This window comes from Carcharodon carcharias, chromosome 20, assembly GCF_017639515.1.
Source record: "Carcharodon carcharias isolate sCarCar2 chromosome 20, sCarCar2.pri, whole genome shotgun sequence".
Classification (NCBI taxonomy): Eukaryota; Metazoa; Chordata; class Chondrichthyes; order Lamniformes; family Lamnidae; genus Carcharodon; species Carcharodon carcharias.
In genome coordinates, this window is record NC_054486.1 from 109797374 (window position 1) to 109941552 (window position 144179).

General features: G+C 44.8%; 1 protein-coding gene and 1 non-coding gene across 4 annotated transcripts; both read right to left on the reverse strand.

Moving 5' to 3' along the window:
- Positions 1 to 5202: 5202 nt before the first annotated feature.
- nudt14 (nudix (nucleoside diphosphate linked moiety X)-type motif 14) lies at positions 5203 to 99633 on the reverse strand. Of its 3 annotated transcripts, none has more exons than XM_041213781.1 (5): positions 99511 to 99633; positions 45863 to 45906; positions 27026 to 27090; positions 20494 to 20740; positions 5203 to 6951 (listed from the first exon to the last, which is right to left on the reverse strand). In XM_041213781.1, the coding sequence occupies exons 1-5, from the start codon at positions 99589 to 99591 to the stop codon at positions 6690 to 6692; spliced, it is 699 nt and encodes a 232-aa protein (XP_041069715.1). In that variant the 5' UTR covers positions 99592 to 99633; the 3' UTR covers positions 5203 to 6689. The 3 variants fall into 3 exon arrangements, with proteins under 3 accessions (XP_041069715.1, XP_041069716.1, XP_041069717.1); XM_041213782.1 differs by lacking the exon at positions 99511 to 99633 and adding an exon at positions 83738 to 83901; XM_041213783.1 differs by lacking the exon at positions 99511 to 99633 and adding an exon at positions 66598 to 66727.
- Positions 99634 to 133741: 34108 nt separating this feature from the next.
- Positions 133742 to 133876, reverse strand: LOC121292875. Its single transcript, XR_005946366.1, has one exon. It is a non-coding gene; the product is annotated as a U11 spliceosomal RNA (small nuclear RNA).
- Positions 133877 to 144179: the final 10303 nt, after the last annotated feature.

Genomic DNA, 144179 nt, shown 5'->3' on the forward strand with positions numbered 1-144179 from the left:
GGAGTCTGATGTGACAATATTGCTGAAAAGAGAGACATGTTGCTGAAGCTTTTCATCTTGCACTCATCAGGACAAACACAAGAATGCCAAATTTCAAACATTCACAACAATTTATACTACAGGAGAAAAGAGTGTTGATTGATTGGCCAGACAATTCTAATTGGCCGAAGTGTTGCCATGTAGTGTGGGTAGGAAAAGCAAGCAGGGTCATATTGAGTTCTGATTCAATTCAGATTTTGAATTCAGCTTTTAACAAATCTGGAATTAAAAAGTCAGTTTCAGTAAAAGTGGCTGTAAAGATGGAGTGTTATAAAAACCCAACTGGTTCACTAATGCCCTTTAGAGAAGAAAATTTACCATCCTCACCCAGTCTGGATCTATATGTGACTCCAGTCCCCACACCAATGTGGTTGACTGAGGTAAGTCACTCAGTTGTATCAAAACTTCTATTAAAGAAATGCAGTGGTTCAAGAAGGCAGCTCACCATCATCTCAGTGCAACTAGGGATGGGCAATAAATACCAGCCTTCCAAACTCCAACGGGCATAGACCATACCTGTTCACCCTTTCCTCATAATATAAGCCCTTCATCCAAGGAATGTTGGTTGAGGGCTAAATATTGACCAGGACCAGACAGGCCAGGTGTTTGTGAACATCATCTTTGTGGTCCTGTGACACTTTGTGAAATCACTTTCTCCAAGTCTCTGAACACTGATTTATTTCAAGAGTAAAGTTAGGTACCTGCATGTCAACAAGGGATAAGTCTTCATTCACAAATCAGTCCAACAGAAACTGGAAATACAACTGCTATCTGATACCAACTGGCTGGGCAGCTGTAACTGATCAAAGGGAAGGTGTGTTTGTCACTATAGACCCAGCAGTGATCATTCTTCACTGCAGTGATCGCTGTTATGACACTGGACTTGTATTACAATGTGAATCATCCCATGTCTGACAGCAATTTTGATAAATTTCTCTCCTATCGTCAGCAGAGCAAGATAATAACACACAATTCACTTTTCAATATTAGCTGTGGCACACTGACAGGCTCTGTTTACGATGTCTATGATGGCGTCTGTATTCACAGCTGAACGTTCCTAGGCAGCAGGAATATCAAGCCATCACTCAGTCAGTGTGAAAGCTACAACTCTCCTAGGGTCATTCACAGACTGTTAGAGCCACAAGATTGAGAGGTCAGTCACACAGTGACAGCGCTGCGCTATCAAGGGAGTCACACAGTGACAGGGCCACACTATCGAGGGGTCAGTCAATCACACAGTGACAGGGCTGCACTATCGAGGGGGTCATTCAGTGACAGGGCCGCACTATCGAGGGGTCAGTCACACAGTTACAGAGCTGCACTATCGAGGGATCAGTGAGTCACAAAGTGACAGTGCTGCACACGATAGAGGTGTCAGTCACACAGTAACAGGGCTACACTATAGAAGGGTCAGTCACACAGTGAAACGGCCACACTATAGAGGGTTCAGTCAGTCACAAAGTGACAGCGCCACACACTATAGAGGTGTCAGTCACACAGTAACGTGGTCGCTCTATAGAGGGGTCAGTCACACAGCGACAGGGCCGCACCATAGTATGATAGGGCTGGATTGTCAAGGGTCAGTCACACAGTGACAGAATTGCACTACTGAAGGATGTGAGTCAGATAGTGACAATGCCACGCATTAGAGAGGGGGCAGTGCGGTTTTGGTCTCCTTATTTAAGAAAGGACATAATTGCAGTAGAATCAGTTCAGAGAAGGTTAACTTGACTGATAGCTGGGATGGGATGGGGTTTTCTTATCAGGAAAGCTTGGACAGACTGGGCCTGAATCAGTTGGAGTTTAAAAGATTGAGAGGCAATTTTATAGAAACATATAAGATTCTGAGGTGTCTCAACAGGGTGGATGCTGAGAGGATGTTTCCCCTGGTTGGGGACCAGAATTACGGGACACAATTTAAAAATAAGGGGTCCTCCATTTAAGACAGAGATTAGGAGAATTTTTTTCTCAGAGGGTCGATTGGGTCCTTCAAACTCTCTTCCCAGGAGAGTGATGGAGGCAGGGAGGATGAATACGTTTAAGGCAGTGGTAGATTGACTCCCTTCTTAGTCACAAATCTAAGGTTATTGGGGTAGAGGGGAAAGTAGAGTTGAGGTCACAATCAGATCAGCCATGACCTTATTGTATAGCGGAGCAGGCTCAAGGGGCTGAATTGTTTCCTCCTGCTCCTTATCCTTATGTTCTTATGTCAGTCAGTGACATAGCTGCACTGACCTAAATGGCTGAGGAGTTGAATAAATACTTTGCATCAGTCTTCACAGTAAAAGACGCTAATAGCATTCCAAAAATACTAAATAATCAAAGGGCAAAAACTATCACTAGGGGAAAAAGTACCAGGGAAACTAATGGGGCTAAAGGCCAATAAGTCCCCTGGACCTGATGGGCTGCATCCTAGGATAATAAAGGAAGTAGCTACAGAGATAGTGGATGTACTGGTAGTAATCTTCCAAGAATCCTTAGATTCTGGACAAGTCCCAGAGGATTGGAAAACTGCCTATGTAACACCCTTATTCAAAAAGGGAGGGAGACAAAAACCAGGTAACTATAGGCCAGTTAGCTTAACATCTGTCATTGGGAAAATATTAGAGTCTATTATAAAGGATATAATAGCAGAGCATTTAGAAATGCATAATCTAATCAAGCAGAGTCAGCGTGGCTTCATGAAGAAGAAATCATGCCTGACAAATTTGTTAGAATTCTTTGAGGAGGTAACAAGCAGGATAGACAAAGAGGAACCAGTAGATGTGATATATTTGGATTTCCAAAAGGCATTCGATAAGATAGCACACATAAGGCTACTTAATAAGATAAGAGCCCATCGTGTTGGGGATAGTATATCAGCATTGATAGAGGATTGGCTAACTAATAGAAGAGAGAGAGTTGGGATAAGAGGGGCAATTTCAGGATGGCAACCTATAACTAGTGGAATGCCACAGGAGTCAGTGCAGGGGCAACAATTGTTTACAATATATATTGATGACTTGGATGAGGGAAGTGAATGTACTATCACCAAGTTTGCAGATGACACAAAAATAGGTGGGACAGCAAGTGGTGAGGGTGACACAAAGAATCTATAGAGGGATATAGACAGGTTACGTGAGTGGGGAAAAAAACTTGGCAGATGGAATAGAAAGTGGGAAAATGTGAGGTTATGCACTTTGGCAGAAAGAATAGAGGAGCTGAATATTATTTAAATGGAGAAAGACTGCAGAAAGCTGCAGCACAGAGGGATTTGGGGGTCCTCATGTATGAATCACAAAAAGCTAACATACAAGTTCAGCAGGTAATAGGGAAGGGAAATGGAATGTTGGTCTTTATTTCAAAGGGAATTGACTATAAAAATAGGGAACTCTTGCTAAAACTATACAAGGCACTAATTCGACCACAACTAGAATACTGTGTACAGTTTAGGTCCTCTTATCTGAGGAAAGATATACTGACATTGGATGCAGTCCAGAGAAGGTTCACTAGGTTGATCCCAGGTATGGAGGGATTTTCTTATAAGGAGAGGTTGAGTATGTTGGGCCTGTTCTCATTGGAGTTTAGAAGAATGAGAGGCGACCTTATTGAAACATATAAGATTCTTAGGGGGCTTGACAGGGTAGATGCTGAGGGTTGTTTCCCCTTGTGGGAGAGTCTAGGATCAGAGGGCATAATTTCAGAGTGAGGGGTCACTCACTTAAGACAGAGATGAGGAGGAATTTTTTGTCTCAGAGGGTAGTGAATCTGTGGAATTCTTTACCGCAGAGGGCTGTAGAGGCTGGGTTGTTAAGTATATTCAAGGCTGAGATAGACAGATTTTTAATCAGTAAGGGAATCAAGGGTTACGGGGAAAGGGCAGGAAAGTGGAGTTGAGGATGATCAGATCAGCCTTCATCTCACTGAATGGAGGAGCAGATTCGATGGCCTGATTGACCTCCTTCTGCTCCTACGTCTTATGGTCTTACTGACCTCTTAATCTAACCAATGGCTCTGTGTCCTGCAGCTCTGAGTGGTGAATCATACTAAATAATGTAGAAGTTTAAACAAGGGAAAGTCGCTGGCGATGATACTAGCGTCATATCTGAGAGTGAGTGATGAATGGGCTTCATACACACAACTCACACACACTCACTGTCTGAAACTGGCACTTCATCAGAAGCAGTCTGGTCCTTGGCTGAGTGTTTGAAGTCAATCTTTTCTCCAGGGTGATTGTTGTGTCTGTTTACTTAGAAAGGCAGGCTCTCTGAATGGGCCTATCAGATCATGGGCCAGTTTTCATCGTTCAGCATCACCATCAATGTTAGATTGCCCACTCATTCAGGTCACTTTCTGCAATGTATCTTGCTGTGTGAGAAATGAGCTGCAGGATCTGCCTCCCTAATAGTAGGAAATGCACTTCAGAAGTAATCAATTGGCTGCAAACACGTTGAGATATCCTGAGAATGTGGAGAGCTCCAAGCTTTTCCTCACCATTCCACTGGATCTTTCACATCCCCCAGATCTGATGGGGCCTCAGATGAACAGAGACATCTGAGGATCAGCAGCCTTGACACGCTAGCATTCCCGCAGTGCTGCAGTGGATTGCACGCACAAGTGCCGGAAGAACTGGGCTGCTTGGGGCAAGAGTCTGACTAACTGAGCCAAGCTGACATTATCTTGCAGTTTTCTTTCAGAAGCCCCAGCCTCAATGCGGAGTGCGGGCTTGATGCTGCTCACACGCCAAGAATGAAATCTGCTGGATATGGAGGCGTTCCTGAGATATCTCCAATGAGGGTGGCCCTTTGCACATTTCCAATTTCACTGCTCCACCATTGGCAGCCATTCCTTCAGAAGCCTTGAGTTGTGAAATTCCCTCCCTAAACATCGCTTGTCCCGCGGAACAATAACTTTTCATTTACATAACACTTCTGATGTAGTAAAATGTACCAGCTCTCACTCCTCTTCAAAGACGCTCCTTTAAACCTACCTCGTTCATCAAGCTGTCCCAATTTCTCCTTATGTGGTTCGGTGTCAAAATTTCTGTCAGATAATCATTCGCATTGTGCATATCTAGGACCGTTTTACTACATTACACGCTCTATTTAAACATAATTCTGAGTATTGTGAATACATCAGATGATAAAGCAAAGGAGTTGGAATTAAATAACAAAACACCTTAAATTAATAGATTACTTTTTTTTAATAGGAGTCTTTCCACATTGAATTACACTTGGGATGGCTAATATGATCATGAGCAGGCCCCTATAAACAGAAGGGGACCCTAGGAGATGTGGCCTGGGTCAATATGCACACAAGATTCACTCCTAACAACTCATTCATAGGCTCCCTCTTCCTAGCCGCAAGCTGGTCCTTTCACCAGGCCAGCAGACTGCTGTGCAGATGTTATCAGAAAGGAATGAGAAGTGAGGATTCTAGAGCCTCTTTCCAGTCAAGGCAAGGAATCCAACTGCTAAGAGGTGAGGGAGGGCTACAGTTTCTGTTCAGTCTTACAGAATTTACCCGTGTGACACCAGCTGACGATAAGACCGGCTCTTTATCTGAAAGGACACACAGCGTAAGACTGCCACATGCCTCTGGGTACAGGTGAGTCTTAATCTTGAGTAATTAAATGGCTCCCAACATGAAGCATGTTGCCATGCCCTGAAGCCCAAGGTCGTGTTACAGGAAAGGCCCTACTTCTTTTCCATTCCTTTGCCTGTGGCCTGGGCCTCAAACCAACGTCTCAGTGACAGTATAAAGGAAGGGGTCAAACAAACATTACACACGTTTCCCAGCCTCAAAGAACTTTACAGCCAATGAAGTACTTTTGAAGTGTAATCACTGGTGTGGGAGAAGTGATGGTGTAGTGGTATTGTTGCTAGACTAGTAATCCTGAGACCCAGGGTAATGCTCTGGGGACTTGGGGTCAAATCCCACCATGGCAGATGGAGTAAAAAAACTGGAATTAAAAGGCTAATGATGACTATGAAACTATTGTTATAAAAACCCATCTGGTTCACTAATGCCCCTTTAGGAAAGGAAATCTGCCACCTTCATCTGGTCTGGCCTTCATCTAACTCCAGGCCCACATCCCATGAGTAAATGAAAAAATTAACTGCTGTAACGTTGGAGAGGCAGCAGCCAGTTTGTGCCACATACAGAAATGTGATAATGAGCAGATAATGTGTTTTCAGAGATGAAATCAAGATGCTGGAAATGACCTGCTAAGATTTTTCAGCAATTTTTGTTTTCATTTCTGTTTTTAGTGATGTTGGCTGAGGGATGAATATTGAGCCAGGAGAAAATTCCCCTGCTCTTCTGCGAATTAGGGAAGCTAAGGATCGGCAATAAATACTGGTTTAGCCAGCGGTGCCCGTATCCCATAAATGACTCAAAATAAAAAGGTCCCTCTGACCAGGATCAGAAACTCCTCAGAGTCAACACCCTGCAGGGGTATCATAAAGAGCTCACACAAAAGGAAAGAATGAAACCATCAGAACTGGAGATTAGTAACTTTAAAAATGCCTTAAAGTGGATTATAAATCTTCATAAGTATTTGAATTTTAAAAGGACCCCTGAAACTGGGAGATTTTGACGGGGGTCCAGATGCTGATTATCCCATTTTGAATGTCGGCCGTGGTTCATCAAGAAAGACTCTGACATCCCCATCAAGAGGATGATGACAGGCATTTGGCTGCCTGTAACTGAGGGATGATATTGTTGTGAAACCACATGAAAGCAAAATTCACCCCAGCTGTTTTTGGGATGAGCTCATCAAATACAAACGTTTGCCAGTCTTTCACGGGGACCTGAACCACTTCGATCAGCTCTCCTTCCTTTGCCTCTCCTCCACCCGATCCTACATGCAGGTCATCTGAAACCTCCACATAAAACATGGTATGTTTGGATCCTGTCACGCCAACACCGGACCTGAGAGAGAAACAGGGCATGTCAGCCAGAGTCGCTTGCTCGGTCATTCAGAGGGAAATATAAATGCCCAATTCACAGGTGAAGGAGAAATGGGAAAAGCTGATCAGGGAGAAATTAGGGAGAAAGACAGACAGCAGGGAGAGGGAGAGATGTGGAGAGAGAGAGATATAGAGAGAGAGAGATGTGGAGAGAGAGATGTGGAGAGAGAGAGATGTGGAGAGAGAGAGTGATGTGGAAGAGAGGGATCTGGAAAGGGAGAGATGTGGAGAGAGATATTTGGAAAGAAAGAGATGTGGAGAAAGAGAGGCAGACAGTGGGAGAGAGAGAGAGAGACAGATAGGGGATAGAGACAGACAGATAGGGCAGAGAGATAAGACAGATGGGGAGGGACAGACAGGGGAAGACAGACAGACAGATGGCAGGAGAAAGAGAGACAGACAGGAGATAGAGACAGACAGATAGGAGGAGAGAGACAGATAGGGGAGACAAACAGACGGGGGAGGCAGATAGACAGGGGTAGAGAGACAGACAGACATGGAGAAACAGACAGATGGGAGAGACAGAGACAGACCATAAGACATAGGAGCAGAAATTAGGCCATTCAGCCCATCGAGTCTGCTCCGCCATTCAATCATGGCTGATAAGTTTCTCAACCCCATTCTCCCACCTTCTCCCCGTAACCTTTGATCCCCTTATCAATCAAGAACCTATCTATCTCAGTCTTAAACACTTAAATGCACAGACAGGAGGAGAGAGACAGATGGGGAGACATTTGGACAGGGGGAGACAGATTGACATAAAGGGGGAGAGGGACAGACAGTAAAAGACAGAGAGACAGAGACAGCAATAGACACAAGCAGACAAAAAGAGAGAGATGCAGAAGTAGAAAGATAGACAAACAGAGAGAGACAGAAAACATGAGATAGAGACAGAAGGAGAAAGAAAGATAGAGGTGCAAAAATAAAAAAGTGAGAGAGGGTAAGGAAGACAGAGAGGGGGAGAATGAGACATAGAGAGACAGACAGAGAAAATAGGAGAAGAATCATAGAATGGATCATAGAATAGAACGGTTACAGCAAAGGAGGCCATTCAGCCCATTAAGTCCATGCCACTCTCTGCATGAACGATTCAGCTAGCCTCACAGTCCCGTCTTTTCCCTGTAGCCTTGAAATTTTTTCTCTTCAGATACTCAACCAATTTGCTTTTGAAAGCCTTGTTTGAATCCGCCTCCATTTTAGTCCTCTGGTTTTCAGCCTTTCCACCGATGGGAACAGTTTCTCTCTGTCTACTCTCTTCAGACCCCTCATGACTTTGAACATTTCAATCAGATTTCCTCTCAACCTTCTCCTTCTAAGGGAACAGCCCAGCTTCTCCATTTTAGCCATGTAACTGAAACCATTCTCATAGATCTTTTCTGCAGCCTCTCTAAGCCTTCACATTGTTCCTAAAGTGCAATGCCCAGAATTGGACACAATATTCCAGTTGAGGCCACACCAGTGTTGGAGAAAGGTTCATCATTACTTCCTTGCTTTTGGACTCTATGCCTCTATTTATAAAGCTCAGGATTACGTAGGCCTTTTCAACCACTTTCTCAACCTGCTCTGCCACCTTTATGACTTGTGCACATACACACCTGGGTTTCTGTTTCTGCATCCCCATGAGAACAATATGCTTTATGTTATATTGCAGACTGAAAAGCGGGAACTTACAGATAAATAAGAAATAGAGACATAATGAGAGAGAAAGAGTGAAACACAAACCTAGAAATGGAAAGCAGAGAGACAGGGAAAGAGTAATACAAACTGAAAAACTACAGAATGTGAGAGAATGACAGGGAGATATCATGTGGTGGGTGGAAAAATAGAAAGAAACAAATAGAAAGACAAACTATCAGAGGGAAAACACAAAGAGAGAAAGCGATTGAGAGTTTGTGAGACAGTGCATGCAAGGGAGGTGGACAGAATAATAGGAAAAACGAGAGGCAGAGAAAGAGAGAGATACAAAAAGAGTGAAACAGAGACAGACAAAAACAGAAAGTGAGTGACAAGTTGAGTTAGAGACAAAGACAGAAAGAATGAAACTAGAGGGACATGGACTGGGAGGGAGAGGGTGAGTGACGGAATAGAGGGTATAATCTTCTAGCATTTTTTATTTTTCAGGAGTCAGGGCCTGATCCCTCATGGGGTCATCAGTGTGCTCTCCACAGTGATCTTCTGGAAGGCTGCCTCCACCATCCAATGAAGGAGGGTGGGTGGGTTCATGAGGCTGCAGGCCCAATCAGAGGGCCCGCAGCTTTGGAAGGCTGGCAGTCTCCCCAGGAGAGGCGGACGCAACTGGGGCAGATAGGAGAGTGCACGGACAGATCGACATGGAGGTGGTCTCAGGAGCGTGCATTAATTTCTAAACTAAAGAAGGCACGAAGGTGGTTGGTCCATCAGAGCGACAGAGAAATCCCGCTGGAGGATTCATGTAGGCCACGCATCGGGCCTTTCCTACCCCTGGCTCTGTCACTGGAGCATGGAGACTCTGGTTCTGATGGCCCTTCGGCTTGCTGACAGGCGTCCGCCTCCAAGGAGCTGCTGGGTTCAGCAATCAGCAGGGGTCCAATCCAATGTCAGGAGGATCCCCACAGGGTCCTCCCACTCTCCCGTAATAGGTCCATAATTGACAAATATTAGCTACCCGCTAATGCCGGCTGAGTAATCACTGCCGTTACTCATTCACCATGAGCAAGATCACCTGGAGTCGGGAACATGTCGGCCCACCAACCCGACGCCTTAACCTTCAAGTTTGTTCCCAGTCCCTCCTTCAAATGCACCTCCGCAGGACCAGGAAGATTCTGCCCGGAGTAATAGAAACAGAGAAAGAAAACAGAATGAGAGGCCAAGACAGAGAATGTCAGCTCTATAATAATCCATTAAACAGGTTGCAGTCAGTTTAAAACCAGTACATTAGAGTGTGTGAAACAAGACAGGCCAGAGACGTAACTGACCTGGGAAGTTTTACTACCTTAACATTACTATCTAAATGCAAGTTGTTGACAGGGAAAGAGAGAAGGGGGGAGACAGAGAGACAGGGAGAGAGAGAAAGGGAGAGAAAGAAAGAGACAGTAAGAGAGAGAGAAAAACGGGGAGGGAGATATGGAGAAAGGGGGAGAGACAGAGAGAGAGAGAGAAGAGAGAGGGAGAAGGATAGAGACAGGGAGAGAGATAGAGAGGGAAGGAGACAGAAAGACAGGGAGAGAGGGAAAGAGATGGAGAGGGAGCAATGAACAGGGAGAGAGAGGCAAGAGAGGGAGAGAGAAACAGCGAGAGAAAAATAGAGACAGACAGAGAAAGAGACATGAAGAGAGAGAGACAGGGAGAGAGACGTGGAGGGAGATATGGAGAAATGGACAAGAAGAGACGGAGAAAGAGAGAGAGGGAGATGGAGAGGGACAGAGACAGGGAGAGATGGACAAAGAGACAGACAGAGAGAGAGAGACAGCGAGAGAGAGACAGAGATAGGTAGAGGGAGAGAACAACAGGGTGAGAGAAAGGGCAACAGAAAGACAGGGAGGGAGAGGCGGAAAGAGAGACAAGGGGAGAGAGAAAGAGATAGGGAAGAGACAGGGAGAGAGAGAGAGAGAGACACGGGGGTGGAGAGAGAGAGAAAGACAGGGAACAAATGGGAGTGGGACAGATTTACGAAGAGCGAGTGAGAAAGAGTGACTGACCTGCAGAGAGAGTGAGAGCATGAGTGAGAGAGGAAAAACTGATGAGGGAGAGGTAGCTTGAGTTGAACAGCCTATCGTATAACAATTTCTTCCCTTATTTGTTAGAATATATAAACCGAGAATGGACAGCTGCTCTGGTGCCATGTGATCTGGTGACATTTAATTAATGCTAAAAACCACAGAAAGCAGATAAAGTCTAACAACTAATACTGCAACTAAAGAAGATTTAGGTTCCAGGGTGGTGAGGGATACATGAAGTCAATTCCTCTACACCTCTCAATGGAACAAGCCTGATCTTTAAACTATGGCTTCCCTCCACATTACTCTGGATGGGTTATATCCCCTTACTCGAAACATTCACAGCCAGCCCCCCACCCCAGCCCCATCTCTCTGATCTCCTAAACTCTTTATACCTGTTTTGTACCTTTGCTTGAGTAATGTATTCGTGGTTCCTGTTCCAACATTCCTGTGTATCTGTGCATTCCCCATATCTAGTTTTCCTCCTGGGACTATTTCTAAGAAGTTTATGCTGTTGACTAGGTGTGACTGGCATTGGGAAATAACTGGAACAGAGAGCTTTACAGTGAGAAACTTGGCGGCCTTTCTCCCTCAATTATTCAAAATGTTTCCACTGAAGCCTGACAGGTTGTGATGGTTAACTGCACCGGCGTGTTCCGGCTTGTAGACAGAAAGCAGTGACTGTAAAAACTGCACTTTGCGCCAGGGCAGCTGTGCAGGGCTCAGGGAGGTGGCACTGCCTGGAGAAATTTAATAAAAAGAGCGCGGAAAGAGCAAAGAGTCCCGGTTAGCACAGAGACTGCCAAAGCTGCACATAGGGGTGGGGAGAGGAGAGGATTAGAGCTGGCTGGAGCCCTTGAGCAGCTTTTTAAAAATCAGCGGGTAGCCAACTGCCTAGTGTCCTTATTCCACTCTAAGATAAAAAGCAAAATACCGCGGATGCTGGAAACAAAAGTAAAAATAGCTGGAAAAACTCAGCAGGTCTGACCGCATCTGCAGAGAGAAACGCAGTCAACGTTTTGAATCCGTATGACTCTTCACCTCATTTCTATATTTCCTCAGTTCTGATGAAGAGTCATACGGACTCGAAACGTTAACTGTGTTCCTCTCCGCAGATGCTGTCAGACCTGCTGAGTTTTCCCAGCTATTTTTATTTTTGTTCCTTATTCTACCATTTGTCTAATTTCTCCTCCCCCCGTTCACAGCTCCTGATTCATACCAGGACAGGCACTTCTCCAGGCTCTCCTCGAGAGACAGTCCAACCTCTGAGCTCTCCTGTGTAAGACAATCGGCAGCCCACTTGGCCACAATGACAACTTGCATTTCAATACCACCTTTAATATAGTCAAACCTCCCAAGGGGTTTCACAGGAACATTATCAAACAAAATCTGACACACAGTCACGTAAATAGATATTAGGACCGGTGACTAAAAGCTTGATCAAAGAGGCAGGTTTTAAGGACCATCTTAAAGGCAGAAAGACAGGTGAAGAGACAAGGGGGTCAAGGAAGGAATTTCATAGCTTAGAACTCAAGCAGTTGAAGGCATGGGCGTTAACGGTAGAGCAATTAAAATCAGGAACACACAAGAGGCCAGAATCGGGGGAATGCAGATATGCTAGCGGGTCACCACATTGGAGGGGCAAGGCCATGGGGGAGATTTGTAAACAAGGATGAGAATTTTATTGCACTGTGACTACTGTTGTTAAGCAAGCATACAGGCGATGGATGAACATGAGTCGGTGCAAGTTTGCCTGCAGTCAAGTTTATATAAGGCAGAAGGTGAGGGGCTGGTCACGTGATCATTGGAACAGTCAAGTCTAGACGTAACAAAAGGCATGAGGGTTTCAGCTGCATGAGCTAAGGCAGGGGCAGGGTTGAGCGATGTTATGTGGATGTAGGCAGGCAGACTTGGTAATGAAGCAGGTATATGGCAGGAGCTCAGCTCAGAGTCAAGTAGGACACCAAGGCTGTGCACAGTCTGATTCAGCCTCTGACAGTTAGAGGGAGATGGATGAAGTCACCAGCTGGGGAATAGAGTTTTGAATGGGAATGGAAAAAAAAATGGCCTCTGTGTACCCAATACTCAAAGAAATTCCTGCTCATCCAGCACTGGATGCCTGAAAAGCAGTGTGACATATCAGAGAGATCAAGAGAGATGGTGGTGAGGTAGATCTGGGTGTCACCGGCATGTATGTGGAATCTGACACGTCTTGGGATGATGTCACCAAGAGCCAACATGTAGATGAGACATCGAAGGGGCTAAGGATGGAGGGGATTGGGGTTAACAACGGGAGTGGAAAGAGAAGCTATTGTAGGTGATTCTCTTCCTAAGGCTGGATAGGTAAGATTGCAACAAGCCGAAGGAAGTCCCACCCAGCTGGATGACCGAAGAGAATGGCGTGATCAACAAGATCAAAGGCGGCAGACAGGTTGAGGAGGATGATGAGGTATAAGTTGTCACGGTCACAGTCAGATTGTATGTCATCTGTGACTTTGATAAGGACACTTTCGGTGCCATGGCAGGGCAGAAATGTGATTGGAGGAATTAAAATAGCTGCATGAATTTGAGAGGCAACAACACCTTAAAGGATTTAAGAAGAAAAGGAGCTTGGAGTTGGGGCAGAGAGGCCAAGTGTGCATTTTTGTGACAGGACTGATTATGGCACATGTGAAGGGGAAGGGGCAGTTCATGAGCAGAAGGCACCATTAACGATATCACCTAACATGGGGGTGAAGAAGGGAAGTTTGGTGTCAATGGTTTGGTCAGAGTACGGTCGAGGAAGCAAAAATGGGTGCCTGGGTCACATGGAAAAGATGAGTTCAGAAGAGCATATGGGTAGGGAATGTCCTAGGCTGAACCACCTTCAGCTGCTCCATCAATGACCTTCCTTCCAACATAAGGTCAGAAGTGGAATATTTGCTAATGACTGCACAATGTTCAGCACCATTCGTGACTCCCTGATACTAAGCAGTCCATGTCCACGTGCAGTAAGACCTGGACAACATTCAGGCTTGAGCTGATAAGTGACAAGTAATGTTTATGCCACACAATTGCCAGGCAATGACCACCTCCAACGAGGGAGAATCTAACCATCGCCCTTTGATATTCAATGGCATTACCACCACTGAATCCCCCACTATCAACATCCTGGGGGGTTACAATTGACTGGAAATGGAACTGGACCAGTCATATAAATACTGTGGTTACAAGAACATGTCAGAGGCTGGGAATTCTACAGTGAGTGACTCACCTCCTGATTCCCAAAGCCTGTCCACCATCTACAAGGCACAAATCAGGAGTGCACTTGCCAAGATGAGTGTCTCCAACAACATTCAAGAAGCTCGACGTTATCCAGGGCAAAGCAGCCTGCTTGATCGGCACCCCATCCACCACCTTTAACATCCATTCCCTCCACCACTGACACACAGTGCCAGCAGTACCATATCCAAGATGCACTGCAGCAACCCACACAGCCTCCCTCGACAGCACCTTCCCACATTGGTGAATCCTAACACCTAGAAGGACAAGGGCACCAGGCGCATGGGAGCACCACCGCCTGCAAGTTCCCCTCCAAGCCACACACCATTCTGACTTGGAACCATTTCTTCACTGTCACTGAGTCAAAAACCTGGAACTCCCTTCCTAACAGCACTGTGGGTGTAACTGCACCATGTGGATAGCGGTGCTTTAAGAAGGCAGCTCATCACCACATCTCGAGGGCAAATGGGTACAGGCAACGAATGCTGCCCTTGCCAGTGACGCTCAGATCACATGAAAGAATAAAAGGAAAAAAAGAGCAGGAACTAGAGAATGATGCCTGTTCAGTGCTAGGTTGGGAGGGGGGGGGACCCTTAGAAGATATTTGACCAGCGGACCAGAGGAAAAAGGAATGTGGTAGAAGCAGCTGAATGGATGGTCTCAATCATAGTGACAAAGGGGTCCATGAGCTCCTCACGCTTTTTGTTGGGCACAGGTGGTACAGCAGGTTCAAGTCAGGGTTCAGAGCTTATTTTAGAGACTTAAGGGCATAATTCAGGCTGGCAGTTGTAAGGGAGTGCTGTACTCTTGGAGTTGCCACCTTTCAGCTGAAACGTTAAATAGGTCCTATCTATCCTGTTGATCGGGTGTATGCAACTCACGGTCACTATTCAAAGAGGAGCAGGGGAGTTCTCTTCAACACTCAAAACAGGTTATCTTGTTATTATCATATTACTGCTTGTAGGATCTGTGAGCAAATGATTGCCCCACTTCCAACTTTACAACAGTGACTACACTTCGAAAGTGCTTCATTGGCTGTGAAGAGCTTTGAGATGTCCTGCAGCCATGAAAGGTGCTAAATAAATGCAAGTTTCTGTTTTCCATTCAAAGGGCTGCTTTATATGTAATCTCAGGATATGAGCACCATTGGCAAGACCAGCATTTATTGCCCATCCCTATATAGTGGGTGTCAAAACCAACCCCTAATATTGTCCATGTCCAACGCCTATAGTTGCAGCAAATGGAGTTAAGGACAGTGATGAAGAGCAGGAACCCTGGCTAGTATTTCTCTGCCTTTGGTGAGATGATTTGCTTTGAAGCTAACTTACAAAATAAAGAATTAAGTGATTTTCCGGAAGGTTAAAAAGTGTCTAAATGTCATGGAAGAAACAGGTGGGCATGTGTTGTCTCTCCAATTCACACAAAAGGTCTCGCTCTCCCTTTTTCAGGTGCATTCCCACGTTTCACATTCTGTTCCTCCACCCTGAACCATCACTCCTTTAAAATCATGCCTCAGCCCACCTTCTGTTTTTACTGTTGTCCTATATGGAATCTTTAAATTAGAGCCAAGCTCCTCAGGACTGTTGCCAGGAAGGAATTCTTCACATAATGGGGAGTGGAAATCTGAAACTCTTGCCCCAAACCACAAATGAGGCTGAGGGATAATTAAAAATTTCAAAACTGAAGTTGATAGATTTTTGTTAAGCAATGGCATTAAAGGCTACGGAACTAATGAAGGTAAATGGGGTTAAGATGCAGATCAGTCACGATCAGACTCGAGAGGCTATCTTCCTACAACAGACCTTGGCTCTTCACCTAGGATTTTCATTAAGAGATAAAAAGCCCTGTGTTTTGCGTTTTCACAGTAGGTTTGGATTCTCTCTGGCTGTCCAACGAAGGCGAGAAGTCCTTGGTGACTTTTCTCATTCCTAGCCATGGTGCCTCGAGTTCCACTCGAGTTTACATATATCCAAATAGATTAGAATTCACCCAATTTAGATCCAAGCGCCTGTTCATTCGGAGAGTAAAAGGCAATGGATTACTCTTACCCTGGAAGAGTTATTTAAAGGTCAGGTGTGGACACCTTATACCAAGGAGAAGCTGTTTTTACAGAACCCCTTGCATTTGTTCTCTGGGTAAGGTTGAATGCTCTGAATGTTTAGACAGTAACAGCTGTCTGCCCTTCACCTACACACCAACAAAGAACCCATTCTAAACAATAAACAGTCCCTTAGCAACCAGGCCTCCACCAATGGGCAGGAAACCCACACTAACCAATTAAAACAGCCCCGACAGTCATGGCCATGGCAACAAGGGAAGAGACAGTAGGTTGTTTTCAGTCAGTGCCATGGCTGCCAGATGTCACCATACTGCAACTCAGCTTCAGAAAAATTGATGATATCTATCGAAATTCTTAATAGAAAACACTTCAGGCAAAATGTGTTGTTCAACAGGGTGCACACACTCTATAAGTATTGAATACTATGTGTGTCAGCACATATCCTCCATATACATCCAATTTCTCCATAGGCCAGCGGCACTCTCACTCCTCTGGCACTCACCGTAGCCCACTGGCACTCCCTCTATCTGTCCAGCTCTCACTCTAGCCTGTTGGCACTCTCTGGAACCGTCCAGCACTCACTGTAGCACACTGGCACTCTCTATCTATCCATAGCTCACTGTAGCCCATCAACACTCTCTGTATCCATCTGGCAGTCACTGTAGCCTGTTGGCACTCTCTGTATCCACCCAGCTCTCACTGTAGCACACTGGCACTCTCTGTATCTATCCGGCACTTACTGTAGCCCGTCGACACACTTTGTATCCATCTCACAGTTGCTGTAGCCTGTTGGCACTCTCGGTATCAGTCAGGCACTCACTGTAGCCTGTCGGCATTCTCTGTATCCACCTGGCACTCACTGTAGCCTATTGACACTCCCTGTATCCACTTGGCACCCTCTGTAGCGCACTGGCGCTCTCTGTAGCTGATTGACACTCTCTGTATCCATCTGAGACTCACCCGTGGCCTGTCAACATTCACTGTAGCCTGTCAACACTCACTGTAGCCTGTCAACACTCTCTGTATCCACCCGGCACTCACTGTAGCCTGTCAGCACTCTCTGTAACCACCCGGCACTCACTGTAGCCTGTCAACACTCTCTGTATCCACCCGGCACTCACTGTAGCCTGTCAACACTCTCTGTATCCACCCGGCACTCACTGTAGCCTGTTGACATTCTCTGTATCTGCCCAGCACTCACTGTAACCTGTCGGCATTCTCTGTATCCAACCGGCACTCACTGTAGCCTGTCAGCACTCTCTGTATCCACCCGGCACTCACTGTAGCCTGTCAACACTCTCTGTATCCACCCGGCACTCACTGTAGCCTGTCAACACTCTCTGTATCCACCCGGCACTCACTGTAGCCTGTTGACATTCTCTGTATCTGCCCAGCACTCACTGTAACCTGTCGGCATTCTCTGTATCCAACCGGCACTCACTGTAGCCTGTCAGCACTCTCTGTATCCACCCGGCACTCACTGTAGCCTGTCAACACTCTCTGTATCAAGCTGGCACTCACTGTAGCCTGTCAGCACTCTCTGTAACCACCCGGCACTCACTGTAGCCTGTCAACACTCTCTGTATCAAGCTGGTACTCACTGTAGCCTGTCAACACTCTCTGTATCCGCCCGGCACTCACTGTAGCCTGTCAGCACTCTCTGTATCCACCCGGCACTCACTGTAGCCTGTCAACACTCTCTGTATCCACCCGGCACTCACTGTAGCCTGTCAACACTCTCTGTATCCACCCGGCACTCACTATAGCCTGTCAGCACTCTCTGTATCCACCCGGCACTCAGTGTAGCCTGTCAACACTCTCTGTATCCACCCGGCACTCACTATAGCCTGTCAACACTCTCTGTATCCATCCGGCACTCACTGTAGAAGCTGGCACTCACTGTAGCCTGTCAACACTCTCTGTATCTGCACGGCACTCACTGTAGCCTGTCAGCACTCTCTGTATCCACCCGGCACTCAGTGTAGCCTGTCAACACTCTGTATCTGTCCGGCACTCACTGTAGCAAGCTGGCACTCACTGTAGCCTGTCAGCACTCTCTGTATCCACCCGGCACTCACTGTAGCCTGTCAGCAATCTCTGTGTCCATCCGGCACTCACTGTAGCCTGTCAGCACTCTCTGTATCTATCCGGCGCTCACTGTAGCCTGTCAGCACTCTCTGTATCCACCCGGCACTCAGTGTAGCCTGTCAACACTCTCTGTATCTGTCCGGCACTCACTGTAGCAAGCTGGCACTCACTGTAGCCTGTCAGCACTCTCTGTATCCACCCGGCACTCACTGTAGCCTGTCAACACTCTCTGTATCAAGCTGGCGCTCACTGTAGCCTGTCGGCACTCTCTGTATCTGTCCAGTACTGACTGCAGCCCATTGGCACTCTCTGTTTCCACTCAGCATTCACTGTAGCATGTCAGAACTCTCTGTAGTCCGTCTGCACTCTCTGTATCCAGCCGGCACTCAACGTAGCCCGTTGACACTCTCTGTAGCTTGTCGGCACTCTCCTTACCTGTGCAGCTCCCACTGTAGCCCAGTGGCACACACTGCCTGTCAGCACTCTCTGAATCCATTCTGCACCTACTGTAGCCTGTTGGCACTCACTGCCTGTCGGCACTCACTGCAGCCCATTGGCACTCTCTGTGCCCGTTGGCTTTCTCATTATATGTCCACACTCACTGTAGCCTGCATATAACCCAAATATGTAAAGTGCTTGTCCAATAAATGAGTATTTGTTCTCTAGGTTTCCCCTCACTGTGTTTCTCATTTGGCAATGGACCACCCTACATGAACCTCAGATTAATACCATCCATCTGCACCGCTGCTCTGTGCTGAGGTTGCTGGCCTCAGTTTAGGTAGCAGTTTGGGGGGTTGGAAGGGGGTACACTTGGAATTAATACCCCTGGACTAGAGAGGGGAAAAAGTCAGCTCGGTTTTCTGCTCCTGACCACTGTCCAATGATCCCTGCTAGACAGTGGATGTGTGTGGGTGTCAGATGAGGGCAATATGTGATAACCCCCCCAAAGTAGAATGTTTTTAATTAGCCTTGGTCTGTGTGAAGAATGATCACCCGTGGGAGGCAACAAGAGGGCAATAGATGCCTGGGGAACCCCAGAACGCCAGTGAGATTCAGCACCTTCAGGAGAGAGGAGAGGGCCATAAAGAAAAAGGAGGAAAGAATGTGAGTGACAGGAACTAAAAAAGAAATCAGCGCTGACAGTTTATAAGTAGACAGTTAGCTATCTCAGATTGAGAAAACAGATAGACCTCCTTATCTACACCACTGTTTGTTATTCTCTGTAAGAGTTTATACACAGATGACGTTATAAGGACTTAAAAAGCTCAAAGAGCAGGTGAAACATAATCATGCTGAAACCAAACTGAGACAAAGACTGCTAAATGGCACAAAAGGGCAGGTACATCTTTGGCCAGACTCAATTAGGAGACTAATAGCTTAAATGTTCTCAAAAACTGTCCAGAGGTATCACTATAACTGATAGAAATTACTGTTATCTCCGTATCGTTGGCAAGAGGACTGCAGATACAGCACGGGTTTAGATAGAGTAAAGCTTCCTCTACACTGTCCCCTCAAACACTCCCAGGACAGGTACAGCACGGGGTTAGATTCAGAGTAAAGCTCCCTCTACACTGTCCCCATCAAACACTCCCAAGACAGGTACAGCACGGGGTTAGATACAGAGTAAATCTCCCTCTACACTGTCCCCATCAAACACTCCCAGGGCAGGTACAGCATGGGGTTAGATACAGAGTAAAGTTCCCTCTACACTGTCGCCATCAAACACTCCCAGGACAGGTACAGCACAGGGTTAGATACAGAGTAAAACTCTGTCTACACTATCCCTATGAAACACTCCCAGGGAAGGTACAGCACGGGGTTAGATAAAGAGTAAAGCTCGCTCTACACTGTCCCCATCCTACACTCCCAGGACAGGTACAGCATGAGGTTAGATACAGAGTAAAGCTCTGTCTACACTGTCCCTATCAAACACTCCCAGGACAGGTATAGAACAGGGTTAGATACAGAGTAAAGTTTCCTCTATACTGTCCCATCAAACGCTCCCAGGGTAGGTACAGCACAGAGTTCTGGCCATTGCCTGAAACATTGACTCTGTTTCTCTCTCCAAAGATGTTGCCAGAACCACTGAGCATTTCCAGCATTTTCTGTTGTTATTTCAGTTACATCATGGATTAGATACAGAGTAAAGCCCCCTCCATACTCCCCATCTAACACTCCCAGGTGGGGACAGCATGCATTATATATAGGGTAAAGATCCCTCATCACTGTCCTATGCTCCCAGGTCAGGATTTACTCAGTTGTGCCCCTCTGCAGAGGTTTTTTCCCCCACTTGGTTGATGTTTGTGATAGTGAAGAAACAGAAACTGAAAGTCCCTCCACAAGTGATAAACTCCACAACTAAAGATCATGCCTTATCCCCATTACCTTTGAATGCACTTACCTGTACGAAGTAATCTTCTGCAAGTTTTCCGCCGGCACATTATAGCCACATTCCTCCAGGATCTCTTCCTTAGCTATTTCTTGCAGTGAAAGCCCCGGCTTGTCGACAATTCCGGCACAAAGCTCGTACGTCACACCAGCAGAAGCAGGCAGGAGCTCGGTTGGTACCTGTGACTCAGGGGAGTCATCTCCAGTTGTCATGAGGGCTGGTAAGATTCCTTGCCTTGCACACTCACACATGTAGACAGCTGCAAATAAAGGACTGCAATACTCAGCAACATTTTACCACAGATTCTAATAGTACTGAAGAAGGCCAATCAGTCCATCATTGCTAGCACTTAGAAAGAGCTATCCAATTATTCCCACCCACCATAGCTCTGCAAATATTTCCTTTTCAATTATTGATCCAATTCCCATTAGAAAATTGTGAGAAATGGATTTTTAAAAATATACTTTTGGGGGAATATTGTGTTATTCTGTGAAAGGGCTGTGTGTGTCTGTGTGTGTGTGTGTATGACTTAATTAAGCTGGGTAGAGATTAATAGGGAGCAGGTTGTCTGGGGGGTTTAAAACATGAAAACGATAGAGGTGTTAGGTTTGAGGTACAAGTGAATACAGTAAATTTAACATTTGCATCATTAGGTAAATGGAGAGTTTGTTTAAATATCAAATGAAAGTCAGAGGTGAAAAGAAACATGTTTGCATCTTGCAGGAGTCCAATAGGTAAATAGAAGTGAGGATGTTATATTTTATTGACCCAAAAGCAAAGACAAGATGGAAACATGACAGATCTTATATTTGGAAGGATTTGAGTTTCAAAGAGGTGTAGGAACAATGGAACCTGAGATGAAAGGGAAAAAAGGTATTTTAGTGTTTGAGCTGTGACAGCTGTTTGAGCTGTAGCTGTGACTCTGGGCAGGGGGAAGATGCAGTTTGAATCAACCATCCAGTCAAGTCAGAAAAGTCTTGGGCTGCAAAAAGCAGTTTTATTCTGATGTTTGGATATCCGCCGCAGAGTGGAAGAGGGTTCGAGGTCACGTGGAATGTCCTTATTGAGGCGACAGCAGTTTGCCTTGGGCAATATTACTGGATTTTTATACTTAAATATCTATAAGGGAGTGTTGCCTGGATGGTGTTTACTTGTGGGTCTGACCAAGTAGAGAGTCTTTTTGGGGGTATGTGTTATAAGGCGAACCTTAATTGTGCAGCTGTAATCTTGTGTGCTTAAATTTTCTTTTATTCTTGTTAATAAAACATTTACTTTCAATTTATAAAATCCCGGAAGTGTTACTGGACTTCTTAATGATAAGATCAGTACCTCGTTTTCAGAATACAAAAAATAGGGTATGGCCCATAAGCCAAGTTTTTCTCTGGGATTTGGTTTGCTCAGCAATTAACATCGGCTGTGATCATAACAAAGTTATTATTGAATCTGCTTCCACTGTCCTTTCAGGCAGCATATTCCAGAATACAATTCACAGTATAAAAATATTCACCTCATTCCCCCCTGTTCCTTTCAACAAATATCTTAAATCTGTATCCTCTTGTTACTTACTCTCCTGCCATTAGAAACTGTTTCTCCCTATATATTCTGTCAAAGACACTCATAATTTTGAACACTTCTCATAACACTCCCTTTAATCTTGCTATAAGAGGAAGAATTCCAGCTACTCTCCTCATAACTGAAGTCTCCCATCGCTGGTACCATTCTAGTATATTAGTCGGACTTTACAGAATGTCCTTCATAAGATCTACACTTATGCTGAGAGAACTACTCACGGCTTCACATTTGTACTGGCTTGAGCTCTTCAGAATGTGAGGACGCAGCACGTAGTTTATATACTTTCCTTTTAATCCATTCCCCTTTAATTCTTCACTTTTTATTCCAATGAGCTATTTCACTTGTGCTGCTCAGAAGGATGATGAGTGGGACCTGCTTTCAGGAATGACCTGTGCCACATTTGAGCAGGCAGATTCAATTGTAGCTATCAGAAAAGAGAAAATTTATAGAGAAATGGTAGGAGTGTGGGGCTAGCTGCATTGCTTCTGCCGAAAGCCAACATGGACTCAATGACCTCCTTTGTGCTTTATAACCATTTTATGACTCTAGGTCCTTATTATAAGATGCAGAATATGATTTCCTTCCCTCTGACCTGGAGGTCAGCCATCACACCACAGTAGCAAGACAGACCAGAAGAGTCAATCTAAGCTCCACCTTATCAACCCATGGCCTCCTTACTCTGAGTGGTTGAATGGCTATTTCTGTGTTCCCAGGTGATGGAACAGATGAAGCGTGGAAGAGTAGGAGTTCATGTAAGCCTTGCTTCTCTCGTCTCCGAGTCTGAAGGTAATGAGTTCAAGTTCTACTTTGGAGCACAAAATTTAGGCCAACCCTCCCAGTGTAGTACAGAGGGAGCACTGCACTGTTGGAAACGCTATCTTTCAGATGACACATTAAACAAGGCCCAGCCCGCTCTCTCAGTGTGGACATAAGAGATTCCATGGCATTATTCGAAACAGAGTGGGGAATTCTCAGAAGTCTGATATTTATGCTGACCAATAACGCTAAGAACAGCCTCTCTGGTCATTGTCTCATTCCTGTGCTGTGTACAAATTGGCTGCCATGTTTTCATACTTTACAACTGTTTAAGATGACACTTTAAAAGTATTTCATTGCCTGTAAAGAGCTTTGGAACGTCCTGAAATTGTAAAAGGCGCTGTAGAATTGCAAACTTTTTTTTCGGAGGATGTAGGGCTGTAAGACAATGTACAGGGTAAGGTGGGGCCAGGCCATGGAGGCATTTGTAAAGTAAGACAAGGCTCTTAACCAGATATCAAAGCTGGTCTTGGGCACAGAACCACACTAGGTGATGTCTTTTCCCATTAAGCAAAAGAATTAAAGAATCATAGGAATTTACGGCACAGAAGGAGACCCTTCGGCCCATTGTGTCCACGTTGGTTAACAAGGAGCTTCCAGCCTAATCCCACATTCCGGCTTGTTGTCCGCAGTCTTGTAGGTTATGGCATTTCAAGTGCATATCCAAGTGCTTTTTAAAATGTCATGAGGGTTTCTGTCTCTACCACCCTTTCAGGCAGCGAATTCCGGACGCCCACCACCCCTCTGGCTGGAAAATTTTCCCTCGAATCCCTTCTAGGCCTCCTAACTCTTACCATAAATCTTTACCCCTGGTTATGAACCCCTTAACCAAGGAGAATAAGATCTTCCTATCCACTCTATCGAAACCCCTCATAATTTTATGCACTTCAGTTAGGTAACCTCACATCTTCCTCTGTTCCAAAGAAAACAGCCCCTTGCCTATCTGATCTTTCCCCTCTCAATGGAGGGGAGACTCAGGAACCCGGTATTATTCCTGCAGACTCCCGCACGTGGGCTGTCAGTACAACATCAATAGGTTTAACTGGTTAGAAAGAGAAAATAACAGACTGACTCCAGCCTCCATATGCTATTAGATCAATCCAGAGATTAGCCACAGACCAGTGCAGGCTACAGCAATGCTTCAGTGATCAAAGGCAATTTACCCAGTGTATGTTTAACTAAACTAGTTTACACATAATAGTGAGGCAAAGGCTAACCCAAAATAAAAAAGGGTTTGGTTGGAAATCAAATCAGGCACTTGAATGCATTTCAATTAAACGCTTTGCCAAGAAAAGCTTTTCGGATAGCAGGATAAAGAATGAGACACGGGGCAACAGAAGCAAGAACTACACGGTATTGATGAATGTAAAAAGATACTAATAGTGCACGCTGCGCTCCTTCTCCCCCAGGAGCAGCCAGAGTCAGACCCGCCCTGGCATGTTCATAAACAGCAAATGCTATTCTTTCACAAGGAAATCAGGACCATCCCATCCAGTCCTATCGTAGACTCTGTCACATCTCCATTACTTGCTGATCTCGTCTGAGAACAATCCAAAAAAAAATCTGTGCAGCAATATCTCTCTAACTCTCAGCTCTGCCCTCCTCAAGACATAATGTACCAGCTCCATAAACTTATGTATGTGTGTGTGTGTTTCAGAAGGTCCACTGTCCTGTGGGGAAAATACCTTTTATATTAGTGACTTCTAGCCTTCACCTCACTGTCCAAGTTCACCTTATTGACTGTAACTTTATCGAAACATTTCATTATTTTAAAGACACGTACATCACCTCAGGTTTATTATCATACAATACAGGAGACCATTTCACCCATCCTGCCTGTGCTGGCTCTTTGAAAAAGCGATCCAATTTCCATCAATCTTTCCCCATAACTCATTGTCTTTTTTCCCTTCAAATATTCATCCAATTCCCTTTGAAAGTTAGTGCAGAATCTGTTTCCAGCGCATTTTCAGGCAATGCCTTCCAAATCATCCTAATTCAGTGAGTACAGTAACGTGTCGACACGTTGCCTCTGGGTCTTTTACAATCACCTTGAATCTGTGTCCTCTGGTCACCAACCCACTTGGAAACAGTTTCTCCTCATTTATTCTATTGAAATCCCTCATAATTTTGAACAGCTCTATCAAATCTCCTGTGCTCTTCTTCAGACACACCCACAATGACCCTGGCTCTAAGCTTGGTACAGTCTGTTGATTCGTAGCTGGTTGTTTCATTGAGTTTACAGCACAGAAACAGGGCATTCAGCTCAACAATGCCAGTGCTTATGTTCCACACAAACCTCCACCCATCCCTCTCCATCTCACCTTATCAGCATATCCTTACATTACTTTTTATCTCAGATACTTAGCTAGCTTTCCCTTAAATGTATCTCTGGTTGCTCCTTCTGCCCATACCTGCTCCCCCTCCCTCACCTGAGTTGCTCCTGAAAGCATTCCCTGTTTGTTGGGTTACATGTCCACAGGTGTTGACTGCCCTTCTGGCACCTGAACCATGTAGATCACTACCACATCCCATCTGATCCGGTCCTCGTCTGACACCTAAACACCTTCCAGCAGGAGTCACAAAATAGTAATGCCGGACACAAAGCTGGGCTCAATTTTGTTTTTCTTACCCTGAGAAAGAGTTCTGAGACTGACTGTAATAACATGGCTGGCTGAGATTATCTGATCTGATGTGATTCAGTATTACCAGTTTTGTAATTTAAAGACAGACGTACAATTCTCAGGACATCTCAAAGCGCTTTTGGAGAACTTTTAACGTGAGGTCACTGTTGTAATGTAGAAAACGCGGCAGCTAATTTGAACCGAACAAACAGGAATGAGATAATAACCAGATAACCTGCCTCAGCTATGCTGATTGAGGGATAAATATTTTCTGGGACACTAGTGATAACTCCCCTGCTCTTCTTCAAAATATTACCTGTGGAATCTTTCATATAAACCCACAAGGGCAGTCTGGGTCTCAATTTAACATCTCATCTGAATGTCTCTGTCAGTGCAGCACTCCTTCCATACTACAGTGGGCTGCAAAGTGCTATCACAGAGGAAAGGCTGACACATTTCCCCATGAAATAAAGATCTTGCATTTATATCGTGCTTCATCAGAACTTCCCTAAGCACTCGATCCACAGCCAATGAATTACTGTCATCTTGTAGAAAATAAAACAGGCAATTTGTACACATCACAATCCCACAAAAAAAATGTGATCAATAATCAGCCAATCCGTTGGTTAGGATACCAGCAGAACACCATACTCTTCTTAGCCTGCCTCAAGATCCCTTATGTCCCCTTGAACCAGTACAACAGATAGATAGATCCTCAGCTTAATGGCCCTTTGAGAAGTGCAGTAGAGGGTTAGACTAGATTACAAGCATCAAGTCCTGGATAACAATGTTAGAAATGCAGGTCCCTTTAAAAGTAAACCAGAACAAGCTTCAGGGTGAATTGAGAGCAGGTGATGCTCATTGAAGCCTGTAGTTAAGAGCTGGGCTTTTCGCCAGTCAGGGGGAGGCTCCAGAAGGGAAGAGTGGAAACTGGTATTTGTACTGGACTATAGTTTAACAATAAAACAGTTGTGATTCACAGAATGTCTTCTGTTGCCCGATTCAGTAAATGGATATCCAACTATCAGATACTGGACATAACCTTCTGACGCAGAGACAGGTGGATTATCAACTGAGCCAAGCTGCCACTCACAAAGCCCTTTAACCTGAGTTTCTGGTTCCCCTTTCTACCCTGACACCCGCTGGGGTATCACTCTATAGGTGTTGGTCACCCTCTGGTAATTTTCCCAAATACTTATTAACATGGGTAGTGACCATATTAGTGGAATATTCAACTATCAAAGCCAAACTTAATCCTGTCTACAAACAAAGGCCACAGATCAACAGACCAGCAAATGTCCAGGGATAAGGTGGGTGCTGTCCTGACCCACAGGAGGTGGCTTACTCTACAGAGCCACTGGGATACATCTCCCTGGCATTTAGTTTGAGTTTATACACATATACCTGAGTTTGTTGGTCTTGCCTCAACCCATGGTCACCTCCACAGACGCCCCACTGAGTCCTGTTTGGATTCCAAAAGTTTATCACACAGCCCCCTGCCCCAGACAGCAATATATATATTCAGCAGTGGTTACCTGGACGGAACTGCTTGACCAGGATAAAGGATTCCCGTGTGGAATTGAAGATCAAGACAGACACACTGAAAGAGAAAAGGAGAAAAAATAGTGTTCATTACATTGTCCCTCCAGTAAAGGGCACAATTTTGTGAAACGTTGAAGAGCAGAGAGACCTTGGTGTCCGTAAACACAAATCCTTAAAAGGTGGCAGGGCAAGTTAATCAGTGGTTAGGCCTCAGCTGGAATACTGTGGACAATTCTGGGCTACAAGCTTCAGGGAAGATGTAAAGGCCTTAGAAAGGGAACAGAGGAGGTTCACCAGGGTGTTGCCAGGGTGAGGGATTTCAGTTATGAGGAGATTCTGGAAAAATTGGGACTGTTCTTGGAACAGAAAAGGTTAAGAAGTGAAATAAAAACAGAAAGTGCTGAAAAATCTCAGCAGGTCTGGCAGCAGCAGAGGGGAGAGAGAAACAGTGTTAATGCTTTGAGTCCAATATGACTCTTCTTCCATTCATTCATGTTCCCACCACAGACTCTTCTGAAGGAGAGTCATACAGACTTGAAAAGTTAACTAAGTTTCTCTCTCCACAGAAGCTGCCAGACCTGCTGAGTTTTTCCATAACTTTCCGGTTTTGCTCCAGATTTCCAGCATCTGTAATATTTTTGCTTTTATAGAGGTGACCCAGTAAGGGTTTTTGAAATGTTGAGCAGTTTTGATAAACTAAATGGAAAAAAAAACTATTCTCTGGCAAGTGGGTCAATAACTACAGGTCAGAGATTCAAAATCATTGGAAAAGCATCTAGGGAAGGAGAGAGGAGGAGAAATGTTTTCATTCCAAGAGTTGTCAGGATCTGGAACACTACCTAAAAAGGTGGTGAAAGCTCATTCGTTCAATATTTTTTAAAAGTTGGACACGTACTTGAGGGTGAGACTTACAGGGGTCTTACGAACAGTCAGTACAGGATGACAGGCCAAACAGTCTCCTTCTGCAATGTAAGTTTCTATGGATCTATGATTATTAGCTTTGCCCCTCAGCTCGGTATCACCTGTAACAATTGCAAAATTCTCACCTTCATCCTCTATGGCCACCCCCCCCCGCCCTTATTACCTCCATAACCTCCTCCAGCTCTACAACCCTGGAATCTCTGAGCTCCTCCAATTCTTGGTCTTTGTCCATCCTCCAATTCCTTCACTCCACCATTGGCAGCCATGCCTTTGGCTGCCTGGGCCCTAAGCTCTGAAATTCTCTCCCTAGGGTGGGGCAGCTGTTTACATTTATTGTGAAAACTGATCTGTCCGAATCTACTTTGTTTTGGACTGATGCTGTACATCTAAATCTGATTCTTGCACATGATCACCCACCTCGCCATTTAAAACTCCAGGAATTTTGCTTTTCACAAATGTTTGGAAAGTAACCTCCTGTTGGACTGTTGCTTTTATGTTTAATTAGAGTTGAAGTACTTGCAAATTCCACCTCTCTCTCTCCCTCTCCTCCTTTAATCTTCCTTAATGTCTATCTTTTTGACCAAGCCTTTGTTCAAATGTTTCCTTCTTTGTCTTGATGTCATTGTTTTTCTGAACATACTCTTCCTGTGAAATTCCTTGGAATGTTTTACTATGGGAATTGTTTTCTGCGAATTGGCAGCCACATTTCCGACATTAAAGCAGAGACTACAATTCAAAGGTAGTTTGTAGTTTATAAAGCACTTCGGGAAGTCCTGAGGTTTGGATGCTATAGAAGTGCAAGTCTTTTCCCCAATGTGAACAGATTAACATTTTCCTATAATTGTCACCTTTATGTGAATGAATTTACGTTGATAGCAGTCACTGCACTGACAGTAATGCAGTGTAAATGAAGCACCTTGAGATACAACTCAGGCTGATGAAGCACAGTAACACCACAGCTAGCGGACCACAGATCATGTCAAGATTAAGGTCACAGTCCCTGGCCAGCCTAGGCAGTTCAGGAAACTCCGCTCTACAGGCACTTATATTTCTTATTCACTGGTTTGTCTAGTCAGGAATTTATGGGCTGAGGTTGGGGACAGATTGTGCCTGTCACTGTTGTCTCACTGGTGGATGGATCAATGACTCCACTGTAACGTGCATGTGATTCCCAGCAGGAGTCAGTACCATCAGGAGGGGAGAGGGAAACAGGAAGGGAAATAATGGAAATTATGGACGGTGTTTAATGAAGGTGATGAGGGTCTGCCCATCTAACAGCAGAGCGGTGAGAGCCACGCATCACCTCTTTTCGGGAAGGCCCGTCTTGTTGTGTCAATCAGGCACTTAATTTGGGCAACGGCAAGCCTTCTCTGGGATCAAGGACCCCTGGGAGGCTCCTGCCCACCAAGAGCTGTCAGTCAATCAGAAGCTGACAGCTCTTCACTGTTTGGCAGCATCACTGGGGAGGCTGCTGGTAATGATCACCAAGTCATCCAGGTCATAGGCGAGTGATGGTGGGAGGGGTAACAGTCACAGGTTAGGAGTCATGGGGGACGTGGAAAGGGGGTCGGCAACAATCGAAGGGGTGGCTCTCAGCAGGTTCCCCCTCTACCGATGTCAGGTCCCTCGATCAGGCAGAGTGCCTTTGAATGAGGAATCCTCGTGGAAACCCACAAGCAACCCAAAAAAAGTTTGTTTATGAGACTTCCGCATGGCGAGACCCCACATGTGGCTGGGTGAATACCAGCGGCGGTGGGAGAGGCTCTTAAGTGGGCATTAATCTTCAACTTTAGGGCATCAATGGGCAGCTGGGTGGGAAAGCAACCTCCCACCCCATTATTATCCCCCACCACCAAATTCTCCACAGCTAAGGGCATTAAATATCGCCCAATGCCCTTGATGTGCATACAAGCCCAGAAAAATCCTCAAATGCTGATCATGTGAAAGTTGGGCAGTGTTCTTCCACAGTTGATGACCTCTAATACAGACAGAAATGCTGATGTCACACGAAAGGTGAGCATTTATCATTCATCCCAAGCTGCCCTCAGAAGCTGGTGGTGGTGAAACTTCCATCTGCTGGTTTCATAAAACGGTGCCACCTTAGATGGCAGTTAAGAGTTAACCATGTTGAATAAGAAAAAAGATTTGCATTTATATAGCGACCTTCATGTCAACCAGACATCTCAAAGCCAATGATGTACTTTTGCAGTGTAATTGCTTCTGTAATGTAGAAATGCAGCAGCCAATTTGCACACAGAAAGCTCCCACAAACAGCAATGTACAATGGCCAGATAATCTCTGTTTGGTTGAGGGATAAATATTGACCACAACCCTGAGGAGAACTCTCCCTCTCTTCTTTGAAATAGTGCCACACCCACTTGAGAAGACAGAAGGGACCTCAGCTTAATGTCTCACCAGAAAGTTGGCACCTCTGACAGTGCGGCACTCCCTCAGTACAACACTGAGAGTGTCAGCCTGGATTTGTGTGCTCAAGTCCTGCAGGGGAACTTGAACCTACAACCTCCTAACTCAGAGGTGAGAGTGATGGAGGGAGCGGGAGGAGGGTTGGAGGAGAAGCGGATATGGAAGAGGATGGAGTTTGGAGGGAGAAAGGGTAGAGAGGGAGGGAGGAAGGGAGATGGAGTGAATGAGAGAGAGTGGAGGAGGAGAGAGATTGCTGGGGGAGAGGGTATTGGGGGACAGGTGGTAGAGTGGGGTGAAGGGAAGGGGTGGAGGTGGTGGGTGAAGGGGTGGAGGAGGGTGGATGGGGAGGGGGTGGATGGGGGGAGGGTGGGATGGGATGCAGGGGAGGAGCAAAGAGAGAGAGAGAGAGGAGGACAGTAGAGGGAGAGAGATGTAGATATTATAAGGTTTATTTTGCAAGTTTAATTGGGATAAATTACTTATGACGAATTGTTCTAAATAATTCCACTGAGACTATCGTGCTGCCAGTTTGGAATCTGCTCTACTTTCAAACAGCATCACCAGCCCCAAAGTAAGAATCACCAGTTTGCCAAACTGCTGACGGGCTGACACTAAAAAAGGTGCAGTTTGCTGCATAGCTGTGTGTGTCTTTATTTGGACAGTGGGAGCAGGGTCTATATTTAGCTGTAGTCAGCGTATCCTCCCATACCTACCAAAGCCATCTTCAAACAGATCCACCAAAAACTGGTTCATGAGTGAAAACGTGATTTAACTTTTGCAAACACTAGGTTTCCGCTGGACAAGGGAAGAATCCACCACGTTGTTCAGGGCCTCATTAATACCGTACTATGTGGTGTATAAGATGCACCTTTAACTGCAATTTATGGTATAAGCAGTTTAATTTCCTCTGGTAGGTCACTGCTCTGTTATAGCCTAAATGGTATAATTTTAAAGAGGTTGCAGGAAAGGAGAGACCTGAGGGATGTATATTTACAAATATCTGAACGACAAGTTCCGGAAGCTGTGAAAGAAAAATAAGATATTTGGTTTGATAAACAGAAGCGTGGAGTACAAAGAAGGTTCTGCTTAAACACCGGTGAGGCCCCGTCAGGAGTGTCATGTCCAATTTTGGGCACTGCCCTTTAGAAAGGATTTCAAGGGCATTGGAGGGAGTGCAAAGGGGATTTACTAGAATGGCCTCAGGGGTGAGGGGACATCAGTTATGTGGAGAGACTGGAGAAGCTGGGTTTGTTCTCCACAGAGCAGAAAAGATTTACAGGAGATTTAATAGGACTGTTCAAGATCATGAAGGGTTTTGATTGAGTAAATAACAAGTTTCCACTAGAACAGTGGTGGATAACCAGGGGACACAGATATAAGATTAGCAAAAGAAACAGAGGTGAGAGGAGAAATATTTTACACAATGATTTGTTGTGATCTTGAACATGCTGCCTGAAAGGATGGTGGAAGCAGATTCAAATGCAATTTTCAAAAGGAAATTGGATAAATATTTGAAGGGAAAAAACTGCAGAGCTATGGGGGAAGAGTGGGAGAAGGCGGAGGGAGTGGAATTAACTGGTTAGCTCTTTCAAAGATCCAACACAGGCACGATAGGCTGAACAGCTTCCTTCGGTGCTGTCCGATTCTATACATCACATACTCCACTATTGCCTCTGATATATCTCTTACTGTTTCGCCCAGTTGACAAAGTTTCTTTTATTTTGGGCAGGTTAATAACGGGGGCCTTACAGTGTGCCAAGCTGTGTTAGCAGAGCATTATCAGAAGAAATGCAACAGCTTGGGGAGTTAGGCAGCAGAAATCCATCAGTAACTGTGAAACCATTACCCCAACAAAGCAGCCACATGCTTGGCGCAGGGGAGAGTGCTGGAAGGTTAAAAGGTTAGCTGTGCCTCTCTGGTGGAGTGCTCCTTTGGATAGTCTCTCTCCTCCATCCCCATCCTCCCCACTACTTAGAATCATGCAGTACTGGTGGCTATTCAGCCCTCATGCCTGTGCCAGCTCTTTAGTAAGAACTGTACAACCACTCCAACTCCTCCTTGCTCTTTCCTGATAACTCTGCTAATTACTGTATTTCAAGTATTTATCCAGTCGCTGTTTGAAAGTTACTCTTGAATCTGCTACCATCACCAATCGAAGCAAGGCATTCCAGGTCATAAGTCACTGTGTAAATAAAAATCTCATTTCACCTCTGGTGCCTTTGCCAATTATCTTAAATCTGTGTCCCTCTGGTTACTGACCCTCCTGCCAGTGGAAACAGTTTCTCCTCATCTACTCTATAAAAACAGTCATTAGTTATGAACTCCTCTACCAAATCTCTCCTTAACTTTCTCTGGTCCGAGAACAATCCCAGCTTCTCCAGTCTCTCCACCTAACTGAAGTCCCTTATTGCTGCTGCCATTCTAGGAAATCTCTTCCGACCCCTCTCCAAGACCTGGATATCCTTATATCAGTGTAACTGAGGTGCCTTCTGTAAACTGAACAACAGAAAGTTTCTCCTTCTCTATACTGTTCCTAAAAGTGTCAATTAGACCAGGAAATGTTGATCCAATTGGAAAAATCTCCAACAGAACCCATTCAGCCCTTCATTAACAACCAGGGGTCACAGTCTGAGGATATGGGGTAGACCATTTAGGACTGAGATGAGGAGAAATTTCTTCACCCAGAGAGTGGTGAGCCTGTGGAATTCATTACCACAGAAAGTAATTGAGACCAAAACATTGTATGTTTTCAAGAAGCAGTTAGATATAGCTCTTGGGGAGAAAGGGATCAAAGGATAGGGGGAGAAAGCGGGAGCAGGATATTGAGTTGGATGATCAGCCATGATCATACTGAATGGCGGAGCAGGCTCGAAGGGCCGAATGGCCTACTCCTGCTCCTAGTTTCTATGTTAATAACAGAGAGAAAGAGAGCAAGAGAGAGAGAGAGAGAGGGAAACAGGGGCAGAGACAGAGAAAGAAAGAATAAGTGCACAAGTCGGGCTGATTATCTACATCAGGCATGGCTGACCTTTTCGCGTGGGGGAAGGAGGGGGGGGTCCACATTTCAATTTTTCTCACACTCCGGGGGCTGAAGAGTAAATTTCGGAACAATAAGGTTTAGCACAATGTTACACAGGAATCTCAGAAAAACACTTACTTTTGAAAAAACAAGTTGCCGAGTAAAAAAACATCAAAACAATAAATTGATAATTTTTTAAAAATGAGTAATAAATAAAGGTGACAATTGGGGTGTGAGAGGGTGACAATGGGTGTGTCCAGTTTACTCCCAGTCTCAGGGGGCTCACTCACTCACCACCCTCACCTACTGTGAGAGTGGATGGGAGTGCCTGTTGGTATGTGGGGTGGGGGGTGAATGAGGGTCCTGAGACTGCAAGTAAGCTAGACACAAACACTCTTCCCTCCCTCTAACCCCTCTCTCTCTCACTCACACAGATACACAAATGCAGCAAGACCTGGACAATATCTGGCTTTGGCTGACAAGTGGCAAGTAACATTCACCCACACAAGTGCCAGGTAATGGCCATCTCCAACAAGTCTGAATCGAACCATCGCCCCTTGACCTTCAATGGCATTACCATCACTGAAACCCCCACTATCAACATCCTGGGAGTTACCATTGACCAGAAGCTAAACTGGGCTAGGCACACAAATACTGTGGCTACAAGAGCAGGTCAGAGGCTAGGAATCGTTCGGTGAATACCTCACCTCCTGACTCCCCAAAGCCTGCCCACCATCTACAAGGCATAAGTCAGGAGAGTGAGGGAATACTTTTCACTTGCCTGGATGAGTGCAGCTCCCACAATACTCAAGAAACTTGACACTGTCCAGGACAAAGCAGCCCAATTGATTGGCACCACATCCACAAACATTCACTCTCTCCACTACTAACACACAGTAGCTGCAGAGTGTACCATCGACAAGATGCACTGCAGGAATTCACCAAGGCTCCTTAGACAGCACCTTCCAAACCCACGACCACTACCATCTAAAAAGACAAGGGCAACAGATAGATGGGAACACCACCACCTGCAAGTTCCCCTCCAAGTCACTCACCATCCTGACTTGGAAACATATCGCCGTTCCTTCAATGTCGCTGGGTCAAAATCCTGGAACTCCCTTCCTAACAGCACTGTGGGTGTACTTACACAGCATGAACTGCAGCAGTTCAAGAAGGCAGCTAACCACCACTTTCTCAAAGGCAATTAGGGATGGGCAATAAATGCTGGCCCAGCCAACGAAGCTCACATCCCTTCAATGAATAAAAGAAAACACACACACAAACATACACATACCCCTCTCTCTCTCACACACGCACACACACAGACTCAACCCTCTCTCTCTCTCTCACACACACAGACTCAACCCTCTCTCTCACACATAGACTCAACCCTCTCTCTCTCTCACACACACAGACTCAACCCTCTCTCTCACACACAGACTCAACCCTCTCTCTCTCTCACACACATAGACTCAACCCTCTCTCTCTCACACACAGACTCAACCCTCTCTCTCTCTCACACACATAGACTCAACCCTCTCTCTCTCTCACACACAGACTCAACCCTCTCTCTCACACACAGACTCAACCCTCTCTCTCTCTCACACACAGACTCAACCCTCTCTCTCTCACACACATAGACTCAACCCTCTCTCTCTCACACACACACACTCAACCCTCTCTCTCTCACACACACACGGACTCAACCCTCTCTCTCTCACACACATACAGACTCAACCCTCTCTCTCACACACACAGACTCAACCCTCTCTCTCTCACACACACACACACACTCAACCCTCTCTCACACACACAGACTCAACCCTCTCTCTCTCACACACAGACTCAACCCTCTCTCTCTCACACACACACAGACTCAATCCTCTCTCTCTCACACGCACACAGACATTCACCCCTCTCTCTCTCACACGGACACACACATACTCACTTACCCCTCTCCCCACACACATACACACACTCAAACCCCTCCCCCCGACACACACATATAACACTCTCTCACACACACATCCTTCTTACACACGCACTCACCCCTCTTACACACACACTCACCCCTCACAAACACACGTACACAGATGTGCACACACACTTACAATTAACATTATAAGAATGGTAAGTCCTGTATTTGGATGGGTAATAACGGTAAACATTAGGTCAGTCAGATATCTGGATTGGATATGTACAGTAAAAATGATGTCAGCAATCCATAAGGCATAATGGGACAGGATTAATTAATGACTTCAGGGTAAAGGCACTCCTAGGTAACAGCAACCACAATATGATTGAATTTTACATCCAGTTTGAAAGGGAGAAGACTGGGTCTAAAACTAGTATTTTAAACTTAAATAAGGGCAACTGCGTGGGCACGAAAGCTGAGCTGGCTGAAGTGAACTGAGATACTAGGCTAGACGATGGATCAACAGAGAAGCAGTGACAGACATTTAAGGAGATATTTCAAAATATTCAGAATAAGTATATTCCTACTATAAAGAAAAATTCTAAAGGGAGGACCCCCATCCGTGGTTAACTAAAGAAATGAAAAGCATCAAATGTAAGGAAAATGCATATAACCACAAAGATGAGTGTCAGGACAGATGATTGGTCAGAATATAAAGAATGGCACAGAATGACTAAAAGGTTAATAAGGAGAAATAAATTAGAGTATGAGAGGAAGCTAGCTAGAAATGTAAGAACTGATAGTAAGAGTTTCTATGGGTATTTAAAAATGAAAAGAGTATGTAAAGTAAATGCTGGTCCTCTAGAGAGCGGGAATGAATAGTAGATAATAAGGAAATGGCGGATGAAATGAACAGATAAGTAAGGTGGGCTTTGCAGGGTCAACCATGCTGTTGTCATTTCTGGTGAAGGTGGGTGGCCCGTCCAGTTTCATTCCTTTTTTTTGAGACTTTGCAGCGGTTTGATACAACTGAGTGGCTTGCCAGACCATTTCAGAGGGCATTTAAGAGTCAACCACATTGCAGACCACTTAAGGATGGCAGATTTCCTTCCCTAAAGGGCATTAGTGAACCAGATGAGTTTTTACAACAATCGACAATGGTTTCATGGTGATCAATTTAATTCCAGATTTTTATTGAATTCAAATTCCACCATCTGCTGTGGTGGGATTCAAACCCAGGTCCCCAGAACATTACCCTGGGTCTCTGGATTACTACACCTCTTTGTCCTTTTGTTTATGACATCTTTTGGTTATCTCCACCTATCATTAGCCCTCTATCCAGCTCTACCTGTCCCACCCCACCTTAAAACAGCTTATATTTCACCTCTTTTCTATTTTTCCTTAGTTCTGTTGAAGAGTCAAAAGGACTCAAAACGTTATCTGTGTTCCTCTCTGCAGATGCTGTCAGACCTGCTGAGTTTTTCCAGGTATTTTTGTTTTTATCTCTGGATTACTACACCTCTTTGTCCTTTTGTTTATGACATCTTTTGGTTATCTCCACCTATCATTAGCCCTCTATCCAGCTCTACCTGTCCCACCCCACCTTAAAACAGCTTATATTTCACCTCTTTTCTATTTTTCCTTAGTTCTGTTGAAGAGTCAAAAGGACTCAAAACGTTATCTGTGTTCCTCTCTGCAGATGCTGTCAGACCTGCTGAGTTTTTCCAGGTATTTTTGTTTTTATCTCTGGATTACTAGCCCTGCGACAATACCACTACACCATCGCCTCCTCATACAAAGTATGCTGTGAAGAGGACATAAGGAGGTTGCAGATGGATATAGATAGGTTGAGTGAGTGGGCAAAAATCTGGCAAATGGAGTATAATGTGGAAAAATGTGAAGTTATTCACTTTAAAAGGAGAATGACTGCAGAATTCCGAGGTGCAGAGGGATCTAGGTGTTCTAGTGCACGAGTCACAAAAAATTAGTGTGCAGGTACAGCATGTAATCAAGAAGGCTAATGAAAAATTGGCCGGGTGGTTAACAGTGAGGTTGAATGTCTTGGGCTACAGGAAGTTATAGACGGGATGGTCAAATGGACAGATAAGTGGCAGATAGAATTTAACCCTGAAAAGTGTAAGGTGATACACTTTGGAAGGAGTAATTTGTCAAGGAAGTATTCCATGAACGGCATGGCACTAGGAAGTTCTGAGGACCAAAGGGACCTTGGCGTGTGTGTCCATAGATCTCTGAAGGCAGAGGGGCATGTTAGTGGGGTGGTGAAAAAGGCATATGGGACACTTGCCTTTATCAATCAAGGCATAGATTACAAAAGTAGGGAGGTCATGTTGGAGTTGTATAGAACCTTGGTGAGGCCACAGCTGGAGTACTGTGTGCAGTTCTGGTCACCACATTATAGGAAGGATGTGATTGCACTGGAAGGGGTGCAGAGGAGATTCACCAGGATGTTGCCTGGGATGAAACATTTAAGTTATGAAGAGAGGTTGGATAGGCTTGGTTTGTTTTTGTTGGAGCAGAGAAGACTGAGGGGTGACCTGATCGAGGTGTACAAAATTATGAGGGACATGGACAGGGTGGATAGGGAGCAGCTGTTCCCCTTAGTTGAAGGGTCAGTCACAAGGGGGCTTAAGTTCAAGGTGAGGGGTAGGAGGTTTAGGGGGGATTTGAGGAAAAACTTTTTTACTCAGAGGGTGGTGAGGGTCTGGAATGCACTGCCTGGGAGGGTGGTGGAGGTGGGTTGCCTCACATCCTTTAAAAAGTACCTGGATGAGCACTTGGCACGTCATAACATTCAAGGCTATGGGCCAAGTGCTGGTAAATGGGATTAGGTAGGTAGGTCAGGTATTTCTCACGTGTCGGTACAGACTCGATGGGCCGAAGGGCCTCTTCTGCACTGTGAATGTGTGTGCTATCCTTTATTGCGAGAAGAATGGAACATAAAAGTAAGGATGTTATACTACAGTTATACAGGGCATTGGTGAGACCACACCTCAAATACTGTGGGCAGTCTTGGTCTCCTTATTTAAGGAAGGATGTAAATGTGTTGGAGGCAGTTCAGAGGAGGTTTACTAGATTGATACTTGGAATGAGTGAGTTGTCTTATGAGAAAAGGTTGAACAGACTAGGCTTGTTTCCACTGGAATTTAGAAGATTCAGGGGTGACTTGATTGAAGTATATAAAATCCTAAACAGTCTTGACAAGACTGATATGGAAAGGATGTTTCCTCTTGTGGGTGAGTCCAGAACTAGGGGCACTGTTTTAAAATTCGAGGTTGCTCCTTTTGGACAGGGATGAGGAGAATTTTTTTCTCTCAGAGGGTTGTGAGACCTTGAAACTCTGCCTCAGAATGTGGTGGAGGCGGGGTCATTGAATATTTTTAAAGCAGAGATAGATAGATTCTGGTCAAGCAAGGGAATCAAAGTTATCGAGGGTAGATGGGAATGTGGAATTTGGAACACAAGTAAATCAGCCATGATCATGATGAATGGTGTAGTAGTTTCAAAGGCCTACTCTTGCTCCTATTTCTTATGTTCAACATTCCAATTTTGCTAAGACAAATTGGAATGTGCTGTAACAGAATCTACTGCCTGGTTCAGGGAGATTGTGTGTAAACCACCCGCCCATCCTCACTCACTCATCCGCCCTCATTTACTCACTTACCCACCTTCATTCTCTCACTCATCCACCTTCACTCTCACTCACCCACCCTCACACTAAATCGTAGGGGGGAGGTGCAATGAAAATGGAAGATAGAGCTGAAATGAGGCCCGAGACCTAGCAGTGAGCGCAGGTGCCCACCAAGGGGATCACAAAGAGCCAGAGGAAAAGCACCGGGAGTAGGCGGAAGCCGGCCGGAGTCAGGAGAGAGCACCAGGAGCCGGGGATAGTGGCTGCAGCTGGGAGATAAGTGGCCTGAACATAGCAGTGGGAGCTGGAGGATAGTGGCCAGAGCTGCAGGATAGCACCAGGAACAGGGGGGTAAGTGGCCAGAGCCAGGAGATAGCACTGGGAGCTGGGGGATAGTAGCCAGAGCTGCAGGATAGCACCGGGAACAGGGGGGTTAGTGGCCAGAGCTGGGGGATAGTAGCCAGAGCTGGGGGATAGCGCCACGAGCTGGGGGAAATAGTGCCGGGGGATAGCACCGGGAGTTGGGGGATAGTGGCTGGAGCAGGGGGAAAGCATTGGCAATGGAGGCGTCGATCCAGAGTTTCTCTCTATCTCCACATAGTCGCAGTTGCCAGGGTTCGCTGCTCCTCCAATCACAGCCTGTTTCTCTCCCATGTTTGCTGCTGATACACTCACTAGTGAGCTGGGGGAAAAGCTTCAAAACATCAACCTCACTGACCAGTCTTACCAGCATTTTGAAGAATTGCTCTCAGGGTTACATAGAGGGGCTTCTCAGGCCACAATGCAGCCTGCGGGCTGGACAAGCCTGATCTACACAGACCCTTGCACAAATGTAACTCACTCAGTTTTTTCCCTAATCTTTCCAGGGTCGTTTGAAGCTTTGTGTTCAAAAACTAGTCCCATGGTCCCTCTTTGTTCAACACAGGAGAGGTAAGGCTGAGTTGGGGGAATGGGGTGACTGCTGGTAGGGAGCAGCAGTGGGATTACAGCCTATACTGAACGAACTGAAGAACTCTCAGTTAAAGGAGGAATTAAAGGGAGAAACAGATTGCTCAGGGGCTGATAATGAGGAGCCCACCTGCTCCATCAGCAGCATTTAAAAAGCTTCACTGTCCCCCTTTATAAAATGCACATTCCTCAGTTTAAAAGGCAGGATCACATCATAAAACAAGCAGGCTGGACAATGTCCCAATTAATCAGGGTGGGTTCATAGAGTTTGCATTCCAATTAATCAGTTTTATCTCCATTTAACTAAACCACATTTTCATACTGCTACCCATACAAATGACTTCATGCAAAATATGCAAAGGGAAACACACTGCAAACAGGAGCTCTTGTGGCAAAATCATCTTATTTTTGCCAGAAAATAAATTTCAGAATGCAAGACAATCCCTTCAGTCAAGGTTCAAGCATAAGGTACTAAATGAAAGTCAACTGCAAAGCGAGCTGAGTGACAGGGAAAGGAGCTCTGTACCACAGTGTTTCAGCAGTTCAAACACAAAGCTAATCAGCCTCATCCACCCACCTTACATGAAAGGAAATTCAATGCTATTTTCCCATTTTCTCTCCCAAGTATCACTCTGAAGCAAAACTTTTGCTGAACTGCAGATTGACACCAAAGCAACAACAGCAATGAGGAGGCAGGGATAAGAGTTGGGGCTGTGTGCTCTCATCACGTGGTACAGTGCAGGTTGTGGATTATGTCACAGTGTTAAGAGTGAGGGGTATTATGGTTGGGGGTGTAGGTTATAACAGAGTATGACAGTGAAGGGTGTGGGGTATATTAGAGTGTTACAGTGAGGGGTGTGGGATATATCAGAATGTTACAGTGAGGAGTGTGGGGTATATCAGAACGTTACAGTGAGGGATGTGGGGTATATCAGAATGTTACAGTGACGGGTGTGGGGTATATTAGAGTGTTACAGTGAGGGGTGTGGGGTATATCAGAAAGTTACAGTGAGGGGTGTGGGATATATCAGAGTGTTACATTGAGGGGTGTGGGATAAATCAGAGTGTTACAGTGAGGGGTGTGGGGTATATCAGAGTGTTACAGTGAGGGGTGTGGGGTATAACAGAGTGTTACAGTGACGGGTGTGGGGTATATTAGAGTGTTACAGTGAGGGGTGTGGGGTATATCAGAGTGTTACAGTGAGGGGTGTGGGGTATATCAGAGTGTTACAGTGAAGGAGGTGGGGTATATTAGAATGTTACAGTGAGGGGTGTGGGATATATCAGAGTGTTACAGTGAGGGGTGTGGGGTATATCAGAGTGTTACATTGAGGGGTGTGGGATAAATCAGAGTGTTACAGTGAGGGGTGTGGGGTATATCAGAGTGTTACAGTGAGGGGTGTGGGATATATCAGAGTGTTACAGTGAGGGGTGTGGGGTATATCAGTGTTACAGTGAGGGGTGTGGGGTATATTAGAGTGTTACAGTGAGGGGTGTGGGGTAGATCACAGTGTTACAATGAGGGGTGTGGGGTATATCGGAGTGTTACAATGAGGGGTGTGGGGTATATCAGAGTGTTACAGTGAGGGGTGTGGGATATATCAGAGTGTTACAGTGAGGCGTGTGGGATATATCAGAGTGTTACAGTGACGGGTGTGGGGTATATCAGAGTGTTACAGTGAGGGGTGTGGGGTATATCAGAGTGTTACAGTGAGGGGTGTGGGGTATATCAGAGTGTTACAGTGAGGGGTGTGGGGTATATCAGTGTTACAGTGAGGGGTGTGGGGTATATCAGTGTTACAGTGAGGGGTGTGGGGTATATCAGAGTGTTACAGTGAGGGGTGTGGGGTATATCAGAGTGTTACAGTGAGGGGTGTGGGGTATATCAGAGTGTTACAGTGAGGGGTGTGGGATATATCAGAGTGTTACAGTGAGGGGTGTGGGATAAATCAGAGTGTTACAGTGAGGGGTGTGGGGTATATCAGAGTGTTACAGTGAGGGGTGTGGGATATATCAGAGTGTTACAGTGAGGGGTGTGGGGTATATCAGAGTGTTACAGCGAGGGGTGTGGGATATATCAGAGTGTTACAGTGAGGGGTGTGGGATATATCAGAGTGTTACAGTGAGGGGTGTGAGGTATATCAGAGTGTTACAGCGAGGGGTATGGGATATATCAGAGTGTTACAGTGAGGGGTGTGGGATATATCAGAGTGTTACACTGAGGGTTGTGGGGTATATCAGAGTGTTACAGTGAGGGGTGTGGGATATATCAGAGTGTTACAATGAGGGTGTGGGGTATATCAGAGTGTTACAGTGAGGGGTGTGGGATATATCAGAGTGTTACAGTGAGGAGTGTGGGATATATCAGAGTGTTATAGTGAGGGGGTGTGGGATATATCAGAGTGTTATAGTGAGGGGTGTGGGTTATATCAGAGTGTTGCTTAGTCAGGACAGAGCATAGGTCAGGAAAGGGTTAATCTTGTGGACGCACAACTGAAATGTTCAGATTATTACTGATGTTGAAATCTTACTGGAATACAAATGTCCCACTACAATCGTTACTTTGCGTCCAACTGAAGTAGAACAGAAATTATTCTTTTTAAGTCCCACCAGGGAGTCAGGCTGTTGTTTCGAATGAAAGTATCAAGTTGTTTTAAATCAGGAACAAAAACAAAAATACCTGGAAAAACCCAGCAGGTCTGACAGCATCTGCAGAGAGGAATACAGCTGACGTTCCGAGTCCGTATGACCCGGAAAGGTTTTTCCAGGTATTTTTGTTTTTGATCTAGATTTCCAGCATCTGCAGTATTTTGCTTTTATTTAAGTTGTTTTAAATGTTAGGATCAAGCAATGAAACCTGACACTTCCCTCCACAGGCTTCAGGTCAGGTGCTGAGTATGAAAAATAAATTTTGCTTTACTTCATTAAAGCAAATAACCGGTGCAGCAATTTCATATCAGGTTTAGGGAGAGGGGTTAAAAATCTATCATCCAGGATTACTGGTCACTGTTAAGCAACTGCTGCTGTACATGTACAGAACCAATTGAAAATCAGTCTCTCACACACAAAATGGCCAGATACATGAGGCAGAGTGAGATAGAGACCAAAATAAAGGGAATAGCAGCGACAGACAGGTACAAAGGGAAAGGAAAGAGTGAGGGGTGAGTGAGACAGAAGGAGGAGAGAGAGCTAAAGAGAGGCAGACAAAGGTGTAGGTGGAAGGGACAAAGAGGAAGGGAAATAAAGAGAGTGGTAAGAATGATAGAAACAGAAGAGAAAGAGAGGGAGAGGCTGAGCAAGAGGAAAAATAGACAGGAGAGGAAAAGTGATTTATAAAGGTTTAAAATTGCTGATTGGTTGCTTTTTCACTTTGTGCCGCTATTAATAAAGAAAAATATCTTGAACAGTTTATTTTTAAACAGCTTTATCAACTTGTCTTGCCACCTTCAAAGATTTGTAAACGTACAGCCCGAGGTGCCTCTGTTCCTGCACGCCCATTAAGACATTTCTTCAGATGAAGAAAGAGCTCTGTGATGGAACTGGGATCTTATGTGGAACTTACAGCACAGAGGCATGCTATTCAGCCCAACTGGTCCACGTTTATGTTGATGCTACACACCTTTCCACCTCTCTCATCCAAGCAGCACATCCTATTCTTTTGTCCCTCACGTATTTACCCAACTACCTCTTAAACGTTATCTATGCTATTTGTCTCAACTACACGTTGTGGCAGCAAGTTGCACATTCTCACCAATCTCTAAGTAAAGAAATTTCACCTGAATTCCTTAATGGATTTACCGACCACCTTATATTTATAACCCCCTAGTACTGGTCTCCCCACAAATGGAAACATCTCTACATCTACCCTATCAAACGCTCTCATAGTCTTAAAAGACTTGAGAGGGACAGAAATAAGATCTCTCAGAAGTCTGTAAGGGTCAGTTCCAGACTGTCATACTGAGCTATTGGGGAGTTATCACTGAGGGAAAGAAACTTACAGCACTGAATGAGGGCCATTCGGCCTGTACTGCCAGGGCTGACCCTCAGAAAGAGCAGTCATGATTAGTCCCACACCCACCTAGACCATTCCAGATCCCAACAATTCTGAGTGGGAATACTTCTCCTCATTTCCCATTTGTCAATGATTTTATTCTATTACTCTTGTTACTGACCCACTGCCCAGAAGGAATAGCTTTTCTCCCTATTCTATCAAAATCTCTCACCATTCTGAAAACCTCCATTCAGTCACCTCTTAACTTTCTGTGTTCCTATTTTCCCTGGTAACTCCCTGGTAAACCTCCCCTGTTCCCTTTCTAAGGCCTTTATGTCTTACCTGAAGTGTGCGGCCCGGAATTGTCCACAATATTGTAGCTGAGGCATAACCAGTGATTTAATAAGTTCCAGCAGGATCTCTCTGGCTTTATTTTCTACTCCTTCACTTATAAACCCAAGTAACCAAAATGCTTTTCCAACCACGTTATCAACCCGCCTTGTCTCACCTTTAAGGATTTGTTTATAAGGAAACCAAGATCTCTCTCTCCATCTACAGTTTTCAAATCTTTGCCATTTATGGGGTACTTTTTTTTTCCACATTTGTCCTCCTGAAGTACAAAACTTCACACCTGTCTGCTTTAAACTTCATCTACTTGCTTCTACCTATTTCACCAGCCTGTCTGTCATGAAATCTAAAACTGTCCTCATCACGGACTGTGAGGGCCTCACCATGGATTATCACTATTCCCAAAGTACAGTGCTTCAGTGTATAACATTGCTGAGTTATGTGGCCATCTCATCGCCTCCCCCTTCAAACACCAGCATGTTTCCTGCTCTTCAGCTTTACACTTTAAACTGAACACATGAATAACACTGTCCCTGGAGATAAATACAGGAGCACTGGGACTTGTCATCAATCACAGTCTGACCTTCTCTGAGATCAGTAATTTACTAAACACCTACCATATCTCAAAGGTTTGTTTGGTCTTCCCTTGAACTTGATAGGGGTTTGAAACTGATCTGTAGAATTTTCAACATTCCCATTGGGAGGCTCCGACAAAATATTCAGCTTCACTCTACTCTCCACCCCCACTGCCGACATCCCTCACCTTCTCTTTGATAGAATGCGTTTGGTGGGGTTCCTGAACCCATCCCTGTCATTTATTGCCCGTGAGAGGAGACATGTCTCAACAAAAGAAATAGTTTGTAATGTTTAGATTCTGCAGTCCTGACTGCTAGGAATTTAGATGGAGCAGTCAGTATTACAGCTCACTCATATACATTCTGATTAAAGCTGCCTCAATGGAGAGGCCAGAGCAACAGAACACTTCCGCGTGCTCTGATACCCATCAACCTTGGCAAGGGTCCCTTTACCGAAGGTGTTGGGTCTCACGGGGTGGGGCAATGTCCCTTTACCCAGGTTGGTGGTATCGGTGTGGGGCACTGCATCCTTACAACCAACTACAACAACTTAGTATTTACATAGAACCATTAGCCTAATAAAACATCACAAGGCAATTCACAGGAGCATTATAAAGCAAATCTAATACTGAGTCACTTAAGGAGATATTAGGACAAATGATCATGCAGGAGTAGGTTTTAAAGGGCATCTTAAAGGAAGAAAGAGAAGTAGAGGGCAGAGGGATTTAGGGAGGGAATTCTAGAGGTTAGGGCCCAGGCAGCTGAAGGCATAGCCACTGAAGCTGGGAGCAATTAAAACCAGAAGCGCAGATATCTCTGAGGGTTGTGCGACTAGAGAAGATTACAGAGATAAGGAGGCGCAAGGCTAGGGGGAGATTTAAGAACAGGTAAGAATTTTAAAATTGAGGCAGGGCTGATGGGTGAATGGGACTTGGTGTAAGTAAGAAATTTGGAATTCTTAATGATGTCACGAATGAGGTCGGTTTGATGTATGTGTGCAAGAACAATGTTGAGTGATAGTGACAAAATTTCAGAGTCACCTGTCGTGTGTTTTCATGAAATCCCAGTACTTCCTGGTGCCATTCTGTAAATGAGAGAGAAAAAGACTTGATTTAAAAACAAAGGTGAGGATTCATACAGCTATCAGATCCTGAGCTATGTGAAAATCACCCATAGGTATTTCCTAACCACTCTTACCAGAAGTAAGGCACTGGGAGCCCTGCATTCTACCAGGTCTAAGGCACTGGGAGCCCTGCATTCTACCAGGTCTAAGGCACCGGGAGCCCTGCATTCTACCAGGTCTAAGGCACTGGGAGCCCTGCATTCTACCAGGTCTAAGGCACTGGGAGCCCTGCATTCTACCAGGTCTAAGGCACTGGGAGCCCTGCATTCTACCAGGTCTAAGGCACCGGGAGCCCTGCATTCTACCAGGTCTAAGGCACTGGGAGCCCTGCACTCCACTAGGTATAAGGCACTATGTAAGGCACTGGGAGCCCTGCATTCTACCAGGTCTAAGGCACTGGGAGCCCTGCACTCTACTAGGTATAAGGCACTGTGTAAGGCACTGGGAGCCCTGCACTCTACTAGGTATAAGGCACTATGTAAGGCACTGGGAGCCCTGCATTCTACCAGGTCTGAGGCACTGGGAGCCCTGCACTCTACTAGGTATAAGGCACTGTGTAAGGCACTGGGAGCCCTGCACTCTACCAGGTCTGAGGCACTGGGAGCCCTGCACTCTACTAGGTATAAGGCACTATGTAAGGCACTGGGAGCCCTGCACTCTACCAGGTCTAAGGCACTGGGAGCCCTGCATTCTACCAGGTCTGAGGCACTGGGAGCCCTGCACTCTACTAGGTATAAGGCACTGTGTAAGGCACTGGGAGCCCTGCACTCTACTAGGTATAAGGCACTGTGTAAGACACTGGGAGCCCTGCACTCTACTAGGTATAAGGCACTGTGTAAGGCACTGGGAGCCCTGCACTCTACTAGGTATAAGGCACTGTGTAAGGCACTGGGAGCCCTGCACTCTACTAGGTATAAGGCACTGTGTAAGGCACTGGGAGCCCTGCATTCTACCAGGTCTGAGGCACTGGGAGCCCTGCACTCTGCTAGGTATACGGCACTGTGTAAGGCACTGGGAGCCCTGCATTCTACTAGGAGTAAGGCACTGGGAGTGTAGTGCAGCCACTAAGTTCAGCACCACTGAAATCAGTTGCTCATGAGTGGCTGAGCAACCAGATGTGTGTGAGCTCTGTGGATGGAACAGTTATTGAATGAAGTAAATCAGACTGAGAGAAGAGATTTTGTGATCATCACAGATTTGTTCAGTATTGTTACAGTGCCGGAGGCCAGTCAGCCTATCATGCCTGCACTGGCTCTCCGAATGGGTGTTTCACCTCGTGCCATTCTTCTGCTTTCACAACTGCGATCATCTATCGGAATCTTAAAACCACATTACATCATTGTGTCAGCTAAAGTGGCGAGAAGCAAAGTGAGAGATGGAAATGTGGTACGTTGTTTTGTGTGACATTTGTCAAGAAAAAATACAGTTGTCAAATTAGTAATACTCTTAATTTTTACAGCATGCTAGAGGTGGTCCTGGAACGCACTGCCTGAAACAGAGGTGCAGGCAGATTCAATAGTAGCTTTCAAAAGGAATTACATTAATACTTGAAGGAAAACAGCATTTGCAGGGCAATGGGGAAAGACCAAGAGAGTGGGATTAATTGGATAGCTCTAGTAAAGTGCTGACACAGGTTCAATGAGCCAAATGGTCATCCTGCATACTCTAAGATTTATGACTTTGGAAAGGAAGATTTGAGGAGCAGGGACGAAGGGAGAGGTGAGGTGAAGATGATTTAGGGAATCCAATTTGGGAGCTATCCCTGGTGCTTAGGTTTAAGTTTCCAAAGGTCCAACCAGTAAAAAAGGTGCACTTGTATTTTTATGAGACATCCTGAGGTCATGAGAGGTGCTGAAGTGCTTTATTGGAACACACAAATTAGGAGCAGGAATAGGCCATTTGGCCCCTCGAGCCTGCTCTGCCATTTGATCTGACTGAGGCCTCAACTCTACATTCCTGTCTACTCCCTAAATCCTTTGACTCCCTTGTCAATCAAAAATCTAACTAACTCAGCCTTGAATAAATCCAATGAGCCTGTCTCCACAGCTCTCTGGGTAAGAGAATTCCAGACCAATAGCCAGCCCTTTGAGAGAAAAAAAAATCACCTCATCTCCGTCTTAAATGAGAACTCCTTATTTTTAAACTGTGTCCCCTTGTCCTAGTCTCTCCCACGAGAGACAATATCCTCTCAACATCCACCCTGTCGGGACCCTTCAGGATTTATGTGTTTCAATGAGACCACCTCTCATTTTTCTAAACTCCAATGGATACAGACTCAACCTGTCCAACCCTTCCTCAGAAGATAACCCCTTCATCCCAGGAATGAGTCAAGTGAACCTTCTCTGAACTGCCTCTAATGCAATTATACCCTTTCTTAAGTAAGAAGACCAAAACCACACAATATTCCAATGATTCTTATTATTTATTTTATTGCTATTTATTTTTTGCAGTTCTAGACAGAATATTGTCAGAATGTTTGCCTGTGAACCACAAACCCAACTGGTTTATTAATAATAATGAGAATATTATAACATATAATATTAAAAATCCAGCCGATGAAGGAAATGTGGTGGCCAATTTGCGTACAGCAAGCTCCCACAATCAGAAATGTGACACTGACCCGATAATCTGATTTTCTGAGATGTTGATCGAAGGATAAGTATTGACGAGGAATCAGGGGAGGCCCCCTGCTCTTCTTTGGAATAGTAGTCGTGGGATTTTTTTACAACACAGAAACAGAAATACCTGGAAAAAACTCAGCAGGTCTGGCAGCATCGGCGGAGGAGAGCACAGTTGACGTTTCGAGTCCTCATGACCCTTCAACAGAACTAAGTAAAAATAGGAAAGGGGTGAAATATAAGCTGGTTTAAGGTGGGGGGTGTTATTAGGACAAGCAGCCAGTAATAGGTGGAGATAACCAAAAGCGGTCACAGACAAAAGAACAAAGAGGTGTTGAAGGTGGTGATATTATCTAAAGGAATGTGCTAATTAAGAGTAGAAGACAGGACAGATAAAGTACAGATAGCTTTAGTGGGGGTGGGGGAATACTAAAAGGTAGAAATAAACAATGGGTGGAAATACTTTTAAAAATAACGGAAATAGGTGGGAAAAGAAAAATCTATATAAATTATTGGAAAAAACAAAAAGGAGGGGGAAGAAACGGGAGGGGGGTGGGGATGGAGGAGGGAGTTCAAGATCTAAAATTGTTGAACTCAATATTCAGTCCAGAAAGCTATAAAGTGCCTAGTCGGAAGATGAGGTGCTGTTCTTCCAGTTTGCGTTGAGCTTCACTGGAACATTGCAGCAGGCCAAGGATGGACATGTGGGCTCGAGAGCAGGGTAGAGTGTTGAAATGGCAAGCGACAGGGAGGTCTGGGTATGTCCATCTGGCAGGGGTGATGGGGCCTCGGTTTAACGTCTCATTTGAAAAGCAGCATTTCCAACAGTGCAATGCTTCCTCTGTACTGCACTGGAGTGCTAGCCGAGACCTTTGTGCTCAAGTCCTGGATGGGGATTTGAACCCACAACCTCCTGACTCAGTGGTGAGAGCGCTACCCACTGAGCCGCAGCAAATTTGATCATTGCTATAGTTTTGAAAAGAAATGCCCAAGTCTGTATGTAGCTTCTTGCAGTCACATTCAGCAGCTGATCCTGATTCTAACCCAAACCAAAGCACAGTGCAGAACACCGTCAAAATGGAGAAAAGTGGAAGTCAGCGCCATGAGCAAGAGGAGTTCCACTGAAACTTGGACAGAGTGGGCTGATTTCATCATGGTGAGGGCACAGGGAGAAGGCAGAGTATGTAGAACAGGGTATTGGCACTTAAGAGGAGCAAGAGAGGGAAGTTCAGAGGTAAACTAACCATAGTCACATTGATAATGAAAAGGGAGAGAGTTTGGGAGCGCGAGGATTGAAAAGAACTGTTCATCTTTGAAGCTGAGGCAGGAAGAATATCAAGACTCAAGATTAGGCTGGATAGGGAATTGGATAAAGGAAAGAGGGATATAAGAACAAGGTGGGTAAATGTGATATTTGTTTACACGGGAAGTAAATACTTGGGCCTATCTCTTTGTGGTTTAACACCTATATACTTTACAATTGCAACTGACTTTCAAACACCACATCTTATCCACGATCCATTCATTGCAAGGGGAGTCGAGTATAAAAGTAAGAAAGTTTTTGCTACATCATACAGGGCATTGGTGAGACCACATCTGGAGTCCTGTGCATAGTTTTGATCTAACTTGAGAAAGGATATAAATACATTAGAAGAAGGTTCACTCGACTGATAGCTAGGATGAAGGGCTTATGAGGAAAGGTTGAACAGGCTGGATCTGTATCCATTGGAGTCTAGAAGAATGAGAGGTGATCTTATTGAAACATATAAGATCCTGGGGGACTTGACAGGATGGATGTCAAGAAGGTGTTTTCCCTAATGGGAGGGACTAGAACACAGTTTAAGAATACGGGTTCTCCCATTTAAGACTGAGATGAGAAGAAATGTTTTCTCAGAGGGTTGTTAGTTGATGGAATTCTCTTCCACAGAGAGCAGTGGAGGCAGGGTCATTGAATACTTTTAAGGCTGAGTTAAATAGATTCTTGATTGACAAGTGAATCAAAGGGTATAGGGGGTAGACAGGAAAGTAAAGTTGAAGCCATAATCAGATCAGCCAAATGAATGCCAAAGCAAGCTCAAGGGACTGAATGGCCTATTCCTACTTTGTATGTTTGTATGTTCATGATCATTTACTTTAATTCTATCTCTGTAACAAACTTAACATCCCTCCCACCTTCCACCCTCCATCAACCACAGACCATCCAAAACTCTGCTACCACCGCCAAGTCCCACTCACTTATCACCCCCATTGTACATCAGCTCCCTCTTCCTCAGGTTCCAAATTCTGCTCCTCGTCTACAAGCCCTCACTATGGTCTCATGTCACCCAGCTCTGTAGTCTTACCTGGCTATACATCACCTCATAAGCCCTCCAGTAGGCCCTACTAACCATCCAGCCTTGCTGCTAGGTACAAGTATATCTGAAAAGTTCACAGAGGCACAATCAGACAAAAATGAACAGCGAACAAAAAAGGCGATCAAAGAGTTGGCTTCAAAGGAGCATCTTAAAACAGAAGAGGGAGGTGGAGAGGTAGAAAGATTTAGGGAGGGAATTCCAGAGCATGGAGAATGGACAATGGGAGGCACGGCTGCTAGTGATGAAGGGGAGTAGGGGGATGGACAAGAGGCTAGAAAGAGTTCTGATGGGGATGGCGAAAGTTGTAGGGTTTGAGAAGCTTACAGAGATAGGATGGGGAAAGGCCATGATGCAATTTTTTTAAAAAAGGAATATAAAATGTTTTTAAATTGGAATTGTTGAGGGACCAACAGTCAATTTAAGTCAACAAAGACAGGTAGATGTGTGGGGACTTGTGCGTCTCAGGAAGCACAGTTTTGGACGAACTAATGTACTTTGGAAAGGGTGGAGAGAGGACCCGGAGGCAGTCCACCACCTGGATGAGCTATCTGACCCAGTCCAGTCTGTGGCTCCAGAGCGAAGTGGCCACATTCTGAGTGAAATCAAAGCGTGACATCACAGGAAAACAGATAAGTGATTGGCTGATGAATATTTTGCTTGTTTAGCTTCAAAACTCATGTAATTTATTAGTAATTGTAGGGTTTTACTAGTTTTAGGAAGGTTTACGAGCAGTAGTTGAAGTTATTAGGTGTAGCAGTGTTTATTAATTTATTAATTATAAGTTAATTAAGAGTAAATTAGTTATCACATAATAGAAGGTAAGGCAGTTGATGTGTTGTGACTGCAGAATGTGGATATTCCTGGACACCAGAGCAAACACATCTGCAGTAAGTGTCTGTGGCTTGAGGAGCTTCAGCTCAGAGCCATTAATCTGTGGGCCGAGCTGCAGACACTGCAATGCAACAGGAAGAGGAAAAGTTACCTGGAGACTTTGTACCAGGAGGCAGTCACACCGCTTAGGATACAATCCTCCAATTTGGTCAGTGGTCAGGAACAGGAAGGTGTGATTCCAATGAGCCAGGGGACCCAGAAGATAGAAGTGGAGGAGCCTCGGCCTTTACAGTTGTCCAACAGATTTAAGGTTCTTGCAGCCTGTATGGCTGAAAGTAGTGGCTGTAGGCTTGATGAGCAAACTGACCATGGCAGGATTCAAGCGGGGGGAGTTAACAGAAATGTAGTGATAGTACGGGACATTATAGTTGTACAGATGGACATCGTTCTCTGCAGTGGAGACCATGAATTGAGATGGCTGTGTTGCCTGCCTGGTGCCAGGGTTCGGGACATCTGCTCTGGGCTGGAGAGGAACCTGCAATGAAGGAGTATCTAGTTGTTGTAGCCCATGTAGGCACCAACAACATAGGTAGAACTAGGAAAGAGGTTCTGCTGAAGGACTGTGAGCAGCTAGGGGCTAAATTAAAAAGCAGAACCTGAGGTAATAATCTACGGCTCACTACCTGAACCACGAGCAAATTGGCAAAGGGTAAATCAAATTATAGAGTTAAATATTTGGCTCAAAGATTGGTGTGGGAGAAATGGCTTTCAATTCACGTGATACTGGCACTAGTACTGGGAAAATTGGGAGCTAGAAGTTACAAAAAAAGTAAAAAGACAGAACTAAAAGATCTATATCTGAATGCATGTAGCATTCAGAACAAGATAAATGAATTGAAAGCACAAATAGAAATAAATATGTATGATCTGATCGCCATTACAGCGACATGGCTACAGAATGACAAAGGTACAGAACATTTAGGAAGGTCAGGAAGCTAGGAAAAGCTGGAGGGGTAGCTCTACTAATTAAAGATGACATTTGGTACAATAATGAGAAATGTCCTTAGTTCTGGAGATCAAGATGTAGAATCAGTTTGGGTAGTGATGAGAAACAGTAAAGGTAAGTCACTTGTGGGAGTGATTTATAGGACCCCCTGTCAGAAACCATACTGAGGACGGGTATACAAGAAGAACTAATGGGGGCTTGTGTGAAAGGTACGTCTATAATCATGGATGATTTTAATCTACACACAAATTGGACAAATCAGACTGGCAAAGGTAGCCTAGATGATGAGTTCATAGAATGTTTTCAGGACAGCACATTTTAGCACCAACCAGACAGCCGTCTATACTAGATCTGGTAATGTGCAATGAGACAGGATTAATTAATGAACTCATAGTGAAGGAGCCCCTAGGTAACAGCGATCATAATATGATTAATTTCACATTCAGTTTGATGAAGAGAGGAGTGGATCTAAGACTAGTGTTTTAAATTTAAATAAGGGTAATTGTGAGGGCATGAAGATACAGCTGGCTAAGTGAACTGGGAAATTAGCTTAAGGGATAGATCAGTACATATGCAGTGGCAGACACTTAAGGAGAAAGTTCAGAATACGCAGAAAACATACATTCCAATGAGAAAGAAACACTCCACTGGAAAGAGACACCATCTGTGCATCAAATTGAAAGAAAAAAATGTATATTTCTTCAAAGATGAGTGGCAGGTCAGAAGATTGGACGGAATATAAAGAACAGCAAAAAATAACTAAAAGATTAATAAAGAGGGAGAAATTAGGGTACAAGGGAAAGCTGCCAGAAATATAAAAACAGATAGTAAGAATTTATACAGGTATTTTAAAGAGAAAAGAGCAAGTAAAGTGAGCATCGTTCCTCTAGAAGGAGAATGGGGAATTAATAATGGAAAATAAGGAAATGGCAGGTGAATTGAATAGATATTTTGCATCTGTCTTCACGGTAGAGGAAACATCCCACAGAAATAATTGTAAACCAAGATACGAAAGGGAAGGAGAAATTTAAAACAATTACAATCACCACGGAAAGGGTACTGAGAAAATTATTAAAACTAAAAGGTGACAAGTCCACAGGTTCAGATGGACTTCATCCTAGGGTCTCAAAAGAAGTGGCTGCTGAAACAGTGGGTGCAATGGTCTTAATTTTCCAAAATTCCCTAGATTCTGGAAAGATTGGAAAATAGCGAATATGGCTCCTCTATTCAAGAAAGGAAGGAGACAGAAAGTAGGAAATTACAGGCCAGTTAGCTTAACATCTGTCTTAGGGAAATTGTGAGAATCTATTATTAAGGTGGTGATAGCGGGGCACTTATAAATATTAATGCAATCAAGCAGAGTCAACTTGGTTTTGTGAAAGGGAAATCATGTTTGACTAATTAATTGGAGTTCTTTGAGGAAATAACAAGCAACATGGGTGAAGGAGAATCTGTGGATGTGCTGTATTTAAATTTCCAGGAGGCATTTAACAAGGCGCCACATCAAATGTTACTACGCAAAATAAAAGCTCATGGTGTAAGGGGTAACATATGGAGTTTGTACTGAGGATTGGTTAGCTAACAGGAAGCAGACAGCAAGGATAAAAGGATTATAAAAACAGAAAATGCTGGAGAAACTCAGCAGGTCTGGCAGCATCTATGGACAGAAAAACAGAGTTAGTGTTTCGAGTCCATATGACTCTTCTTCAGGCCTCTAAGGAAGAGTCATATGAACCTGAAACATTAACTCTGTTTCTCTCTCCTCAGATGCTGCCAGACCAGCTGAGCTTTTCCTGCATTTTCTGTTTTTATTTCAGATTTCCAGCATCCTCAGTATTTTGCTTTTCGGGTTGGCAAGAAGTGATGAGTGGGGACCACAGGGATCAGTGCTGAATGATGCGGAAGGCAAATGGAATCTTGTCATTTATTGGAAGGGGAATATAATATAAAAGTAGGGGTGTTTTGCTACAGTTTTACAGGGCATTGGTGAGACCACATCTGGAATACTATGCACAGTTTTGGTCTCCTTATTTAAGAAAGGATATAAATGCATTAGAAGCAGTTTAGAGAAGGTTCACTCGACTGATACCCGGGATGGGGGGGTTATCTTAAGAGGAAAGGTTGGACAGGCTGGGCCTGTATCCATTGATGTTTAGAAGATTAAGAGGTGATCTTACTGAAACCTAAGATCCTGAAGGGACTTGTCAAGGAGATGCTGAAAGGATGTTTTCCCCGTGGGACAGACTAGAACTAGGGGACACAGTTTAAAATTAAGGAATCTCTCACTTATAATGGAGGTGAGAAGAGTTTTTTTCTCTCTCAGAGGGTCGTGAATCTTTGGAACTCTCTTCTCCAGAGAGCGATGGAGGCAGGGTCATTGAATATTTTTAAGGCAGAGGGAGATAGATTCTTGACTGACAAGGGAGTCAAAGGGTATTGGGGGTAGACAGAATGTGGAGTTGAGGCGACAATCAGATCAGCCATAATCTTATTGAATGGCAGAGCAGGCTTGAGGGGCCAAATGGTCTACTCCTGCTCCAATTCATGTTCGTATGAGGACCAGTCAAGACAGCATGGAATAGGTGGGCCTAGGAGTGCCCCAGGTACAGATGTGAGTTATAGCAGGAAACAGGCTGAGGCAGGGCCAGAGACGGGTGACATTATGGAGGCAATCCTGAATCTGATCCGACTGTCTGTCATTCCCTTCCTAAATGCCTTCCTCTCTCTATTTGCATTTCAATGCCTCCTTAAAACCTAATTCCTTATTCTGGTCACCTGCCCTAACTCCTCTACAAAAAGCCTACTGGTCACTGCATTCCTCCTCTTGGAGGGACAATTTTCCATGTTGAAGATGCAAATTCTACAAATATCAGTTAATTTTAGGATATGCCTCCCAGTTAGCTATTAAAACTATAAATCCTTCCCACGCACTGCTTGTAAAATACTGCCCCTCAGGCAGGTAATGTGTGTAGAGTGTGCAGTGTCTTATTCAAAGGTCTCAGAACTCCTACCTTGCAGGGATACATTTCAGGCAGTTTCAATTTATGTGCCTGTGACACATAGATTACAAGCAGCAGCTGGGAAAGGCGTGTGCCTTTAATGGCTCACATCTTTAAGGCATTTTATATTGACAGGAAAAGCCCTCAGGGTGGAACTGAAGCACAGGTTCAACAGTAGCTCTCCTGGATTCTCTTTACTAGCACAGTTGGTCACTCTTCTAAAAAACCAATAAATGTCCTTTAGGGAAGTAAAGCAACCGTTCTCGCCCAATCTGGGCCCAAATGTGACTCCAGGCCCACACCATTGTGGTTGACCGTTAACTGCCCTCTAATTGCAAGCCAATTGTATCAAAACCATGGCTACTGGTTAAAGATGGCAGCTCACCACCACCTTCTGAGGGCAATTAGGGATAGGTAGTAAATGTCGGCCTTGCCAGAAATGGTTACGTTACAAAAATGAAGAAATACTTTCCACGCACACAATCTTTCACTGAATTCCATGGTTGAATACCAACAAAGAAATGTGATTTATCTTATTAGGTTTTTGAGACAGCACCTGTAACAACCCCACACCCACCAAAAGATGCCACCTTGAGATGACTTTAGGTAACAAGGCTGCCATTCACCATCCAGACAGCCACTTTTCATTTGAGAGCCAGGAGCCAGCCGTTGAGTGTAAGCAGGCTGCTCGACAGCAGTGAGGCATTGCAGCCAAGTCCAGCCCTGTCTTTGACTGACACCAGTTCGGGCGTATTTTCCAGTTGGGCTCACTAACTAGCCATGGCTTGGTAAGTATTGCACTCGCCTCAGAGTCAGGAAATCCTGGATTCAAGTCCTGCACAGAAGAATTGAGGCTGACATTCCAGTGCGGTATTGAGGGAGTGCTGCACTGCTGGATGTGCAGTCTTTCAGAAGAGTCATTAAACTCAGGGCACATTTCAACTGGAAGTAAAAGAACCCATGTCATTATTCTGAACAAGAGCAGGGGGCTTCTCCCTGGTGTCCTGGCCAACATTTATCTCTCAACTAACTTCATTGAGGCAAATTATCTGGTCATCATTACATTGCTCTTCGTGGGATCCTGTTGTGCACAAATTGGCTGCTGTATTCCCACATCACAACAGCGACTGCATTTCAAAAGTAATTAATTAGTTCATTAGCATGGTGGAACAATGTGAGGTCATGAAAGGTGCTACATAGACCCAAATCTTCCTTTCTGGCTATGGAGGAGCAGGGATCTCAGTTTTTCAGATTCTTTCTCAAGCCCAGTGATGCTGAGGCCAGTCAGCTAGCTACAAACAGATCACCCACACTGACTCAAGCCCAACGATGCTTTCCAGGACCGTAATAGGTCCCTAGGGATCATAATAGGCCCCTACAATCTATTAGGGAGCTGGTTAGCTAGATGACTTCAGCTGATAAATGGTACAATTGCTAAGCAATGACCATCTTATTGAAACATATAAGATCCTCAGGGACTTGACAGGGTGGATGCTGAAAGGATGTCTGCCCTCGTGGGAGCGATAAGAACTAGGGGACATAGTTTAAAAATAAGTGGCTCCCAGTTAATACAGCGATGAGGAGAAATGTTTTCTCACGGAATTCTCAGAGGGTCTAAAATTAGTCTGTGGAATTCTCTGCAGAGGAAGGATTGTCAGCTAGAAGGCTGGCATGTGGTTCAGAATATCACCTACAGCATGGGTTCAATTCCCGTTCTGGCTCAGGCAGACTTGAGACCTGACCCCTCATCCTACCCTGAGAGTAATGGCAAACCACCACTGACAAATATACTGAGGAAAACGGCTCAGGATGAAGCATCAGCAGACAATGAGGCAAAGACCTGCTTTTGGGCTGAGCACACAGGACATTACCACCGATTAATTTTGTGCATAAACAGGGTGGAAATTAACTTTTAACATTTTGGATTTATTTTGGGCTCGGGAGAGCTGGTTGATTGAGAGGCATAAAAAGGGTTAACAGCAAAGACTTGGAGCCAGCACCCTTCACCCCTGACCTTGCATCATACATTTCACACGCGACATTCTTCTGATCTCTTACTGTTGCTTATTGTTGATGCGCTTGAAGGAAAGCCCACACTCAGGAGCTGCCTGGCTTGCACTAAATCAATCAGCGATAGCACTGGATATACAAAGGCTGCATCGACAATGGAGCGGGAGAATGGCAACTCTATGGTGACTGCCAAAACTTAGCATCAGGCCAACTCTCCATCCCACCTGAAGCCAACGGCGTCAATTGATAACTAGACTACTCCCTCCCTCGCTCGCTCACTCACTTTTGCTGAGCTGCTGTGTGACCCGTAGCCAGAAAGCTGTATAACCATTAACTCTACAAGCAAGCTGCTGTTGGCAGCCCTTGTCACGAGTTATATACAGAAAGCTTTTTTTTGTTCTTAGTACAATTACTGATAAGAGAGAGGAGTGGCTGATGGGAACAGAAAGTCTTCTGTCTTTTTTAACATGACAGAAGAACAGGTGGTAGACGCTACAATATGAGCCTTGGTGCTGGGCTGGATGGGCCTGGCGGGGGGGAGGTGGGGGGAGGGGTGCACGGGAGGCTACTACATTCCACTCTGATACCATTTTCATTCTTAAAGTGATGACTCAGGCTGGTGAATAACTCTACAGGCACCAACTTTCCACCATGCAGAGAGAGACGATTTTTTAAAATGTAAATGCCAGCATTTATTCCCCATCCCTAGTTGCCCTTAAGAAGGTGGTGGTGGTGAGGTCATGGAGAAATTTAAAAACAAGGGTGAGAATTTTAAAGTCGAGGCATTGCTGGACTAAGAGTGAGTGTAGGTCAATGAGCATGGGGTGAGAGGGGGACGGAACTTATTGCAAGTAAGAATATAGACAGCAGAGTTTTGGATAAGCTTTGGTTTACGGAAGATACAAATTGGGATCAGGCCAGAAGAGCCCTAGAATAATTTTTCATTTATATAGCACTTTTAAGAAAGGAAAATGACCCAAGCTAAGTCAAACAAATCAAGTAAAGAATGAGCAGTAAACAAAAATACCTGGAAAAACTCAGCAGGTCTGACAGCTTCTGCAGAGAGGGATACAGTTGACGTTTCGAGTCTGTATGACCCTTCGTCAGAACTAAAAAATATAGAAATGAGGTGAAATATAAGCTGGTAGAAGGGGGTGGGACAGGAGAGCTGGATAGGGGGCCAGTGATAGGTGGAGGCCAAGAAGAGACTGCCAAAGATGTCATAGACAAAAGGACAAAGGGGTGTTGACGGTGGTGATATTATCTAAAGGATGCGCTAATGGGGACATTAAGGGGAGTAGCAGGACAAGCTAGTGGCAGATGCCCAGGTGGAGGTGGGGTGGGGGGAAGGAATCGAAATGGGCTAAAAGGTGGAGATGAAACAATAGATCGAAATACATTTAAAAATAGGACGGAAAAGAAAAAAATATAGTTGTAAAAAAGTTATAAATTATTGGAAAAAGGGGAATCGGAAAGTGGGTGGGCGTGGAGGAGAGAGTTCATGATCTGAAATTGTTGAACTCAATATTAAGTAGGGAAGGTTGTAAAGTGCCTAGTTGGAAGATGAGGTGCTGTTCCTCCAGTTTGCGTTGAGCTTCACTGGAACAATGCAGCAGGCCAAGGACAGACATGTGGGCATGAGAGCAGGGTGGAGTGTTGAAATTGCAAGTGACAGGGAAGTCTGGGTCATGCTTGCGGACAGACCGAAGGTGTTCCGCAAAGCGGTCACCCAATCTGCGTTTGGTCTCTCCAATGTAGAGGAGACCAGACTGGGAGCAGCGAATGCAGTCAACTAAACTGAAGGAAGTGCAAGTGAAATGCTGCTTCACTTGAAAGGAGTGTTTGGGCCCTTGGATGGTGAGGAGAGGGGAAGTAAAGGGGCAGGTGTTGCACCTTCTGCGGTTGCATGGGAAGGTGCCGTGGGAGGGGGTTGAGGTGTAGGGGGTGATGGAGGAATTAGCAGAATGAAGAATGAGCAGTGGTGGTGAACAGCTTGGTCAAATAGGTGGTATTTTAGGAGATTCTTAAAGTGTGGGGGTGGAACTGAGCTCAAGAGAGCACAAGTGAAAGTTGGCAGGGAGGAGAACTTAGCTCATGCTGGGGGGAGGTGAGGTTAGAGGACATAGATTTCAAAATGGGCAGAGGAAATAGCAGCAGTTCATTTCCTGAGACACTACAGAACATCGTCCATGAAAACATGGATCATGTTAAATAGAAAATGGCACCCTTTATGCTCTCTAAAGAGATTCAAAGAATCAGCAGATCCTTCGAACGCTGCTCCCTGCTGCCTTTGGGTTAAGGAGTCTAATAACAGTTCAATTAGTGATCCCGTCATTCTCCAGTGTGTCCTGCTGGTCAGTATGGCTGATTGAAGGTCCAGCGAGGACAGGATGATGTGTAACATATCCACAGCAAACAGAATACTGTCTGCCTGCGAACTGGTACAAGGTACTAGAGGTAATCTGGCAACTGTGAAACCGTACTCCAGTGTAAGCAGTATCTCTGGGATGGAAGTATATGTAGGAGCTGTAGTAGACCATTCAGTCCCTCAGGCCTGTTCTGCCATTGCATAAGATCATGACTGATGTTCTACCTCAACTCCACTTTCTCACTCAATTCCCATATCCCTTCACACCCAAAAATCTTGAGTATGCTTCATGACTGAACATCCATTGCTCTTTGGGTTAAGAAATTCCAGGGATTCACAATCCTTTGAGTAAATAAATTTCTCCCCAGCTCAGTTTTAAGTGGCCAATCCAGAGATTGTGAGCCCTAAGCTCTAGATTCTCCAGCCTCTCAGCATCTATCAAGCCCTCTAAGGATTTTATTTATTTCAGTGAGATTGCCTCCAGAGGATATCGGCCCATTCTATTTAATGGTTGTGATTGCAGGAGGTCAATTATCTGAGCTCCAGGACGTCACTGCAGGAGTTCCTCAGTATAGTGTCTAAGGCCCAACCATCTTCTGCTGCTTCATCAGTGATCTTCTCAAGTGGGGATGTTCGCTGATGATTGCACAATGTTCAGTTGATCAGTAAGTTCGCGGATGACACAGAAATTGGTGGGGTGGTAAATAGTGAGGAGGATAGCCTTAGATTACAGGAGGATATAGACGGGCTGGTCAGATGGGCTGATCAGTGGCAAATGGAATTTAATCCAGATAAGTGTGAGGTGATGCACTTAGGCAGGACAAACAAGGTACGGGAATACACGATGAATGGTAGGGCCCTGGGAAGTACCAAGGATCAGAGGGACCTTGGTGTACTTGGCCACCAGTCCCTTAAGGTAGCAGGACAGGTAGATAAGGTGGTTAAGAAGGCGTGTGGGATACTTGCCTTTATTAGCCGAGGCATAGAATATAAGAGCAGGGAGGTTATGCTGAAACTGTATAAAATGCTAGTTAGACCACAGCTAGAGTATTGCGTGCTGTTCTGGAATCTGCATTATAGGAAGGATGTGATTGCACTAGAGAGAGTGCAGAGGAGATTTACCAGAATGTTGCCTGGGCTGGAGAGTTTTAATTATGAGGAGAGATTGGATAGACTGGGGATATTTTCCCTGGAGCAGAGGAGATTGAGGGGGGACATGATTGAGGTGTATAAAATTATGAGGGGCATAGATAAGGTAGACAGGAAGGAACTTTTCCCCTTGATGGAGGGATCAAGAACCAGGGGGCATAGATTTAAGGTAAGGGGCAGGAGGTTTAGAGGGGATGTGAGGAAGAATTTTTTCACCCAGAGGATGGTGGGAATCTGGAACTCACTGCCTGAAAGGGTGGTAGAGGCAGAAATCCTCATAACATTTAAGAAGTATTTGGATATGCACTTGCGATGCCATGGCATACAAGGCTATGGGCCTAGTGCTGGAAAATGGGATTAGAGAAGATAGGTACTTGTTTGACCGGCGCAGGCTCGATGGGCCGAAGGGCCTTTTCTGTGCTGTGGACCTCTATGATGCTATGATTCATTCACAACTCATCAGACACTGAAGCGGTCTGTGCCCACATGCAGCAAGACCTAGACAACATTCAGGCTTGGGCTGATAAGTGGCACAAGTACCAGGCAATGACCATCTTACTGAAACATGTAAGATCCTCAGGGGATTTCACAGGGTGCATGCTGAGAGGATAAATCCTCTTGTGGGAGACTAGAACTAGGAGACACAGTTTAAAAATAAGGGGCCTCCCATTTCATATAGAGATGAGGGCCTAAAATTAGTTTGTGGAACTCTCTTCCCCAGAGAGCCATGGAGATAGGATCATTGAACATTTTTAAAGCTGAGTTAGATAGATTCTTGACTGACAGAGAGTCAAAGGGGGTAAACAGGAAAGTAGATTTGAGGTGAAAGTCAGATCAGCTATGATATCAAATGGCAGAGCAGGTTCTTGGGGCCAAACGACCTCCTCCTGCTCCTAGCTTGTTTGTTTAAATGTTCGTACGTAAGATGGAATCTAATCATCTCCCCTTGACATTCAATGCATTACAATTGCTGAATCTCCCACTATCAACATCCTGGGGGTTACCATTGATCAGAAACTGAACTGGACTCGCCATATAAATACTGTGGATACAAGAGCAAGTCAGAGGCTGGGAATCCTGCAGAGAGTAACTCACTTCCTGACTCCCCACAGCCTGTCCACAAGCTACAAGGCACAAGTCAGGACTGATGGAATACTCTCCACTTGCCTGGATGAGTGCATCTCCAACAGCACTCAAGAAGTTCAACATCACCCAGGACAAAGCTGCTCACTTTATTGGAACATCATCCATTATTTTGAACATTTACTCCTGACACCACTGGAGTACATTGACAGCAGTGTGTACCATCTACAAGATGCACTGCAGAAACTCACCAAGGCTCCTTCAACTGTATTTTTCAAACCTGCAACCTCTAACATCGAGAAAGGCAGGAACTCACTGCCTGAAAGGGTGGTAGAGGCAGAAATCCTCATAACATTTAAGAAGATGCATGGGAACACCACCACCTGCAAGTTCCCCTCCAAACCATGCACCATCCTGACTTGGAAGTATATCGCCGTTCCTTCACTGTCGCTGGGTCAAAATCCTGGAACTTCCTTCCTAACAGCACCTACACCACATGGACTGCAGCTTTCCAAGGCGGTGGCTCAGTATCATCTTCTCAAGAACAATTAGGGAAGGGTAGCAAATGTCGACCTTGCCAACATCCCATTAAAGAATATAAAAGAATCTTTCCCCACCAGATAGCTCTCTCATCTGAAACCGAAGGAAAAAAGAACCCTGGTAATCCGCATGAAAATAAGGGAAATTCCCCATGACCCAACGAGAAAGCATCTCCTTCCAGGTCACCATTGAGACCAAAAGGTACCAGGGTCAATCCTCAGTTTATGTTGTAACTGCTGGTCAGGTGATCCTGCTACTGATGTCTTCAGTACCACTGCAATAGGCAACAGTCTAAGACCCTCCGCCATGGTACACTGAGGGGTTAAACCATGTAAAAATCCCTCGGTCTGTATCACAGAATCACAGTGCAGAAGAAGCCCTTCGGCCCATCGAGTCTGCACCGATGTTTGCACTGAGAATGTTCAGCATGAAATGTAAATGTATAATGCAAATATAACCTATAATTGTAAGTGTAGTGAGGTACCTCAGAGTTTTATATTCCCACATTCTGTTTTGAAAGAAACTGAACTGTATTGCACTTTACATAACAGTTCAAATCTGACATCACATAATGTACTCTCATAAATTTTATGAATAAAGTATTTTTTTAAATCATAGATTAGGCAGAGAGTTTGGTGAAAATCAACCTGCTACAGGGTATGTTTACAGGGCAGTGCAGGGGGAGAACAGAATCGGGTTTGATGACCTCCCACCCTACATTAACCTATCCTACTGACATTCAGCATCTAAGCTCACATCCGGAATAGCTGATTGGATGAGCTACTACAAGACAGTGCCTCTGGAACCATGTCCAGGGAAGAAGCCCCTCCAGGGGAGGAGGGTCAGGAATGAGAGAGAGTCACACACAGAGTCAGAGAGAGAGAGACATAGAAGAAAGAGACAAAGAAACATGGATAGAGATGGAGAAAGACAAAACGACAAAGACAGGCACAGGCAGAAGAGATGAGAGGTAGAGGCAAAGGAAGAAATTCAATCATACTAGATTGGATGAAAGTGCTGATAACTGCCTTGTCTGAAATGTGATCTGTGCACTGTTTTCCTACTGAAGGAAATAGAATTCAATGAGAATGAATGGCTCTGCTTTTATTAATGGGAACATAGCCACCATATATAGCAAGCATGTTGCAACCTGAAGGCTCTACTGACTGTAAAAGTGACACACTGAAAGGGAAATGCCTCAAGAGGAGAAGCGGGAGACTGGATCATCTCAGAAACCTCCCTGTACTGCTACTAAAATGGAACCCAGTTTAGACAGACAATCAGCAACAGAGGTCTTACAGTTCACCCGATGCCCACATGTCCTGTTTCCAATGGGGGGGGAATGCTCACAAAATGTCTGTTATTTTCTCCCCTCTCTGGCCCTGTGACATTCAGATCCAACTGCAGCACTCATCCTCGTTGAGAATAGTTAATGCAACAGAAAGTTGAACAAGGGATATTATCCTTCGGTGCTGCACGGGAGTATGTTGACCCAGTAAGATCAGCATAAGTTGTGGTAACTATTCAACAAGTAAAGATGCTTTACAACGCAAGCAAAGTGCCAGTACAACCAGTGCTAAACTAGTTACTGATTAATAACCCACTGAGGTTAGGAACAGTTTAATACTAAGTTGTTCTTGGTGAGTAAATGCAACATCCAGTGTGATAGGGAAACAACTTGCATTTCTATGGCTTTCTCACAAGCTCAGGATGTCCCCAAAGCACTTTACAGCCAATTAAGTACTTTTGGAGTGGATACTGTTGTAATGTAGCAAAAACGGCAGCCAACAAGTCCCCTCAAACAGCAATGTGATAATGATCAGATAATTTGGACTTTTTAAAGTAGTATTAGTTGAGAGGTAAATATTGGCCAGGACATCAGGGAAAACTCCACCGTTCCTTAGATCACAGTTTAAAAAGTAGGGATTTTTTTTCTCTCTGAGGGACATTAGCATGTGGAATTCTCTTCGCCAGAGAGTAGTGGAGGCTGGGGCATTGAATTTATTCAAGGCTAAGTTCGATTTTTGATCAGCAAGGGAATCGAGGGTTATTGCGGGCAGACAGGAAAGTGGAGTTAAGGCCACAATCAGATTTGCCATGATCTTACTGAATAGCGGGTCAGGCCCAATCTGGTCCATACTGACTAGCACCATCAGAAAACTGGGAGAGTAAAACTAAGTGCAGGGAGAGTTTCCTGTTCCAGAAATGGGGAATTCTGTGTGTTTTAACAATCTGGGCTTCAATCTTCTGCCACTTCATTGAGTGGCCATAGAGGAGTCTGACTGCCCCACAACCTCAACATATGAATGAGGAGCAGGAGTAGAACATCCGTGGCTGATCAGATTGTAACCTCAACTCCACATTCCCGCCCACCCCCCATAACCTTTCACCTCCATAGCAAGAATCTATCTAGCTCTGCCTTAAAAATACTCAAAAGACTCTGCTTCCACTGCCTTTTCAGGAATAGAGTTCCAAAGACTTGCTACCCACTGAGAGAAAAAATTACTCCTCATCTTTGTCTTATATGGGCAACCCCTTATTTTTAAACAGTGACCCCTAGTACTAGATTCTCACATAATGGAAACATCCTTTCCACATCCACCCTGTCAAGACCCCTCTTACTCTTCTAAATGCCAGCAGATAGAAGCCTAGTCTGTCCAACCTTTCCTCATAAGACAACCCACCCATTCGAGGTATTAGTCTAGTAAACCTTCTCTGAACTGCTTCCAATGCATTTACATCCTCCCTGAGATAAGAAGACCAATACTGTACACAGTATTTCAGATGTGGTCTCACCAATACCCTGTATAACTGAAGCATAACCTACCCGCTTTTGTATTCAATTCCCATCACAATAAATGATAACATTCTATTAGCCTTCTAACATGTCTACATCTACCTCAGTTCCTGAGGGCGTGGTATGGGGGGAGGGAGGGGAGATGCGTTTTGATTCACTGCAAATTTGACAGTATGCTCAAATAATCTTCCAGTCCCAAAATGGAAAGGTATGGAGTTATTGAGTCTCTGGCTCCAGTCCCTGAACTCTTGATAATGCAGGTGATTTAGCTTTCTTGAAGTCAAACCAGCTGAAGATTAAACGACCTGCCAAGGCCTTTTCCTTTCTCTTTCTAGATAAGATTAATGCTCTCTTTATCAATCTGATCGACAGAAAGTTTGGGGTGTTTACATACTATATTTGTTCACTAGTCATTAATAAAACACGGAAAGAGTGTGGGTTGTGGTATATTAACCCACAACCAAGTAAGCAAACAGAAATCCTGCAAAGGTTCCACAAAACACAAGTCACAAAGAAACCATACCCAAGCTATCACTTGGACACTGTTCTACCATTCTGGGGCCAAGGGGATTATTCAGTCCATCAATTCTGTTGTTAGCCATAGTAGCTATATAGAATCATTGAATGACACAGCACAGGAGGCAATTCAGCCCATCATGCGTATGGTGGCTCTTTGAAAGGGTTATCCAATTATTCCCACCCCCTGCTCTTTGTCCATAGCCTTGTAAATGTTTTCCCTTCTGGTATTCATTCAATTCCCTTTTGGAAGTTACTCCTGAATCTGTTTTTCAGACAACAAAGTCCAGATTGCAACTCCCTGCATAAAAAAATGTTTCCTCTTATTACCTCTGGATCTTTTATCAAACATCTTAAATCTGTGTCCTCTTGATTACTGACCTTCCTGCTTGTGGAAACACTCCCTGGTACGTGAAGTGAGGCAGGAAACCCTTGCAGAACTAAGTATGCCGACCCTCCAAGATTGTCCCGGAGTCTCCGGAAATTAAAAAGTGATCACCAGGTTAATCCTAAGCATAGCCAGTGAGAAAAAAAATCATTGGGGACATGGAAAAGAAAATTGTGCAGCATTTCATTTTCTTTAACGCTCTCACTTTAGTATTGAGAAAAATATTGCAGCTTGGAATCACCCAACCGGGGAACAAAAAACCTGTTTGTTTCCCAATTAGAGTGGGAGGGTGGGATGCATGAGAATGGACACATTGGATGAGGGGCTGTTTGGATACAGAAAGCCATAAAACGAAACACCCAGGATGCATCCAGCCAGAGCCGGCAGCCTTACCCAAAACTCTAGCCAAAATTCCCGGCTCGCCGGTATTTGAAGAGGAGCAGGAAATTCTCCTGGAATCCTGGCCAACGCTCCTTTCAAAAACAACAACCCCAAAGGAGAGAGTCACTGACCATTCACCTTATTGCCACTTTAGGCAGAAATGGTTGCCAGGTTTGCCTCCACAGTAATCTGTGCACTTTGGAGCGATTCACTGCATGTGAAATGTTTCTGACGTTTTCAGAGACAAGGAGTGCTATATAAATGGAAGTCTGTCTCTTTTATTTAACCAAGGCTGCTAAAACAAGATGCCCTCAAGGCTGCTAAAACAAGATGCCCTGTCTGGAGCTGTTCTTTTACAGACCCTCACTTCACTTGGACAATGGTTAAAGGTGTGAGTGAGGAGTCATGGTCAATCACATTGGCTGAATGTAAGACTCCATGCGTACCTTCAATCACTTTACAACTTTCTCTCTTTTCTGTTAGCCAAAACACATTTGTGTGTGATCCCTCGCTAATGGAGCAAAAGTAGAATCTGCAACACACCCAAAAAAACAGGAGGGAGCGATTGTCACTGAGGTTGACTTTAGCTTTGCTTATTGAAGAGTGCCCCCTGCTGAGTCAGAATCTGCCATTTCTTTCACTTGAAATTGTCCAAAGGACTCTTAGACCTTGGGCTAGATGAGGAACAAATCTCTTAATCACTAACTTTAATCACTCGAAATGAGATACCAAATATTTTAGTTGTGACAATTAACAATGCAGAGTGGACAGCAGATAGGCAGAGGGCACAGATAGGTACCTGGGAGTATGATATCACAGCTATGACCGAGACTTGGCTAAAAGAGCAGGATTGGCAGCTCAACATTCCTAGTTATAGGGTAATTAGACAAGATGGAGAGGGGAACAGAAGAGGAGGGGGGTTGCAATATTGATCAAGGAATCAATTATAGCAGCGAGGAGGGATGATATCTTGAAAGGATCGTCAAACGAGGGCACATGGGTAGAAGTAAAAAACACAAAAGGGGCAAACGCACTGTTAGCCCCCAAACAGTCAGGGAGAGATAGAGGATCAAGTATGTAATCAAATTTCAGAGAAGGGCAGTAATAGTAGGGGATTTTAATTACCCAAATATTAACTGGGATAGGTTTAGTGTGTAAGGTAGGGAGGCAGCAAAATTCTTACATTGCATCCAGGAGAACTTTTTTAGCCAGTACATAGAAAGCCCAACAAGGTAGGGGGCAGTTCTGGACCTAAGATTCAGAAATGAGCCCATGCAGGTGGAAGGTGGATCAGTAGGAGAGCATTTTGGAGATAGTGACCATAACCCAGTTAGATTTAGGATAGTTATGGAAAAGGATAAGCTAAGTGAGTGCATGAGAAAGCATTGGTAGGTAGAATAAAGGAAAACCCAAAGGGATTTTTAAAAATATAAAAAGATCAAGAGAATAACTAGGGAAAGAGTAGGGCCAAGTAGGGACCATAGAGGTAATGTGTGTGTGGACCCGGAAGATGTGGGTACAGTCCTCAGTGAATACTTTGTGTCAGTCTTCACAATGGGCAAGGACAACACAGGTATAGACATCAGGGTGGAGGACTATGAAATATCATAGGAAATTAACAGAGAGAGAGAGGAGGTACTAGCGGGTTTAGCAGCCTTAAAAATTGATAAATCCCCAGGCCCGGATGGGATGTATCCCAGGCAGTTGAGAGAGCCAAAGGAAGAGATATCAGGGGCCCTGGCAGTAATTTTCAAATCCTCTATGGCCACAGGTGAGGTGCCAGAGGACTGGAGGACTGCTAACATTATCCCATTATTAAAAAAGGGAGGAAGGGATAGACCAGGAAATTACAGGCCAATCAGTCTAACCTTGGTGGTAGGGAAGTTACTAGAAAGAATTCTGAGGGATCGAATATATCTGCACTTAGAGAGACACAGATTAATCAGGGATAGTCAGCATGGATTTGTTAAGGGAAGGTCATGTTTGACAAATTTGATTGAGTTTTTTGAGGAGGTACCCAGGAGTGTTGATGAAGGTAATGCAATACTTGTGGTCTACATGGAACTTAGCAAGGCTTTTGATAAGGTCCCTCATGGCAGACTGGTCAAGAAAGTAAGAGCCCATGGGATTCAAGGCAAAGTGGCACGTTGAATCCAAAATTGGCTGAGAGGCAGGAAGCAGAGGGTGATGGTAGAGGGATGTTTCTGTGACTGGAAGTCTGTTTCCAGTGGGGTTCCACAGGGCTCAGTGCTGGGGTCCTTGCTGTTTGTGGTGTACATAAATGATCTGAACTTAAATGTAGGGAGTATGATCAAGAAGTTTGCAGATGACATGAAAATTGGTAGGTAATAGTGAGGAGGATAGCCGTAAACTGCAGGAGGATATCAATGGACTGGTCAGGTGGAAAGAGCTGTGGCAAATGGAATTCAAGCTGGAAAAGTGTGAGGTAATGCACTTGGGGAAGGCTAACAAGGCAAGGGATTCCACTATGAATGGTAGGATCCTAGAAAGTACTGAAGATCAGAGGGACCTTGGTCTGCAAATCCACAGACCTGAGGGTAGCAGGGAAGGTGGATAAGGTGGTTAAGAAGGTATATGGAATGTTAGCCATGGCATAGAATACAAGAGCAGGGAGGTTATGCTGGAACTGTATAAAGCACTGGTTAGGCTGCAACTGGAGTACTGTGTGCAGTTCTGGCCACCACATTATAGGAAGGATGTGATTGCACTGGAGAGGGTGCAGAGGTGAATCACCAGGATGTTGCCTGGGCTGGAGGGTCTGAGCTATGAGGAAAGATTGGATAGGCTGGGGTTGTTTTCCTAGAAGCAGTGAAGGTTGAGAAGGGACCTGATAGCGCTGTATAAGATTATGAGGGACATAGATAGGGTGGCGAGAAAGTCACTTTTTCTATTAGTAGTGGGGTCAATAACCAGGAGGCATAGGTTTAAGGTAAGTGGTAGAAGGCAAAGAGGGGAATTGAGGAGAAATTTTTTCACCCAGAGGGTGGTGGGAGTCTGGAACTCACTGCCTGATAGGGTGGTTGAGTCAGAAACTCTCGTAACATTTAAGAAGTATTTAGATATTCACTTCCCTTGCCATAGCCTCCAGGGCTCTGGGCTAAGTGCTGGAAAATGGGATTAGTGTAGTCAAATCTTTGTTGACTGGCATGGACATGATGGGCCGAATGGCCTCCTTCTGTGCTGTAAACGTCTATGAGCAGATAGTGCAACACACACACACACACACACACACACACACACACACACACACACACACACACACACACACACACACTCACTCACTCACCCAGTCCCCATAGAGCAGTGGAGGCTGGGTCACTGAATTTATTCAAGGCTGAGTTAGACAGATTTTTGATAGTCAAGGGTTATTGGGGGGGGGGGGGGGGGTGCGAGCAACAGGAAAGTGCAGCCGAGACCACAATCAGATCAGCTGTGATTTTACTGAATGGCAGAGCAGGCTCGAAGGGCTGAATGGCCTACTCCTGCTCCTAAGTCCTATGTTCCTAAAGACAGGTTCATACAGATGGAGCAAGAGAGGCACAAACACATATAATAGAGAAGACGGGGCAGAGAGAGGCATGGGTAAAGGGGGATAGACAGAGGTGGGTAGTGTGAGAGATATATGCTGACAGAAAGAAAGACAGCAGGACAGAGTGCAAAGAGAGAAGAGAAAGAAAAGGAGAGAAAGGTAAGGATAGAGAGGAGAGAGACACTGAAAGAAGGAGAACTGGGGAAAGAGCTTTGAGAAAGCCGACACACACACAGACTGGCAAAGGCAGAGAGAAGGAAAGACTGGGAATGTTTATGATTTAGGTGCACACGTGCTGATTTAGACACTTGTCATTTAACACTCAGCCCTTCCCTATAAATACCAAGATTCTGATACAGAGTTAATTCATTTAAGCTCATCAGTTACAGCACTAACCCGTATGGAAACTGAGCCATAGACACCAGGAAGATTCAAGGATCAATTCCCTGCCTTTGCTGCCAGTTGATCTTCAAAGGAGAAGCATTAGGGGCTTACAATTGTCAAGGGGTGGAGGGGAGAAAACTGGTAGATATAAAATGATATGAAAGTTATCATCCATAGCTCAGTAGGCAGCCTTCTCACCTCCGGGTCAGAAGGTTGTGAGCTCAATCCCACTCCAGAGACTTGAGCACAACAACAGAATCAGAGAATGGTTACAGCACTTGAGGCCATTCAGCTTGCCATGTCCTTGCTAGCTCCCAGCAAGAGCAACTCAGCTAGTTCCACTTCCCCTCCCTTAAGGTGTAGCTCTGAAAATATACTTTCCTGAGATACTTTTCCATTTCCCTTTTGAAAGCCACGACTGAATCTGCCTCCACCACACTCTCAACCAGTACATTCCAGATCCTAAACACTCACAGCGTAGTAACTGAGGGAGTGCTGCATTGTCAAAGATGCTGTCTTTCACAGAATCAGACAATAAACTGAGTCTCTATCTGCCCTCTCAGGTGGATGTGAAACATCCCATGGCATTACTGAAGGTGTGAGTGGGAGTTCTCCCCAGTGCCTTGTGGGGCATTCTAGAACGAAAGGCCATAGTTTTAGGCTAAGGGGTGGTAGATTTAAATCAGAGATGAGGAGGAATTACTTTTCTCAAAGGGTGGTGAATCTGTGGAATTCACTACCTCAGAGTGCAGTGGATGCCGGGACGCTGAATAAATTTAAGGAGGAGATAGACAGATTTTTAATTAGTAATGGGTTGAAAGGTTAAGGGGAGAGGGCGGGAAATTGGAGTTGAGGCCGAAATGAGATCAGCCATGATCGTAATGAATGACGGAGCAGGCTCGAGGGGTTGAATTGCCTACTCCTGCTCCTAGTTCTTATGTTCTTATCTTATGTGCTCTGAACTCCCTGTGTATCCCTCAGCCAACAGATCATCTGGCCATTTTCACATCACTGTTTCAGGGAGCTTGCTGTGTTTCCTACATCACAATAGTGACTACATTTCAAAAGTACTTCACTGGCTGCGGTTAAGAAAGGTGCTATAGAAATGCAAGTTCTTTCTTCCATTCCAAGCCTCATGGGGTTGGGGGTGGGGAGGGAAAGGGAGGGGTTGTAAATCTTTACCTGGAATACAGGATATAGCTGTTAACCCAATTCTCAGTTCGTTAACCACTGTCATGGCAAGTAACAAAACCTCTTCTCTTGGCTCAGGGGGGAGGTCATTTTTGGTGGGACATTGTGCTATAACTGATGGGAGTAAAGTGTTCTCATGTTCAAAGCTTTGTGTTGCAATTGCTCTTGAAGGGGTGAGCAGAAGGTGGGGGTGGGGGAGGGGGGGGTTGGGTAAAGCAAACAATACAATTAGAATTCTTCAGTAATGGAGGTAGCACCTGGTCCCTTATAGGAAAAGTTCAGCCAGCAACAGGCCAAGCCAGTTACCTTGGCAAACTCTACATGTAAACAGTTGGCTGGACGAGCTGTTACATGCTCACTGTCACACACTCACAATGAATGACTTTATTTTTAGGAGCTCTTCCCCTTTTGTTTTATTTTTGAAAGAAAAATGCAACAGCACGAGCACAAAAAATCCACCCACACTGGAATGTGTGCCAATCCAAAATCATCACAGTATGTCCTGGGTTGAATGGCAAAGTATAGCTGCTGCTTCCATTAACCCATTACAGTGCGCTTATCGGCCAGGCTGTAAATCCACTGTTCACATGGGCTTTATAAAGTTTATGGAGGTATTGCAGCTGCCCCAACTGTGAGTAGAAAACTCAGCACACACTGAGGACTGGTACAGGGTCCTTAGCTTTGAAGAGCATGGGAGAAAATAATCTCTTTATACAGAGGGTGCTTCGAATGTTCAAGCAAGTATCCATAAACTCTTCTAAAAAGGTCATTTGTTAGCTACATGAAAATATGGTTTATTAAGAGGTCTGAGTGGCAAGCAGGATAATAGGATTAGACTGGGTGGGATATTAAAGAGCACAGGGTGTGAGCAAGAGAGTGGGATTAGACTGGGTGGGATATTAAAGGGTATGGGGAGTGAAGAGAGTGCGATTGGACTGGTGGGATTTCAAAGGGTAGAGAGGTGAGCAGGAGAGTGGGACTAGCTTTGATGGGATATTGAAGGATAAGGGGAGTGAGCAGGTTAGTCAGATCAGCCTGGGTGGGACAGACAGTAGGTGGGGAGGGGAGATAGGGCAGAAAACCAGGAAAAGAAAAAGTGAACCAACTGTGTTTCTGAAATGAAACCCATCTTTCTTTATCTTTGTCCCTGCTGCTATTTATTGGAGTACTTGAACATATGCCATCTCCAATCCTGTTCGGATTAATCCAGGTGTCCAATGTTGGAATTGCCCTATCTGACAATGAACTTTCAATTCTTGTTCTGGGACCTCAAAAGACTTCCAGGAGCAAGAAATAGGAATTCAGATTAAAATGGCCAAAGGGTAGGAAGGATAGGGGACATTAAGAGGAGTTATGTTGGTTCTGTTGAAAGGTCATGAGGACTCGAAACGTCAACTCTTTTCTTCTCCGCCGATGCTGCCAGACCTGCTGAGTTTTTCCAGGTAGTTCTGTTTTTGTTTTATGTTGGGGTAGAGTCAAGTTCTGAGTGGAATAGCTGTGGGACCAGTATTGGAACCTCTATGTTCCCAATGTAATCTTCCATTTCAATTCAGATGTTTCAATGGGGATAACAGCAGACTTTAAGAGGACATAGACAGACTGGTGAAATGGGCAGGCACAGGGGCAATTTAATGTGGATAAGTATGAAATGAAGCACTTTGGGAGGAACAACATGGAGAGGCAGAACAGTCCAGTTTTGATGGGGGTGCAAGAGCAGATATACCTTGGACACATATTCACAAACACTTAAAGGTTGCAAGGCAAGTTGAAAAGATTATTTAGTAAGCATACAGGAACCTTAACTTTATAAATAGAGGCACTGAATACAAAAGCAAGGAAATCATGCTAAACCTTAATAAATCACTAGTTAGTATATAATTCTGGTCACAGCAAGGATATCAAAGGATTGGGTACAGAGAAGGTTTATCAGGATGATACCAGGCATGAGGGATTTCAGTTATACGGTGAGACTGGATTGTTCTCCTTGGACAGAGAAGGTTAAGGGGAGATTTAACAGAGGCATTCAAAATTATGAATGGTTTGATAGGGTAATTAGGAGGAAACTGTTCTCTCTGGCAAGTGGGTTGGTAACCAGATGTAAGAAATTTAAAATAATTGGCAAAAATAACCAGAAGGGAATTGAGGGAAGTTTTTTTTCCCACAGATGGATGTTAAGATCTGGATCGTCCTACCTGAAAGGGTGGTGGAGTTAGATTCCCTGAGAACTTTCAAAAGGTGATTGGGTGTGTATTTGGAGAGAACTCATTTACAGAGTTATGGGGGGAAAGCTGAAGTGTGGCCCTAAATTGGACAGCGGTTTCAAGGAGCCAGCTTGGGCATGACAGGCCGAATGGCCTCCTCCTGTGCTGTGAGATTCTAATAGTCTAGGTACACACAGACAGGTGAACTGGAGGAAGCACTACAAAATGAGTCGGTGAGGCGGGGGTTGGGGGGGGGGAGGTGTTTGCTAGTGTGGTTGGGGAGGGTTTAAACTAGAATGGCAGGGGGCTGGGAACCTGAGTAGGGAGACAGAGGAGGGGGAAACAAGGATAGAAACAAAAGACAGAAAAGTGAGAAGCAAATGTGGAAAGCAGAAAAAACAAGGGCAAAAAACAAATGGGGTCATACTGCAAAATAAAGCTAAAATGACTAACAAGGTTAAAAAGACAAGTCTAAAGACATTGTATCTTAATGCGGAGCATTCGCAATAAGGTAGATGAATTAACAGCGCAAATAGATATAAACGGTTATGATATAGTTGCAATTACGGAGACATGGCTGCAGAGTGACCAAGGATGGGAACTGAACATCCAGGGGTATTCAATATTTAGGAAGGGCAGACAAATAGGGAAAGGAGGTGGGGTTGCACTCTTAGTAAAGGAGGAAATCAATGCAATAGTGAGGAAGGATACTGGCTCGGAAAATCATGATGTGAAATCTGTTTGGGCGAAGATAAGAAAAACCAAGGGGCAGGAAACGTTGGTGGGAGTTGTCTAGAGGCCTCCAAACAGTAATGGAGATGTAAGGGAAGGCATTAAGCAGGAAATTAGAGACAGATGCAATAAGGGTACAACTGTAATCATGGGTGACTTTAATCTACGTATAGATTGGACAAACCAAACTAGCAATAATACTGTGGAGGACGATTTCCTGGAGTGTGTGCGTGATGGCTTTTTAGACCAAAGCGTTGAGGAATCAATTAGAGAGCAGGCTATCTTAGACTGGGTATTGTGCAATGAGAAGGGATTAATTAACAATCTTGTTGTGCAGGGTCCCTTGGGGAAGAGCAACCATAAAATGATAGAATTGTTCATTAGGATGGAGAGTGAAGAAGCTGAATCCGAAACTAGGGTCCTGAATCTAAATAAAGGGAACTACGAGGGTATGAGGTATGAGTTGACAATGATGGATTGGGGAACAAGGTTTGACAGTGGATAGGCAATGGCTAATATTTAAGGAACATATGCATGAATTACAACAATTATTTATCCTATCTGGCGCAAAAATAAAACAGGAAAGGTGGCTCAACCATGGCTTACAAAAGAGATTAGGGATAAAATTAGATCCAAAGAGGAGCCATATAAAATTGCCAGAAAAAGCAACAAGCCTGAGGATTGGGAGCAGTTTAGAGTTCAGCAAAAGTGGACAAAAAGATTGATGAAGAAGGGGAAAATGGAGTATGAGAGTAAACTTGCAAGGAACATAAAAACTGATTGATTCTATAAGTATGTGAAGAGAAAAAGATTAGCAAAGACAAACGCAGGCCCCTTACAGTCAGGGAAATTTACAACAGGGGAAATTATAATGGGGAACAAAGAAATGGCAGAAGAATTGAACATATATTTTGGTTCTGTCTTCACAAAAGAGGACATAAATAATTTCCCAGAAATGTTAGGGAACCAAGGGTCTAGTGAGAGGGAGGAATTGAAGAAAATCAGTATTAGTTAAAAAAAAAGGTGCTAGAGAAATTAATGGGGTTAAAGGCTGAAAAATCCCCAGGGCCTGATAATCTACATCCCAAAGTACTAAAGGAAATGGCCCCAGAAATATTGGATGCATTGGTGGCCATCTTCCAAAATTCTATATACTCTGGAGCAGTTCCTGCAGATTGGAGGGTGGCAATTGTTACCCCACTATTTAAAAAATAAGGGAGAGAAAAAACAGAGAATTACAGACCAGTTGGCCTAACATCAGTAGTGGGGAAAATACTAGAGTCTATTATAAAAGATGTGGTAACAGAACATTTGGAAAGCATTAACAGGATTAGACAAAGTCAGCATGGGTTTATGAAAGGGAAATCACACTTAACTGATCTACTGGAGTTTTTGAGGATGTAGCCAGTAGAATAGGTAAGGCAGAACCAACGGCTGTGATGTATTTGGATTTCAAAAAGGCTTTTGATAAGGTCCCACATAAGATGCTAGTGGGCAAAAATTAAAACACATGGAATCGGGGGTATTATACTGGCATAGATTGAGAATTGTTTGACAGACCGGAAACAGAGGCCAGAATCTTCTGTCCAGTGTGCAGGGGTGGGCCGCGTACACTGATGCATCAAATGACACGCGGTGATGTCGGGCGTGCGTCCTGACATCACCACGCATCGTTCCGATCTTCAGTTCGGCGGGCGCGCACCGAACTGTCAAAGGCGTGTTAAGGCTGTTAATAATCTAGCTGAAGTAACTGTCAGGGCTGCCCGTCCAACCACGGGTGGGATGAGGTTTCATGAAGGGTTTATTAATTCAGCAAAATTCATGAACATGTCCCAGCCCATGTGACATGTGAAGGGACATGTCTGAATAATTTTTTAAATTCTTTTTTCAATTTTTGATAATGAAATTAATCTCCCTGAGGTAGCTCCGTGCCTCAGGGAGATTTCTACCCTCTTCTGCATGCAAGCGCGAAAAAGCGCGGGCCCCAACTCTCCCCCCTCCCCCCGCCCGCACAGGTAGCGTTCAGCTCTTCCGGGTGCGCGTCACACTGGGCAGGCCAATTAAAATGGCGGCGCGCAGCCGATTGCGAGTGGCGACCTGCTCCGCACCCGCCCATGCCCACTCCCAACTGGCCCGCCCGAGGGGGAGAAAACTCTCCTCAGAGTGGGAATAATTGGGTCTTTTTCCAGATGACAGGCGGTGACCAGTGGGGTACCGCAGGGATCAGTGCTTGGGCCCCAGCTGTTCACAATATATTTAAATCACCTGGGTGAGGGAACCAAATGCAATATTTCCAAGTTTGCTGATGACACAAAACTGGGTGGGGTTGTGAGTTGTGAGGAGAATGCAAGGGTGATTTAGACAAGTTGTGTGGGGGGCATACACATGGCAGATGCAGTATAACGTGGATAAATGTGAAGTTATATGCTTCGGTGTGAAAAACAGAAAGGCAGAGTATTTTTTAAATGGTGATATATTGGGAAATGTGAATGTACAAAGGGATCTGGGTGTCCTTGTGCACCAGTCAATAAAAGTAAATAGGCAGGTGCAGCAAACAATTAGGAAGGCAAAATGGTACGTTGGCCTTCATTGCAAGAAGATTTGAGTTCAGAAGTAGGGATGTCTTACTGCAGTTATCCAGGCCTTGGTGAGACCACACCTGGAGTATTGCATGCAGTTTTGGTCTCCCTACCTAAGAAAGGGTATACATGCCATAGAGGGAATGGAGCGAAGGTTCACTAGGCTGATACCAGGGGTGGCAGGACGGTCGTATGAGGAAAGATTGGTTTGATTGGGCCTGTATTTAGAGTTTAGAAGAATGAGAGGGGATCTGATTGAACTGTAAAACATTCGAACAGGGCTAGACAGACTGGATGCAGGGAGGATGTTTCCCCTGGATGGGGAGTCTAGATCCAGGGGCCACAGTCTCAGGATACAGAGCAGGCCATTTAGGACTGAGATGAGGAAAAATTTCTTCATTCAGAGGGTGGTCAACCTGTAGAATTCTCTACTACAGAGGGCTATGGAGGCCGGGTCACTGAGTATATTCAAGAAAGAAATTGACAAATTTTTGTATATTCGGGGCATCAAGGGATATGGAAATGCGGGAATATGGTGTTGAGACAGAGGATCAGCCATGATCATATTGAATAGCGGAGCAGGCTCGAAGGGCCAAATGGCCTACTCCTGCTCCTAGTTTCTAATAGAAAAACAGCATTTCATTTAAATGGAGAGAGATTGCAGAACTCGAGGTACCGAGGGATCTGGGTGCCCTGGTATATGAATCCCAAAAAGTTACTATGCAGGTTCAGCAAGTGATTTGGAAGGCAGATAGAACATTGTCATTTATTACAAGGGGAATGGAATATAAAAGTAGGGATGTTTTGCTAGTCATACAGGGTGTTGATGAGATCGCATCTGGAGTACTGTGTACAGTTTTGGTCTCCTTATTTAAGAAAGGATATAAATGCATTAGAAGCAGTTCAGAGAAGGTTCACTCAACTGATACCTGGGATGGGGAGGGTTATCTTACGAAGAAATCCAACTACAAGAAGTTGTATTTTTACGTAAACAGTCAGGTAAAAGAATAAAAACCTATAAGCGGATTTGAAATTCCAAGAGAAATAGGCTCTAATGTAGTAAATGGCACTTCACAGGAATGTTATCAAACAAAAACTGACACTGAGCCACATATGCAGATAGAGGAAGGCCTTAAATGAAGACAGGGAGGCAGAGAGGTTTTGGGGGAACTTCCAGAATGTAGGGCCTAAACAGCTGCTGCCAATGGAGGAGCAAATAAAATTAGGAATGAGCAAGAGACCAGAATTGCAGCAAAGTATAACAAACAAGAGAATATCAGAGAGAGAGAAATTAAGTTGTGATTAAACTGAACAGAATTCTGGTTGGATCAAAACTCATGTACCGCATCCAGTTCTGGTCACTGAGACACAAGGAAGATATTCAAAGGCTGAAGAAAGTGCAAAAAGCCACAGGGCTGATCATTTGGTCAGGGGATTGAGTTATAAAGAAGTGCTGCAGAAACAAGGCTTTTTACTTTGAGAAGAATTGACTGGTGATTTTCTGGAGGTACATAACATTGCAAACAGGATGGAAAAGGTAGACCAAGAATATTACTTGTCCTATTCTTAAGGTTTCAGGTTCAAGGTAATGCACAGGTTCAAACTAATAAATGACAATTTTAGGACTGATTTGCTCTTCAAACAAAGTGATCAACATTAGAATCATAGAACAGAATGATACAGTACAGGAGGCCATTCGGCCCATCATGCTATCCATTTAGTCTCATTCCACTGTTTCTTTCCAGGAGGCCTGTAAATGGAATGGACTCCCAGATATGGTAGTGGAGAAAGACATCCTGGATTCAACTGGGTACCAGAGTAAGGAGACTGATAGCAGGATCTTTCTGGATGAAGAGTGTCCCGCAACCATTTCTACCTTGTGTAATCCATGCTTAGCTCAATGTGTGCTGCGTACTGTCGGACCTGTTGCTGCAATTCAATGCTGCAATCATATCTATCTGAGAGGGTCTCAGCACAGTTGGAACCCGCTGCACCTCCCTCAATCTCCCTGCCTCCAACAATCTATTGACAAGAGGTTGACCACCAATTCTGATTTCCTTCGTCTTCTCTTCTACCCTTTACAACCTCCTACAACAAGGCACTTCAAATGGTTTCATAAACAATAATGAGCCACACTCACTGCACTCCTTACAATCTAAAACTGGGTGAGCTGCTGTGTTGTAACATGCACCTACTGTGTTTCCCTCTAAATAACACAGATGCCACAGGTAGCACTTAGACAAGTGATGAAAAGAGCTTTTAACACATCAGTAATCATCTTGTGTTTACTGTACACCAATAATGAATGTTGTAATGTGTTACTCTCCTGCTGAAGGGAAGTTTCATTGTTACTTCCTTTTGTTCCTTCATACAGTTAGACTTATATTAATGGCCAATCACAACTGCATCTCCATCAGAACTGGCAGATATGTGGCATGGAATGAAGATCAGTAACACAGTGTGCAACCGAACCCAGCTAACACACTGAGCAATTGAGAAGATACATGACCGTCTAGCAATAGCCAAGCACCATGATATATGGGTGGTGGAACACACAGGCAGCACAATACACCAGGGACAACAACTCAAAAAAGAAATGTAATAATCATATTCCTCCATCCCATCTACAAAAACATTTGCATTTCTATAGTGCCTTTCACAACATCCCAAGATGTTCTACAGCCAATGAAGTACTTTTGAAGTGTGGTCAGCGTTCTAACATAGGAAATGCAGCAGCCATATTGCGCACAGCAAGCTCCCATAAACAGTAATGTGATTATGACCAGATAATCTGTTTTTAGTAATGCTGATTGAGGGATAAATATTAGCCAGGAGACCAGAGATAGCTTCCTGTTTTTCTTTGAATAGCACTGTGGGATGGTTTGTATCCACCTAAGAGAGCAGACGGGGCCTCAGCTTAACATCTTGTCTGAAAGACGGCACCTCCAACAGTGCAGCACTCCCTCAGTACTGCACTGTGAGGGTCAGTCTGGATTTTTGCGCTTAGGTTTCTGGAGTGGGACTTGAACACATAACCTTCTGACTCAGGGGTGAGAGTGCCACCCATTAAGCCATGGTTGACACCCAACCCACCTCCTCATCATAACCCTCAATTCCTCCTCTCTCGCATCTCTTAAAGCCATTTCCAGCACTGCTTTGAGATCTTGCCCTGCCATTTAGTCCAGATTGTTGTCATTCTTACTCAAAAAGAAGTTTAATCCATCTTTCTAAATTCATAATTTTTAAACTGATCACATCTGGTATTTGAACTCACTGTCACAAACGAACAAATTTCCACAATCAATTTTTTGAATTCCAATTTATAATCATACCAGTTCAGCCCAAAGTCTCTTCTTAACCTTCTCTTACAAATTATGATATCAGCATCTCTCATTTGCTCTACTCTCAAGGGCAAAATGATCCTTGATTGATAGATCGCTATCCTGATCACTGTGGCAAAAATTCTGTCTTCAGTGCTGCTCTGTTAAATGTCAAACTCTGGCAGGGGAACAAACAGGAAGATCCAGAGTAATAATGAGCAGAAGTAAGGTAGCTGCAGGCAAATCCAAGATTGGAATGAACTGAAGGTTCACTGAAGGTAGTGGAATGGGCAGGAGGGCGTGCGAACGGAATGAGCTGGAGGCAAGAAATGAACGGGTAGCAAGCAGGAAAATTCAGGCAAGACCAGACATCTTGCCACTTCTTGCTGGAATGTTGCGGCACTGCCAGTATCATTCTAAGAGCAAGCGTGCACTTTGTGCCGTAGGACCAACCAGCAGCTGTGGCAGCACTCTCAATGCCAGGAACAGTCAATACGCCTTCTCTTGTGTAATCACATTCTCGGGAAGGTGCAAGGTGAGCCTGGGGTCGACAGGTGGTCATTTGATGATTAACATGCGAGCAATTAATGCGTCTACAATTCGATCCAGGTTTGAAGATCACATCATACAGGAATGTAGTTATGCAATGGAAAGTGGAGGGGGGAAAAAATCCAGTGTTTAGGTGGTAGAGTCTTCCTGCAGTGGGTGTGAGTGCAAGATAATGGTATCAGTTAAGCCCAGGAGTAATTTTCAAAGCAGAAAGGTTCCAATAAAATTAAAAAGTCCTTTTACTTTCTAGTTCAGGTTTGAAGCTTTCCAAACTGATACTTGGCATTTCAGCTGGATAGTGCAGTCAATTGGGTGTGTGTGGTTGACCCACTAGTGAATGCACTGTCCAGTGAATTAAAAAGTCATACAGACCAGTAAGATCCCAAATTCTAGGTCTGACCTAAGCTAAATTGGCTGATCCTAGCTGGGGCAGCAGTCAAATTTCCCTTAGCATTCCTGAGTCAGAACTGGAGCCAGAGCAGTGACAGTAGGCCAAAGTCCCTGTTTCCAGTCGCTATCAAATTTGGATCCTGAGCAAGGACAGGATAGGGCTGTGAGTGAAATCCAACCCCCATCTTCTCCTTTTAATTGACTGACTTGCCCGTTAATACTTGTTGTTTTAGTTCATGCACGATAAGGAAGCTTCCCAGGAGCATCTTCAGGGCCCCTTTTCCCAAACCGTCCTCCAACAGGACAGCACAGGCACAGTATAGTGGGGCCGGGGGGGCTTGTGGACAAGTCTGTCAACAAACTTAGGAGCACCTCCAGTTGACAGCCCTGTACGCAGCAGCACTTCACCATCCTGCTCATAATGCCCCCTACAAACATAATTCTAGTTCGGAAGAATTGGGTGTAGCATGGAGCAGTGTATGGGAGTTTCATTGCCCCTGATTTTGAAATCCCTCCCAGTTTATTACTAAACACCCATCACATCCACCATGAGGCTTGGTTTGTGAACCTTAGTATTTATCCATCGTGCAGCAAGAAATTTTGTCACGTTGAGGGGTTTGCATCATAGGTGCAGCCCCCGTGATGGGTGGGTACAGCCCCCTCCATCGGCACAGCCTCTTCAAGGTACATGGAAAGCTGTGTGATCCTAGTGTGCTGCTCTGCATCTGAGCTGAACCTAACCAGCAAGCTGACTCTCAGCTTCAAAGAAAGAAAACAAAGAGGAAAAAGAGAATGAAGGCAGTGAGTGTTAAGCAGTGGGAAGGCACCTCTCACAAAAGGAGGGCTTTCCAAAATACTCCACCTGTATCTATCCCGGCTCTGCTCCATCTGTGCCCAAGCCAGCACAGCTCGACCCAGGGTGTACACTCAATCCTAACACCCAAAGTGCAAAGCAATGGGAGGTTCAGCAGTATTGTAGGAGTATAACTAATGGGAGGTGGGTGAGGAGCTGGCACAGGAGCTGTGCATCAGAGGGGATATGTGTGGATAGATTTCATTTTCTCTAAGTTAATTGTGGATGAGGCTTTTCTTTCGGTGAATCATCATTAGCACGCGAGCATAAGCTGAGCTGCAGCAGTCTGTTTGACTGCAGAGGGTGGAACACCTGAGCCTGATCCTGTTCTAATGTCCCGAGACAGAGACAGAGAGAGAGAGAGAGAGAGAGAGATGAATGTCCCGAGAGAGAGAGAGAGAGAGAGAGAGAGAGAGACAGAGACTTCAACAGCTATCAGTGGCTGGTGTTAAGCAGTGGGACGGACCCTGGTTGATTTTTTAATCACCCACTGAGGCAGGCAACACACAGCATAGAGCAGCGATCAATCACAGTGACCTTGATGTCCAGTATACTGGTTAATTTTTAATGATAGTAAAGTTGTATTCAGAAAGCAGACAGCCAGAGAGAACGAGTTCGAGAAACTGACACTAAAGCATTACATCCTAAATCACCTCGAACACAAAAAGGAATAATGTAGAGAGCCCTTCCTTCTAGTTCTGAATAAAACGACTCCTTAAAAGGAGCTGGAAAGTATAACAGGAAATTGCTGTTTTTAACTTGCGTCCTCCCAGTGCCCTTCTAGGTGGGATGAGGTTTAGCCAACCTTTTCCAAGCCTTGGTGAGCCTTACTGAAACCTCACAAATAACATTGCAAAAACAGAAAGCATCAACCCCAACTGAAGGCTGCATCACACACACAGCAAAGCTTAAAAGCACAGGCATTTGGTCTGACACACTCCCTTCTCCCTATAGTCTCCCATCTGCAAGTGGATCCTGTTGAGAATGATGCCCCAATTCCTACCTTATTCTTCAAGGTGTATTGTTTGGTTCCAATCTGCTCTGTCCCTTTAAGGGTGTAAGGACTTATGACTGTAAATGGGCACAAGCTCAGCCTAAACCAGAAGTTAACTGCTCCTGGGCACAGCTGCAGGTCAATTAGCGGATCCTTTCTGCGGCTGGGAAAGTTTCTCTGAGACCAGCAGGAAATGCCTGGCTTTCTCCTTTTTGACTGTAAAGCACTTTGGAACATCCTGAGGATGCAAAGGGTGCTATAGAAATACAAATCCTTTATTTGTTTTTGTTTAAATGAAGCATCCAGAGTCAGGATGCAGCAATCTGCCCAGGTCAGAGGAAGCAAAGGACAAAATGAGATACATCAAAAAGCTGAGGTTAGATGATGCCAAGCCCAGCCTGCAAGTTACTGGAAGAAAGAAGACTCTGATCAAACTGAGGAACGTCACAGCTCTGAGTTCACTGGGTAAGAATGGGTTACAACAGGAGATGGTGCAACAAATGTGGATTTTAAAGGGGTGCAGGAGTGGGGCAAAGGGAAAAAGGGCAAAGAGCACAGAGGGAGCAGGTGCGCGGCAGAGGGAGTGAATGTGGGGCAGAGGGTGTGGGGGTGGGCAGAGTGGGCACATGGCAGAGGGAGTGGGAGCAGGGTAGAGGGAGTGGGTGTGGGGAACAGGGAGTGGACACGGGGCACAGGGATTGGGCACAGGGAAGAAGGAATGGGCACAAGACAGAGGGAATGGCTGCGGGGAATTGGGAGTGGGCACAGGACAGTGGGAGTGGGCGCATGGCAGAGGGGGTGGACACAAGCAGAGGGAGTGGGCATGGGACAGAGGGCATGGGCACAGGGACTGGGAGCTGGGCAGAGAGAGTGGGAACTGGGCAGAGAGAGAGCGAGCAGGGCAGAGAGAGAGAGGGAGCAGGGCAGTGGGAGTGGGTGCTGGGCAGTGAGGGTGGGTGCTGGGCAGTGAGGGTGTGTGGTGGGCAGTGGGAGTGGGCACTGGGCAGTGGGAGTGGGCACTGGGCAGGGTATTTGACGCACAGGAAAGGAATATGTAGAGGAACACGAGCAGCAAAATAACCAGGTGAATTAAAAACTGCGCAAGCTGGAAATCTGAAAACAATGCAGCCAGAAGCCTGGATGTATTGTTTTGAATATGGAACATTCATCGTAAGGTTTTTCACTGAACATCTGTGCCTGAAATAATAATTCTGTTTCTCTTGCTCCACGAAGGCTAACTGACCCTCAGTGTTTCTAGCATTTTCTGCTTTTTGATTCAGATTTTCCCAACCGCAGTAATTCCTTCTGTTTACCTCCCTCTAGTTCACCACTGCACTCCGTACCTCCTTCCTCTATCTCGCCCAGCTTTTCAAATCCAAACTAGGTGTCACCTACTTTCCTCTTTTAGTCCTTTTGGCTCTGGTAGGTTGCTGAACCCTGAGGCTTTGACACTTGTTTCTTGCAGTGTCCAGAATTATTGGAATTATTTGGAGAGTGCTGGGATGTATCATTAGAATGTGGCTGGGTTTGATAGAAAGGTTTTGGTGGGGGCAGGTGGAGGGGAGGTCCAGGTAACAGAGCCAAGGTAACTGAGGACGGGTGTAGGGATGCACAGGAGACCATAGTTAGAGGACTGGGAAGGACAGAGGAAGGGATATGAGGTAGGATAGGGAGTGTGGGGGGGGGGGCGAGATGAGGCATGACCTTGGGGAGGACCCATACATTAATACCAGGAGCACATAATTTTTTTTTGACTGAACTTTTGTCTAATTTCCATTTCTCTGGTCCTAGTTCTCTTTGAATTAATATTTTATCTATATCATTTATATTTTATGTGCTCTGATTGAAGTCTCTCCCCACGACACCTCCAACTATCCAAACCTCATCTTTCTCTCAGCCCTGTGTCCCCACAATGCTACTCCCTACATATGGGATCAGTCTTGCTGTTCCTTGCTAACCCTCTTTCTAATCCAAGTATATATTTTTTTGTGAGACAGTGACCAAATCTCAACCCAGCGTTGAAATTGTCGACCAAGAGCTTTCCTTCTGGTGCCTAGGTCCTATTCGAGGGAACTCCCTCCCCAATCCATCTAACTCACTACTGCACCTTTATCCAAACTTCTTCAGCTCTGTTTCAAAGCATCAGTGCCTCTCTGGAGCTCCAGATGGTTTTCCCTCAAATGCTACATCATTGTTGCTGAAAGAGCAATAAATGCTTGGAAGTAAATGCCTGGTGAAATGGGGGGAGACTAAAGTTGTTCAAAAGACAAGGCATGACAACGGGAGAGTTGAGGCACAATTCCCAAATACCGGAGACCATTTCTCCCCCAATCTCGGGAAACTAAAGAAAGGGGTTGGGATTTAGGACCTTGGTCAAATTGAGGTGTTTAAAATGATTAAAGGGTTTGATAGGATGGACATAGAGAAACTAGTTCCTCTGGTGGGAGAGTCCAGAACAAGGGGACATAACTTTAAGATTCAAGTCAGGACAGTCAGGGGTAATGTCAGGAAGCAGCTCTTCAAACAGAGCGGGGTGGAAATCTGGAACTTTCTCCCTCAAAAAGAACCAAGGCCGATAGGTGGAGTTATGATACAGAGCAGTGATGGCTCGAGGGGCTGAATGGCCTCCTTCTGTTCCTACATTCCAAAACTAGAGAGAAATTTCTCTCCAATCTACTAGTTTGCACACCTCCAAAATTGGGTTCAAGTGAAATAGCCAAATACATGCTGAGAGGTGAGGGGAGGGGAAGGGAGGATCTAGTTAACACCCTGGCTTATTAACTCTCTCCCACAATTTCACAGGTATGCATACCAGCAGCAGCACTCCATCCTGCAGCTGTAAATCATGAGCTATCAGACACTGAGCTCATTCCATTTCCAGCTAAAGAACTCAGCATTTCTTGTTCATTTCCTGAATTCTAACTCAAACGGGTTGTCTTTATAACGTCCTGATGTAATTCGACAACTGGTCCCCTATAAATACAACACTGAAAACCAGTCTTACCAATAAAGTGCTCCAAGTAAACAGCCAGCTGAAAAATATAACCTGCACATCTTAAAATGTAGATATGAAACAGAACATCTGAGAGTAAGTTACAGGCTGGGATCTAATCGAGGAGTTTAGGGGGGTTTATATAATAGAATAATAGATACCCAGGAGTGAGTTACAGACTGGAATCTAATCGAGGGTTTGGGTTGGTGCATATAGAAAATAACTGGTACCTGGGAGTGAGATACAATCTAGAATCTAATCGAGGGGCTCGGGTGATTTATATATAGAATAACAGATAGCCGGGAGTGAGTTACAGACTGGAATCTAATCAAGGGGTTCAGGTGGTTTATGTGTAGAATAACAGATACCCGGGAGTTACAGACTGGAATCTAATCAAGGGGTTCGGCGGGGTTTATATACAGAATAACAGATACCCGGGAGTGAGTTACAGACTGGAATCTAATCGAGGGGTTCGGGGTGGTTTATGTGTAGAATAACAGATACCCAGGAGTGAGTTACAGACTGGAATCTAATCGAGGGGTTCAGGGGGTTTATATACAGAATAACATACACCCAGGAGTGAGTTACAGACTGGAATCTAATCGAGGGGTTCGGGGTGGTTTATATATAGAATAACAGATACCCAAGAGTGAGTTACAGGCTGGAATCTAATCGAGGAGTTCAGGGGGTTTATATATAGAATAACAGATACCCGGGAGTGAGTTACAGACTGGAATCTAATCGAGGGGTTCGGGGTGGTTTATATATAGAATAACAGATACCCGGGAGTGAGTTACAGACTGGAATCTAATCGAGGGGTTCGGGGTGGTTTATATATAGAATAACAGATACCCGGGAGTGAGTTACAGACTGGAATCTAATCAAGGGGTTCGGCGGGGTTTATATACAGAATAACAGATACCCAGAAGTGAGTTATAGACTAGAATCTAATCGAGGGGTTTGGAGGGTTTGATATTTAGAATAACAGACACCTGGGAGTGAGTTACAGACTGGAATCTAATCGAGGGGTTCGGGGTGGTTTATATATAGAATAACAGATACCCAAGAGTGAGTTACAGGCTGGAATCTAATCGAGGAGTTCAGGGGGTTTATATATAGAATAACAGATACCCAGAAGTGAGTTATAGACTAGAATCTAATCGAGGGGTTTGGAGGGTTTGATATTTAGAATAACAGACACCTGGGAGTGAGTTACAGACTGGAATCTAATCGAGGGGTTCGGGGTGGTTTATATATAGAATAACAGATACCCAGGAGTGAGTTACACACTGGAATCTAATCGAGGGGTTCAGGGGGTTTATATATAGAATAACATATACCCAGGAGTGAGTTACACACTGGAATCTAATCGAGGGGTTCGGTGTGGTTTATATATAGAATAACAGATACCCGGGAGTGAGTTACAGGCTGGAATCTAATCGAGGAGTTCAGGGGGTTTATATATAGAATAACAGATACCCGGGAGTGAGTTACAGGCTGGAATCTAATCGAGAGGTTCAGGGGGTTTATATATAGAATAACAGATACTCAGGAATGAGTTACAGGCTGGAATCTAATCGAGGGGTTTGGGGTGGTTTATATATAGAATAACAGATACCCGGGAGTGAGTTACAGGCTGGAATCTAATCGAGGGGTTCGGGGTGGTTTATATATAGAATAACAGATACCCGGGAGTGAGTTACAGACTGGAATCTTATCATGGAGTTCAGGAAGGTTGTGGGTGCTCTATTGCTGAATATATTTAAGGATGGGATAGACAGATTTTTGTTCTCTCAGGAAATCAAGGGTTATGGGGAGTGGCAGGAAAATGGAGCTGAAACCCAAGATCAACCATGATGGTACTGAATGGGCCGAGTGGTCTACTCCTGCTTCTATTTCTTGTGTGTTCTTGTGTTAGGATAACAGATACCTGGGAGTGAGTTAGAGGTATTAATCCAATCAATCCTCTTGAATGAGTTACATATTGATCCTCCCTGCAGCATCCAACATGTCCATTTACAGTCAAAATAAGGAAAGACCTGCATTTACACAGCACCTTTCAGGACCTCAAGTTGTCCCAAAGCACTTTACAATAAAGCACGACTGACATGTGGTCACTGCTGAAACAACACAATCAGTCCGGACTTCTGTTGCACCCTTAACTGAGAAAATCTCTCAGGGAATTTCATTAACACTGGCAGCAGTATTTTCAAATCCAGATCCAGCATCCCAGGTGCTAGGCTAAGGGACAACTTGAAAAAGACTGAAAAAGATTATGGACGAAAGCAGAGGGGGAGCAGCCTTTTTCACTTGTAAGCCATGATAATGGGAAGACCAGACGTCCCACAATAGGAATTGAGATCAGGAAGTGGTTTTAGGAGCAGGATGCCAAGGGTAGCAATCTGCAAATTTCTCTCCCAGATTAAGGGGAGCAGGAGATAGAACAGCTCAACAATTGGCTAAAGGGGCTGTGTCAGCAAGAGGACTTCCGTCTATGGGGCATTTCAAGGGGAAGGTTGCTTCACAAAGATCTGCTACATCGAGCTAATGAACTGGCAAAACTGATAAAAGACTTGTTCAAACTAGAAAGGAAAGGAGCAGTGGAAATTTGAGCACTCAAAGAACCAGAAAGGAAGGTGGAAATAGCTTAGGTAAATAAACAAATTTTAAAAAAAGCAAAAAGAATATCCATGGAAAAGGAACAAGGGGAGAGGAAGAAAATCAGCCTTTTTTTTATCTGTTCATGGGTTATGGGCAAATAGGAAAAGTGTGATAAAGATGCAAACTTGGATGAAAAAATAATTCGAGGGATAAGCAATTACATTAAATACAAAGAAAAAAATGAAATGGATGCATTACAATGATCACAATATGGGAAAATAAACTGGGGGGGGGGTGGCGCGGTTTAACACAATGTCACAGGAAAGCATGGATTTTATCAAACAGGATGGTGGCCGTGGTGTGAATTAACACATCAGATAAATATGTTTTTGGGAATGACACAAATAGGTCAGGGAAAAGGAGGAAAGGCAATATGGCTGAAAGAGAGAATTACTGCAGGAGAGTAGTGAGATCAGATGAAGTCAGTATGGTTGAAGATCTACGATTAAAAAGAAATGTTCCATTTGTCGACTGAATTTAGCAATAAGGATTCAGGGATATTGAAGGGAGAGTTGAGGTAGAAGATCTTAATAAATTGCAGAGTAGGCTAGAAGGGCCCACTGACCTCTCCTGTTCCTATTTCTTATGCTCTCCCTGACACTCACCCGCACACCCCATACAATCCGTGAGAGGGAAATAGAAGAGGAAATCTGTACAGATCAAGGATTGGAGTAGGAATTACAAAATTATTGTTCTTCAAGCTTTCAATAACCCATTTATTGACTGGGGCAGAGATGGAGGGAGTAAATGGGAAAAGTGTGTATTGGACTCATTTGTAAGTTTGTATGCCTACAATGGGGTGTTACCAGATCTTGTCACGAATTATGAAATGGGGCAGGTGGATACATAAAAGGGAGGTCTTGTGGCGCAGTGGGTAACATCCCTATCTCTGGGCCAGAAGTTCTGGGTTCAAGTCCTACTCCAGGGCTAGAAGGCCATGCAAGGAGTGATCAAAACGTGGCCAAACAGGTTAATTTTCAGCCTATAAATCCTTCCAATAGGCCTGATGACAGGTGGTAAGAAATGGGAGTGTTTCCTGGCCAGCCATACTGCAGAAGGCAACAACAAACCAGTGCAATACTTTGCCAAGCATAACCATGGACAAATCCAATGTAAGTCCATGGTCACCAATGCTCTCTTAGGACATGGTGCCTGAAAGAGGAGGCCCTGGTGAGCATCATGGATATAGTGACCATAATAGAATCAGATTCAGCGTCCAAATAGAAAGTGGAAAAGTTACTACAAGAAACAAGGTCAAATTCCCTCCAAAGAGGACAGCAACTGGCAGGGTGATCCGAGAGGGGAACTTATTAAACTGGCAGGGTGATCCGAGAGGGGAACTTATTAAACTGGCAGGGTGATCTGAGGGAGCACTTATTAAATTGGCAGGGTGATCCGAGAGGGGAACTTATTAAACTGGCAGGGTGATCCGAGAGGGGAACTTATTAAACTGGCAGGGTGATCTGAGAGAGGAACTTATTAAACTGGCAGGGTGATCCGAGAGGGGAACTTATTAAACTGGCAGGGTGATCCGAGAGGGGAACTTATTAAACTGGCAGGGTGATCCGAGAGGGGAACTTATTAAACTGGTAGGGTGATCTGAGGGAGCACTTATTAAATTGGCAGGGTGATCCGAGAGGGGAACTTATTAAACTGGTAGGGTGATCTGAGGGAGCACTTATTAAACTGGCAGGGTGATCTCAGGGGGGAACTTATTAAACTGGCAGGGTGATCCGAGAGGGGAACTTATTAAACTGGCAGGGTGATCTCAGGGGGGAACTTATTAAACTGGCAGGGTGATCTGAGGGAGCACTTATTAAACTGGCAGGGTGATCCGAGAGAGGAACTTATTAAACTGGCAGGGTGATCCGAGAGGGGAACATTAAATTGGCAGGGTGATCCGAGAGGGGAACTTATTAAACTGGCAGGGTGATCTGAGGGAGCACTTATTAAACTGGCAGGGTGATCTCAGGGGGGAACTTATTAAACTGGCAGGGTGATCCGAGAGGGGAACTTATTAAACTGGCAGGGTGATCTCAGGGGGGAACTTATTAAACTGGCAGGGTGATCCGAGAGAGGAACTTATTAAACTGGCAGGGTGATCTGAGGGAGCACTTATTAAACTGGCAGGGTGATCCGAGAGGGGAACTTATTAAACTGGCAGGGTGATCTCAGGAGGGAACTTATTAAACTGGCAGGGTGATCCGAGAGAGGAACTTATTAAACTGGCAGGGGGATCTGAGGGAGCACTTATTAAACTGGCAGGGTGATCCAAGAGAGGAACTTATTAAACTGGCAGGGTGATCTGAGGGAGCACTTATTAAACTGGCAGGGTGATCCGAGAGAGGAACTTATTAAACTGGCAGGGTGATCCGAGAGGGGAACTTATTAAACTGGCAGGGTGATCCGAGAGAGGAACTTATTAAACTGGCAGGGTGATCCGAGAGAGGAACTTATTAAACTGGCAGGGTGATCCGAGAGAGGAACTTATTAAACTGGCAGGGTGATCTGAGGGAGCACTTATTAAACTGGCAGGGTGATCCGAGAGAGGAACTTATTAAACTGGCAGGGTGATCCGAGAGGGGAACTTATTAAACTGGCAGGGTGATCCGAGAGAGGAACTTATTAAACTGGCAGGGTGATCCGAGAGAGGAACTTATTAAACTGGCAGGGTGATCCGAGAGAGGAACTTATTAAACTGGCAGGGTGATCTGAGGGAGCACTTATTAAACTGGCAGGGTGATCCGAGAGAGGAACTTATTAAACTGGCAGGGTGATCTGAGGGAGCACTTATTAAACTGGCAGGGTGATCCGAGAGAGGAACTTATTAAACTGGCAGGGTGATCCGAGAGGGGAACTTATTAAACTGGCAGGGTGATCTCAGGGGGGAACTTATTAAACTGGCAGGGTGATCCGAGAGAGGAACTTATTAAACTGGCAGGGGGATCTGAGGGAGCACTTATTAAACTGGCAGGGTGATCCAAGAGAGGAACTTATTAAACTGGCAGGGTGATCTCAGGGGGGAACTTATTAAACTGGCAGGGTGATCCGATAGAGGAACTTATTAAACTGGCAGGGTGATCTCAGGGGGGAACTTATTAAACTGGCAGGGTGATCCGAGAGAGGAACTTATTAAACTGGCAGGGTGATCCGAGAGGGGAACTTATTAAACTGGCAGGGTGATCTGAGGGAGCACTTACTCAAGGCCTTTATAAACCTGGGAGAGGAGGGGAAAAGAATGAGAGGGACGGAAGGCAGCAGGGTGTGTGGCAAATCTCAATCAATTTGAAGCAAAGAAATTGGTCCTATGTCCAATGAAACGTGAAGCCTGTGCAACATGTATCTAACATGGGTTGGATACAGAGTAAATCTCCCTCTACACCGTCCCCATCAAACACTCCCAGAGCAGTATAAAGGTCTTTATGTTATCCCAAGAATTCACTCTAACCACATGCTCAGAGCACCCTCTACTGTTGAGAAGTGCAGTCGAACACTTCTCCACACCAACCATCAATTGTTGTGTTAACTCTCAATGTGAACGAATGCTGAAATATATGCTCAAGGCGTGCCGCCATTGAACAATGGAGGACACAGCTCATTTCATATAGAGCCTTTCCAGGTAGCACAGAAAGGAGGCTAGCATCCTGTCAGGCTGAGACCAGAAGCAGAATGGTTCCTCAAGTCTATCACAGCCTGTCAGAACCAGCTCTTGGAGGGAGTGGAATTTCAAGTCATCTAAAACAGTCATTTGATAAGTTAGGGTAAGGCTGTACAGCTCAGGGTGTGGCATCACAAATACACTGCTGTGGGCTGGATGTTAGTGAAGGGAGCCAGAAATAAAGGGTTAGGGCAGACATCAAGATTAGAAAAAAATCTGAAAAGTTTTTGAACCTGGCAAAGATGTTACTTCCCAATGGGCCCTTCAGTAAATGAAAGGCTTGGTGTGAGTTTAAACCAATGAAACCAAGGAAGAATTAACTCAAATTTGAACCTCATCTGTGTGGAGGTTGCTGATCTGAGTAATTGGCAGGTGGAGAAACTAGGGGTTGGGGGGTGACAACAGGCCAAGGGTATTCTCTCCTGTTCACAGCCCTGGTGCTCTTGTACATGATGCGTTCCCCCTCCAAGGTCAAATAGCTCTGCTGATACTCAGTGTCCAGGCTCATGTGACGAGGCTTGAGTAAGGTACCAGGGTGACTCACAGCACCTGTGCTATCAGAGCCAAGTCAAACCAGTGCCCACCAAAGAGAAGGCAAGAGAGATTCGAAAACACTTGGGGGTAAGGAGGGGGCAGAGATAAAACTATTAATAAGTAATTGAAGGACTGAGCTGTTCCCCAGGGTTAAGGCTGGGCTATGTCCCGCTGAGAGATATAGTATTGTAGTTAACATGTGAAGTGTGGCAGCTTCAAGTGGCACACAGGCAGTGAGTGAGATGGTATCTCCTGAGAGCCGATGAAAGGAGAGACAGGAGGTTAAGTTCAAGCACTCATACATATGAAGCAGGTGCTGGTTTCAGTGAGTAGTGTGTGTTTAAGTTGGAACTTGGAGGTGAAGAGAGTATGATCGACTCAATGTTAAAGAGTAAACTGCTTCTAAAAGTGTAACCAGGATTATTTAGGTTAAACAATTTGGAACCTCTCTTTATCAATTCCTTTCTATCCTCATCACTTCCTGACCTACAGTCCCACAACAATACTCCAGCATCTCAACCAGCTACATTCTCTTGTATGTGTGCAGATAAAAATTCAGATAGCTATTTTCTGCAATGGCACCACACTCAATCTTGGTCCTTACCTTATGTGCATGCACACACACACACACACACACACACACACACACACACACACACACACTCTCTCTCACTCACATGCACACACACACACACACACACTCACTCTCTCTCACTCACACACACGCACACACACTCACTCTCTCACTCACATGCACACACACACACTCACTCTCTATCTCACTCACACACACACACTCTCTCACTCACACACACACACACACTCTCACTCTCACTCGCACACACACCCACTCTCTCTCACTCACACACACACACACACACACACACACACACATTCTCTCTCACTCACTGCCCCATACACACACACAGACTCTCTCTCACTCCCATACACTCTCTCTCCCACACACAGACACAGACACACAATTGCAACCAGCAATGTGAACTCTAACCTTACAACCCACAAATTATGAGGGGCATAGATAGGATGGACAGGAAGGAACTTTTCCCCTTGATGGAGGGATCAATAACCAGGGGGCATAGATTTAAGGTAGGGGTCAGGAGGTTTAGAGGGGATGTGAGGAAGAATTTTTTCACACAGAGGGTGGAGGAAATCTGGAACTCACTGCCTGAAAGGGTGGTAGAGGCAGAAACCCTCATAACATTAAAGAAGTGTTTGGATGTGCACTTATGATGCCATGGCATACAAGGTTATGGGCCTAGTGCTGGAAAATGGGATTAGAATAGTTAGGTACTTGTTTGACTGGCGTAGACTCGATGGGCCTAAGGGCCTTTTTCTGTGCTGTGGACCTCTATGACTCTAACTGGGCACTTTGTACAGCTAGAACATTGTCATCAGCCCGGCAATGTGGAAAATTGTCCAGGTATGTCCTGTCCACAAAAAGCAGGACGAATCCAACCCAGCCAATTACCGCCCCATCAGTCTACGCTTGGTCATCAGTAAGGTGATGGAAGACATTGTCCACAATGCTATCCTGCGGCACTTGCTCAGCAGTAACAACACTCAAGAAGCTCAACACAATCCAGGACAAAGCAGTCCGCTTGACTGGTATCCCATCCACTTTAAACATTCACTCCCTCCACAGCGGCAGCAGTGTGTATAGCAAGATGCACTGCAGCAATTGAACAAGGCCTTTTCAACAGCGCCATCAAACCCGTGACCTCTACCACCTAGAAGGACACTCACCATCCTGACATGGAAATATATCGCCGTTCCTTCACTGTCGCTAGATCAAAATCCTGGAACTCCCTCCCTAACAGCACTGTGGGTGTACCTACATCACATGGACTGCAGCGGTTCAAGAAGGCAGCTCACCACCACCTTCTCAAGTGTAACTAGGGATGGACAATAAATGCTGGCCCAGCCAGCGAAGCCCACATCCCGTGAACAAATAAAAAAAGATTGATTGCAGCACCTTGACTTTCCATAGAGCCACAGAACAGTTACAGCACAGAAGGAGGCCATTCAGCCCATCTTGTCCATGCCAGCCAGAGGACACCCAGGTGCCCTTTCTAATCCCACCTTCCTGCACCCGGCCCATAGCCCTGCAGCTTACAGCACTTTAGGTGCAGATCCAGGTACTTTTCAAAAGAGTTTAGAGTTTCTGCCTCTACAACCAACTTGGGCAGCGAATTCCAGACACCCACTATCCTCTGCGTAAAAAAGTTCCTCCTCACATCCCCCTACACCCTTCGCCACCCATCTTGAATCTATGTCGCCTGGTCCTAGAATTCTCCATTAAGGGAAACAATTTTATCCTGTCCACTCTATCTATTCTCCTCATAATTTTGTATACCTCAATCAAGTCACCTCTCAGCCTTCTTTGTTCTATGGAAAATAACCCCAAACTATCCAATTTCTCCTCATAGCTAAACTTCTCTAACCCTGGCAACATTCTTGTAAACCTCCTCTGCACTCTCTCCAGAGCTATTCTGTAAAGTGGTGACCAGAACTGCACACAATACTCCAGTTGTGGCCTCACCAGTGTTTTATACAATTCCAACATTATATTCTTACTTTTACATTCTATACCTCTGCCAATGAAGGAGAGCATTCCATATGCCTTCTTTACAACCTTGTCTACTTGAACTGCTGTCTTCAGGGACCTGTGTACTTGTACGCCAAGATCTCTCACTTCATCTACCTCTCTTAGTATATTCCCATTTATTGTGTAATCCCTGTTAACTGTTTGACCTCCCTAAATGTATGACTTCACACTTCTCTATGTTAAAATCCATCTGCCACTTTACCACCCACTCCACCAACCCATCTATATCATTTTGGAGATTATGGCTATCCTCTACACTATCCACTACTCAGCCAATCTTTGTGTCATCTGCAAATTTCCCAATCATGCCCCCCCACGTCCAAATCGTTAATATATAACACAAACAGCAAGGGTCCCAACACCGAGCCCTGTGGAACATCACTTGAGACAACTTTCCATTCACAAGGGCATCCATCGACCATTACCCTTTGTTTCCTGTTACAAAGCCAACCTTTTATCCAGTTTGCCACATTACCCTGAATCCCATGGGCTTTTACTTTCCTGACCAATCTGGCATGTGGGACCTTGTCAAATGCCTTGCTAAAATCCATGGACACAACATCCACTGCACTACCTTCATCAACTCTTCTTGTCACTTACTCAAAGAATTCAATCAAATTTGTGAGGCAAGACCTTCCTTTAACAAATCCATGCTGACCATCCCTGACTAGTCCATGTCTTTCCACATGATAGTTAATCCTATCTCTCAGGATTGATTCTACTAATTTGCTCACCACTGATGTAAGACTAACTGGCCTATAATTGTTTGGCATTTCCTTTGATCCCTTTTTAAACAATGGAACCACGTTTGCATTTCTCCAATCCTCCGGTACCTCCCCTGTATCTAGTGAAGATTGGAAAATCATCCTCAGAGCATCTGCTATCTCCTTCCTGACTTCCTTCAGCAGCCTCGGAAACAATCCATCTGGCCCTGGTGACTTATCGACCTTCAAGGATTTCAACCCTTCGAGTACTTCCTCTCTCTTTATGACTATCCCGTCCAATATCTCGCCGTGTTCCTCCTGGACTACTATATCGACATCCTCCCTTTCCTTTGTAAACACCCGTCTTGTCTGGTTAGAGGGGTTGCAGGTGACTGCATGTAGATCTAAACTGGGAACATAGGAACATTGGACTCAGGAGCAGGAGTAGGCCACTCGGCCCACCGAGCCTGTTCCACCTTTCAATAAGATCATGGTTGACCTGGTTGTGGTCTCAACTCCATTTTCCAGCCTGGAATGAGGAAAGCACTACAACTGAGCCTTTGAGCTACAGAGGAAAAAATCTTCAGCCTGAACCTCCCATTCCTGATCAATATTCTGTGATTAAAAAATCCCACCTCACCCCGCATGTCTGTCTGTGCCCCAGCCACTGAGCGCACAATCAGGTCAGAGAGTGATGCCCCACAAAGGTAAACAGCCAGCTAATAATCACTGGGCAGGTTCAAACACTTGGGTCAGCAATTAAGATTCTGGGCTCTGATGGGAGTGTACAGAAATCTCAGTGCCTGGGTAAAGCAGCAGAGGAGGTTCAGTCCATTCGCTAATCTGATCACTGCATAAGAAATTTCAAAAAATCAGAATCTGACAGGTTTTAAACTGCTGAGTTTTTCCAGGTAATTCTGTTTTTGTTTTTGTTTTGGATTTCCAGCATCCACAGTTTTTTTGTTTTTATCATAGGTTTTAAACTGTGTTTACACCCGGAGACCAATCCCGGTTCCCATTTACACCCGGAGTCTGATCCTGATCCCCATTTACACCCGGACTCTGATCCTGATTTTCATTTACACCCAGAGTTTGATCCCGATCCCCATTTACACCCGGAGTCTGATCCCGATTCCCATTTACATCCGGAGTCTGATCCCGATTCCCATTTACACCCGGAGTCTGATCCCGATCCCCATTTACACCCGGACTCTGATCCCGATCCACATTTACACCCGGACTCTGATCCCGATCCACATTTACACCCGGAGTCTGATCCCGATCCCCATTTACACCCGGACTCTGATCCCGATTCCCATTTACATCCGGAGTCTGATCCCGATCCCCATTTACACCCGGACTCTGATCCCGATCCCCATTTACACCCGGACTCTGATCCCGATCCACATTTACACCCGGAGTCTGATCCCGATTCCCATTTACACCCGGAGTCTGATCCCGATTCCCATTTACACCCGGAGTCTGATCCCGATTCCCATTTACACCCGGAGTCTGATCCCGATCTCCATTTACACCCGGAGTCTGATCCCGATTCCCATTTACACCCGGACTCTGATCCCGATTCCCATTTACACCCGGAGTCTGATCCCGATCTCCATTTACACCCGGAGTCTGATCCGGATCCCCATTTACACCCGGAGTCTGATCCCGATTCCCATTTACACCCGGAGTCTGATCCGGATCCCCATTTACACCCGGAGTCTGATCCCGATTCCCATTTACACCCGGAGTCTGATCCCGATTCCCATTTACACCCGGAGTCTGATCCGGATCCCCATTTACACCCGGAGTCTGATCCCGATCCACATTTACACCCGGACTCTGATCCCGATCCACATTTACACCCGGACTCTGATCCCGATCCACATTTACACCCGGAGTCTGATCCCGATTCCCATTTACACCCGGAGTCTGATCCCGATTCCCATTTACACCCGGAGTCTGATCCCGATCCACATTTACACCCGGACTCTGATCCCGATCCACATTTACACCCGGACTCTGATCCCGATCCACATTTACACCCGGAGTCTGATCCCGATTCCCATTTACACCCGGAGTCTGATCCCGATTCCCATTTACACCCGGAGTCTGATCCCGATCCACATTTACACCCGGAGTCTGATCCCGATTCCCATTTACACCCGGAGTCTGATCCCGATCCCCATTTACACCCGGAGTCTGATCCCGATTCCCATTTATACCCGGAGTCTGATCCCGATCCACATTTACACCCGGAGTCTGATCCCGATTCCCATTTACACCAGGAGTCTGATCCCGATTCCCATTTATACCCGGAGTCTGATCCCGATTCCCATTTACACCCGGAGTCTGATCCCGATCCACATTTACACCCGGAGTCTGATCCCGATTCCCATTTACACCAGGAGTCTGATCCCGATTCCCATTTATACCCGGAGTCTGATCCCGATCCACATTTACACCAGGAGTCTGATCCCGATTCCCATTTACACCCGGAGTCTGATCCGGATCCCGATTCATTCCCGGGTTAGGCCCCGGCCGCAGCCTGGGCCTCGAGTTACCGGCCTACTCCCGTTCCCCGTCTCCCGCCCCACGTGCACCCACCTGGGTGTAGTGAACCCTCAGCGGCCGCAAGAAGGGGGAGTCCCGGCAACGGCCGAGCATCACCTCAGAGAGAGCGTCCATTACCGTGACACCGGAGGAGGGGGTGGGGAGGGGTAGGGCGGGGCCGGACTGCCAATCAAACCGGAAGGCGGGGCCGGACTGCCAATCAAACTGGGGGCGGGGCTGGACTGCCAATCTACCCGGGGCGGGGCCGGGCTTTCCATCAACCGGGGGGGTGGGGGGCGGACTGCCAATCAAACCGGGGGGCGGGGCCGGACTGCCAATCAAACTGGGGGCGGGGCTGGACTGCCAATCTACCCGGGGCGGGGCCGGGCTTTCCATCAACCGGGGGGGCGGGGGGGGGGGGGGCGGACTGCCAATCAAACCGGGGGGCGGGGCCGGACTGCCAATCAAACTGGGGGACGGGGCTGGACTGCCAATCAAACTGGGGGGCGGGGCAGGACTGCCAATCAAACTGTGAGCGGGGCTGGACTGCAAATCAAACTGGGGGCGGGGCTGGACTGCCAATCTACCCGTGGGCGGGGCCCGGCTGTCCATCAGCCGGGGGGCGGGCGGGGCCGGACTGCCAATCAAACCGGGGGGCGGGGCCGGGCTGTCCATCAACCGGGGGGCGGGGCCGGACGCCCTATCAACCAGGGGCGGGTTAGGGTTGCCAATCAACCGGGGCGGGGCCCGGCTGCCAATCATAAAAATTAGGAGCAGGTGTAGGCCATTCGGCCCCTCAAGCGTGCCCGGCCATTCAATAAGATCATGGCTGATCTGTTCCAGGCCTCAAATCCTCCTTCGTGCCACCTCAGGAGAGGGGGCTGGGCTGGGCTGTCAATCAGCGGGGAGGGCTGGGCAGGGCTGGGCTGTCAATCAGCGGGGAGGGCTGGGCTGGGCTGTCAATCAGCGGGGTGGGCTGGGCTGGGCTGTCAATCAGCGGGGGGGGGGTCTGGGCTGTCAATCAGCAGGGAGGGCTGGGCTGGGCTGTCAATCAGCGGGGAGGGCTGGGCTGGGCTGTCAATCAGCGGGGAGGGCTGGGCAGGGCTGGGCTGTCAATCAGCAGGGAGGGCTGGGCTGGGCTGTCAATCAGCGGGGAGGGCTGAGCTGGGCAGTCAATCAGCGGGAAGGGCTGGGCTGGGCTGTCAATCAGCGGGGAGGGCTGGGCTGGGCTGTCAATCAGCGGGGAGGGCTGGGCTGGGCTGGGCTGTCAATCAGCGGGGAGGGCTGGGCTGGGCTGTCAATCAGCGGGGAGGGCTGGGCTGGGCTGTCAATCAGCGGGGAGGGCTGGGCTGGGCTGTCAATCAGCGGGGAGGGCTGGGCTGGGCTGTCAATCAGCGGGGAGGGCTGGGCAGGGCTGGGCTGTCAATCACTCAGGGTGGGTGGGCCTTAGGGTGGGTGTTCTCAATCACCTTGAGGGCGGGGCCAGGGATCAGACTATCAATCACTCCATGGGGTGGGGTCCGGCCCCCCCCCCACCCCCCCACCCCCTCCCTCACCTCCATCCCCCTTGTTTTGGACGATCTCCTGGTCTCCCACCCTGGACCCTCTGTCTTCCCCATGGAAACACCATCTGGACATGGAGAGGATTGTCCGTAGTGATGGTCCCTTAGGGAGCTCCTTGCCCCTGGTGGGGCCACCCATAGCCGCAAGGCCAGGGTGAAGTCCTCAGTGGCAGAGCAGGTGGATGAAGACTCTGTCCCACCAATTGTGAAGACAGAAGAAGGCTGCAGTAACAAAGTGGTTCTGGTCATCATGGTTCGACATGCCACCCAAACCTGACCACCAGCCCATCAAGATTGTGTGAACAATGAAGGCGTCCCAAGGCGCCCAAGTTAAACAAAGTCACGTACAGTCTTCTGCCAGGGTCCATTTGCCAAGGCCTGTGGCGATGGAGAATTAGCAACAGGACAAGTTTGTGAACCTGGGAGTCTCCAGTTAAGAATCTGCACACAGGCGACATATCCATGAAGGTCATTGGATATCTGTGTTGGGGCACATGTCTTTGGGCAGCAGCATCTGTGTCTGAGCAGTCCTCTTCAGGATACCCTCTGCTTACCCAAATGGGAAGGGGGCTAGAAAAGGCGCCCTAAAACTAGGCTGTTACACATGCTGGCTGTGAAACCACACCTTAAGGGATCACCATCCTTGTGGTCAAAGAAATAAAACTTTAAATTTTTCAACTTGGAATGTTAGTACACTCGTGAGTCATCTTGAGTGACTGACTGTCCAGAAATAAAATCACGTGAGTTATCAGACTCCAAATTGACATGACTACCCTCAGTGAAATCCGCCTTGCTGGGGTTGGACAGCTGAAGGAACAAACAGGGGATATACTTTCTACTGGAAAGGAAAAGCTGACAGCAGCCCCCATGTCCACAAAGTTGGATCTGCCATTTGGAATAGGATCTTGGATGTACTGCCAGAACTCCCCAATTGTATAAGTGAAAGATTCATGACACTTTGCAACAGCCACAACAAATGTGCCACTGTCACCAGTGCTTATGCCCCAACCCTTGATTCTGATGAAGATATTAAGGAAAAGTGCTATTCTGACCTTGATGAAGTCCTTACTGCGATCCCAAGAGAAGAAAAGTCTATCCTTCTGAGGCACTTCAATACCAGGGCTGGCCGTCACTCCGATGTCTGGAGTGGAACCATTGGGAAAAAGGGGTGGGAAAAGCCAATATAAATGGTGTCTTCCTGCTGGCAAACTGAGCTCAGCAAGGCCTCATCATAACAAACACCCTCTTCCAACAGAAGGACAAATACAAAACCACATCCTAGATCAAAATATTGGCAACACCTGGATTATGTCATTGTTCAAGTCAAAGATCTAAATGATGTCTGTATCGCTTGTACCATGTGGGGAACTGGTGCCTGCTGGACAGATCATGGACTTGTTTGACCAGTGATGAACATCCACCTAGCACTGAGACATCGCAAGGCCCAATAGTCCAAGAGGAAGAAGATCAACGCCTCAGCCATAATGTAGCCTGACCAAAGAGAGGAATTCCAAATGCAGCACGCGACCAATCTGGAAAATCTTCACACATCCAACTCATTTCCAGAACAGCGGTCGTGTGCCCAGAGCATTGGGTTTGACCATTATTGACCAGAGCTGATTCGACAAAAATAATGCTTAGATAAGTGACCTCCTGGAACAAAAATGAGCAGCCTTCATCACCTGGCAGAACAACCCAAGGTTGCAAGTCAAGAAAGCTGCATTTCAAAAACTCAAGGCTGACACCCAAAGACAAATCCGGAAGATAAAGAACATGTGGTGGGAAGGGAAAGTCTGCGAGTTCTAGCAGTATGCTGACCGTCAGTACATGCCATGGCTTTTTTAGAAACTACCAGGGCCATCTACATACCAAACTCAGGTGGACAAAATCCCCTTCACACACAATTTGGTGTTTCTCCTCTTAAAGATGATAACGCCACGCATCAGTACTGGAAAAAACATTTCAACAACTCCCTAACCGTGAATCCACAGTGGCAGCTGATATTCTCCAGGCTATCCCCCGGTACCCTGGTAGAATCCGTGGGTGAATCATCGATGGAAGCATGGCAACAAGCGATCAAAAGGGAGAGCTTCAATAATAACAAACTTCAGCATTGAAAATAAAGAACTTGAATTTATATAGCGCCTTTTACAACCACTGAACCTCTCAAGATGAAGTACTTTTTGAAGTGTAGCGAAACAGGACAGCACACAGCTAACTCCCAAAAGCAACAAAGTGATAATGACCAGATAATCTGTTTATCTCGCCGTTGATTGAGTGATTAAATATTGGCCGTTTGAACTCCTTGCTTTCATTCAAAATAGTGCTGTGGGATCTTTTAAATCCACTTGAGAGGGGCAGACGGGGACCTCGGTTTAACAGCTCATCTGAAAGACTGCACTTCTGATAGTGCAGCAGTACCTCAGTACCACACTAGAGTGTCAGCCTTGATTTTTGCACTCAAGCCCTGGAATGGGATTTGAACCATGAACTTTGTGACTCAGAGGCTGTGAAGTGGCTAACACAATGGAACGTAGGTTCAAACTAGAGAGATTAGAATATCCTTGATCACATAAAGAGTGATCAGCCAGAGTCTGTAATGGGGGGTGGGATAGAGGGACATTTAAATATCTCTGGATGGAAGGATCAGATGGCCTTCCTCATCTGTAATTATCTTGTGACTTGGTGAAAATTTGTCTCTTTCCCTTCCCATAACTCAATCACCATTACTTCCAAAACATGTCAGTCAAAAATAGAACAATGTAGTGTATCACACCTTGCTGTACATTGTATATCACACAAATTTCCCCACATATTTTAGAGAATAGCAACCCTATATACACTACAGTAATAGTGGATCCTGTCTATAGTATAGAGAATAAAAGCCTCTGTCTATACTCTAGGGAGTAGCAGCCATCGTGTATGTTGCAGAGAATTATTAGCCCCCCTGTGTGACATGGTGACAGCCTTCCATCTGGTAAGCCAATGGGGTTTGCAGTGTGGTGGTCAGCTTTGTGTTAAGCGTGGCCTGGCGTGGCTCAAGACCCTCACTGTGGCATGGAAATCTCTGCTGCGGAGGAAGACAGTGGGGCTGAGGAGGTGCACAATTCTCTGGGCCCTCCTTGGCCAGTTGAACTTCTTGTTTCTGCTCACCTCTTCCATTGCCCTGTCCCCTTGGCAGGGACCCTTGTGCATATTGTATTAAACTAAACGAGTTAACTTTGGAGTACTACAGTTTGAGATGAATGCCTTCATATGATGCCATTGTTCAGGCTGATTTCTAACTTAGCATTATTTAAAAGTGAGTGACTCATTCAGTAATTTTATCTTGACAATTCTGTGCCTCCAAATATCTTTCATTTGAATCTGTTCCACCCAGTCTAAATGTTAGTGTAAATGGCATTGAGGAGAATGCTACTATTCTCTGTTAAGCCCCTCCCGTATCCCCTAATTGTATTAAGGAATTACATCACAAGATCACAGGAACCTCACCCGTTCTCTTTCTCCATCGTCAATAGCAACCATAGTTTGTTGTCTGAAATTACTCTGGGAATTTCCAAAACCTAACTTGCTCTACTCCAAACTCATGGAGACACTTACTCATGGACAGCAACCTGACTCATAATCATCCATTTGTACAACAGTGAGGCAGTGAGGGGAATAGAGACAGAGATGCACATATTATACAAAATAAAGTGTCACAGGCATAAAAAAAAGACAGAGCGAAAGAGAGAGAGAAAAAGAGTGAGAATATGTAGCAGAGACAACAGGAATCAATCTGATCCTTTCTATACAATAATTTGAAGACCTGGGCTAGACTCCATCTTCAAATTTCTTGGCATCTGTCTCTGTCTCTCCTCTGTGTGTGTGTGTGTGCATGTGTGTGTGTATGTATGTATGTATGTTTGTGTGTGTGTGTGTGTGTGTATGTATTTTTGTGTGTGTGTGTATGTGTATGTATTTTTGTGTGTGTGTGTATGTATGTGTGTGTGTATGTATGTGTGTGTGTGTATGTATGTGTGTGTGTGTATGTGTCTGTGTGTGCATGTTTGAGTGTATGTGTGTGTGTGTGTATGTACGTATTTATGTTTGTGTGTACGTGTGTGTGTATGTATTATGTATGTGTGTGTGTGCATGTATGTGTGTGTGTGTATGTGTGTATGTATTTTTGTGTGTGTGTGTATGTATGTGTGTGTGTGTATGTGTGTATGTATTTTTGTGTGTATGTGTGTGTGTGTGTATGTGTGTGTGTGTATGTTTGTGTGTGTGTATGTGTGTGTGTGTATGTGTGTGTGTGTATGTGTGTGTGTGTATGTGTGTATGTATTTTTGTGTGTGTGTGTGTGTATGTATGTGTGTGTGTGTATGTGTGTATGTATTTTTGTGCGTATGTGTGTGTGTGTGCATGTGTATGTTTGTGTGTGTGTGTATGTGTGTGTGTGTATGTTTGTGTGTGTATGTATATATGTGTGTGTGCGTGTGTGTGTGTGTGTGTGTGTCTCTCTCTCTCTTAGCTGTATCTATTGTTTTCTCGGTTTCTGTGTCTTTGGGATTCCTATTTCACATTTGTTTTTGTGTGTGTTTCCATCTCTGGTTCTCAATGAGTGTTTCGCTGTCTGTGTCTCTCACACTCTGTCTCCCTCCGCCTGTCTTAATCTAAAACCTTTACTTTCTCCAATACCGGTCATTATCCCTGATATATTTTGACCCATATTTGCTCCCTCAAGTCCAAGAAATGCTCACTTGAGCATAGCTGGTGCTCATCTGATCTAGCTAACCACCACCACATCTGGCTTGACCATATCAAGTGTGCTGGGTTTCACTATCCTCTGTCAAAACCATCCACTACCCCAGAATCATCTTGGAATACAAACATAATCTCTGGATTCTTTTATCTACTACAAACTGTCTCCTTAAACCCCTTGTTGTCTGTATTACATCTTGGATCTATGCAGAGATGACACTAGTTCCTATGTGTACAACAGGTTTTATTCACTATGCTTTAAAATGTCTGCTCCATGCTACTGCCCTGGCTTCCAACTCTTTCAACAGTTTGTTTACTTTTCTCTGAATCCACACCCAAACTTAACTAATCAAGCATAGTGAGCATCAAATGTAAACAGACTCACAACAGAATCAAACATAGGATAATTGAACACTACATCACTCTCTGCTCACCAAGAAGTGCATTGAACATTAGTGCCAATATGGACTGATTGGGCTAAATGACCTATTTTTGAATATTCTGTGTAATTTTCTATGTGTTCCTGGACTTACTACTTGCTAAGTTTCAAATTCCCCAGCCACTTTCTTCCAGCCCAACCACACCAAGCCTACACCCATGTTTCCCCTCCAGCCTGGCACGTCTAGGTTTTCACCTATTCCTCCCCCCTCCCTCTCTCTAAGTATGTCTTATCCAGTGGATCCACCTTGCATTCCTTTGACCACACTCACACTAAATTGTCTAACATCTCTTCCTGGTCGTCATGCTAACAGACATTGTGAATGTGCTGTCAGTTCCAAATCCATGTCTTGGCTCACTGGGTGTCACTCTCAGCTCTGGCTCAGAGGGTTGTGCATTGAAGTCCTACTCCAGAGACTTGAGCACAAAAGCTAGACTAGCACTCCGAAAGGAGTGGAGGGAATACTGCACTTTCAGAGGATCAGTACTGAGGGAGTGCCACACTGTTAGAGGGTTAGTACTGAGGGAGTGCAGCACTGTCAGAGGGTCAGTACTGAGGGAGTGCCATACTGTCAGAGGGTCAGTACTGAGGGAGTGCAGCACTGTCAGAGGGTCAGTACTGAGGGAGTGCAGCACTGTCAGAAGGTCAGTACTAAGGGAGTGCCGCACTGTCAGAGGGTCAGTATTAAGGGAGTGCTGCACTTTCGGAGGATCAGTATTGAGGGAGCATTGCATTGCCGGATAGTCAATATTGAGAGAGTGCTGCACCGGCAGAGGGGCAGTAATGAGGGAGCTGAGCATTGCTGGAGGGTCAGTGCTGAGAGAGTGCTGCGCTTTTAGAGGTGCAGTATGGAGAGAGTGCAGCGCTGTTAGAGGTGCAGTATGGAAAGAGCGCTGCGCTGTTAGAGGTGCAGTATGGAGAGAGCGCTGCACTAGGTGCAGTACTAAGAGAGTGCAGCACTGCCGGATGATCAGTATTGAGAGAATGCTGAACTGTTAGAGGTGTAGTACTGAGAGAGTGCTGCACAGGCAGAGGGCCAGTACTGAGGGAGTGCAGTACTGTCAGAGGTGCCTGAGAGGCATTAACAGTCAGTCAGGTTGGTGTGGGGTTGGAGTTACGTGTCGGCTCAGACCAGGTGACAAGTGACAGATTTTCTTCCCTGAAGGACATGAGTCGGCCAATGGGGATTATAGGAAAATCTGGCTGCTTCTGTGTTTGTTACTTCACTTCCAACTGCCCTGAAGTAACTAAATTTTATTAAATTCAATTTTACAATTTGCCAGAGGTGGAATTTGAGCACTGCCCAGCAGTCAACCACCAGACTCGTTCCTGATCCTGGTGGAGTACAGCTTCTCCCACAGGAACTGCCCTCTGTGCTAGAGAGGAAGCAAACATTTGTTTCTCAATTTGAAAAAAACAATAAAAATGGCACCAAGCGGACTCCCCTCATCACAAACTCCAAACTCCACGGTGAGCTCTTCCCTCTTGCACTGATAATGGTTTGTGCTGTACATGTTTCCCTGTTTGCTTCACAACACAATTAACATAAATGTTTATTAATCTGTAATCTCAGGTTCACCCACCCACGCTGAACCCAGGCCGCAGGTGCTCATATCCAAGCTTTCATGTGAGTTTCTTTATTTAAAAATTTTAATTTGGAACCGATCTGATTTTGATCAAAGGCTGGCAGAGCTGGGCAACGTCCACCACTCGCTGCAATTCTGGAACATAACCACCTTTTCTCTGTCTCTTACACACCCAACACTCTTTGTATCTGTAGAAAACTCAGATAATGGCACAGGGTTAGAGTAAAGCTCCTTCTCTACACCGAACCCATCAATTAGTCCCAGGACAGGTACAGCACGGGGTTAGATACAGAGTAAAGCTCCTTCTCTACACCGAACCCATCAATTAGTCCCAGGACAGGTACAGCACGGGGTTAGATACAGAGTAAAGCTCCCTCTACACTGTCCCCATCAAACACTCCCAGGACAGGTACAGCACGGGGTTAGATACAGAGTAAAGCTCCCTCTACACTGTCCCCATCAAACACTCCCAGGACAGGTACAGCACGGGGTTAGATACAGAGTAAAGCTCCCTCTACACTGTCCCCATCAAACACTCCCAGGACAGGTACAGCACGGGGTTAGATACAGAGTAAAGCTCGCTGTACACTGTCCCCATCAAACACTCCCAGGACAGGTATTGCACGGGGTTAGATACAGAGTAAAGCTCCCTCTACACCGTCCCCATCAAACACTCCCAGGACAGGTATTGCACGGGGTTAGATACAGAGTAAATCTCCCTCTACACTGTCCCCATCAAACACTCCCAGGACAGGTACAGCACGGGGTTAGATACAGAGTAAAGGTCCCTCTACACCGTCCCCATCAAACACTCCCAGGACAGGTACAGCACGGGGTTAGGTACAGAGTAAAGCTCCCTCTACACTGTCCCCATCAAACACTCCCAGGACAGGTACAGCACGGGGTTAGATACAGAGTAAAGCTCCCTCTACACTGTGATAAAAACAAAAAAACTGCGGATGCTGGAAATCCAAAACAAAAACAGAATTACCTGGAAAAACTCAGCAGGTCTGGCAGCATCGGCGGAGAAGAAAAGAGTTGACGATTCGAGTCCTCATGACCCTTCGACCGAACTGAGTGAATCCAAGAAAGGGGTGAAATATATATTGGTTTAAGGTGTGTGGGGGGGCGGGGGGTGTGTGTGTTGGGGGGGGGGGGGGGGGTGGGGGGGTGGGGGGGTTGTTTGGGTGGAGGGAGAGAAGAGTGGAGGGGGTTGGTGTGGTTGTAGGGACAAACAAGCAGTGATAGAAGCAGATCATCAAAAGATGTCACCAAAAACAGAACAAAAGAACACATAGGTGTTAAATTTGGTGATATTATCTAAACGAATGTGCTAATTAAGAATGGATGATAGGGCACTCAAGGTATAGCTCTAGTGGGGGTGGGGGGAGCATAAAAGATTTAAAAATATTTAAAAATAATGGAAATAGGTGGGAAAAGAAAAATCTATATAATTTATTGGAAAAAACAAAAAGAAGGGGGAAGAAACAGAAAGGGGGTGGGGATGGGGAAGGGAGGTCAAGACATAAGTTGTTGAATTCAATATTCAGTCTGGAAGGCTGTAAAGTGCCTAGTCGGAAGATGAGGTGTTGTTCCTCCAGTTTGCGTTGGGCTTCATTGGAACAATGCAGCAAGCCAAGGACAGACATGTGGGCAAGAGAGCAGGGTGGAGTGTTAAAATGGCAAGCGACAGAGAGGTTTGGGTCATTCTTGCGGACAGACCGCAGGTGTTCTGCAAAGCGGTCGCCCAGTTTACGTTTGGTCTCTCCAATGTAGAGGAGACCGCATTGGGAGCAACGAATGCAGTAGACTAAGTTGGGGGAAATGCAAGTGAAATGCTGCTTCACTTGAAAGGAGTGTTTGGACCCTTGGACGGTGAGGAGAGAGGAAGTGAAGGGGCAGGTGTTACATCTTTTGCGTGGGCATGGGGTGGTGCCATAGGAGGGGGTTGAGGAGTAGGGGGTGATGGAGGAGTGGACCAGGGTGTCCCGGAGGGAACGATCCCTACGGAATGCCTCCGGGGGGGGGGTGAAGGGAAGATGTGCTTGGTGGTGGCATCATGCTGGAGTTGGCGGAAATGGCGGAGGATAATCTTTGAATGCGGAGGCTGGTGGGGTGATAAGTGAGGACAAGGGGGACCCTATCATGTTTCTGGGAGGGAGGAGAAGGCGTGAGGGCGGATGTGCGGGAGATGTCTACACTGTCCCCATCAAACACTCCCAGGACAGGTACAGCACGGGGTTAGATACAGAGTAAAGCTCCCTCTACACTGTCCCCATCAAACACTCCCAGGACAGGTACAGCACGGGGTTAGATACAGAGTAAAGCTCCCTCCACACTGTCCCCATCAAACCCTCCCAGGACAGGTACAGCACGGGGTTAGATACAGAGTAAAGCTCCCTCTACACTGTCCCCATCAAACCCTCCCAGGACAGGTACAGCACGGGGTTAGATACAGAGTAAATCTCCCTCTACACTGTCCCCATCAAACACTCCCAGGACAGGTACAGCACGGGGTTAGATACAGAGTAAAGCTCCCTCTACACTGTCCCCATCAAACACTCCCAGGACAGGTACAGCACAGGGTTAGATACAGAGTAAAGCTCCCTCTACACTGTCCCCATGAAACACTCCCAGGACAGGTACAGCACGGGGTTAGATACAGAGTAAAGCTCCCTCTACACTGTCCCCATGAAACACTCCCAGGACAGGAACAGCACCGGGTTAGAGACAGAGTAAAGCTCCCTCTACGCTGTCCCCATCAAACATTCCCAGGACAGGCACAGAAATGGTTAGACACAAAGTAAAGCAGCTAGTAAGAGTTAGCTGTGAGTGACTTACAGGTTGGAATCTAATCGAGGAAGTCGGCAGGTTTATATATAGAATAACAGATACCTGGGAGTGAGTTACAGACTGGAATCTAATCGAGGGTATGGGGGTGGTTTATATATAGAATAACAGATACCCGGGAGTGAGTTACAGACTGGAATCTAATCGAGGGATTTTGGGGGGTTTATATAGAGAATAACAGACACCCGGGAGTGAGTTACAGACTGGAATCTAATCGAGCGGTTTAAGGTGGTTTATATAAAAAATAACAGATACCCAGGAATGAGTTACAGACTGGAATCTAATCGAGAGGTTCGGGATGGTTTATATATTGAATAACAGATACTCAGGAGTGAGTTACAGACTGGAATCTAATCGAGGGGTTTGGGGGAGCTTTATATATAGAATAACTGATACCAGGGAGTGAGTTACAGACTGGAATCTAATCGAGGGTATGGGGGTGGTTTATATATAGAATAACAGATACCCGGGAGTGAGTTACAGACTGGAATCTAATCGAGGGATTTTGGGGGGTTTATGTAGAGAATAACAGACACCCGGGAGTGAGTTACAGACTGGAATCTAATCGAGCGGTTTAAGGTGGTTTATATAAAAAATAACAGATACCCAGGAATGAGTTACAGACTGGAATCTAATCGAGAGGTTCGGGATGGTTTATATATTGAATAACAGATACTCAGGAGTGAGTTACAGACTGGAATCTAATCGAGGGGTTTGGGGGAGCTTTATATATAGAATAACTGATACCAGGGAGTGAGTTACAGACTGGAATCTAATCAAGGGGTTCGAGGAGGTTTATATGTAGAATAAAAGATACCTGGGAGTGAGTTACAGACTGGAATCTAATTGAGGGGTTTGGGGTGGTTTATATATAGAATAACAGATACCCGGGAGTGAGTTACAGACTGGAATTTAATCGAGAGGTTTGGGGAGGTTTTTATATAGGATAACAGATACCTGGGAGTGAGTTACAGACTGGAATCTAATCGAGAGGTTTGGGGAGGTTTATATATAGAATAACAGATACCCAGGAGTGAGTTACAGACTGGAATCTAATCGAGGGGTTTGGGGAGGTTTATATATAGAATAACAGATACCCGGGAGTGAGTTACAGACTGCAATCTAATCGAGGGGTTTGGGGAGGTTTATATATAGAATAACAGATACCCGGGAGTGAGTTACAGACTGGAATCTAATTGAGGGGTTTGGGGTAGTTTATATATAGAATAACAGACACCTGGGAGTGAGTTACAGACTGGAATCTAATTGAGGGGTTTGGGGTGGTTTATATAAAGAATAACAGATACCTGGGAGTGAGTTACAGACTGGAATCTAGTCAAAGGGTTTGGGGTGGACTATATATAGAATAACAAATACCCGGGAGTGAGTTACAGACTGGAATCTAATCGAGGGGTTTGGGGTGGTTTACATATAGAATAACAGATACCTGGGAGTGAGTTACAGACTGGAATCTAATCGAGGGGTTTGGGGTGGTTTATATATAGAATAACAGATACCCAGGAGTGAGTTACCAACTGGAATCTAATCGAGGGGTTTGGGGAGGTTTATATAAAGAATAACAGATACCCAGGAATGAGTTATAGACTGGAATCTAATCGAGGAGTTCGGGTGGTTTATATATAGAGTAGCAGGTACCTGGGAATGAGTTATAGACTGGAATCCAATCGAGCGGTTTGGGGCAGTTTATGTAAAGAATAACAGATACCCAGGAGTGAGTTATAGACTGGAATCTAATCGAGGAGTTCGGGTGGTTTATATATAGAGTAACAGGTACCTGGGAATGAGTTATAGACTGGAATCCAATCGAGCGGTTCGGGGAGGTTTATGTGTAGAATAAAAGATACCTGGGAGTGAATTACAGACTGGAATCTAATCGAGGTGTTCAGGTGGTTTGATTTACAGGCTGAAAGCTGAAGTATTGAGTGGAGAATGGAAGCAGTGCTTGATGCAAGGTATTATTTAAGTGTTACAAACAGCTAGCCTTTCCTCTCCCCTTGCATATAATCACTTTCCCTGCAATATGTTTGCATTGATAAATGTCATGGACACTGGTGGTTTATCTGCTGCCCACCCCCATCCCCTCAATCCCTGCTGCTCCCACGATCTGGGTGAGTGCAGTGAGAAGCAGACATGCTGTGCTCACAGATGTTGTGTGTGATGAAGCCTCCAGCTGACTTTACCCCCCCCCTTGGCAGATGCTGAAGGTAATCTAAATGAAAATACTCCTGAGTACACAGAACAACTAGTCGGCAGCTGCTGTGCGAGCTTGTTCTACATTCCTAATCCTTAATTAGTAGCGAAATATTTCCTTTCTTTATATTGTTCCAGGGTCCTAACATCTTTGAATCCTCCTGTTCTTTAGGTACAGCAGTCACTGGACAATTCAAATTCCAAACACAATTTCTTTTTAAATGTGTGTAAAACAAAGCAAGACCATGCCTCATGATGTAGGTAGAAATGAGGATGAGGCCCTCCAGGCAGATTTCGGGGAGTTAGGAAAGAAATTAATAAGCAGGACTTCAAAGGTCGTGATCTCCATATTACTCCCGATGTCACGTGCAAGTGAGTACAAAAATAGGAGGATAGAGTAGATGAACGCCTAGCCGGAGAGATGGTTCAGGAGGGAAGGCTTTAGAATCCTCGGTCATTGGGACTAGTTCTGGGGGAAATGGGACCTTAACATGCCGGACAAGTTGTACCTCAACAGGGCTGGGACCAATGGCCTTGTGGGGGTGGTTTGCTGGCGATATTAACAGGGCATAAACCAACTTGGCAGGAAGGATAGAAATCAGGGTATCGTATTAAAAAGGAGAAACAAGGTTACACAAAGAATTGGGAAGGACAGATAGCATGAGAGTAAGAAATAGTAAGGTATCGGTGGGGTCAGAAAGAGAGCAAAAGTAGTAAGGCTTAAATTAGGGTTATAGTGCCAGCACAAATAGCCATATGGCAATGTGATGTTGTGATAATGGAGACCTGGCTTAAAAGGCAGGATTAGCTATTAAATATTCCTGGATAGAAGATGCTCAGAAAAGATAGGGAAGGAAAGAAAAGAGGAGGGGTGGCAGTATTGATCAAGAAGAATATTATAGTGTTGGGCAGTGAAGATGTCCTGGAGGGGCCAAGGGCAGAATCTATTTGATTGGAGTTAAGAAACAATAGAGGTGCCATTACATTGATAGGTGTGTCCAATAGGCCATCAACTATGGTGAAGGATATAGAGAAGCAAATTTGCAGGGAAATTATGGCAAGGTGAAAAATAGAGGACTGATAAAAGGGAAGATTAGTTATCCAAATATAGACCAGGATAGTAATACGGTAAAGGGCAGAGAGGGGGAACATTTAAGGAACAGTGATCATCATATCATAAGGTTTAGATTAACTATGGAAAAGAGCAAGGAGGAATGCAGAGTAAAACTAATTACTCTGAGGAGGGCCAAATTTGTTCAGAGGTTTGAGAATGGAAGTGAAGATTGGCAGGCTAAATTGTAAAGGAACAATGGGTTGCCTTTAAAGAGGAGGTGGTTCAGGTACAGTCAAGGTACATTCCTATGAGAGGAAAGGTAGGGCAACTAAAACCACAATGCCCTGGGTGATAAAAGAGATAGTGTTATGACCTCAGTTGAGATCAGTAACATTTTTTTTAAACCAGAAGAAATCTGAAATCCCAGTTATTTACTAAAAGAAAGAAGCCACAAGATTCCATGGTTTAAAGCAGAAGAATTTTTACTCTACAAGAGTCAAACAAAGCAAACACTAAATACTATCTTAGTTTATCAGCTATACTCTAAACCCAAAGTCAACATTAATTAAACATGAATGGACAGGCAAATTGTTGTCCAATTTAAACTATATATCACATATTAAATGGCAGATGCAATTAAGACAGATCTTACAAATAGGCTCAGTGGTTCACAGTATATAGGTCATCAAACTAAGTTACAAAGTCCTTCAAAACTTTGTCTTCCTCATGAAGAATTTTAGCTCCTTTTCTTCCAGGAAGTATTCAGATCCCCAGCCAACAGTAGCGCATAATCAATCCAAGTTCTACAGGCATGGTCTTCACCAAAAATGGTGCACATTTACACAACCTGCTCAACTCAGTCTGGATGATGTAGATCCACCACTGTTATCTTCAAGAAACAGAAACAGTGGAGCAATTTACTCTCAGTTTTACTATCTTCTTCAGCTTGCATGTACTGCACCACTGGACTTATCAACTCCAAGTTTGGATGGCTCTGCATCTGTTTATATAGCTTCAACCAGTTTCAGTCTGCCCAGAAGTTTTTGTTTCAGTTTTGTTCCCTTAGAAACTGGAAGGATCAGTTTTCTTTCTCAGTTTCCATTTTCAGTTTCTGTTCTAAGTTTCCTTTTTTGGTTCCTTTTTTATTAAGGGGCTGTCTCAAAACACACAAGCTTGGCAGCCATGAATTCTATGATAAGGGTAAGATGAAACAGAGAAAAAGAGTGAGTGGCAGATGTCAGGTTGCTAACACAAGTGTGACCAGGTTGAACACAGAAAATTCAGAGGGGATTTGAAGAAGATGGACAGAGAGAGTGTATGAGAAGAGACTGGCAGCTAACTTAAAAGGAAATCCAAAAGCCTTCTACAGGCATATAAATAGAGTAGACAGGTAGTAAGAGGAAGGATGGGGCCAATTAGAGACTGAAAAGAAGACCTACACATAGAGGCAGAGGGAATGGCGGAGATACTGAATGAATAGTTTGCATGCATCTGTCTTTATCAAGCAGGAAGATGCTCCAAAGGTCATAGTTAAAGGGGAGGTAATTGAGATACTGAATGGGCTAAAATTGATGGAGAATATTTTAGATAGGATATCTGTACTTAAAGTTGATAAGTCACCAGGACCAGATTGAATGGGACTGAAGATGCTGAGGGAAGTACAGGTGTAAATGGTGGGGGGGGGGGGTCACTGGGCATAATTTTCTAATCCTCATTAGATATAGGGGTGGTGCAAGAGGACTGGAGAGTCACCCTTGTTCGAACAAAGGGGTAGGGATTAACCCAGAAACTACAGGCCAGTCACTTTAACTTCAGTGATGGGAAAAATTTTAGAAATGATAACATGAGAGAAAATTAACAGCTACTTGGATAAGTATGGATTAATTAAGGAAAGCCAGAAAGCACTTGTTAAAGGCAAATGATGTTTAACTAACTTGCTGGAGTCTTTTGATGAGATATCAGAGAGGGTTGATGAGAGTAATCCAGTTGATGTGGTGTACATGGACTTCCAAAAGACATTTGATAAAATGCCACATAATAATCTTACCAACAAAGTTGAAGCCCATGGAATAAAAGGGACAGGGGCAGCATGGATACAATGTTGGCTGAGCGACAGGAAACAGAATAATGATGAACAGTTTTATTTTTGACTAAAGGAAGGTACAGAGTGGGGATCCCCCCCGGGATCAGTACTAGGACCACTGCTTTTCTTGACCTATATTGATGACCAAGGCATGGGTGCACAGGGCACAATTTCAAAATTTGCAGATGACACAAAACTTGGGGTTATAATGAACGGTGAGGAGGGTGATGTTAAAAACTTCAAGAGGACATAGACAGACTGGTGGGATTGGCAGACCTGTGGCAGATGAAATTAAATGCAGAGGTGTGAGCTGATGCATTTCGTAGGAGGAATGAGGAGAGGCATTATAAATTAAAGGACACAATTCTAAATAGGGTTCAGGAGCAGAGGGACCTGGGGGTATATGTGCACAAATGATTGAAGGTGACCCTGCAGGCTGAGAAAGTGCTTAATGAGCCATACTGGATCCTGGGCTTTATAAATAGAGGCTGGAGTACAAAAGCAATGGAGTTATGTGAACATTTATAAAACACTGATTTGGCCTCAATTGGAGTATTGTGTCCAATTCTGGGTGCCACATTTTAGGAAGGGTGTGAAGACTTTAGGGACAATGCAGAAAAGGTTTATGAGAATGGTGCCAAGAAACTGTAGTTTTAATTATTGTGGTTTATTGTAAAGTAGGTTTATGGGTGTGAGTGCAGTTGGTTCTGTCTGTGTGATTTAATTAAATTAGAGTCAGATTGGCTGCAAGCCCAAAATTATCAAAAGAAATTAGGGGTAAAAGGCATAATGAATAAACATGGATGTTAGGGTGTGAAGGAAATTTTCATTTTTAGATAAGCGAAGGAGTTGTTTGGATTTCAAAGGGATGGTAAGATGTTTACAACTAACAAGGTAAATAGGGCAAGGTTATTATATTTATTTTTCCCAAAAAGTACTGACCATATTGATTTTATATTATGGGAAAAGTACATTTCCAAATGCATATAGAACAATGGAATTTACAGATTAGAGAGAGAGAAACATATACAGAGAAGGAAGGTGATGTTGTGGGGGCCATGTAAGATCTAACAGGAGCGTGTGAAACAACCTCGGGGAAGCCTCCAGCCATGTTTGCAAAAGTCTGCTGTGTCCAGTAACTAAAGTTAGAGAAAAGCCTTTGAAACTCCACTCGAGCTGGTTCTGTGGTAAATTTGCTGGCTTGCTATTTAAATTTAAACTCGATTTTGGATTGTTGCCTTAAAGGGGGTGTATAGTTGGGAGTCAGGTTGATTAGGAATTTTGGGATTTATTACAGTATTAAGTAACTGTAATCTTATGTATGCACTTTTCTTTTGTTAATAACTGCTTAAATTTGTTTTTTTAAATCTCTAAAGGTGTTAGTGGACTCATAACTTCTGAATTCAGTGCACCAATCCTCTCGTAAGAACTACAAATTACAAAACTGTTGTGATAGCCAAGTTTCCCTTGTGGATTTGATCCACTTAGCACACATCACCTGCCACATCATAACAAGGTTCTGGTGATGAGGGGCTTCAGTTATCTAGATAGATTGGAGAAGTTGGGTCTGTTCCTCTTAGAGAGGAGGAGGTTGAGAGGAAATTTCCAGATGTCAATGGGGACCAGCAGCCCATCTTCACATGAGGGAACTCCAGGTGGACAGCGTCGGGACCCTGCAGACTATGTCCTTTATTTTACAATGCCCATCCACTAAAGTCTATCTCTGCAGAGAGACTCTATGTGTTTGTGCTTTGTTTGTCTATGTGTGTGTGTCTGTGCGTGTGCTGGGGGAATTCTTTAGGAAGAGATAGATAGTTATACTTCCTGATTACAATTGTGTGTTAACCAGTACTTGCAACCTATTGAAAAGAAGTTTGGTTTTATAGTAAACAATCGTTCTGAGTTTATTGAAAGGAGCTTGGTTGAAGATTCTTTTATTCTGGGCAGGAGAAATAGATGAGTGGCTATTTTGGTGAGAAAATTCAACTTTTCAATTAATAGTATAGCCTGCGGAGTGGTGGGGCTGGATCATACCCGCACTCATCCCATCCCAGTTGTAACGTAAATTGGGGGGTCTTGCAGGATTTGAAATGCAGACAGCGAGTGATTGGACACGGAATAGCAGCAATTGGTAAGGGATGAAAGGACAGAGACCAGGTTTCTTATACGTTAGTAAACTCAAATGGCGACCTTTGATGCAAGTGAATTTTTGAAACAGCCTAGGTTAAATCATGATTCTGTAATTAGATTAACTGTCGCTCAGTTGGTGAGTGTGGTGGAGGATTCACGGATAGTAGTTGAAGTGAGAGCCAAGAAAGTAGAGCTTCGAGGATTAGTGGCCAAAAAGTTGAAAATGGAAGTGAAAGAACCCGAGGAGCCTTTAGAATCAGAAGGAGACAAGTTTTCATGGGTAGAGTTTCAGTCAGAACAGAAGAAGTTGGAACTGGAATTTTGGGTGAGGGAAAAGGTGAGGGGATGAGAGGAAAGGGAAAAAGAAAGCTTTTTAAAGGGACCAAGCAGAAAGGCAGGAGAGAGAAAGGGAGCGAGATAAGGCAAGAGAAAGAGAATTGGAAATGCAAAACCTTGACCTCCAGGGAGAGGAGTTAGCAAGGGAGGAAAGGGAGAAGGAACAAGAAAGGGATTACCAGCTTAAAAGGCTGGAATTTTTAAAATGTCACCAGATGCTGGGGAAGAACTTACCTCCAAACCAGAGCCCAGTGCGGAGATGTTTAAATTTGTAAAATCTCTTCCAAAGTTTGAGGAGAGGGATGTTGAGGCATTCTTTACTTCATCTGAGAAGATAGCTAAGCAAATGAAACAGCAAAAAGAAATCTGGTCATTGTTCTTACAGAGTAGGTTGGTGAGTAGAGCTCATGAAATATATGCATTGCTGTCAGAAGAGGTATCTGTGGATTATGATGCAGTAAAAAAAGGCTAATCCTAGTACATACGAGTTGATCCTTGAAGGGTACAGGCAGAATTTTCAGAACATAAGGGAAAAGACTGGGCAGAAATGTTGAACTTGAGATGATAAAGCAAAGTAATTTTGAACCTTGGATATGGACATTAAGGGTAGAGGCAACACGTGAAGCTCTTAGGGAAATAATTCTCCTGGAAGAATTTAAGACTTCACTTCCTACAGTTGTTAGAACCCATGTTGACAACCAGAGGGTAGCAACAGATAGACAGACAGCATGGTTGCCTGACGATTATGAGCTGGTCCATAAATCTAAACCCTTTTTCCATCACCCCCACAAACCCGAGAAGGATAGAAAGTGGGAGGGTGAAAGGGAGGCAGCCATGAGAAAGAAGTGACAGCTGGGAGTTCCCCAGAAACTCCTCCTCAAAAAGGAAGGTGCTGAGAGTAGAAGTGAGATTCAAAGGCCTAAGTGTTTCCATTGTAACAAGGTGGGACATGTTTGTGCCGATTGCTGGAAGTTGCATGGGAAATCCATGGGATTTATTGGGCTATGTAAGGGCAATTCAGGAAAAGGAACCCTGACATAAAGTACAAAGATTAAGTTGTAAAGCTAACTGCAGCTGTGAAACTGAGTGTGAACATCGCTGTGAGTTCAGGAGAGGCAGATAAGATACATGAAAGTTATAAAGAATTTTTGTCAAGGGGCAGAGTAACCTCTTATCCCTCAAATGAGATAGTTAAACTATAATTTTATTAAGAGATACCGAGAGGCACTCAAATACTTTTGCTGGGGGAAGGTATAACTTTTCTACCAGCAAGTGCATTAAAAGCCAAGGTTTTAGTCAATGGTCTTGGCGGGGAGTATATACTTGTACCTTTGTACCAGGTGCACCTGGAGTGTGACCTATTGTCTGGGACAGTGACAGTAGGGGTTGTTCAGTAGTTACCTGTATATGGCGTTGATTTATTCCTGGGAAATGATCTTGCCGGAGTGAAGGTAATAGCTTCTCCCATAATTTCAGAAAGCCCAAATGAGGTTAAAGAGACAGAGCAGTTACAGGAAAAGGTTCCAGGTATCTTTCATTAGTGTGAGATGACCCGAACAATGGTAAAGCAAAGCCCATCATTGGAGGTCAAAGTGAAACCCCAAACAGATATTTGGTTAGCTGAAGCTTCCTTTAAAGACTTAGATCATTAAAAAGATGTTTAATAGATCTTCCCTGGTTGGGTATCAACAAGCTGATCCAGAGTTAAGTAAGATAGTGCAATCAGCCCAAACTGAAGCTGAAGCTGAGGCAGTTCCAGAATGTTATTATTATTAAAAATGGAATACTAATGAGGAAGTGGAGACCTCCTTACAGACCTGCAGACGAAGAGTGGATGGTTCTTCATCAGCTAGTGGTACCGCCCAAATATTGTAGAGGGATATTACGGATAGAACATGAAATTCCTATGGCAGGACATGTAGGGATACGGAACACTCAAATATGGATAAACCGACATTTTTACTGGCAAGGTCTTCATAAGGACGTAGTGCAGTTTTGTAAAACATGCCATACTTGTCAGATGGTAGGAAAACCACAACATAAAATCAAACCGACACCCTTAATTCCCATACCAGTTTTGGAGGAGCTGTTTAGTAGAATGTTAGTAGACTGTGTGGGACTGATATGGGACCGATACCAAAAATAGAAAGCAGGACATCAGCCTATCCTTACTATTATGGATATGACAACGTGATTTCCAGCGGCCATCCCTTTAAGAACTATGACGGCTAAGGTAGAAGTGGAAAAATTAACCCGATTCTTTACTCGATACAGGTAACCAGTAAGGATCCAGTAGGGATCCAGTCGGATCAATGGTCCAATTTTATGTATAAAATTTTTCAAAACATAATGAGTAGTTTGTGTATAAAACAGTTAAAATCCACACAGCATATCATCCACAAACACAGGGAGATTTAGAGAGGTACCCTCAAACCCTCAAAACAATGATTAAAGCATCTTGTCATGACTATCCCCATGACTGGGACAAAGGACTGGATTTTCTTTTATTTGCTACCCAAGATTCAGCAAATGAATCAACTGGTTTCAGCCCCTCTGAGTTAATTTATGGACATGAGATAAGAGGTCCTCTGAAATTAATCAAGGGGAGGTTTTTAGGAGAGAGGGACGAATTCTCTATGTTAGACTATATGTCCATGGTTCAGGAATGATTCCCGGGAGCCTGCAAAGTGGCTCAAGGACATCTTAAAGTTTCTCAAACAAAGATGAAGGAATGTGCAGGTAAGCAAGCTGTGACCCGAACATTACAACCAGGGGATGTCTTTATTTATTGCCTTTATAGGGGGAACCCCTGAAAGCACGGTTCAGTGGTCTGGACAAAGTAATCAAGAGGGTCAGCAAAGTAAATTATTTGATAGACACCCAAGGTCGCAGGAAAAAGAATACCAATATGGTAAAACAATACCATCCTAGGGAGGAGAATAAAAAGGAGCAGGTATGTCAGGTAGTGAGGACAGTGGAGGTTGAAGGAGATGGTGAGTGAGGCAAATGGGGATTTAGGCAGCACACACATTGAACCTCCTACTATCCAGTTAGCTAATACTGAAATATTAGGACAGTTCGACACAATATTTTCATACTTAGAAGTAGGACATCGAGAGGGTCTAGTGAGGTTACTGACAGAATTGAAAGGAATCTGTAAGGATAAACCACGATATACAACTTTAGCCGAGTATGATGTAGATGTAGGGGAATCTTCACGTATAAAGCAACTTCCTTATTGTTTATGTCCAGAGAAACAAGCTAAAGTGAAAGCAGAAATTCAATATATATTGGAAAATCACCTAATTGAGCCTAGTCAAAGCAGTTGACGCTCTCCAGTAGTGTTAGCGCCTAAACCTGATGGTGCAGCCAGATTCTGCATAGATTATAGATATGGTTACAAAAATGGATTCCTACCCAATCCCTCATTTAGAAGATTGTATTGATAGGGCCAAGTTCCTCACAAAGAAAGATTTGTACTGGAAAGTACCTTTAACATCGCATAGGGAGATATTGGCTTTTGTCAGGCCAAACGGGCTATACCATCGCCGAGTAATGCCATTTAGGTTAAAAAATGCTCCAGCCTCTTTCCAAAGACTAACGAATTAAGAAGCCATTAATATTTCTGACTGTGTGGTTTACTTAGATAATGTATTGATTGACAGCGACACATGGAAAGATCATGTAAAACAATTAGAAGCCTTATTTAAACAATCAGGGCAAATTTATCTACTAGGACTTCCAGAAGGCCTTTGACAAGGTGCCGCACAGGAGGCTGCTCAGTAAGATAAGAGCCCATGGTGTTAGAGGCAAGGTACTAGCATGGATAGAAGATTGGCTGTCTGGCAGGAGGCAGAGTGGGGATAAGGGGGTCCTTCTCAGGATGGTCGCCGGTGACTAGTGGAATTCCGCAGGGGTCAGTGATGGGACAACAACTTTTCACTTTATACATTATTGATCTAGATGAAGGAACTGAGGTCATCCTGGCTAAGTCTGCAGATGATACAAAGATAGGTGGAGGGACAGGTAGCATTGAGGAGGTGGGTGGCTGCAGAAGGATTTGGACAGGTTAGGAGAATGGGCAAAGAAGTGGCAGATGGAATACAACGTGGAGAAGTGTGAGGTCATGCATTTTGGCAGGAAGAATAGAGGCATAGACTATTTTCTAAATGGGGAGAGAATTCAGAAATCTGGAGTGCAAAGGGACTTGGGAGACCTAGTCCAGGATTCTCTTAAGGTTAACTTGCAGGTTGAGTCGGTAGTTAGAAAGGCAAATGCAATGTTGGCATTTATTTCAAGAGGACTAGAATATAAAATCAGGGATGTGATGCTGAGGCTTTATAAGGCTCTGGTCAGGCCACATTTAGAATATTGTGAGCAATTTTGGGCCCCATATCTCAGGAAGGATGTGCTGGCCCTGGAGAGGGTCCAGAGGAGGTTCACGAGAATGATCCCAGGAATGAAAGGCTTAACATATGAAGAACGTTTGAGGACTCTGGGTCTATACTCGATGGAGTTTATAAGGATGAGGGGGGATCTGATTGAAACTTACAGAATACTGAAAGGCCTGGATAGAGTGGACATGGGGAAGATGTTTCCATTAGTAGGAGAGACTAGGACCCGAGGGCACAGCCTCAGAGTAAAGGGAAAACCTTTTAGAACAGAGATGAGGAGAAACTTCTTTAGCCAGAGAGTGGTGAATCTATGGAATTCATTGCCACAGAAGGCTGTGGAGGCCAGGTCATTGAGTGTATTTAAGACCGTGATAGATAGGTTCTTGATTGATAAGGGGATCAAAGGTTACAGGGAGAAGGCGGGAGAATGGGGTTGAGAAACTTATCAGCCATGATTGAATGGCGGAGCAGACTCGATGGGCCGAATGGCCCAATTTCTGCTCCTATGTCTTATGGTTTTATGGTCTAAATGGATCTGCAGTAACTGAGCGAAGACTTGGAGTTTGGTGAGAGGAGAAGTTTTAAGTGTTCATTTTGTTCTTAAATTTTGCTCTTAAAATCTAATCTAGTCTGTTATTAGCAGTAACTGGAATACTGTGTAAGCAGGGTAAACTCTTTCTTTCTGGCAGTTTAGACAGGGTAAACTCACTCTCAGCTGTAGCAGCTGAGTAGTTAATTAGCTAACGGGTTGAATCTGGCTACTGTAGACCTATTGCAGGAAGATAAATTGGGAATAGAGAAGCCAGTGGGGTATTTTTCTAAAAAATTAAATCAGCATCAAAAGAGATACTGTACAGTAGAAAAGGAAACCCTAGGATTGTTGCTGGCTGTTAAAACATTTTGAGGTATATATCTGTCATGGCTGTAAAGTAAAAACTGACCATCATCTCTTGGTCTTTGTGGAAAAACTTTAAACCCAAGATAAGAGACTATTCTGATGGAGTTTGCTAATACAGCCTTGTAACTTAAAAATTGTTCATATCACTGGGAAGAATAATATAATTGCTGATGCATTATCAGGAATGTAAATTTTGCAAAAAAAAATCTGGTAAACAAAAATGTCGGAAAACTGCACAGATTCTGTATAAGGAGTGAATGGCTGAGTGAGTGCATGTTTGAATTTTGTTCTATATGTTGTACATATCTTTTCCTGTATACTTTGCAATGAAGCACATTTGGAAATGGTGTTTCATCTCTTAAGGATGGAGGCATGTTAGAATCAGATCTCTCAAGATTGAATTATTCTTTTACAACATGGAAGGATTTGGCATTATCTGTACATTTGGGATCAACCTGGGATTTTTTTTTAAACTGGTCATAAGTTCACCTTGGAACTGTCAATAAGCAGGCCTCATCCAAGAAATCACCTGAACTTTATGGTACTTGAGGAAGATCTAATTGTTTGTTTTGAACAACAATCACTTTAACTGATGGAGAAAAAACTGAAAAGGAAAAGGTTGGAAACTCATTGGAAATCACATGGAGGGAAAAAATTTAAATTGTGAACTTGCTGGTTTTGAAGGCAGTCTTGTTGGAGAACAAGCTGAGGAAGGAAAGCTACCCTAACTAGCTCTCTCAACCTCTCTCTCTACCTTACCTAAAAGTGTGTGTGGCTAAAAACATGTAGCCAGAGAACCCTCATCTGAGTGTTACTGGTCTGCATTTCAACCTTGTTATGATATGTCAAGTGATAATTGCCGGGCTGATCAAATCCCAAAAGGAAAGTTAGCCAAGGTATCACGACAATTTGCAATTTGTATTTTTATTATGAGAAGATATGCACAAGGAAAGAAGTAAAGAGTCCACTACCACTTTTAGAGATTTTAAATATTAAATTAAAACATTTATTAATGAAAGAAAAGAAAACTTAAACATACAAGATGACAGTTACACAGTTAAATTTAGTCTTACAACATTTCCCAAAAGATTTTTACTTAGCTAGACTCTCAAAAAAACACCCTTTTCCAGGCAACAGTCCAAGTAGATTCTTAATCTATAAATCATCCAGTAATATTACCATAGGGCACCCACCATTGCTATAAGGGAGGTATGTCACAAGGCTTCCTTCTCACTCGACAATGGAAATCCAAGGTTTTTAACAAACCCTTGCTTTCTGGAACAAATAAGCACTTCTCTGGAGTGGCTAGAGGCTGCTTCTTCACAGGTTTGTCTTCAGGATCTCACATGGCCACTCACCTCATACAGCTTTCAATCATTCCTTAGATATATTTTCTCCTTTTTGATTTTTAAACCCATTGTTCTAAACTTTCTTTGGAAGTTACTTCTCCCAGAATATAAAAATCTTTCATGTTGTCATTATGGCCAGCACTTTTGGGAAACATAAATTTAATAACTTTGCCTTATTTATTTATGATTTTTGCCAGTTGTAAAATTTCCGGTCATGTTTCTTTGAAATTCAAACAGCTAATATTTCACCCCTCACTTATCTCATAATGCAGATTCTCATTCATACTGTATCTACTGGGATCTCAGCTTAGCTCACCCATCTCCATTTAAAAATGCCTCCTTTTATACCTAACGTGTCTGATGATTTAATCTTTCCAGTCTGACTCTTAAGTTTAATTAAATTAGTCACACACACACATGCACACACCACCCCCAAAAGCCTGCTTCAGTATCCCACAGCAATATGAGGAAAAATGATATTTTCTTTACAACCTGCAAAGCTGAGACCAGTTGGCAAGAACTTCCAAACATCCACTGGAATCAGCTTCACACGAGGGAACTCCAGGCTGACAGTGTTGAGACCCTGTGGACTTTTTCCTTTATTTTATAACGACGATCTCTGCAGAGAAACTTTTAACTGTTTGTCCTTTGCTTACCTGTTTGTGTATGCTGAAGGAATTCTTCAGGAAGTGATAAATAGTTATACTTCCTGATTACAATTGTGTGTTAACCAGTACTTGCAATTTGTTAAAAAGAAGTTTTGTTTTATAATAAATAATCATTCTGAGTTTATTGAAAGAAGCCTGGTTGAAGACTGTAGTAATCATAGTTCTGATAAATGTAGGACTGTAGCTTTAAGAATAATCCTGTGTTGTAAAATCACATGATCTGTGCAAACCAATGAGTTAGCAGTGTGGGGAACCTCTAAGAGGAAGTTCTTCTTCAATTATAAAGTTAGATGCACACACGTAGCTGCTGCTGTGGTCTGTAAATAAAATTCAATGTTTCCACCAAGAAAAGTTGCCTGGAAAATCAACTCTATAACAAACTGGCAATGAGGATAAATCAGATATCAGATCTGGAGCTGTCTCTCACCCAGCAATTGAGTATCTAAGATAATTAAAAAGAAAGGAAGATATACTCATCCAAGATGCCACAGTTTGGCAGAATCAAAGAACAAAGAAAAGTACAGCACAGGAACAGGCCCTTCGGCCCTCCAAGTGTGCGCCGATCACACTGCCCGTCAACTAAAACATTTTGCACTTCCGGGGTCCGTATCCCTCTATTCCCATCCTATTCATGTATTTTACAAGCTGCCTTTTAAACATCACTATCGTACCTGCTTGCACCACCTCCTCTGGCAGCGAAATCCAGACACTCACTACCCTCTGCATAAAAAACTTGCCCCGCACATCTCCTTTATAGTTTTCTCCTCTCACTTTCAGCCAGCCACAGACGACTGATCTCAATATATAGAACATCTTGAATTCTACTTTCAAGCCAATGAAATCACGAGGGAGGAAAAGAGGGCTCCGATTCTCCTGCGTATTTGTGGGATCGAGACCTACAGGTTAATTCAAAGTTTGACGGCCCCCAGTGCCCAGATTCAGAGACCTTCAGTGAATGAAGGGACAATTCCTACCCAAGCCCTCAGTCACAATGCAGAGGTTCAGGTTCAATTCACGGAATAGAGCCCTGGGGGGAGACCATTGCTAACTACGTGGCGAAATTAAAACAGCTAACGGAATATTTGTGATTTCAGTGAAACCCTGAATGACATGCTCAGGGATTGTTTGGTCTGTGGTGTGCAAGCGGATGTTATTCAGCAAAGATTGCTGGCTGTAGTGGATCTTGATTTTAAGAAAGCGTTAGAAATAGCGCTTGCGATGGAAAGCGCTGTAAAGGTATAGCGAGCGATTTAAGGTGCGCAGAATGGCGCCGTTTTCCTAATGGGGTGAGAATGGTCAGCCCAAGGAGACGCAAAAAGCCGGGACTCCTCCGCAAAGTGGGAAATGGCCCCCGCCAACCGAAAATTTAGAGGAGACAGCTTAGCAGCGAATTCGAAAACTAATTTTTATCGACATGGAAACAATCAGACTCCTAACGGCTGGCAATTTAAAAAGGTGGAGTGTTATTTTTGTCACAAAAGTGGGCACATATTTAAACATTGCAAAGCGAGATTAAAACAGGCTTCCAGACAAGAAACAAAGTCCAATGAATTATAGAGTGTGGAAGAGCCAGAAACAACCAATTCTGACACTTATTCCTAATTCAGCACAAAAGTTGGGAAGACAGAGCCAATTACTGTCACATTGTAAGTGAATGATAAACCCCTAAACATGGGAGCAGACACTGGTGCTTCTACTGCTGTAGTAGGAGAACACACTTTCAGGTATTTAAATAGATAAAGGTGTTCAACAATTAAATTTGAAACAAACCTCTGCCAAGTTGAAAACATACACAGGCGAAGAATTCCAGGTGAAAGGCATCACCAGAGTGTCTGTTTTTCAGAGGACCGTGGAGAGTTTGCTACAAGGACTACCTCAGGTTGTGGTCTACCTGGACACTGTGCTAATAACTGGATTCATGGGAACAGAACACTTGCCTAATCCAGGGGAAGTCCTGAAATGATTTTTAGGATCAGGAGTGCACCTAAAGAAGGAGAAATGGACTTTTCAGGCAAGATGAATCCATTTATTTGGGCCACCAGGCAGATGTCCAAGGGTTACACCCTATTGAAGAGAAGGTTAAAGCAATCAGAGAGGCACCTGCACCTAGGGACGTCGCTGAACTTAAATCATTTTTAGGAATGTTAAATTATTATGGCCAATTTCTACCAAATTTATCAATGATTCTAGCCCCTCTACACTCACTGCTAAAGAAAAACCAGTGTTGTGTTTGGAAGTCACTCCAAGAAGAAGCCTTCATGATAGTCAAACAGCTCTTGCACTCTTCAAATTTGTTAGTGCACTGTGACCCTACAAAGGAATTGGTGCTAACCTGCGATGCGCCCCCCCGTGGAGTGGGAGCGGTACCATCTCACAAGATGGATGACAGTACAAAGAGACCGATAGGCTACGTATGCAGGACACTTACCACAGCTGAAAAAGGATATTCTCAGATTGAAAAGGAAGGTCTGTCCATTATTTTTGTTGTAAAAAATTCCACCAATACATGCATGAGCAACACTTCACGATAGTATCAGACCACAAACCAGTTTTGGGTCTGTTTAGCGAGGGAAATGCTAGCCCTCCCATAGCTTCTGCAAGAATTCAAAGATGGGCACTAATTTTAGTGGCATATAAATACACTTTTGTACATAGACCAGGGATTCCTGTGTAGCCAATGCCGATGCCCTAAGTCGCCTTCATTTGCAAGAGAACAATGACCACATCCCAACTCCCCAAGGGCTTCATGTTAGTGATGAATTTCCTGGATTCCTCATCGATTCCTCACCAGCCTGTGTCAGGCAGATAAGAAACTGGACAAATTGTGGTGCAGTCCTGTCTCGAGTGATAGACCAAGTCTTACATGGTTGGTCCCAGGAACAAGTCTCTGATGAATTTAAGCCATTTTTCAACCGAAGACATGAAATGAGCAGTCAAGGTGGTATTATATTATGGGGTGCACAAGTAGTGGTTCCTTCACAAGGAAGGGAACTACTCTTAGTAGAGTTACACAGTGCGCATCCTGGAATCTCAAGAATGAAGACAATAGCGCAAAGTTATCTTTGGTGGCCGGGAATGGATGGCGATATTGAGAAGGCAGTTAAACACTGTGTGCAATGCCAACAGCTACTTAAGTGGCAGCTCCATTACACCATGGGAGTGGCCTGGTAGACCCTGGGTGCAATTGCACATAGATTACATCAGTCCTTTTCTTGGAACCATGTTTCTACTGAGTTTAAATGCTCAGTCCAAGTGGTTAGACGTTTATGAGATTAAATCGCCAACGTCAGAAGCTACTATAGAAAAATTATGCCAAAGCTTTTTGATCTATGGATTGCCAGAGGTAATCATCTCAGGCGCTGTGTTTACTAGCGCTGAATTTCAAAGTCTGTCAGCCTAAACAGCATCAACCACATGAAGACTGCACTGTACCATCCATCATCTAATGGACTGGCAGAAAGGGCAGTACAAACTATTAAGGTGGGAATAAAAAGTTAACAGGTGAATCATTGAAAACTAAACTTGCTCGTTTCCTATTTCACTATGGAACAACCCCCCCAAACTACAACAGGAGCAACACCTGCAGAATTACTGATGAGGTACTGTCTTTCAACAAGACAGAGCCTGATACTTCCCAATTTGGAGGTGAAGGTGGAGATAAGTCAAGGGAACCAAAAAGTGACCCATGATTTGCAAAGTCGTGAGCAACAATTTACAGTTGGAGTAGTATAAGTGAGGAATTTTGGTGGAGGACTGAAGTGGTTACCTGGTAAAGTAGGCTCTGTGACCGGACCATTGTTGTACCACATGGAAGTGGAGGGTCGGATCACTCACAAGTGTGTGGACCATTTAAAAAAAAGGGAGATACTCCAACAAAATGATATTCCACCTGTAACCATCGCTGAGCCAGTGGTTCCTGTTGAAGTTGCTCAACCAAGGACTGATGTGCCTGATGTCTCTGTCGGAGTGAAAAACACTGAACTGCATGTGCCTAAAGAGGTACCTAATGTTAATGCGGTTCCAGAGAATGTGTTTCCTGATAAAGAATCTGAAATCGTGGAGCTGCGATGTTCCACATGGATCAGGAAACCACCTGAAAGACTGAACTTGTATATTCATGACCTGTGTAAATATTGTAACGTCATGAGACAAATATCTTTGTAAATACAAGATGTACAGAACAGTTAAAGGTAGGAGAATAAAGTAATGATAGTTTTGATAAACGTAGGGCTATAGCTTTAAGTATAACCTTGTGTTGTAAGATCACATCATCTGTGTAAACCAATGAGTTAGCAGCATGAGGACCCTTGAGGACAGAGCTCTTCTTTAGTTATAGTATTCAATGTACACATGTAGCTGCTGATGGTGTCTTGTAAATAAAGTTCAATGTTTGCACCAAGAGAAGTTGCCTGTAAAATCATCTGTAAACAAAGACTCTCTAATTCTGGGCACCAGTAAGGGAAATAGCCAATTGGCTATTTTGGTGAGAAAATTAAACTTTTAAATTAATGGTACGGCCTGTGGAGTAGTGGGGATGGATCACACACACACTCCTCCCATCCCGGTCCTAACAATGTTCCGAAGTGGTGAAAGATGCTTTAAAAAACAGGTCATTCTTTCTTTCGTTTTATTGTCAATGGACACGTTTGGAAACTGCAAAGATCATCGATATATAACCACCCCACACTCCCACCCCTCAACCATCACATAGCCCCTCAATTAGATTTCAGTCTGTACCACAATCCCGGGTATCTGTTATTCTATATATAAACCACCCCCAACCCCTCGATTAGATTCCAGTCTGTAACTCACTCCCGGGTGTCTGTTATTCTGCATATAAACCCCCCAAACCCCTCGATTAGATTCCAGTCTGTAACTCACTCCTGGGTATCTGTTATTCTATATATAAACCACACCGAACCCCTCGATTAGATTCCAGTCTGTAACTCACTCCCGGGTGTCTGTTATTCTGCATATAAACCCCCCAAACCGGTCGAATAGATTCCAGTCTGTAACACACTCCCGGGTATCTGTTATTCTATATATAAACCACACCGAACCCCTCGATTAGATTCCAGTCTGCAACTCACTCCTGGGTATCTGTATTCTATATATAAACCACCCCGAACCCCTCGATTAGATTCCAGTCTGTACCTCACTCCCGGGTGTCTGTTATTCTATATATAAACCATCCCGAACCCCTCGATTAGATTCCAGTCTGTAACTCACTCCCGGGTGTCTGTTATTCTGCATATAAACCCCCCAAACCCCTCGATTAGATTCCAGTCTGTAACACATTCCCGGGTATCTGTTATTCTATATATAAACCACACCGAACCCCTCGATTAGATTCCAGTCTGCAACTCACTCCCGGGTGTCTGTTATTCTGCATGTAAACCCCCCAAACCCCTCAATTAGATTCCAGTCTGTAACACACTCCCGGGTATCTGTTATTCTATATATAAACCACCCCAAACCCCTCGATTAGATTCCAGTCTGCAACTCACTCCTGGGTATCTGTATTCTATATATAAACCACCCGAAACCCTCGATTAGATTCCAGTCTGTACCTCACTCCCGGGTGTCTGTTATTCTATATATAAACCATCCCGAACCCCTCGATTAGATTCCAGTCTGTAACTCACTCCCGGGTGTCTGTTATTCTGCATATAAGCCCCCCAAACCCCTCGATTAGATTCCAGTCTGTAACACACTCCTGGGTATCTGTTATTCTATATATAAACCACACCGAGCCCCTCGATTAGATTCCAGTCTGTAACTCACTCCCGGGTGTCTGTTATTCTGCATATAAACCACCCCGAACCCCTCGAATAGATTCCAGTCTGTAACTCACTCCCGGGTATCTGTTATTCTATATATAAACCCCCCCGAACCCCTCGATTAGATTCCAGTCTGCAACTCACTCCCAGGTATCTGTTATTCTGCATATAAACTACCCCGAACCGCTTGATTAGATTCCAGTCTGTACCTCACTCCCAGGTGTCTGTTATTCAATATATAGACCACCCCAAACCCCTCGATTAGATTCCAGTCTGTAACTCACTCCCGGGTGTCTTTTATTCTATATATAAACCACACCGAACCACTCGATTAGATTCCAGTCTGTACCTCACTCCCGGGTGTCTGTTATTCTATATATAAACCACCCCGAACCCATCGATTAGATTCCAGTCTGTACCTCACACCCAGGTGTCTGTTATTCAATATATAAACCACCCGAAACCCCTCGATTAGATTCCAGTCTGTACCTCACTCCCGGGTGTCTGTTATTCTATATATAAACCCCCCAAACCACCCCCCACCCGAACCCCTCGGTTAGATTCCAGTCTGTACCTCACTCCCGGGTATCTGTTATTCTAAATATCAAACCCTCCTAACCCCTCGATTAGATTCCAGCCTGTAACTCACTCCCGGGTATCTGTTATTCTATATATAAACCCCTGAACCCCTCGATTAGATTCCAATCTGTAACTCTTTCCTAAGTCCCTGTTATTCAGTCCATAGTTTCAGCGCTTCAGAATTGACAACCTGAAGACCAAAATAAAAACAAAAACTGCGGATGCTGGAAATCCAAAACAAAAACAGAATTACCTGGAAAAACTCAGCAGGTCTGGCAGCATCAGCGGAGAAGAAAAGAGTTGACGTTTCGAGTCCTCATGACCCTTCAACAGATCCCCCGCCGGTTAACCGAACAAACTGGTAAGTTATTAATTAAGAGTTAAAATTTATGCATGGCAGCTTATGAAAATGTGCAGTTTTTGGCCATTTGTGGTTTTTGGATGTCTGGATTTGAGACACGGTGCCTGTTTAAACCCAGCCATACCCCAATCAGATTCCAGTCTGTAACTCACTCCTAGTATCTCTTCTTCATAAACCACTTAAGCCCCTCAATTACATATATGCTGTACTTATCCTAGGTTTATTTGATGAGACACTGTAAAGGGAGATTTACTCTGTATCTAACCCTGTGCTGTACCTGTCCTGGGAGTGTTTGATGGGGACAGTGTAGAGGGAGCATTACTCTGTATCTAACCCCGTGCTGTACCTGTCCTGGGAGTGTTTGATGGGGACAGTGTAGGGGGAGCTTTACTCTGTATCTAACCCCGTGCTGTACCTGTCCTGGGATTGTTTGATGGGGACAGTGTAGAGGGAGCTTCACTCTGTATCTAACCCCGTGCTGTACCTGTCCTGGGAGTGTTTGATGTGGACAGTGTAGAGGGAGCTTTACTCTGTATCTAACCCCGTGCTGTACCTGTCCTGGGAGTGTTTGATGGAGACAGTATCAATGGGGGCTTTACTCTGTATCTAACCCCGTGCTGTACCTGTCCTGGGAGTGTTTGATGGGGACGGTGTAGAGGAAGCTTTACTCTGTATCTAACCCCGTGCTGTACCTGTCCTGGGAGTGTTTGATGGGGACAGTGTAGAAGGAGCTGTGTCTAACCCCGTGTTGTACCAGTCCTGGGAGTGTTTGATGGGGACAGTGTAGAGGGAGATTTACTCTGTATCTAACCCCGTGCTGTACCTGTCCTGGGAGTGTTTGATGGGGACAGTGTAGAGAGAGCTTTACTCTGTATCTAACCCCGTGCTGTACCTGTCCTGGGAGTGTTTGATGGGGACAGTGTAGAGAGAGCTTTACTCTGTATCTAACCCTGTGCTGTACCTGTCCTGGGAGTGTTTGATGGGGGCAGTGTAGAGGGAGCTTTACTCTGTATCTAACCCCGTGCTGTACCTGTCCTGGGAGTGTTTGATGGGGACGGTGTAGAGGGAGCTTTACTCTGTATCTAACCCCGTGTTGTACCTGTCCTGGGAGTGTTTGATGGGATAATGTAGAGGGAGATTTCTGTATCTAACCCCCGTTCTGTACCTGTCCTGGGAGTGTTTGATGGGGACAGTGTAGAGGGATATTTAGTGTATCTCTACCTCTGAACCTATTTCTTCACAAGCCCTTAATTTTTTTTGTGTGGAGCGAGGAGACAAACCATCACCAGCAGTTCCAAGAAACAAAAATTGTGTTTCCGAAACCTCTTGATGTCGATTCCGCATGGTTAAAGTGCAAACACCTCATCCATGTTCCTTTCACAGCACAAACCCTTCATGTTTATGTTGAACTGGGAGTGCCCATGATTATTAAAGACCAGCTGCCCATTCCCCCTCACGCAGCCTGTCAGTTACAAACCATTCCATTATTAAACCCACTGTTCTAATCCACTCTTAACAGTTTCCTGTCCAAAGCAAACCTTTATATAAGTGCAGGAAATTACTTCATATAACTGATTTACTTCTAAATAAACATTTTATGTCAGAACAATATGTTATTGTTAAAGCTTATTAATTGCTTTAGTGAAAGATTTCTGTCGCTGTTAGTGCTGATAAACCCACCCAGGATGAAGTGTGTAATTTTGCTGATAATTCTATATATTTAATGGGATGTGTGTGCTTTGTTCATTTAATTTACTTTTGCTTTCCTTATTTTTTCGTTGCAGTGAGGATCCCAGTGCTTTGCAATAACATCTCATCTTATCACTGCTCCATCAAGTATTGGAACAGATGGAGGCTGTTCAGCACCTCGAGCCGTTTCTGACCATTCAGTTAGGTTCTGGATGATCTTTACCACCAGCTTCATTTATAACTGCCTCGATTAATATCAATGCCTAACAAAAATCTATCAAAACTTGTTGTCAAAAAAATCTACCAATCTCAGTTTTGGTTGACTGCCGGGGTTTGGACAGCTTATTGGAGGAGACTTTCCAGATTGACGTGCTTCCTGACATGACCATTGAACATCCTGGCTCTAATTTCAAGGTTCTTCCCCCTTGTTCTTGACTCCCCCTCAGCCCCCTCCACCTCCCCACCCCTCCCATCCCACCAAAAGATATAGTTTCTCTCTGTCAACCCCACGAATGCTTCAACCACTTTAAACACCTCAAGTGCATCACCCCTTCCTAGGATGTGGGCATCGCTCAACATTTATTGCCCATCACTAATTGTCTATAAGGAGGAGATGGTGAGCCACCTTCTTGAACATTGCAGTGCGAATGGTGTAGGTACACCCAGAGTGTTGCTAAGGACAGTGTTCCAGGTTTTTGATCCGGTGATGGTGAAGGAACAGTGACATATTTCCACTGCTGGATGGTGTGTGACTTGAAGGAGATATTGTAGATGGTGGGGATCCAAAGTCCTTTCTGCCCTTGTTCTTCCAGGTGGTAAGGGTGATGGGTTTGGGAGGTGATGTCAAAGAAGTCTTGGTGAGTTGCTGCAGCGCATCTCGTAGCCAGAGTGTGTTGTTGATGAAGGGAGTGAATGTTTAAGTTGGTGCACGGGGTGTGCTAATCAATTGGGTTGCTTAGTTCTGGGTAGTGTTGAGTTTTTTGAGTATTGTTGCAGATGCATTCACTAAAGCACAGGGGAGTGTTGGCTCTTGAATACCACCCACCATGACCTCCAAGTCTCCCATTAGTGGGCACGATGGAGAAATGATTGTGTTACTGGACCCTTTGGCTTGGATTAGAGACATGAGTTCAAATCCCACTTTGGCAGCCCGTGAATTCAGATTCAGTTAATTAGATAAAGAATAGAGTATAATGGAAAGTAAATTTGCAGCAGGGAAGACCATTCAGCCCATCATGTCTGTGCTGGCTGGAAAGCAATTATCCCGCTTAATCCCACTTTCTAGCTCTTGGTCGGTAGCATTTGTAGGTCACAGCACTTCAAGTATATATCCAAGTATCTTTTAAATGTGATGGGGGTTTTTGCCTTTAGCAACAGTCCAGACAGTCCAGACCCCACCACCCTCTGGGTGAAAGACATGACTCCAACGCCCCTCTAGTCCTTGCCAATTTCTTTCAGCCTATGCCCCCAGGTATTGACCTCTCTGTTAACAGAAATTGGTCCATCTATTCTATCTGGACCTCTCATAATTTTATTCACCTCAATTTAACTCCACCCCCCCCCCCACCCCTTACCCTATCTTGGCCTCCTCTGTTCGAGTACAGCGAAGTTTCACTAGATTGGTCCCTGGGATGAGGGGGTTGTCCTATGATGAGAGGCTGAGTAAACTGGGTTTATATTCTCTGGAGGTTAGAAGAACGAGAGGTGATCTCATTGAAACCTACAAGATTCTGAAGGGGTTTGACAGGGTAGATACTGAGAGGCTGTTTCCACTGGCCGGGGAATCTAAAACACGGGGACACAGTCTCAGGATAAGGGGCTGATCATTTCGGACCGGGATGGGGAGAAATTACTTCACTCCAAAGTTTGTGAATCTTTGAAATTTGGAACCCAGAGGGATGTGGATGCTTCATCGTTGAATAAGTTTAAGGTTGGGACAGATGGATTTTTGGTCTCTCAGGGAATGGAGGGATATGGGGAGTGGTGGGGGGGTGGGGTGGGGCGGGGGAGGAGTGGGGTTGAAAAGCAAGATCAGCCATGATTGTATTGAATGGCGGAGCAGGCTCGATGGGCTGAATGGTCTACTCCTACTCCTATTTTTTATATTGTTATGTTCCTAATGTAAAACAGCCACATTAAAAGGCTAAGTGACCATGAAACAACTGGGTTGTCATAAAAACCTCATCTGTTTCAAAATGCTGCTCAGGAGAGGAAGTCTGCCCTTCTTTCCTAGCCGGGCCTATATGTGACTCCATCCTCTGATTGGTTTTTAACCATCCTCTGAAATGGCCTCACAAGCCTCTCAGTTTATTCAACCATGCGGCTCATCACCTCCTTCTCAAGGGCAATTAGGGACAGACAATAAACGCTGGTATTAACAGCAACGCCCACAGCCATGAACAAATTAAAAAGGAGTAGTTTACAGAAAATTAAAGGGAGTCAGGGATGAGAGGTCACAGAGAGTGAGGAGAATAATTAGCAGAGATTGCGTTACACAAAGGAGCAGGAACGCTTTGGACACAGCAAATGATTGACCCGGAGAATGCTGCATCTTTACTTGAGCACTTGATAAACATTGACAGGATGAGGGGGAGAGAATGGGGCAGAGGGATCAGATTGTCAAGGCGCTGGTCACTGGCATTTGTGTAAACTGGTAGGAACCCAGAAACCGAGCCGCACTGACAGCAAACTCACCTTTCAAAAACTAAGTTTCCTTGCCAAGAATCTGTCGGTGTGTTATTGAATCTGTCAGTGTGTTATTGAATCTGTCAGTGTGTTATTGAATCTGTCAGTGTGTTATTGAATCTGTCAGTGCGTTATTGAATCTGTCAGTGTGTTGTGAATTTGTGTTATCCTTTCTGAAAATCTCTGTTTGTAACATCAGTTCACTGAGATGATGAAACACAGGTGTAATTGTTCCTCTGTTTACCATTACCCTGAGATATCTGGTCACAACTAGATAAGGTTATCATTATGGTGATATCTGCCTTTCTCTGCCACTGTCAACATCACACAAAAACTAATACTCATGTAGTTACATTGAACCAGGGGGCAGGAAAGAGGGCAATACAGGTGGGCATCATAGTCCATTGGGCGTGTAGTGGGGGTTGATATGCTACTGCACTACAATCAACAGAAACACAGCCAAAATAGCATAGGTCTAGTGAACGATCAAATCCTAACCCTGTCCCCATCAAACACTCCCAGGACAGGTACAGCATGGGTTTGGATACAGAGTAAATCTCCCTCTACACTGTCCCCATCAAACACTCCCAGGACAGGTACAGCACGGGGTTAGATACAGAGTAAACCTCCCTCTACACTGTCCCCATCAAACACTCCCAAGACAGGTACAGCACAGGGTTAGATACAGAGTAAATCTCCCTCTACACTGTCCCCATCAAACACTCCCAGGACTGGTACAGGACAGGGTTAGATACAGAGTAAGGCTCCTTCACATTGCACATTCTCTCATTCTCTTTGCATTTTCCAATTCCGTTCCTCACTGATTCACCAACATTTTTAGCTCCAAGCTGTTTGGTCCTTCACTGTCGATTGAGAAGATTTTGGATTTTATGGCCCACTCCAGAGTTTATGGCTTGAGTCGACGCTGGAACTGCAATGGAGGCCTGAATCAGGCTACCTCAAATTTAAGGAGATTTGGTCATCTCTCAATATCCTGTCAGTGACCAGATTAAATAAAATTCAAGAGCGATGTAGAATGGTGCCAACTCATTGCCAGCCATTTTAGAGTAAAATTACAACCCCAGCATACCTGACCAAATATGGGCATGGGTATTGTAATGAGATGCAAATTAGATGAATACCTCATCCCGTGGAGGAATTCTGACTTTTTGAAGGAGCTTTGGGGAAGGGGAAGGGGGGTTGGGGCAGAGCTTAATCCTGCTCAGCTGAATCAATGTTTGTGTTATCAACCGCCAGGCAGAATATTTGTAATTATTATTTATAAATTGCTTTTATTCTCTTTCTCTGTGTCCGCAGCTACAGAAACCTCAAGCGATCCCTTTCCTCATCATTACCTGAGGTGAGGGGCATGCTGCCGTTCCAGATGTTTTGCCAGCTCTCCAGAATTGACTTGGAATCTCTGGGAATTGAAGTCATACCTGCAGGAATTGCTGCAAGCAACACTAAAGAGAAAAAATGGTGTTTTTTTCTCATTTTCTTTGAACATTTTTGTCTAGTAATTATTAAAACATTGGAGGAAAGAAAGGGTTGTTTGACTGAGAGTCCAGAATCTTCCAATCGAGTCAGAAGGAGTCTGTCTGCTTTCCAATTGGCTGCTGGAAGGTGATGGACATGTTGGATAAACAAATGGCAGGAGCTTGGGGGTGGGGCATTGTGAGGTTGAAGGTCAGATGATAAAATCTCCAGGAATACGTCCAATTAGAGTGGCTACAAGAGCCGGTCAGAGGCTAAGGATCCTGTGGTGAGTAACTCATCTCCTGACTCTCCAAAGCCTGTCCACCATCTACAAGGCACAAGTCAGGAGTGGGATGGAATACTCCCCACTTGCCTGGATGAGTGCAACTTCAGCAACACTCAGGAAGCTCAACACCATCCAAGACAAAGCAGCCCCGCTTGATTGGCACCCCTTCCAAAAACATTCTCTCCCTCCATCACCGACGCACAGTAGCAGCAGTGTGTGTACCATCTACAAGATGCACTGCAGGAACTCATCAAGGCTCCTTAGGCAGCACCTTCCAAACCTGTGACCTCTACCAGCTAAAAGGACAAGGGCAGCAGACACATGGCAACACCACCACCTGGAAGTTCCCCTCCATGTCACTCACCATCCTGACTTGGAAATATATCACCGTTCCTTCACTGTCGCTGGGTCAAAACCCTGGAACTCCCTCCCTAACAGCACTGTGGGTGTACCTACACCACATGGACTGCAGCGGCTCAAGAAGGCAGCTCATCACCACCTTCTCAAGGGCATTTAGGGATGGACAATAAATTCTGGCCCAGCCAGCGACATCCACACAACATGGAAGAATAAAAGTAAGTCTCGTAATCCGAGCAATTAGTTAGTGTCAGAAGCGAGTGCCAGGATTATGACTCTGTTGGTGGTAAGTTCTCTGGGGCACAACAGTAGGATAGGCAGACATAAGAACATAAGAAATCGGACCTGGAGGGGGTCATTCAGCCCCTCAAGCTTGCTGTGCCATTTAATACAATCATGGCTGATCTTCCACATTCCTGCTCATCCTCCATATCCCTTAGTGTCCAAAAATTTATCAATATCCACCTTGAATGTACTCAATTGTGGAGCATCCACAACCCTCTGGGGTAGAGAATTCCAAAGATTCACAGTCCCCTGAGTGAAGGAATCTCTCCTCATCTCATCCTTAACACTTGACCATTATCCTGTGACTGTGCCTCTGTGTCCCAGTCATGGGAAACAATCTATCAGCATCAACACTCACCCTCTAAGAATTGTATATGAGGGCAGTTCTCATCCTTCTAAACCCCAGGGAAGGCTCATTCTATTTCATCTCTCCTCATAGGACACCCAGTCATATGAGAAATCAACGTCCTGAATACTTGCTATAAGGCTCCCTAGGTAAGGAGACCAAAATCATACCCAGTAATCGAGATGTGGTCTCACCAGTGCCCTATCCAATTGCAGCAAGGCTTCCTCCCTCTTATATCTGATCCACTTGCAATAAAGGCTTACACAGCACTTGCCTTCCTACTTGTTTGCTGTACCCATGTTAACTTTCTGTGACCCTGTGTTTCTGAGTATCCCCATCTGCTGCTGCCTCTGGTGGAACCTTCTTCTGACTGAGGGAGCTCTGTCCAGAACCAGCTCGGGGAGCTCAGGCCCCAGTGAATAGCAAACTGGGCAACACCAGATCCAGTCTGAACGCGCCTTTTCAGTTGAAGTCCAAGCGATCTCTCATGCTGCAGCCCCGTCAATTAAAGGGGTCAACCACGTTCACACCTGTCGGCCTTGTTTGTTTGGACATCGGAAATACATTTCCGTCAGACAACATGCTGCCTTTTACACGTGCCGTGCCACCGTCAAAGGGAATCTCTTCATCTGATATCAGTTTCCCACAGACTGTTTTCCCTTCTCTCCGCCTTCCCTAACCCAGGCCCAATATCAGGCCAGACTCAGGCCTGTTTTCTCCCAAACAAGCCGTGGTTCATTTCTACCCCAAGCTCCTCAAACTGTGGCCAGCTCTCTGCATCTTCCCAAACTGCTCTTTCCCCCCCTGCAAAATACAAGATAACAAACAGCGACAACCTGTATTTGAAGGGCCGAGTGGCCTACTCCTGCTCCTAAGTCCTACAGCACCTTTTTTTAATTAGTACAACATTCCAAGGCATTCTCGGGAGGGTTAGCAGACAGAATTTGACACTGAACCACGTAAGGGGTTATCCTGACAGGCAACGAAAGTTTGGTTAAAGAAGTTACAAAGAACATAAAAATTAAGAACGGGGGGTAGGCTATTCGGCCCCTCGAGCCTGCTACCCCATTCGCACTTTCCTGCCTACCCCCTATATCTACTTCCTATACCCTTTAACTCTCTTGTCTGTCAAGAATCTATCCAACTCAGCCTTAAAAATATTCAATGTCCCAACCTCCACTGCCCTCTGGGACAGAAAATTTCACAGACTAACTACCCTCCGAGAGAAAAAAATTCTCCTCATCTAGAGTCTTAACTTGGACAACCCTTATTTTTAATCTGTGCCTCCTAGTTCTAGTCTCCCGCACAAGGGGAATCATCCATTAGGAGTGTCTCAAAGGAAGAAAGCAAGGTAGAGATGTGGAGAGGTCTAGGGAGGGAATCCCAGGGTTTGGGGCCCAGGTAACCTAAGACATGGCTGCCAGTGATGGAGCGATTAAAATCAGGGATGCACAAGCGGAATAGAAACACCTCGGAGGGTTGTGGGGCTGGAGAAGATTACAAAGATAGGGAGGGATAGGGCCATGGAGGGATTTGAAAATAAGGATGAGAATTTTAAAATCAAGACTGCGTTGGAATGGTGGCCAGTGCAGTCCAGCAAGCACAGGGATGATTGGTGAATGGGACTTAATGCAAGTTAGAATACAAACAGCAGAGTTTTGGATGACCTCAAGTTTTCACAGGGTAGAATGTGGGAGACCGGCCAGAAGTCTGTTGGAATAGTCCAGTCTAGAGGGGTTCAACAGCAGATGGAGCTGAGCTAGGGATGGAATCGGATGATGATAGGGTGGTAGAAATAGACAGGCTTGGCGGTTGAGTGGATATGGGTTTGGAAGCTCATCTCTGCATCATATAAGAGGCCTCAGTACAGGGGTGGGATTAACGTCTGTGAATGATAAGAATTAGGAGCAGAGGAGGCCATTTGGCCCCTCAAGCCTGCCTCACCATTCGATAAGATCGTGGCTGATCTTCTCACTCAACTAAATCCCACACTATCTTCGTGTCCCTCGATTCCCTTAGTACACAAAGCCCAGCCCCCTGGGGTAGAGAATTCCAAAAGATGTACACCCCTCTCCTTGTCTCAGACCAAAATGGCTGACTCCTTATCCTGAGACTGTGTCCCCGTGATCTACGTTCCCCAGCCAGGAAAACCTTTTCTCAATATTTACCCTGTCAAGCCCCTTGAGCATTTCATGCATTTCAATTGGATCATCTCTCGTTCTTCTAAGCTCCAGGGAATATTGGCCCAGTTATGTAGCAGGGCGGGGGAGATAGTAGGAATGTCACTGGGTGAGTAATCCAAAGGCCTAGGCTAGTGCTCTGGGGACACGGGTTCAAATCCCATCACGGCAGCTGGTGGAATTTAAATTCAATTAATAAATCCGGAGTATAAAGCTAGTCTCACTAATGGTGACCATGAAACTATCATCGATCGGTGTAAAAACCCATCTGGTTCATCAATGCCCTTTGGGGAAGGGAATCTGCTGTCCTTACCCGGTCTGGCCTATGTGACTCCAGACCCACAGCAAAGTGGTTGATTCTTAACTGCCCCTCTGAAATGGCGTAGCAGGCCACTCAGTTCCAGGGTAATTAGGGATGGGCAACGAATGCTGGCCTTGCCAGCGACGCCCACCTCCCATGAAAGAATGAAGAAAAGTTTACCAAGCTCGTGCTGGGGAATCCCGGACTCACTGTTCAGAACCCTCGATGTCAAATCTCTTGCTGGTGTCGCATCCTGAGGTTCCCCTGCCCCATCGGGACCAGCAAGACCCCTGCCCCACTGACCTGGTTACAGGAAGGGGGATCACCAGGGGAGGGGAGGTGCAGTAATCCAGATGCAGAGCTTCTAGGTGTATCCTGCACACTTAATGGTGTGCATCGCTTGCCTTGACACATTTGTTTCTCTCCACGCTATAGGTGAGAACCCCCCCTTTAACTGGCCAGTTGCAGCAAAGCTTTCAGCCACATGGCCATTGACACCAGCCTCCAGACACATATCATTACAAGATATAGTCCTCATCTGCCCTTTCTAACCCATCACAATGGATCCAAAGTTTTTAATTATATGGCTTTACCCATGACTCGGTGGATTGTGATCTGAGTCAGAAGGTTGTGGGGCCAAGACTCACTCCAGAGACTTCAGGTTATAGTTTAGTTTGACACTTCAATACAGTACTGGAGGAGTGCTGCACTGTTGGCGGTGCCATCTTTTGGATGAGGTGTCATCCAGTCTATCTTGTCAGGTGTTAATAGGGTTCAAGCCAGTTAGTGAAGTCAAAACGAAAACACAGGGCCTTCCCTTGCTGAGAGAGTTTATTGATTTTGTTCAGTGTCAACACTCCTCTTGTTCACCCAGTGTCCCAGCTATCCCCTATTTATAACACATCGCCTTTTTTGGCCAGTAATTATTTAGACAATGGCTTTTCCTGGTGGGGTAATTGAACCTCAGGCTCTTGTGTGACAGGCAGGGATACTAATCATTATATTAACATGGAGCTGCCTGATCTCCTATTAACATGTGTTCAAATACCCATCACTTGTTTCCCTTGACAATACAATTAATAGGACATTGATAGATTAATAAGGACATTGACAGATTAATAAGGACATTGACAGATTAATAGGGACATTGACAGATTAATAGGGACATTGATAGATTAATAAGGATATTGACAGATTAATAGGATATTGACAGATTAATAGGGACATTGACAGATTGATAGGACATTGACAGATTACTAGGGACATTGACAGATTGATAGGATGTTGACAGATTACTAGGGACATTGACAGATTAATAGGGCATTGACAGATTAATAGGGACATTGACAGATTAATAGGACATTGACAGATTATTAGGGACATTGACAGATTAATAGGACATTGACAGATTAATAGGGACATTGACAGATTAATAGGATATTGACAGATTAATAGGACATTGACAGATTAATAGGGACATTGACAGATTAATAGGACATTGACAGATTATTAGGGACATTGACAGATTAATAGGATATTGACAGATTAATAGGGACATTGACAGATTGATAGGACATTGACAGATTACTAGGGACATTGACAGATTGATAGGACATTGACAGATTACTAGGGACATTGACAGATTAATAGGACATTGACAGATTACTAGGGACATTGACAGATTAATAGGGCATTGACAGATTAATAGGGACATTGACAGATTAATAGGACATTGACAGATTATTAGGGACATTGACAGATTAATAGGACATTGACAGATTAATAGGGACATTGACAGATTAATAGGACATTGACAGATTAATAGGGACATTGACAGATTGCCCTCTTTTTTGTTAAATTAAAACTTTAGAAAACACAAGAACAACCTTTTAAACTAATCGAAAATAAACAAAATTAAGTATTTTTTCATCTTCTATTGTACCACCCACCCATTATTAGATCCCATAACCCCTCCCCCCCCTTTCTTTAAACAACATATTTTTTCTTCTTTGCCCATATATAAATAATGACAAAGCAATCAAAGAAAATATCGGTTTCCCATATTCTGATTATAACACAAGGTGTCCCTCTTCCA

Bases quoted from the DNA above. Each gene is read 5' to 3' on its own strand.
- nudt14 (XM_041213781.1), bottom strand. From the start codon at position 99,591: ATGGACGCTCTCTCTGAGGTGATGCTCGGCCGTTGCCGGGACTCCCCC. The intron at 45,907-99,510 runs GTGGGTGCACGT...TCTCATTTACAG, and splicing joins TGAGGGTTCACTACACCCAG to AATGGCACCAGGAAGTACTG. The intron at 6,952-20,493 runs GTAAGTGCATTC...TTTCTCTCTCAG, and splicing joins CAGAAGATTACTTCGTACAG to GTCCGGTGTTGGCGTGACAG.